This window comes from Lepidochelys kempii, chromosome 2, assembly GCF_965140265.1.
Source record: "Lepidochelys kempii isolate rLepKem1 chromosome 2, rLepKem1.hap2, whole genome shotgun sequence".
Taxonomy (NCBI): domain Eukaryota; kingdom Metazoa; phylum Chordata; order Testudines; family Cheloniidae; genus Lepidochelys; species Lepidochelys kempii.
The window spans coordinates 219975284-220110718 of record NC_133257.1 but is presented as its reverse complement, the minus strand read 5'-3'; the positions used below and the strand labels follow the sequence as shown (position 1 = coordinate 220110718).

Sequence of the window (135435 nt, the reverse complement as noted above, 5' to 3'; positions counted from 1 at the left end):
TGATTGGGAAAGGAGATTGGGACTGAAAACCAGTGGGGCAGGGGTAGGAGGTAAGGGAGAGGCATGGGTGGGGATGGAGAATTGGGACTGACTGGGCAAAAAAATTGGAACAAGGAGCCCAGGAAGGGATATTGGGACAGGGAGCCAGTGGAATGTGGAAATGTAGAGATCAATTGGAAGTCAAGGCAGGGAGGAGAGAAATCAAATAAGAAGTCTGGAGAGGGGGGACCTAGGCCTGGCTGGCAAGGAGCTGGGGAGTGTGGGGAGGAGAGATATGGGAATGGTTGGGCAGTGGGATTGAGAATGTAGACAGGTGACACTGGGAGTGGGATGAGAAGCCCGAGGAGTGGAGTCTGGGACTGGCTAGGTGAGGAGAATGAGGCTGGAAAGAGGAGACTGACATGGGGGAAAGATGAATCTGGGACAACTACAGGTTGGAGGGGGGCAGGGAAGAAGGGTCACAGCTGTGGGAATGGACAGAAGAATCTGTGTCTACTAGGGAACGTTCCCCTCCATAGCCTGTTGTTAGTAAGTATTTGTGAAACACACTAGCAAAGTGTCCCATCCCCCTCTAGTGCTGCTCCACATAGAGGATGACAACCTGCTACTGCTGTCAGTCACTCAAGTCTGTACAACTGCTCTTAATGGTTCCAACCCTGTCTATGATTTATGTGGGTGTCAATATGATGCCGCATGATGGAATATCTTTTTTTGTTGTTTTTTTATAAAAACTGGAAAAATTACATACAAATAAATTACATTAAAAAGATTATTAAGGTTGCAAAGTCAAGTAGTCAAAAGTTAGGAAATGTCAGAATTATGGTTGCCTGTGCAACCATAATTTGCCCCCATTGTGCAAATGAATTATGATGCAGTCTTTAATCATATGATTCACATACTGTTTTTTCAGGACCCCTGCCTCATTCATTGCACAGAATGGACGGTGTTCACTTAATGAACACTTTTTTTCTCCTAATTGTTCAGTGTGTAGCTCCCATGCCTTGTTTACTGCACATTAGTCCAACTATTCAATGTGGGAATCTCTCCAATGACTTTAGTGGTCTTTGCATTAGGCCCATTTAAGAAATCACTGAGCAATCCCACAAGAACAATAATAATTATAGGGGTCATGAGAAGGTGTGTGGGGTGGTAGACAACAATAAAATACTTTTAAAAAATCATCCTCTCAAATAAAACAAATGGAAGGGTGTAAGAGAAGGTAAGGATAAAAAGAGAAATTCTGCAAAAGAAGTCTGCATAAATTGTAAGCTCCTTGGGGCAAGGACTGTCTTTTTGTTCTGTTCGTACAGTGCCTAGCACAATGGGGTCCTGGCCCATGATGGGGGCTCCTGGGTGCTATGGAAATACAAATAATTGTAGTCAAAAATATCTTCGGAAAACAAAAGTTTCCTAGCGTTGCTTAAAAATGAAGAATGGACGGAGGCTGTTGCTATGGTCAGGCAAGTTCTGCATGCTAGGGGTCACCATGGTAACAGTGCAATGGCCTTAATATTTCTGGCAAACAGTGGAAACTCTGAATAGTGTAAGAAATACCCCTCAGCAGGAGGCTCAAGAAGGAGACTTTGCATCTAGCCAGGGCCAACCCCATGAAGCACTTTAAAAGTCAGGAAGACCAATTTAAAAATCGATCTGCCACTTAAAAGGCCAACAAGTAAGAGAGGGCAGGATAGGTGTAATATAACCACAGTCGCTTAACCCACTGACCAAATGTGCAACAGCATTCTGTACAAGTGGCAAATGATGGAGAAGCACTATTCAAAAACCTGTGGGGAAGGCATTAAAATAATCAAGGCACATGGTCCCACAGACACATGTTGCTGTTACGAGACTGTCAAAAGATAATAAGGGCATTGCCTGGGAAAGTGAAAAACTCAGACCTCATCCAGCATGTCTTTCTATGGAAAGGGTGTGACTGAAGTTGATGCCACGATTCTTTCCCTGGTTCACTACTTTAGAACATTTCCCGTAATGTATTGATGCTTCTCAGCCTGAGGGTTCTTGGAAGATAGGATCAGACTTCGAGAGATGCTGAATGCTAATTTTATGTCATCACCAGTTAACACTTGTCCCCCAGGTAAGGAAGAACAGATATGACAGGGCAATAACCCCATTAAAGCTATTCCAGAACACTGTCTAGGTCTTCCAAGGTATTCCAGACCCCATCTCATTCCTTGTATTATTCCATACTATTTACAGATCTACAAAATAACTCCAATAACTTGCCTTGAAATAACTCCTAATCTCTAAATAGTTCACCTTTATACTCGCAACTAGAGCTGAATGGGAACCAGATTTTCTGTTTCACAGGAAATCCTATAAATTTAAAGAAGGTTTCCATTCTGGAACAAAACAAAAAGTTCAAAATTTCCCACAAAACAAAATTAATTAGGATGGATAGAAATGTTTTGTTTCAGTCAAATCAAAACACTTTGTTCCACCTTTGACATCTTAATTTTTTTTAAATGTTTATAAAAGAAATTTCTGTACAAAAAGTCATTTTGAAACAAACGTTGAAATATTCCCTTCCATTAATCTGAAAATGCCATTGAACTGACATAATTGAAATCCTTCATATCTTTTTTTTTTACAATGGAAATTTGTCTAAATCAACACACTTTCAATTTATTGGCATTTTCATATGGAAAAATGTTGTTGGAAAATTCCTGACTGGCTCTACTCACACCATGTTTACGCCTTCATTTGAAAGAACCCACTGAACATGTTCAAAGAGAAAAGCACCTATATAACTTAAAACTTTCTTCAGGCTTTTCATAAATCTCAACTCAGGTACCGTCAAATTCAGGGTAGCTGCTACATCTACAGATACTCAGAAGGACTTTTTCACTCAGATGGCAAAAGGGATGCTCTTGACTAGGTATGGCAGCACCTGCTTTCTTTTTTCCAGGCCACTTGGGACACAGGTAACACATTGCATAGCAGAACCTATTAAGAGTTTCAGTTCACTGTATTTCAGTTAGTTGTAACCTTACCCTTTCATTCTCCTTCTATTGCCCTTTAAAACAGATTCATACTCTACATATTGTAACTTTCCATGTTGTACCGAACAAACAATGCTATTAATGGCTGTGCAGCCACCAGTAGGAAAGTACTGTAAAGTACATTTTAACTTCAGGAAATAGGACTAATTTCACAGTAGATGCTAAGTGTTGCCTGTGTCACTCTCACCTGTGTTTCTCTAGCTCTTCACCAGGAAACTTTTGGAAAACAACATACAGGCTATGGAAATTTTTTTTTAAATAGTGTTCTCTTTTGGAACATTAATCTCCATGCTTACTAGGCCTCTCAAGTTTTGGCTTAGTTCCTGTATAATTAAACCTTTCAGCTCAGTTAATTCTGTGACGGACAAGTTGAATAAGCTTGTGAGCATAAACAGATTGGTGGAAGGAATTTTTCTACAGCATACAACATTGAACGATTGCTAATGGTGTATTCTGTGTGTGTAATGGGTGAGGAGAATGTGTGCATTTCTCTCAAATATCACTGACCCTTGCCAGAGGCAAGATACTGACTTGATGGATCAAGTCCATGTTCCTAAGCCCATGGTTTTTTATATTCGCTGTCTTCCAATCATAGATCTTTTCAGAGCTGGCTTCCTGTGTTGTGGTGCTTGGGACTTCTAAGGGCACCATCAACTGGAAATTCATGGTGGGTACTACATCTACAGGGCCTCACTAGAATGATTTTTTCACAGGGAAGGTGAAAGAGAGATGAATTATGCTCTTGATTAGATAAGAGAGCAGCTGCTTTTTCTTTTCTAGGCCAGTCAGTTTCTAAAAATGAACTAAGGCCCAGAGCCATAACATGGCTGATACTCTGAAAGGTACTTCGGAAGCTAAATCCCACTTTTAGGCACCACTGTGATCCACAAAACCCCACTCAGCTGCCACCTAAACCTGTAGTCACCTAAACTTACTTGACATCTAAATTTCCATTGTTAAAGTTCCTTAAGTGCCCTTGTTTCTGCTTCTGGGCATGCACGATGCTGCCTAATGCTGGATATTTGGACACATATCTCCCACCCAAAGCCCAGAATGATCCACATACCAGGGGAAGATAAGCAAAGGAGTGCCAATCTCACCTATCGGGCCCTATCGGGTGGGTGTGCTTAGCACCGCTTATGAATTGGGTCTGATTCAAAATCTGGCAGCAGGAGGAGGGGTGGAGGTGCCCACTTATAAATTTTAGTCCAGTGGTTAGAGCTATCACTTGGGATGTAGGAGGTTCAATAACCCTCTCTGCCTGAGGAGGAGAAGGGAGACCCCCTGTTCAAATCCTACCTTTCAAGGGAGTGCTCTAATTATTGAGCTGTGGGCTATTCTGATGTGGGCCTTCCGCGACCTCTTCTGTTGAAGCAGTTCCACTATGTATAAGTACTTAGAGCCAAAGAGAGTGTGAGAATGATGCTGTAGCCTGGTGGGTAGGAGACCCAGTATCCAGTTCCCCTGCTTCAGACACTATTTATTTATTCACAGTGCAATAGCTTCAACAGAAGAGACTGAGGGAGACCCATATTTAGACTACCTTGTAGGGCACTCTGGTGGAGATTGGGAGACCCGTGTACAAGTTCTTTCTCCCCAGGGAGGGGGAACTGAACCTGTGTATTTTCACATCCCAGGTGATTGCTCTAACCACTGGGCTAAAAGTTATAAGGTAGACACCACCTCCTCTGACTACTGTATGTGGAGTTAGACAGGCACCTAACCTGTTCTCACAAGAAATTACTTAGATGATTAAGTCACGTGACTCCAGGAGAAGGGATCTGGTTGTGGATTGATAGCAAAGATAGATGCCTCCTTGCAACCCAGACTTAAACATCTAACTTCATGAGAGGGGCAGGGCTTAGGACATGCCCTCTTATCAGCATCTCCCATTGGCCAGCTTAGGCAGCTCCCTACCAACCTTGCTGACTTCTGTGGATAGCGTTCTTAGGTGCCTGTCTCTCTTCATTCATTGTATAGGGAGCCTAAGTGCCTAACAGATTTTGTGGATCACGTTGTTCCAGTGATTTTCTAGGTGCCTAAAAGTTAGTCGTGTCAATGCTCAGTTTCATCATCCAAATCCCTTTGTGGATCTGGGACTAATTCTGCCTCTGAAATACTCTGCCAATTTTTGTGGTTGTACAATCGCATTTTCCTATGATTGTTTTTTATTTCTTCTTTATTGCTGTGTGAAAGACCCACAAAGATAACAGAGGAAACTGAGTGATTATAAAGAAGAAACAATGAAACTATCTTAGATAGTTAAATGCTCAAAGTAAAGAGACTGAAAAAATAGAGAAATATTTTGGATCTGATATTTTAGTTACAGTAATCCCAAGTGTTACTTGGATCAGCTACATAAAGTTTTCAGACAGAAGTGTAATTAAGTTGATGTTATGTCGAATCATTCTTTAGAACTAATCTGAAGTTGTGTTTCCTTTTGCCAGTTACTTCCTAGGGCCAAATTTTTAAAGGTATTTAAGTGCCTAGCAATGCAGATAGGTGCCTGTCTGCATCTTTATAGAACTGACAAAGTTTTCCAATATTTTGTCCCTATCAGCCTGTTTCTGAGAGAGTAATAGAAATACAGAGGCTTCTGTACATAAAAAAGCCAAAATTATTAAATGGAGAAGCCAAGTGCTACTCTAGCCAAGTAAGGACCCTAATTAGCAAATTAAAGGGGTCCAGTGTCAAAGGCACAGAAATGCACACAAGGCTGCAGAAACCGTGGTTTATAAGTATGGAAGGTGGATTTGTGTGTGTATGTATTTTATTAAATCCTAAGGCTGGTGAAAATAAAGGGAGAATTAAACGAGTTACAGGGCTTTGTTTGAAAGGTATTTTTATAAAACAAAATAACAGTAATATTCAGGCACATAAACATGAGAGCTTTAAATATTGCTACTGTCAATAACTACCTCCTCTTCTTCCTGCCCCCAAAAAGAAAAAAAGCAGCAACGAAGTAAATGTGTCAGTGAGGAATAAAAGTGATAAATAGTTTGTAAAGTGAAGTCAAGTGGAAAATTACCCTGAGAAATATATCAAAAATGTGTTCAATAATCTGGTTTAAGAAATCAAAAAGTCTATTTTGACCTTCAAATGATTCTTTCCTAACTAAGAATAATAGGTTGTAAAATGTGCAAGGCTGGATAAGATTAAAGAAATCTAAATTGTTACATGTTACACATTTAGACATTAAACTGTTTTCAAGATAGGGCTTTAGAATGTAGGTTTCAATTCCCACTTTTATAAAGATTTTTCAGCATAGCTTCCTCTAGCCAAATGACTTATTCTTTCAAAGCTGATATTTTTTCCGAAAAATATTTAATTGTTTTAACACTGCTAGTAAATTTATATGCTGACATTTTGTTGAGGTTGTTGAAATGCACTGTTAAAGATCATTCCAGTTTTCCCTCGATTTCATGTTTGTGTTTCCATAGTGTATTGATTGTTTTACACTCTTAATTTTTTCCCATTACAGGCTTAGTCACATGGGCCTTTATACAAATTACCATAAATTAATATAAGTCTTCATCAGAAAGAATGACCTATGGAGATGAGTAAAGGTAGTAAGAATTATTACATTGTTTACAGAGATCACATCTAAAAGCAAGATTGAACCAACAGGAGTGTGCCTAGAGAAAACAACTATAATACTATGTAGATCGAGAAACTAAATCCTTCCTCTTACCAGCAACTAGTCTTAATACATAACCATTATAATACACCTTTCTCAGAATTCATGAAGCTGCTAAACTAGAGGAAGATTATTGTTCTTGGTAACACAATGCAACAGCATCAGACTGAGGAGGCAGTCTCCAGGGAAAGGAAAGAATAGGAACCTCTGAGGGAAGTCTAAGACAGTGATAGGTCATGTTGAATTTAACTGCTACCTCCACAACTGGTAGGGTCCAGATGCCTGAGAACAGTATTCTTTTTTTACTCTGTCCTCAGATGAGGGGTTTGGAAGCATGGGTGCCATTGCTTCATGTTCTGATTCTCTAAACCAATTCACCTGTCATTTCTAGTGTTCCTTTTTGCTCATCAACAACAAAACTTTAATGAACTACCAAAGCTAAATGCTATTTTCATTTGCAACCTGTGCACCCCCACTGAAAACAAAGGAGTGGCACAGGTGTAACTGAGTTGGAATTTAAGACTGTACATTGCACAGGTGTAATTGATGACCTAATTTGCTATGTTAAATATAAGAAATTCTATTCTATAATCTCTACCTGCCTTTTAGGGTATGTCTGCAATTGAACTGGGATGTGCACTTCCCAGCTCGCATAGATATACGCATGCTATCTCTGCTCAAGCTAGCACCTAAAAATAGTAGTGTGTTGATGGCAGCATGGGTGGTAGCTCAAGTACATACCCAGGGGGTTGGACGGTATTGTACTCGGGGCAGCTGCCTATGCCACCACGGACACACTGCTATTTTTAGGTGCTATCTTGAGCAGAGCTAGCACAGGTATGTACATGAGCTGGGAATCACAACTCCCAGTTCAAATGTAAAAAGAACAGGAGTACTTGTGGCACCTTAGAGACTAACAAATATATTAGAGCATAAGCTTTCATGGGCTACAGCCTACTTCATCGGATGCATAGAATGGAACATATAGTAAGATATATAAGTTGGAAGTTACCATACAAACTGTGAGAGGCTAATTAGTTGAGATGAGCTTTTATCATCAGAAGAAAAAAACTTTTGTAGTGATAATCAAGATGGCCCATTTAGACAGTTGACAAGAAGGTGTGAGGATACTTAAGGAAATAGATTCAATATGTGTAATGACCCAGCCACTCCCAGTCTCTATTCAAGCCCAAGTTAATGGTATCTAGTTTGCATATTAATTCAAGCTCAGCAGTTTCTCCTTGGAGTCTGTTTTTGAAGCTTTTCTGTTGCAAAATTGCCACCCTTAAATCTTTTACTGAGTGGCCAGAGAGGTTGAAGTGTTCTCCTACCGGTTTTTGAATGTTATGATTTCTGATGTCTGATTTGTGTCCATTTATTCTTTTGCGTAGAGACTGTCCAGTTTGGCCAATGTACATGGCAGAGGGGCATTGCTGGCACGTGATGGCATATATCACATTGGTAGATGTGCTGGTGAACGAGCCGCTGATGGTGTGACTGATGTGGTTAGGTCCTATAATGGTGTCCCCTGAATAGATATGTGGACAGAGTTGGCAGCGGGGTTTGTTGCGGGGTTTGGTTCTTGGGTTGGTGTTTTTGTTGTGTGGTGGGTAGTTGCTGGTATTTGCTTCAGGTTGGGGGGCTGTCTGTAAGCGAGGACTGGCCTGTCCCCCAGGGTCTTTGCGAGTGAGGGATCGACGAGGACAGGCCAGTCCTCACTTACAGACAGCCCCCCAACCTGAAGCAAATACCAGCAACTACCCACCACACAACAAAAACACCAACCCAGGAACCAAACCCTGCAACAAACCTCGGTGCCAACTTTGTCCACATATCTATTCAAGGGATATTCAAAGTGCTGGTCATGGAACTGAGATTAGGAGGATGAACCTCCAGTTGTTCACAGTATGATGGTTTTTTTCATAGCCTACTTAAAGAGATGGAATTTGAGATAACTAATTCTAACATGCCAGATGAGACTGGAGAAGGGCAGATGCTGCACTGATCAGGGATATGACCTTCTCCAAGGCATAATAGATACCTTATGTGTCCATCCATAATGAATGTAAATCTCCTGCATGTGGGGTAGCGTTTGCCTCAGCCATGAGGTGAAAGGAGGTCTTGACATTGACCAATAAGCTGGGAGAACTAAGGCTAAAAAAACGCCAACAGGACACTAAAGATTACAGGATGCCAGGAGTTGGGAAGTACACAAACATTCCACAGGACCACTGTAGATGCTTACTGTAGGTAAGTAACTGTTCTTTACCCTTCCAAAATAGACAGTATGAGTTACCAGTGCCAAAGACACTCATGATGTCAGCTGTAGATGTACATAATGGAGAAAATGGGTAGTCACATGTCCATATATGGCTGATTTGGTAATGTTTCTTCAAATCAGAAAGCTTCTTAAATGAGATCCACTGCTGTGCATTTTACCTATGCGAATAACATAATATTAGTCAGTACATATGGTGCACATCCAAACTCAAGAGTTGAACTGTGCTATATGAGTTTAAAAAAATTTCTCAAATAAGCCATAGATTATAACAAATCTTGACTATTATATTATGGTTCTATCCAAATACTATGTTATCCCTGTGATACAGGATACAGTTGTGACAGATGTGAGACCTTGGAAGTATGGAAACTTCAAAAGTCTATTTTGCTGAGATGTGCCAGATGCTGTGGGACCAAGGATTATTCTTAAATGTGTGTACCTATAAATGTTATATGTATCTTTGTGAGCAAGGGATTGTATGCTAACTCCATGGTGAGGGTTACTGAGCTTCATCCAGGAACTAAAAACGGAATAATTACTGCAATTCCTGGGAGAGGCAAACCATTCCAAAGAAGTACCACCTTGAAGGGGGATGAGGGAGGGGAAATGGAAGAGATCCAAGAGACAAAGAGCTTTTGGTATAAAGGGTCAGCGTGAACTGACTCAAAGATCCTCATTTTGATTCAAAAAGTGACATGAGATTGTAACCTAAAAGGCTAAACCCTGCTGGAAGGGTTTGAAAGACTGTGACCTGACAGATTCTCCATGTGGAAGATGGGTGACACCTGGTAAGCTTAGCGTGCATGTAGACTATCGTTTTATTATATGTTTTCTCTGTAATGCTTTTGTCCTAAATAAATGTACTGTACTTTGTGAACATTGGCTGCTCACTGGGAAACACTGTCATAGTCCCTGAGAGAGAGCAGAGCCATGGGGTGCTGGACTAAGGTCAGACCTGCTGGGATAGTCACAGTGAACTACAAGTACTATACTGTATATACTAACTAAAGTATAAATGGGTTAATAAAAAGATACGTTTGTGGAGGATAGGTTCATCAGTGGCTATTAGCCAAAATGGCCAGAGATGCAACCCTATGCTATGGGTGTCCTAAACTTCTGACTGCCAGAAACTGGGACTAGATGACAGGGACTGGATCATTTGATAATTGCCCTGTTCTGTTCATTCCTTCTGAAGCATCTGGCTCTGGCCACTATCAGGAGAAAGGATACTGGGCTAGATGAACCATTGGTCTGACCCAGTATGGATGTTCTTATGCTCTTAATTGCAGGGGGACTGCAAGTCTAAATCCCTTGTCTGGAGGGAAAGAGACACAAGTCCCCACCAACAAAAAGGTGATAGCTAGAGGCCTAAAATCTAAAAGGTGTGCCCTTGACCAGACGAGGGAGGGTGCAGAGATGGAGTTAACCCCAGAACTGTGGCAACAGCTTATGCACTGCCCTAAATACAGAGGATATTTCTTTTCAAATTTGCTAGGTAGTGGTGTATTGTCTTTAATAAATCAACTGACTTTCTTACCTTTCTCAAAAACCCACCCCATGTGACTGCTGTAAACATTCCCCTTCTTGCCTGTGAATATTTATGAATTCTTAACACATACAATGCTCTTTTATTAAAAATGTTTTTCTGCTAAAAACTCAAGTTCACTTACCGCAGAATCCTTTAAAACAAAACAAAAACGTCTACAAAAGCATTTTGGAATATTTTGGGTTTTGGGGAGATGGGGGAGGGAAGATGGCACTTTTCACGGTTACATCTGTGTGCACAGGTGTAGACTGCGGTTATGTAAAGGAAGTGGGTGGCTTAAGGGCAAACTTAAATGTATTATAACAACTTGATCTGTACTTCTGATTTCCTTATGTTTCTTTTTTGAACAGTGTTCAAAGACTGCTAAACTAAAATTTGGTTCTGCATTATGGTATTTGGCAGGTAAAGTTGCTGGGGACACTGAGACATTACATGCTACAATTTGATGCAGGTGGGAACTGAATTTGTGTGGTTACAACATACATCTCTTGATGAGTTGTGCTCTGAAATAAAGAGAACTGACACTTCATATTTTGTAACTTCCTCTGGCTTATTTGTATGGTACCAAGAGTTTTTCTGGGCCATCCCTCCTCACTCCCTCTCTTCTCTTCAAAGCAAGACAAGTCCACAACTAGTAAAAGTTAAGGTCAATTAAAGGTTAGATTAATTGGTTCATTTCTTAACATAAGGGTGTTTGCTTACTCTGAATAGCTGACACACAATTGGTCTTTAGGAGTTATGCACACGGAACCCAGAAGAACCAACAAAGAACATGAAGATTTAGAAATCCCTAGTTTTCTATTTCCCTGAAAAAAAGCTCTGAGGCAGCCACTAGTCAGTTTTACACATCCCAGTACTTTTTACCAAGACAATAGGGTTTAGCCAGGATTAGAAAGAAGGGCACGACCAGATGCACACAGGCCTAAATTCTCTTGATTGGACAAACTGCACTCAGCACCAGGATTAGAAGCAAGGGGTACAAAATTGATTTTAAACTGCTTTTACATTCTCTTGGTCTGGAGCAGTTCTAACATAAGCCCAATTGTGAGTGACCATAAGGGGCCATTTTGATAGGCTGGGATGTGGGGATGCCCCACCAAATCCACTTTCCTCTGGAAATACTCCCAGTGTCAGGGGCCCCAATCCACTTTTAGCCCAGTGGGTAGAGGAGTCACCTGGAACATGGGAGATCCAGGTTCAATTCACGCCTCTGCCTGAGAGGGGACAAGAGAGTGAGAATGGCCCTAATGCCTGATTGTTAGGGAAACCCAAGGTTCAGCCCTGGCTCCAGTGACTCTACTCTTTAATTATTTACACACAGCAGAAGACCTACATCAGAATATCCCATAGTCTAGTAGTTAGAGCACTCTCCTGGGAGGCAGGAGACCCCCCTATACAAATCCTTTCTCCCGCTCTGGCAGAGAGGGGGTAAGTTAACTTGGTCTCCCACATCCCAGGCAAGTGCTCTAACCACTGGCCTAAAGGTTATATGGTAGGTAACACCACTACCACGTCCTCTTCAAGCCAGATTTTGAATGGGGCCCAATCCAGTAGGTAGCATCTAGCACACATATAGGATCGGGCCCTGCATGCAACTTAGGCAGCTTGAATTCATATCTTTCGCGAATCTGTATGGGGCTTGGGTTGGAGATATGTATCCAGATCCGTAGAGGGAAGCAACAGTGCATATGCCCAGGGGCAGAAACTTAGATACCTAGGAACTTTTCCTTTGAAAACATAGGCACTGAGTGAGTTTATTCCCTTACAACGTTCAGTGGGAGTTTTGTGGATCACAATGGAGCCAAAACTGGGACTTAAGCACTTAAATCTGAGACTTAGGTGCCTAAGTACCTTTGTGGGTCTGGCCCCAAGTTAGTTTAGGTGCCTACAAGGTTAGGTAGTAGTTGAGGGGGGATTTTGTGACTCACAGGGGAGCCTAAAACTGGGACTTGGGTATCTAAATCTGGGGTTTAGGTGCCTAAGTACATTTGTGAATCTGGGCCTGAGAGTCTCTGTGCCAAGCAGGGATTCCCTTAGCACAAGGGAAATCTTCAAAGGGCAGGATCTATGGTCTTTACATCTTTTTTGCACTGCCAGAGCAGTCCAAAGTGACCTTAATGCAGCCAAGACTTTGGTGCACACAGTCCATACAGTGTGCATCCCATCATAGAGTTCTAAAACTGAGAGACACAAATTGCTCTTAGTCTATGCATGGACCTCCCACTGATGTTGATTAAAAGCATTCCAATGTCTGGATCAAAGTGATCATGTCCTGAAGACTAAATCATAGCCTACTGTGACCTTTGTCCTCATAAAGGCCATATTTACTTATTTCTTGCAGTGTGTTAATGTAGGATATTTGCACAGCTGAAAACATACACACCTTGAACAATTCCACAGAAGCTAATACCAAGCTAGTTGATTAAAAATTTTAATTTATATACAGTAAAGTAGGATACTTCCTCTTTGACGCTGCACTTAATTTGTACATATGGAAAACAGCTAGTCTCTCTCTCTCTCTCTATGTATATCAGTTAGATCTATTAATTTGTGGAGTACTCTCTATGGGAATTAATTTCTCCATCACTAGAGAAATTTAATACTCTATAGGATACTGAAAGGAACAATCTAAGTTTGGGACAGTAGGGTAGACAAGACATACTGCATCTTTTCCAGCTATAATGTCATTGGTGCCAATGCAGGCATTTGTAAGAAACTCATTTTATAGGTTTGTAAAAATAAAACTGATAATACCTGAATGACTTTTCACCCCTTGACTTGAATCTCTAGTGTTAGAACTTTGTCACCAGTGTGGTGGTGTTTATCACACTTTTGCTGAAGAAGTGGGAAATGGCTGGAAGATGGCAGAGTAATAATAGGAAAAATGAACCTTGATTTGTATAAACACAAGTATAAAACTTGCATAGTCAAAGTAAAAAACATTGATCTTTGTGATACCTCTGCTGATTCATTCTATAATGTTTATATATTCATATTTATACTAGAAAATTACACTTTTGAAGCTGTCATCTCATCTTCATCTACACACACAAATAAAGTGCAAAGATATTAGAGATATTTGGGGGAATTAATATTTATATATTATTTCATATTTCACTACATGAAAAATAAAGAATGTAAAAATACAATGGGATAACCAAACTTATACTTATCATCTAGTCCAGTCACAATAAAACCTTTTAATAATTAGGATTTCCCCCTGATTTATAGGATAACTACCACTTATGCTGGAATACAGTTCAATGCACAGAGTGAACTTTCACTGATGTCAGTGGAAGCCACGTATATCAGGGGACAGTCATCAGACAAGGGGAGGGAAAAGTACATTTCAATTAAAGAAGGTAAAGGAATATTTTGAATTCAGTTTCTTAAAAGTATGAGAATCCCAAGTCATCTCAGTTTCAGTGCATTCCACACTGGTATGGAACCAGGAACCCAAGCTTATTGAATTATATAGTTGATAAAGCACTTCAGAAGCATTCAGTATGAAAGGTGGTATGAAAATGTAAATTGTTACAACCATTGTTGGTGTTGACTGCAAATGTTGTGTATTCCCCACCCAGATTCTAATTAAAGGATTCTGTATCACCACTAATTAACAATAATGCTTTATAATTGTATAAACAGAATATATAATGGATCGGTGTGATATATAATTAATCCTTCCCTTAAGGAAAGCTTTTATAAGTCTAATCATGTGTTCTTTGAGAATAACCTGTTCATGTACTCACTTCTGAGATATACACCCCTAGCTGCTGAACCTTGGGAACCTTCTAGAAAGAAATGGTCATTGGACTGTCCCAAGTATTCTCTCACAGCCCTGAATGTTCAAAGCCCAGGCTATAAAAGGGTCATGTGGTTGCCAGCCACTGTGGCTCCACCCTTTCCACAGCTAGCTGTGAGGCTAAGTGACCTTCTCTATATGTCCAGAGATTTGTCTGTTTTTAAAACGCAACTCCTTTTTTTATTTTAGTAGTTTAGAAGATTTTAATAAGCTTCAGGTAATTTTAGACCTTTTACTTGGTATTCTATGTCATTAGGAATTTTAAAGTCCTGACACAACTCCTGCATTGGCAGGGGACCACAGTTTGGACCTCAAAAGATCCAGAAGTAAAACAAATACTCTGGTTAAAGCAGGGAACGTTGTGCCCCTCCATGTTCCTAGAGTTGGCTGCAAATGATACAACCACGGTGCAGGACGCCTTAGGAACAAGACTCCCTTCACCTTTATATCAGGGCCCTGTTCTCTTGAAGTGACAGAACTGGCTGCCATGATCTTTGAGAATGTCTTAATTAGGAAAGTGGAAGCCACAGTGACGCGGCTGCCCCTACTAGAGGTCTTTGGAGGAGAGTGCAGATCTCTTTTAATCAAGATAGCTCCCATCTGCTGAGGGTTTCTACTTCAGATATTTCCTCAATCAGAAAAAAGAAAGACTGCCTTTGTTGCATCATGGACTTTAGGAAATTGAACAATTACATCAAGAAGTTCAAATTCTGCATGCTGACACAGATTTCTGTTATTCTTATCCTTTTCCCCCCAAGACCATTTCAAGGCTTCTACAATGCATGATTTAAAATCTCAGTCAGACCAGCTCAGTAAAAATATTTTCATTTCATATCTCAGACCTCAAGGAAACCACATGTGCACATATCTGGCTGACTGGCTGGTTCAAGCCATGAAGGAATTTCTGATAGTAACATGTACTCCTTCTGACCCTAATACTATGGGTAATCTGGGGAAAATATCCAGAAAATATATTTAATTGGAAGAATCCTGGACCCTAAAAGCTAAGTCTTTCTTTTAAAAGAAATTACTTGTGGATATTTCCTAAACAATACTCCTGCCTGAGGGAGAGCCCAAAACCTGCATCATCAGGTTTACTCTTAAGATTAATAGATCTCATGGTCTCCTCCATGTGACACCTTAAGCTTGACTACAGATGAGACCATTACTACACTGATTGGCAATGAATAACACTCCACCTGTGGATGATGTGGCAGTACTTGATCACAGATGTTCCTATTACACTGATATAAAGGATATATTTATGCTTTAATATCAATCTAATTGATTCCACTGCTGGTCAGAAAATTAGTTCTTCAAGTGTACGACCCCTGCACTAGGATTCACACTATGGATCTGCCTTCCCTATTTCTAGTAACCTAAGGTTTAATAGAAGGAACTGAGGTGGTTGGATCTGTATGGCTCTTTTATAGCCTTGGCTCAGAGTGCTTGGAGGGCTCTTGTGCAGCCCCAATGGACACAATTTTCTAGAAAGATCCTGAAGCTCAGCAATGCTAGAGGTACCTATCTCATATGTGTATATATGCAATGGCAATACAATCAAACAACTTAATTGCTAGTAACTAACCTTTGTTTATCAGGTCTTTCCTTTGTTTGCTGATAAATATTGTCTCCCGGTACTTGAAGGTTTACCTTACAATACAAAGGCTACCTTTGCTATCACTTCTTTACTATATTACATGCTAATTAAAAAATAATCTATAACATAGTCCATAGTGCCATCCACATTCTACATGATCACAGAAGTTAGAAATGGAAAAGACCTATTCATCCAGTTAGTCTTCCCTCAGTCAATGAAAAATTGTGCCCTACAGTTTATTCTCCAGTTATTTGTTCAGTTGGTATTAAATTACTCAAGGAACAAGGTTCCCAGCTCTTCCCTTGGGAGATACTAAAACTTACTTACAGTTCCCCGCCCTTGTCTCTTTTAAGGATGCCTAACATTTTCATTCCATTTAGTTTTGAAATTTAAGAGACTGCAAAGGAAATTCACATAATAAAATTTAGTTTTAAATGCAATTAAGCATTTGTGATGCAATTGTGATGTGAACGCACAAAAGCAAGGAAACACACAGTTAAAGCAGAACAATAGCATATGTGTTAGTCACAAAGTGGTGCCATCTCAGTATTACATTTTTGAGTTAACTACACATTCCTTTGTTTTTCCTAGTTTGTACCTTAATATTATGTCAGTGCACTTTTATTGTATAAAAATTAGTATTAAGGCTGGTTATTAAAGTAAGTTTTATTGCTATCAGACCAACAACCACATTTACAAATAAATATTTGTTCCACAAACTAATGTATTACCTGACTGGAAATAATCATTGTCTTCCATCATTTTTTTTCTCAGTATTAGGGCTTTGTCTTCTAGTCCTTAACCTGTTATATGTATTGAATTTCTCAAAATGGAATATGCCTGTTAAAAATACATAACTTCTAGATCGGTGAGAGGTAAAATACTCTTTAAAACAGTAATATATGAAAAGTCTTTTTTCATACCACAATGCCTCTTTGACAACAGAGCATTCTCAGGCTTAAAGCACAATTAGTCCAGCCACATATGAAGTGAAGACAGCATGTTCATTGACTAAGGTTTGCTCTACACTACAGACTTATTTGGTATAACTGTGTTGCTCAGGGTATGGACTATCCACACCCAAGTGATGCACTATTACCAACCTAACCCCTGGTGTAAACAGTGCTATGTTGAGAAGCATTCCTGTTGACATAGCTATCTCCCCTTGGGAACCTACACCAATAGAAGCATCTTCACTAATGCTACAGTGATGCAGCTGAATTGGTGCAGCTGTGCTGTTGAAGCACTGTATGTACAGATAAGCACTAAGCCTATGTCTACCCTACAAGCGAAGGTTGTGATTCCCCTGCTCATGTACACATACTCCTGCTAGCTCTCATCTAGCCAGTGCGAGTATACACAGCGGTGTAGCTGTGTAGCACTGATAGCAACAGTAGAGGCACAGCTGAGCTGGGCTGAGGATAAGCTACCTCAAACTGGTGCTACTGCAGCTATGGATACTTCTGCTGGATGGATGAGAGCAAGCGTGACTAACTGTATAGGAGCAGGGCAGCTACACCCCTAGATTACAGTGGAGGCACTCTATGACCACTACTTGGCTAAGTCTAATGTGACTCAGTAGCATCCCTTTTAGGTAGCTAAGGAGTGGTATGGACACACTTTAGGATCATAGATTCCTATATTATAAAGCCAGAAGGGAGCACAGCTCTGGCCTCTTGCAAAATACAGGCCAGAGAACTTCCCTGAATTAATTCCTGTTTTCACTGCAGCATACGTTTTAGTAAAACATCCAGTCTGCATTTAAAAATTGCCAGTGCTGGAGAATCCACCACAGCCTCTCAATGGAGTTCTGTGCCAGAGGGTGGCTGTAACACAGGGCTGTAGTTGGGGGGGAGGGGGATGTAAACTAGGATAAAGGGGGAGTCAGAAGTAGCCCCAGGCAAAAAGAGAAGAAAAAAAAATCCAGACTGGCCTTTCAAATAAGTTTCTGTTCAAGTGCAAATGTAAAAGGAGAAAACGGGGGGCAGCTAGTTTAGAGGCCTGAGCGGGTACAAAAAAGGAGGGCCTATAAAACCAATCTTAGTGGAAAGGAAGGAGCCACACATTTCTCACTAGAGTGGAGCATAAAGGCTTCACGTGTACTGCTGAGGGGAGCCCGCTCATTTGACAAAATACTACGCCATGTACATCGAGTACTATACAGCACCACAGGCGGCCCCGGCTACTCTCCCTGAGTAGCGGCGGCCCCGGCCCCCACGCAGCCCTGCGCTCGCGCGTGCCCCTTCCGCGCCCTCGCCAGCTCTCCCTGCGCGCTGGGGCCGCAGCGGTAACAAAGACACCGAGCCATCGGACGGGCCTGCCCGGAGGCGCGATGGGGGGTGGCCTAGTCACACAGAACGGGTAACAGCCAACCCCCAGCTCTGCACGCGCCCCGGGCCTGAGGCAGCCGGCTCCCCTCGTAACACGGCCGCCACCTCCCACTTCCTCGCTCGCCCACGCCGCCACCGGGCAACTTAAGCCGCCCGGACCACGGCTGCCACCTCCCCACAGCGCAGAGCGGCTCTCCCTACCCCCACCATAAAAAGCAGACCGCTGATTGGCGGACAGTGCTGCCCTTCATGTGCCGTAGCCAATCAGCCAGGGCTAACGGAGGCAGAGTACCCAATGGGGGCGCTGCTTGCCGCCCCTTGCCCGTCGCTGCCGGGCGGCTGAGGCTACGAGTTGCCATTCGGGGGCAGGCAGGGCGGCGAACAGAGCGGGTGGCGGTTGTTGCGGCTCGCGCGGGCAGGCGCACGGGGCTTGCGGCGGACCCCTCCCCCCCCCATCGCCGCGAGGGGCAGCGCTATACGATGTGAACGGCTGCGGGACTCCGCAGCGCGCCCGACGGGCGGCGATGGCCAGAGCCTGGCGCGGGAGCAGCCGCCGTCGCCGATAGGAAGCGCTGGGGTAGCCGGGCGGCGCGGAGAGTCGGTCGGGCCGTGAAGCGCTTGTCCCGTCCTGCCTGTGAGGAGCCAGCCGGGGCCAGCGCACGGAGCCTCTGCCGGGACTTGCGACCCCCGCCTGCCCGCCATGTCCTCCTCGTCCAGCTCCTCTCAGACCCCGCCCGGGCACCACCCGCCGCAGAGGATGAGGCGCGGCGCCGCTGGGTCACCCACCGCGGCGAGCGGCGCCGCCGGCAACGGTGCGGCGGGAGGTGCCGCCAGCAGCGCAGGGACCAGCCGGCTGCTCCAGCCCATCCGAGCGACTGTGCCCTACCAGCTCCTGCGCGGCAGCCAGCACAGCCCGACCCGCTCCCCTTCCGCCTCGGTGGGGAGCAACACCGGGCCGGCGGGCGGCGGAGGGGGCCGCGGCAGCAGCCCGCCCAGCACGACGCCGCCGCTGGCAGCGGCTCCCCCCCCGGGAGGCGGCGTGGCGGACCCAGGGAGGGTGAAGGGCAGGCAGCGGCGCTCGCCAGAGAGCGGTGGCAGCAGGAGGAGCAGCTCACCTGAGAGACGGAGCCCCAGTTCCCCGGTGTACAGAGGTAAAGCGCCCGGGGCGGAGAGAGACCGGGGGGCCGAGGCCGAAACACCACCACCTCCTGCGCCTTCCCCTCCAAAGGGGGGCGTTTGAGACCCGAAATACTCCCCGCCCGAGAGAGGGACAGGGTGGGTGAATCTGATGCACCGCAAAGAGACGAGCCATGAAATAACGCCCAGGAAACTCGTCTCGAACCTGAAAATACCCCCTTGATGAGTTTCCCATGGAGATGGGGAGTGAGCCCCGAAATACCCCTTCTCCCCACTTCCTAAAGAAAGAGAGGGTCTGAGATCTGACCTCAAAAGAAATTCTATTTTGTCTCCCTTAAAAGGGAGTGATTGGTGGGGGATCAGCGCTGAATGTCATCTCCCTTTCAAGGGAGAGTGAGAAACCAAGCCTTAAAGTATTCTTTGCAGAGAGAGATTGGGGTTTAGGGCTGAAATACCACCCTGTGTTCCCAAATAGAGTGTTGAGGACAGGCCTATAAGATACACCCGCATACATGCGTACAAAAGGAGGTGCAAACAAGGCCTGAAAGGATCACTCTCACATACAAGAGGAGGTACAAATGCAACACCTAAAGTATGACCCCCTGCGCTGCCCTCCATGCAAAGAGATTTGAGCACAAGCTTTGATAACGCAAACTTGATGAGATACAGGTAGGTGCTCTAAAATATCCTATCTCAGTGCACATGGGTATAAAACACACCCTATAAATGCATCTCGCCAAATATGCCTGGAGATAAAGAAAAGCCCTAGAATACCCCACTACTACCTCTGTATATGTACGCCCACGTGAATTGAGATGGCACAGATGTAAGCTCTAAAGTAACCCCTTCCATCTCCCTGGTATTTAAAACAAACCCAACCCCTTAAACCCTTCTTTCCCCCAAATACATTTTTAACTTTAAGGTTAAAATATGAATTTTAAAATACTCCCATACACATCAAAACAAAACACAAAATTCTGATTATATAGTCTCAATAAATGCTAAAAACAAACGGCCAGACCTAAAAGATCATAAAATGCCTCAAAGAAAGAAATTAGAAAATGATAGAAACCTTAAAAATTGCAATCTAAAATACAGCCTAAAAAGCTTTAAAATAAGTACAGACTCATTATCAACAGCTCTGACATAACCTGCTTCATGTTGTCTGTTGAATTATTAAAGGTGTTAAAGTGACTGTGGCCATCTTAGTCTGTCCCTCCGTCCTTCCCTCCCCCCCCCCCCCCCACACATCACTTCAGCAGTTGAATGAATCAGACTGAATGCACTTTGTATGTTACCCTGCTGCAGTTATCAGGTATCACATGTCATCTCTTCATGGGAACATTTTATGTGGCTCAACACCCCCTGCACCTCTCCCTAAGTCTCTCAATGTTTATAATTTGCCACAGAAATGAAAATAAATGTGTTTTGGTTGTCAACATGTTTTGCAGCAGTGGAATCAGTTCCCTTATTATTTTTTTTCCCCCACATATCTTTATTGGGTATGTGGTAAATTCTTGAAGTCTATTGTAGTGTTTGTGACTTGAGCCGATCTGGCTATTCAAATAGTCCTAGAATAAAGGCAACTCACTATGTAAGTATATAAACATATGACTCATAGTATTAATGTATGGAGTTGGTATACAGTATTTACCGTGAAAGCGAATACTAAATGCTTTCCATCACATCTTAGTATTTATGCCAACATTATGCAATAGATCTATGATCCTTATTTGGAAAGAGATTTGTAGGGTTACAGGGTTTTGCATGCTTTAAAATGGAAACAGTTCTTAGCAATTTTGCTTTAGTCAGGTTGTGTTTAAAAGACTGAGGTTCATTTGTTCCATTAACTCTAGGAATTTGTATATTTTTTTTTCTTGAGCTTCCTTTTTTTCCCCTTTAGAGACATACAAGTGTACAGTGTTACTCTGAATTCTGGGAAATCAAATGGGAGGTCAGCCAAAACAAAACACACTTAATTATATGCATCAAGTCTGAACATTAAAGCTGATGACAAATATTATTATAAATCAGTTCCCAGGTCTAACTTCATGATAAACATTGTAATGTTGCAGTGCATGAGGGTCTGCACTTCAAATGGAGAGTGGGATGTGGGTAATTACCTGTAGTTGGAGAGAAATACTGCAGAGCTGTTAAGTATTTCATTAGTGTATTCATGTGGGATTTTTAATAAATTTTTGGTTGAGTAAAATTTTAATTTTACAAAGTGACGTGTTTGGAACTGTAAATTGTTGTCTTTGTCTTAATAGTTCAGACCTATAAATTAGTACTGAATGACTTCTCCATCATTAAACTTGCTTGAGCCTGCCTTATGGTAAACCGTTAGCAGCAGATAAAATTTGATACTGTTTTGTGTGTGTGTACTATATAAAATTATAAGTGGTCCATCAATATATCTGTCCATAATCTGTATGCACCCCAAGGAATTTGTCCCCCCTCCTCCAGGTTGAGCCAGCTGCTGCTGCAGAAACTGACATCCTACAGCAAATCCTGAATGAATGAATGAAAACAACGTGATCGCCCTAATAATGACCACTATTGCACACATCAACAGCTTTATTTTACAGAAATACAGGCACTATTTTCTAGAAGACTAGGGTGATAAGACTGTTTTTATAGTTTTGTGAATTAAAAGGTAAAAACAAAACAAAAAAACATTTTTACAAAATCTGGAGTGTGGCTGAGGTACCACACGGCATGAGTTTGCCTCCTCATTTCTTCAGTGGACTCTGTTATGGATCTTTAGTACATAATGTACATGAAGTAAAACTCAGTTGTAGCTTGTGTGGTGGTATCTCTACAGAGACTATAGAATGGTGTTGGAATACTACTGCAGTCATAGCAGAGGGCTTGAAACACTTCTTGCCATCAAACATGGACCATCTTACTACAGATGGTTGCACAGTTTACTCCTTTGGCTATTGTTAGCCTCTTAATCATGCCTGAGTATGACATAAGTCTTAATGAAACTATTACATTTTGTGTCATACTCTTAAAGCATTTCCCCTTTTGATGTAAACTGAAAAGTTCCCACTCTCGATGTAATCCTATTTTTTGCAGTGCAGAGATCATTTTGATTTTGGCTGTGCAGACTGACTTGCATTGTTTCAGGAGCGTGCTGGTGTGGGAGACTGGCTATGCTTTTGACAGAAAAGATGGTTTTTCTCTACCTCAAACACCTGGTGTTTTTCTCAGTTTCTTTCAGTATAGATGCTTTGAATTTGATCCCCCTCTAAACGATCTTGTGTGAAATACTCCACTATTATGAGTGGGTTTCTTGAGATTTACTTCTTTTTTTAAACCATATTCTGTAAAATTGCTTTGGGTTTGAGCCTTTTAGGGGTCAAGGCAACTGCTGCTGCTGCAGGCACTGACATCACTACTGCATGAATGAAAATGGCATGCTCCATTTCTTCCTCCCATCATCCTCTTCTCCACGCACCCTCCTTTCTAGGATGTTCACAATGCTATTTATATTTCTAAAACAAGATAGCTTTTTTATGTTTAGATTTAAGATTTAACATGCCATAAAAACAACTTTATTAGGAAAACTGTGTTTTTAAAAAATGCTACCAGCATTTCTACATGATTAGTATTGAAATTGCATGGCTGAGAACTTTTGAGTTTTGTATATCTCCGTCAGATTAGCGCCCTGCCCAACCCTCCCCCCAAAAGTCCCTAATAAATGTACTTTTTTTTAATGGTACACTAGAATAATCTTGGAAATGTGCTAGTTAAACTTAAGATGAGAAAAGGAAAATACTATGTCATTAAGATGTATGTTTTTTATAACTCAAACCAGTGTTTTAGAAAATAGGTATAAAGCCCTATGGCTTGTTGAATGTAAGAATAACCCAGTTTTGTGAGGTGAGGAATGCATGCCTCAGCCTATTTAATGCAGAAATTGATATATAAGGCAACATGACTAACAACAAAAGACAGTTCAGTAGAAATTATGGCTTGAATACTATTGCGGTAAGATGTCAGTTGAGCGAACAAAATAAATGTTGCATTCTGTGTGTTCTGGAGGGTGCGTGTGTGCTTGGGGGATGGGGGGAAGCTACCAGAATTCCCCCTGGTTGGATAAGATTAGATCCTTTTTGTAGGGAAGCAAAGACCATAGCTTCTTTAAATAGTTTTTTTTCATATGGCGTAAAATAGATAGATTCTATAAATTCAGTAAGTTTTTACATTTAATATGAACTGACTTCCCCTGAGGTCATAATGTTATAGCTGCAGTTCAGATATAAACTAGTTTTGTAGAATTTTTGTCTGTTTGCATATTGAACATTTTGCATTCAGAAGAAATGCCCTGATTTGAGTTATGTTAATTATAGCGGTACCTTCTAGTGTTATAATTATCAGAAACAGAAATACCTTTCACTTATGTGGTTTGTAATGTAAATCTGGTTGGGTTTTTTGGTTTGTTTTTGTGTTTTGTTTGGTTAGGTTTTTGTTTTGTTTTTCCCCCTGAAATTTCCAAAGTCAGCGTTAGCTGTAGGGACAACTTTCAAAAAATATTTTAATTGATTTAGCTGTTTAGGGAATTAAGCACTTCAAATATTTTTATAAACAACTCCTGGAGGTTTGCCAACTCTAATAAGAGAAAGTAATAGCCAGGTGCTCCAGAGGAATAAATGTGTTTATCAGTTACTATACCAGAAGAGTACTGTTCATCTCTATGCACATATGAAGCTTCGGTATTTAAAAAAAAAAAAACCTTCAAAAGATTAAACTATTTGTATATCTCCTTGATTAAAGGCATCCAACAGTTTGACACAATGGAAGTTTATACCAAGGGTCCTGTTGTACCAAAAATCAAGACCTCTCCTTTATCTCTAACAAATTTAATATAGGGAAATATTTTTGTAATGAAACTTCCTACTCTGTGTTGCCCAATGTGCATGAACAATTGCAGCTTTCTCTATTATCTGTGGCCTTCTCTTTTACCCTATGCTTGCCCCTAAAAATTGCTTTTGTTGGAGTATAATCCATAACATGGGTAACTAAGTCACTTTGGACTAAATTTGAAACCAATCCCATGAGGTGACAGGCTGTTTAGGCAGATCAAGGATCTGGTAATAGTCTCCTTTGATAAGGATGTTTATTAGGTGTACTGTGTTAATCAGCTTGTTTGTGCTATTATAAATGTTCCTAAAAGGCTTTCTTCAGATACTACATCATAGAAAAATTGAAAGATTTAGGTTTTTCTTCTATCTGAAGTTGCAGGGTATTGCAGCAGGTCACATAGATGTAAAGGAAATAGTATTTTTGTTCAGTGAGGATACCTCTATCAAAGAACACCACTTTGATAGTACTTACACAGTGATTTATATTTTCAAGTCACTATATTAACTTTAATCTTCACCCCCATGAAGTAACCAAGTAGTATTATACATGTGGGGAAACTGAAATATAAGTTGACTTGTCAACATCCACAGAGCAAGTCAGTAGCAAAACTGGAATTAGGATTCTGAAGTTTCTGGTTTCCATTCTTGCCCTTTGCTGTATTCTACACAGACACATTAAACTACAAAAGAAAAGATGGAAAGAATGTATAAAGTAGAATTATATGAAGAAGTCAACATGTTCAAAATGTGGGTTGGTACATTAACAGTATAGCAAAGTTTAGTGGGTTACTGAACTTAGTAATGCAGTAGGAATCTAGGAAATAAAAATTATACTGCCTTCTGCTACTGAAGTTTGATAGGGGTTGTTGCCATCAGTAGTTGATGGCTATCAGTTTTCTAAGCAACAGTTTCATTTTACTCAGAGTTGGAAAAGCTGACCTTAACTGCATCTGTCATGTTGCAAAGTATATGCATTTTAATGTTTGCTTAATGTCTCAAATATTAAAGTGCAAGCAAACAGTCAAGGGTATACCTCAGATTGGATTGTATTTTTTTTTCTAAAATATGTGCTGTAGGAATTATTTTTGGGAAATTCTATAACCTGTGTTATACTGGAGGTCAGATTAAGATGATCACAATGGTTCCTTCTGGCCTTAGAATCTCCGAATATGTCAGACCTATTTCATTATTACCCGCAGCTCAGTACTTGTAGTCTCTTCATAGTGGAGGTTGCACTTAAGCTTCAGTGTGAAGTGATTGGTCATGTCTATAGTCAGAAAAAGGTATGTTAGCTCGGACTTTCTGTTTCTGCCCCCTTCCCCCCAAGTGTTTATCTTGACCACCTAACACATGGTAAAACAGCAACTAGCCTTGACTATACTATGATTTTTAACATAGTAGCTAATGTCTTTAAAATACATCTTCCTACTGAATACAAGGTCATTATGGTAAAGGCATACTAGCTAGATGTTTCTGCTAAAATAATGATTGATTTAAATTAAAATGTTGACATTTAAATAGCTATTAGGTTTTAGTGTTAGCACATTATTGAAATGAATTGGGGTAGTTCTCATTTCTCAGAGTTACTGTACTGTTTTATGTACTCCCTCCCACCTATCCCCCAAACCAATTATTGAGTAGAGTCAATGAGAATGAAGAATAAGGGAGGGTTATCACTACATCCTTAGATCTCTGCCAGAAATTCTCCTAGTTCTACTGCTGATAGTGTTGTCCTTCCCTATCCCTCTTCCAGGGTTGGCAGTTTCCCAGGAAAAACTAGTTTAGAACAGGGTGCTGGTAAATACCGGTTTAAACTGGGAAACATAATTGCATCAGTGTCCAGCAAGTTCAGCAAGCATAGAACAAAGCTTTTCAAACTTTGGATACATCTGTTCAAAACTGAGAAATATATTTGGTCTAGCCACTACATCACAGTTAGTCTTCTGTTACAGAATGCTGCATGGCCAAATGGGTCTGGACTGGTAGTCTGCATGCTTCTGATTGCTTAATGCTTCAAGTCTAAAATTCTGTATTATTGTTTTCATATAACTGAATGTTTTTGACTTTTGTTCTTCCAGTATTGAAAACTGGAATATGACATGACGTATATTTTCCTTGAGAAAATACCAAACCGAAATGTATACAGACATTCTGATCTTCAGGATTTCAATTACATACGTTAATATTACACCCACTGCAGGTTTGCTTTTTATTTGTATGTCCCTAAATTAATCTACGAATGTACTGCCTTATGTAACCACAATTTGAATATTTAACAAAAACAAAGTGTGTAATTTGGAGTGCATTAACTAAACAATTTTAAAAATAGAAAAGCCTTGAACAGGGACTAACTAGTCTTTTGCGGCAAGGTAGAAACTGATTTAGCATGGTAAATACCATGCTATCCCCTGCCCTCTTTCCCGCACTTGCCTTTCTCTGGCTGTCAGTCTTTTGCCTCTCCTGTTACCTTGCCTCCATGTACCTTTCTCATTCCCCTGTATATACACTTTTTCCTCTGCCCTTTCCCCATGTTCCTCTGCTTCTCACAGTTCCACTCTCCGTATAGCTTATGGGGTCACCATCTTCCCAAGGACAGTGTGATTTCTCTCCTATTGGAACAATGGGAGGTGCTGGCGAGCATTGTTAAGGACAAACTAAACTTCCTTCTGAAATAATGGCCATCTTCACCAAGTGGCCTCAGTCTCATTGAGAACATCAGGAGATGGTGGCCATTTTGAAAGAGGTAATTTCTTCATGCATTTCTCTGAAGATTATTCTCAGGTCTGACAGATAAACTTTCTGCAATGAAGAATAACAAAAATTGACTAATAATTGCTTTTTAAAAACTGTCCATTCTAAGTTACTCAAGATTCAACACTTAGGTAATTTTAAAATTTAAATTAAATATTTTTAAATTTTGCCCTTTGAATTTTATATGTTAAATGCCACACTGAAAAGCCTCCTCCATGTAGAGAAAAACAGGGATTTATGCCCCATTTTAAGATTTATTTTTTCAGTGCATCTTAAACTAGAGTCATGACCAGCTGTTCCATAATAAATATTGATGTTTGGGAGAGCACATACTTCAAGTATCCATGTATGCTCTTCCTAAAATATAGTGTTTGGCTATCTAAGCCATAAAGTCATATGAAGTTTAAAAAAAAAAACCTTGAAAATCACAAATTACATGAGAACATAATTTTAAAGCTTTCAGTAATATTGGATCTATACATTACATTAGCCATACTAAATGATATGCTAAATATTCTAATACCTTATTTGTTTCCAAGTGAATTGTTGCATGTGACCATATGATGAACTGTAACATGGTTACTGCTTAGAGGGAATGGAATTTTCTCCAAATATTACAGTTTTGGTCATAGGTTAAGACCCACTTTCAGTTAGAGTAATTATACTTTTTTGGTTTGTTACATTCTCCATTTGATGCTAGTCTTTGCAATGCAGTCACTGTAGTCTTATCCATACTACTCAAGTGACAATATAGCCAGTGAGAAGATGAACATTGTATTGTGTTGGTATTAATATGAATGTTAAATGACCAAGTGAACTGCGTGGTGTCAGTTCCACCATGGGGTTCTAATATCATGAAATGATAAAAACCTTGGCTAATGTAGAGTGAAAGAGGCCCAGTGATAGCATGTGTCCTGCTAGAACATTGAGTTCTGCAAAACTCAAACTTCTGGAAACCAGGAAATACAAATTTAAGGTAAACACCCACTCACCCTTAATTCTGGTCCCCACCTAAAGCTGGTAGTAGCCACTGGCAGTTATCTCAGTTCACTACAGCTGCATTCACTGTATTAGGTGTAGCTGAATTTAATGGAAGAATAAGGTGCAACAGGTGAGAAGAGCTGTGACTATGATATGAGGTGATCTGAGTCTGTCTTCCCATGTGTGCTGTCAAAGGAAAGAGGTACATGATATAGTGCACCTTGACATTCCAGTCTGGATCATTTCAATACAGAATTGTGTAGATTCTGTTAGTAGCAGGGCATTGGGGTTGTCTTGCCAAAGGTATTGTCAGTAGCGAGGTGGGATATGAGAGCAGTATGAGGATTTAATGATGGGTAAGAGGAAGTATAGTTTTGGATGGTATTCTTTGAATCCGTATGAAGGGGTTGTAAAAGGAATGAGGTGGTGGTTAAATTTTACAAGTACAGTATTCTGTCGGCAAGTAGGCTCAGTGTTTGAGGATAGGCCAAGTGCAGGTAGTACCTGTCCATTACAATGAAAAGGCAGAGTGGGAATGTGTGTGTTATGGGAATATTGGGGCATCATTCAAAGAGAGCAGAGTTAGGTTTCATGGGTGTTCCCCTTAAATATGTATTTCCTGCTTTTCAGAAGTTTGAGTTTTGCTGTACTCAGCATTCTAAAAGGGCATGAGCTATCACTGAGCAACCTTAACACTGCATTAATGAATTTTTTTGCCATTTAATTTCCTAGGCTTTTGTAAACAGAAAGCTATGTTTGCTGATAGGCATTAATGTTCATTTAGACAGCTGCAGACCTCACCTTGGTTTGCAGTTGATATGCTATCATGGCTAGGTAATAAACAAAAGACCTAGCTTTTGTATAGTGCTTTTCATCTGTAGATCTCAAAGAATTTTGCATTGTTATCCCCATTTTACAGATAGGAAACTGAGGTATAGAGGCAATATGGCTTGTCCAAGGTCACCCAGCAGGCCAGTGGCAGAGCTACAAATAGTCTGAGTCTAGTGGTTTTTCTATTTGGCCACACAGTTGTTATGTGATGTCTCAGTGCTTCTCCCCCCTTCCTGTACATTTTATTATAGTAGAATTGGGGTAATAGTCATACTTTGAAATGTTTTCAGTGTGTAGTTGCTAACAGACCTCAGATGAGATTTCTCTATCTGGCCCTGTGTCCCAAAAATTTGACTGTTTTGTTAGATAGATGTTACAGTAACTTCAAGAATGTGAGAAAAGACTGGTGTGTGCTTCTCTTTTTCTCCATAGTCTGCACCACCATTCCTTGCAATATGTAGTGGGCATGGCCTTCCCCTGTTTGGAGCTCCCCCTCCCCTTCCCATCCCATTAAGCCATTAGTTAGCACTATAGGAACCGTTAACATGTGATAAGTTGTCCCTTCCTGTCTCCTGGCCTATGTTGCTGCTTATGCCTATCACAGGAAGTAGCTTACTAGAAGGCCATATGCTACCTTGATTATGTAGCTAGAGCTGCAACTGAGCTGGACCTCTCACTACCTACTACCCATCTCAAGTTGGAATGCCTGTGTTTGAGACTTCCCCAGCCATATCCTAGGTCCACCCAGTCTGCCCTCCCTCCACTGCCCCAGAGTGGTTTGTATCTTAACTATCCATTTTCTGGGTTTCTGATGTTTAAACTAGTGTTGCCGTGATTCTCCTCAACCAGATACCAGCTAATATGGAGGGGCAGGGAGACTCTCATACACCCAAGGAGAGCAGGATACCCCTGATGCCAGAGCAGGCAGGGAAGGAGGCGGCTCAGACCAGTGCTGAGGATAGGCCTTCCTGAGATCCCAGCACACACAGTGAAAGGGGAAACTCAGGGCTGATTAGGAGTGGAGGGGGCAATATCTTCTGCTACCCCTCACATCCTCCAAACCCTCCTACTCCCCCAATCTCTCATCTGTCCCCTACCTCTTATTCCAATTTACCTCCCTCCCCTTAACACCCTTATGCCTAGTGAAAGATCCCAGATGCTCTCCTCTGTTCCTACCTACTCTTGCACTCCAGACACCTCTCCCAATTAGCATTCACATTTATACCTTTTCTTTTCACAAATAGTGTTTCTGCTATGCTCAGATTACCTTTCTCCAAAATAAATAGAAACCCAGCACCTTGACAAAAGCAGATTTTTTTTCCCAAATGTTAACAGTTCATTCTCAGATTTCTGCCCATGCTGGGTTTCAGACTTCGAAGTTGCAGGCTCAGGAAGTTGTTAAATGATCCATTTGTTTCATAAGAACAAGATATGATCATATGAATGATCATATGGAGTGAGACCAGTGGTCCATCTAGTCCAGTATCCTGTCTTCCAACAGCATCCAGTGCCAGGTACTTTAGAGGGAATGAACAGAACAGGGCAAATATTGAGTGATCCATCCCGTTCCAGCATCTGGCAGTCAGAGGCTTAGGGACACCCAGAGCATGGGGTTGTGTCCGTGACCGTCTTGGCTAATAGCCATTGATAGACCTTTTCTCCATGGACTTACATAATTCTTTTTTGAACCCAGTTATGCTTTTGGCCTTCACAACATCCCTGGCAACAAGTTCTACAGGTTGACAGTGCATTGTGTGAAGAAGTACTTCCTTATGTTTGGTTTAAACCTCCTGCCTATTCATTTCAGCAGGTGACCCTTGGCTTTTGTGTTATGTGAAAGGATAAATAACATTTCCATATTCACTTTCTCCACATCATTCATGATTTTATAGATGTCTATCATATCCCCCTTAGTTGTCTCTCTTCCAAGATGAACAGTACCAGTCTTTAATCTCTCCTCATGTGGAAGCTGTTCCATACCCCTAATAATTTTTGTTGCCCTTCTTCTGTACCTTTTCCAGTTCTAATATATTTTTGAGATGGGTGACCAGAGCTGTACACAGTATTCAAGGTATGAGTGTACAATGGATATATATAGTGGCATTATGATATTTGCTGTCTTATTATCTATCCCTTTCATAATGGTTCCTAACATTTTGTTAGCTTTTGTGATTGCCACTGTACTTTGAGCAGTTGTTTTCAGGGAACTATCCACCATGACCCCAGGATCTTTCTTGAGTGGTAACAACTAATTTAGAGCCAGTCATTTTGTATGTACAGTTGGGATTGTTTTCCAACATCCAGTTCAATTCATAGATTGTATTTACGTTGATCAGGTAATCTCTTTGAAAGATCATTCTGAAACAATAGTGGTGAACTGCACCATTCATGTCAGTTGCTGTTTCCTTCCTCTCCCCCCTCCCAAATTCTGGAGTGTTTGAGGGTATGGGTTGCTATACACTAGAACGGGGTGGGGAACCTAGGACCTGTAGGCTGGATCCAGCCCGCTGCTTCATTTCATCTGGCCCGTGGCAAGTCTCCGCACTGCAGGCTGGAAGCCCCAAGCCTCAGCGCCCCCCCATGGGGCTGGAGCCGCCAGCGCTGGGTCACCCTGCTGAGAGGAGAAGCTGGGGTTGCCAGGCCGTTAAAAGTCCTGTTGAGTCCGTGCTGCTCTTGTAAGTGACCAGCATGACCAAGTCACTGCCCCTGCCCCCAGCACTGGCTCTGGAGCTCCCATTGGCCAGGAACTGCGGCCAGTGGGAGCTGCAGATGGCACACACAGCGCAGAGCCCCCTGGTCCCTCTGCCTAGGGACCAGACGTGTTGGCCGCTTCTGGAAGCAGCACAGAGCCAGGTCGGGCAGGGAGCCTGCCTTAGTCCCACTGCGCCACCGACTGGGAGCCACCTGAGGTAAGCACCGCCTGGCCAGAGCCCACACTGCGAACCCCCGCCCCAGGTCGGAACTCCCTCCCGGACCCTGCACCCCAAGCCCCTCATCCCCAGCCCCACCCCAGAGCCCACACCCTTAGCTGGAGCCCTCATCCCATCCTGCACCCTGAACTCCTCATTTTTGGAGCCGCAAGTACTGGCTTGCCCTGCTACGGGGGAAGCCCCAAGCCTCTTTCTTTCTCCCCCCCCCCCCCCCCCCCCCCGGTGCTGTGTGTGGTCTGTGACTGTGTATGTATGTCTGTCTGTTTTGTTTTTTGAGAGTCAGTGGCCCCTGATAGAAAAAAGTTTCCCCACCCTTGTACTAGAAAATTAGATCAACCCAGCTACATCACTCAGGAGTGAAAAAGCCACACGCACTGAGTGCCATAGGTAAGACGACCTAAATCCCTGTGTAGACAGCGCTAGGTCAACAGAAAAATTCTTTCCTGTACCTAGCTCCCACCTCTCAAGGAGGTAGATTAACTGCAGTAATGGGAGAACCTACCTCTGCTAATGGGAGAAAGTCTCCCGTTACTGTAGTTAATCCAGCTCCCCGAGAACTAGGCAGAGGAAAGAATTCTTTTGTCGACCTAGTGCTGTCTACTCAGGGACTTAGGTCGGCTTAACTATGGCGCTCGGTGCCTGTGGCTGTTTCACCCTCCTGAGTAATGTAGCTGCGTCAGCCTAACTCTTCACTGTGGACCTCACATCTGTCTAAACTCATGCGTAGGCCAGGAAGGCAGAAGGCCTGTAGGACACTAGGAAAGACGACTACTTTGGAGGAATATCCTATGTTGTCCAGTTCATGTAAGATGGTTTGACATGCAAGAGCAGGTCCTGTGGCAGGAGATCCTGAGAATTGTCCCCAGAGACTTCTGGGACAGCCTTACTATGTCATTCTTGACCAATTTGCAGAGAACATTCCTCCCCACAAACTCTGCCCTTCTGAATCACTCTTCTAGTATTGAAGAAAATAGAGATGGTGGCGAGGCACGGCATCCCACAGCAAAAACTGGGAACAATAAACTAGTTATTAGGGCATGGTGACCCACGGCAGCACTTGAGAATGACAACCCAATACTTACGGCATGATGACCCACAGTGGCAGCTATTGATAACAGCTGATAATATTTTTAGATGAAACAGGAAATCCTCATTCCTCAGTTCATCTTCCCTGAGAGCATGAGTAGGGATATACAGCTATAATTCATCTAGGGCAGCTGGAGACCAACTATTTAAAGTCAGCCTCCCATCTGTGACTGTATACGCTGTATACTGTACCGTACTCCATAAAATGACTTGACTTCATTATGTACAATATACAATTCAGAAGTTACATTCTTAATTCAGTTCTATTGTTTAAATTGAGAGCTCTGATAAGGATCAACAATTCAGAATAAATCAATATAACCCACCTCCCAACTTTGACATTTGGTACTTTGAACTGACCAAGCCTTTAACTGATCTCAGTGCACTCACATGCCTGCAATATCCAATGTGGCAAGTAAGAAGTGAAATGTGCAAAGAGTTTGAAATGATTTGCTTCTGGGGATGCAATGTGATATTAACAATACTTTATCCTTGACCTATAATATTAGGTCAGGTTTCTTTTACAGTTTTTCTCACCATAACATAGTTTGTACTGCCAGCAGTTCAGCAGCTAAGAAGCAGACCAATTGTCTTAATAGAATTAATTTTCTTCTTTAAGGAAACAGAGTTTTTCAGTTTATCAATGCATTTAAAGTCCTAAAGTAATTTTTTTTAAAAGTAAATGTTTTAAATAATGTATTGCCTTGCACACTGACCTACAACTTGAGTTTACAATGTTAGTCCTACAGCATATGGGGATAACACCCAAGATTGGCAACCATGAACATTCACATACCCTCTTGAGTTGGCTAGATATATGCCACCATTAACAATTCATGTATGCAGACTACTGACCCTACTTTCTACAGATGTTTCAAAAATATACATTACTTTTGAGGCTGGTTGATTATATTCTTGCCCATGAGAAATTTCTGCTTTCTACATCAGCAGCTTAAATTTTTTTCTGGGCAGAAAACCAAGTGTTTGAAATGTGTTTGTACTTTTTCTCTTGGGCAAAGAGGATGGCAACACAAAGAAGATGATTTCTCAAGGAAGACTATCGGATGCACAGAGGAAGTGCTGAATGAACATAAGCCAGAATGGACCAATGAGAGTAAGGTTTTATAAGAAAGAATGAGCAGGAGTATGTATTATCAACGGTCTCAATTAAGCAGGGGCCAGCTATAAGCAGAGCAAGGTTATAAGCCCCAGAACTGAAATTTAGTTCTATGAAGATAGATTTTTACCTTAAAATGGCAACTCTCTAATTATAAACCTAAATTCTATTCTACTTTCATCAGCATAGTTAGCTGACAGTTTCTTAACAGGAAAAAAATGTCCTTAGTTGTTACACCATCCAACAACTAATACTGGATAAGCAGCACCCAACTATAATCTAGACAAGGGAGATTTTAAGCCATATTCAAAAACCTATACCTAAAATAAGAACTTTCATATTAGACCCACTCATCACCTGGAAAGACACCAAGTTCTGCAACCACATCAAACCATGTGGTTTTCTGTCCAACCAGAACAAAACTGGATGACCTAATACTACTTGATGAAAGGACATCAGGTCACATTTTATCACTTTAATCTCTTGGTAGCTTTTTATGTGCCATTTTCAGGCTGTTCACAGTCTAAGGCAGAAATAATTGCATCAATTTATAATTTCCACTTTTGGAAGATTTCTTCACAACCACAAAAACTAGAACATTTTTCCTAATAAAATCTTAATATTTAAATTGGAACACTATTCTGAGGCTAAGTCTGCAGTCACATAACGGTAGTATAAATGGACCTTGCCTTCAGTCAGCCAGCCAAGTACAGAATAATTTGGACTCGTAACTCTCTCAGGTTGCTATAACTACTTAGGCAAATACTTGGGTGGGAGGCAGAAGTGGGGCAGTAGCCATATATCAACTTGGCTATTTTTCTACTAGCTAATAATCTACTCCATGATTCAAACAGATATGAATGTTCATTCAAGGAAAAGGGTTATTTTTTGCAACACAAATTTTATTTTTATTCCCATTGTAAACAGATTTTTAAAAAATAACATCTTGAAATTGCATGTGAATTACATTGGAAGGGAATAAAATTTTCCAGATAGCCCGATGACAAACCATGGATAGATTTTAAGTGCTTTATTCACCCTGCTAATAGTTAAGGTTAAGACCAGCTTTCTGTTTCAAGCTCAATTCTTCTTAGTACTCTAAAACCTACATTGTTACTTGGATTGCCTTGAAATTTGGTATGCCTCATAGAGGGCGGGGTTCTCTTGGCTAGCCTATTTTGGGTTCATTTGACCAAGGGATTTCTAGGCTATAAATGGCTTTTCTTGAGGTTGACATTTTCGAAATGGATTTTTTGCTCACAGATAGAGATCAAACAACGACTCGTTGCACCAGGGTGCATGCCAACAGAGTGCATGGCACCCAACTCACCTACTCTTGGGTGAAAATCAAATTAAAGCAGTATTGGGGGAAAAAACTGCTTCTTTAGCTCATCACTTAATGTAAAAAGCTTCTGACTCTGTAAACTAAAGGAATTACACTGTGCATGGGCAGTGAGAGTATAACAATCTGGGAAAACACTTGTTTATCACAGAAGCTGGGCAGCTCTGATGAAATATCAGAGTCAATGAACCCAAGCACCGTGAGTTCAAATCTAAACCAGGGCAGAAATTTGAAGGGAAAAAAGTAGGTATACTGCTTCATATCAAAGGGGATTTTTATTTGAGGCAAATGTAATCACAAGGCAGCATTATATTCAAAAGGTGTTGATTTTTTAAATTTTTTTTAACTACACAGCCCAGTTCTTGTTAAGATGGGAGTATGGTTAGAAGTGAAAGATTAAAGAATAGGGGGAAGGGTTGAGGGATCAAGTGATGGGGATTAAGGGTGGTGAGATGGGATGGGTTGAGCACTGGGAAGGGAGACATGGGGGTAAGTGACAGCAGGACTAGGAGAGACTACAGGTAGGGGCACCTATCAGCCCTACATTCCCCTCTCCCATGTATATCATAATCTGGGGGCCCCAGCCCACCTACCGAGATGTGGCACTCCCTTCATGTAGTCAGGTTCTGGAGGGAGCTTCCTTTTCAGGGTAAGGTGTCTGAGCCCCATTCCCTACCTCCCATTTGAACTGGGATCTGGGGGTTCCCCTCCCCCACTGGTGTCAGCTCTGCTCTACCCTCCACCCCCACCCTGTTTGTTTGTGCACACCAGGATCTGAGTGAATTTTGAGCAGGGGTTTGACTGCCATCCCTACTCCCCCTTCTCGTGTGAAGCAGGTTCTGGAGGGGGCTTGCCTTTCTGGGATTGTCTGAGCCCCATTCCCTCACCTCTTCATGTGATCTGGGAGTCATTGACCCGATTTCCCCCCTCCACCCCTCTCCGGGGTATCTGAGTCCCACACCCTGCCCCCCCTTGTGTGCACACCGGGATCTTGTGGGGGGAAGCTGCCATACTTCACGTGCACCGGGTTCAGGCCAGGGGCGGGGGTTGCCTTTCTGCGAGTGTCCACACCCCACTCCCTAACTTCTTAATGTGAGCTGAGGATCATTGCCCTCTTGCGGATGTCTGATCCCTGCTCCCCATGATCTGGGGTGGTCCTTTGCGTACATTACAATCTGGGGAGGCCCTGCTCCTCTATGGGGGTCTGACCACCCCCCCTTCTACAAGACACATTCTAGAGGGACTTGCCCCTCTGGGTGGGGAGTTTAGACGGTGCACACTCCAAGCATATACCAAGAACACATTGCTGAGACTACGCTGAGAACAGATATGTTTGACATCTCAGATTCTGATGTCAAATTTGACTTCTTTATGAGAGTCTGAAATTTCTTATAGGATGATCTAGACCTGAGCAAAAGGCTTGGTCTGCACTCAAAAGTTAAGTTGACATAGCTACATTGGTTAGAGGTGTGAAAAATCCACACCTCCGACCGGCATAGCTATGTTGACCTAACTGTTAGTGTTGACACAGCTATGTCAATGGAAGAATGCTTCTGTCAGCGTAACTACCTTTGTTTGTGGAGGTGCTGTTCCTGCACTGATGGAATATCCCTTCTGCTGGTGCAGACTGTCTCTACACTATGGGGTTATGGTGACACAAGTAATGTAGCTACTGATATAGCTGATATAGTTTCCATAGTGCAGACATACCCTAAGACCATTGTATTGAATCTCAACAGTAAGTCATAAATGCATTCTTTATGCAAGGCTCTGATGGACAAAGCAGTAGTACTGAGCTTCCTTAAGGAAGCAAATCTATCAAAACCAGCAGTTATGCCTACTTTCCCAATCTGGGGTGTTCTCCCATTACTACAGACTCTTGTGACCTGTCAATTCAGACCAATGTCATCTAATTATCTGATAATCTGTTTCCTTTCCACAAAGATCTGCTGCTTGGTTTCAGTCACACATTAACAATACGTCTTCAGAATCTTTGTATTTAGAAGACTTGAGCCATCACTGTGTCTTCCACCAGGAAAAGGTGTTCTCTTCATGCTGTAGAATCATTTAAAACCAACGCTAACTCTTCCTTCTACATCTCACAGAAAATTGTTCTTTCTTCGTTTTGCTCTAAACTTAAGCCCCAAAACACAGTGTGGCACAGTCTAGATTTGAGAAACATGGAAAAATATATCTTAATAGAACTGATCAATTCAGGAAAACATCATCCTTATTCATTTACATCTCAGATGCCTGTGTCTGAAAGTATTCAGATTCTCCATAGTCTAGTGGATTGAGTGCTGTATCATTGAAACATAGTCAGCTGCAGATAAACTGTTTCCATGGCCTATTCAATGTGTTTTGTGATAGCCTCCTGGACCTAATGCCCATCAGCTACCATATAGGGAGTCTGCAAAACTACTCCCAGTCATCCATCAACATTTAGTTGAAAGTTTCTGCAAAACTTTTTGGCAGGAAAGTGCTGTATATGGTGGTCCCAAAATAGACTAATACTACTAATTTTAGCAATGGCGGAATTTATATCTTTCTGGTTTTGGCTCACCTTACTGGTCTTTACATCTCATTTGTCTCAAACTATGGAGAGGTCTGCTTCATTTGAGAAGTTCTTCAGGCTCAGTATGATGGCCTCTTCAGAGAGTTAACATAATTCAATAAACCATTATTAAGTTCTACTTAATCTATGTATGAGTTTCAGGGTGGATTTGATTTAAATCAAATTGATTTTAAATCATGATTTAAATCACTAGTCAGGAAGACTCCATTTAATAATGGATTTCTATATAAAAGTGCATTCTTGTTGGTTTTTATAACCTTAATACATATTCTTCACAACTCAGAGATAAATGTAGGTTTCATTTTTAGAAGGTATATGCTATATATTTTTAAGTGATTTATTTTGAAAACTTTTCAGATTAGTTTTACAGCTATATCAGAAAATGAATGACTGGTTATTTCATTTACCAAAGGTAATTGAAGCAGTTCACCTCCCAATGACTTCATAAATATCTCTATCCAATTCAACAGGTTAATCATTAATATTTGGAGGATTTCTTTGCCATGCTATATTAGGAGGAGAACATCACCAGACAGACATTTAAATTGTCTTTTTTTACTAAAACAACATTATGTAGTCTGGATTTTTTTCTTCAACAGCAAACAAATATTTTAACAAAATAAGCATATGAATTTTTGAATTTAGTTAAACATACAAGTTTTTTAAAACCAGGTTTATTTTTGTTAAAATTGTTTAACTAAAATAGTTAAATGAAATATTTGAAAAAAACAAAACAAAAATTAAATCAACTATGTCAGCCAGGTCAATATGAGAAACTTAAAATATTGGCTTCTGCAGCTACTTCAGTCATCTTCACCTTCATTTTCCTGTTTGTTTGTAATCTGGAAAAGAAAAACAAGCTTTCCTACTTTTTCAGGTCCCAGACGATTTCTCAATTTGGAATGAATTAGTCCAAAGGAAGAAAATATTCTTTCTACACTGGCAGAAGAAGCTACTGCTGTTAAAAGTGAGATTATCACTTCAACAGTCTCTGAATCCAAGTGCTTTAGTGACTTCCACCAGTTCACTTTAAAACATTCTTGAATGGTTCACCCTTAGCTCTGAAGTTTTAATATAGTTGGCATTATGGAGGGATGATTGCTGGATGTGCATGTCATAGCCAACTCCTCCTCTTCAGCAGTTAAGGTTTGACCCTGCTACTGAGTATTGAGAATATTTTCAAGAAAATGAGCTGCAGATAGTGCTTGTCCCATTCCTTTTTTAATGCTTGTAATTTAACTCTGTCGTTGCATATTTCTCTATTTAAGATCTCACTCAGTTCTTTCTAAATTTCAACAGCATCAGCAATAAAACAGCTATTTCCCTGCATTTTGTTCAAGGCTACAGAAATAGGCTTCAGGGTACTCAGCATGTGTTCAACATTTTTCTTAAGCCCAATGTTGAGAACTTTGGCTGTGACAGTGCCATCTACTTTTTCATGATTTTTTCACAGACTGTCCTCAGATTAGTCACAGAATCCATTCTTGATATAGTGCTCAAAACAGTTCACTACTAAGTTCCATTACACGTCTTGTGGGATAGTTAGCTTGGTTCCTCCCACTTTTTTCAGAGCTGCAAAGTGGTTGTTACGGAAGTATTTTGCAATTTCAACAACATTAGGCTTTATTTCTGGAATACTGAAGTCTTTGGCAAGGAGGTGCATCAAATGAGCACTGCAACCCTATGTTGTTAGCTTTGGACTCTTCTAAATTTCTTCTCATCTTGGATACATTTGCAGCATTGTCTGTGACCAAGCTGCGTACTATGCATTTGAATTTTTTTCCACAGTTAGTTGTAGCTTTTACTGCTCCTTCTTGTAAGTATTCTGCTGTGTGTTCATTTCCTGATGTATTAATTGTTTCCGTTAGGAAGACATTCCCCTCTTCTGTTGTCACACAAGTCCACAATGATCCTGTTGTACGTGCATTGCTCCACCCATCAAGACTCAAGTTAACAATTTCACCCTCTAGACCTTTTGCACACTACTCAATATCTCTTTTTCATACACTTTATCTAGCAATTTGCATCATGCTCTGTTGGGTGGACTGTGTCCTGGTCTTAATGACTGAACCTTGTTAATGAAGTGAGGGTTCTCAGTCATACGGAAAGGAGAGTTTGTTGCATGAACAAACCGGGCAATTTTTTTTATCAATTACCTCTTTTTTGTAATCCGCTGGTTCTTATCACAAACTTATCTATGGTTGTTTCTGGATGATTAAGATTTTTTTTCTTTTTGCTACAGGTGCTATACTGTGGCTATGTGACATACATGATGTGACTGAAACACTATCATTGGCAGATAACTCTGAAACTATAGAAAATGATGGTGATCTTGAAGGTGGATAGTCTTCAGAATCCTGTTTGTTGAGGATGGATTCTCCTAAACAAAATAAGTCAGTGCAGTTATTTAATTATTATTACCATACTGCTCATTGTGTTTAGTGTTTACTCATTGCATTCACTGACACTCAGTACTACTTTAAAGGTGAAATTGTAAAAGGAAGATCTGCCTATTTCAGCTATTTATTTTTTATCACAACTGCATCTAAAATGATAGTACCATAGAGTAACAACTATATTTTTTGCTCAAACATGAGAGTTCAAGAATAGTCCAGAAGGAAGACAGGCAGTCCTTAAGAAAGAAGTATGAAATAAAGAAGTTTACCACCCTGAAGATCCTGTATGTTCAGACATTGTTTCTTTCTTCGTCTTCAATGCAGCTTCTTCCTGAGAAGGAACACTTCTCATGATGTTGTTTCATTAGGGAAACCAGGTCTTGCATTTCTTTGTTGCACTGTTTGCATTTTGCACGCATGCCTGTCTTACCCACAGGTAGAGGAACTTCATTAAAATATTCCCAAACTGGGTCTCTTTTATGGCCTTCTGGCATTCTAGTTTTTTCCCTTCTAGTGAGAGAATGGTATAGTAGATCTCAAATCAATGAAGGCTACGCTCAGAAAGACCTCAAGACTTCTGGAATATGCTGCTCGAACAGTTTCACTTTTGTTTCTACTGCCTGTCCCTCCCTTCTCACATTTATCTCCAGACTTCTCCTTGTCCCTATTTAGTCTGCCCCCAACAATCTTTTATTCATTGAACTTTTTTTGAAACTTTGCACTTTTAGAGAGAGGTAAGGGATTCACTCTGTGTACACAAATTTGCAGAGGGACGATATGATTGAGGTCTGTTATTTCTCACCTCTCTCTATATTTGTTTTAAAACATTTTGCTATTAACAAGTATGTTATCTCTGGAGACACAAATCCACAGTTTGAGAACTGCAAAACTTAGCATCTCTGATGGTATCTTCTAGACTGAGCATAAAGTCCCATTTGGTAAATAGAAAGATTAACCTAAATAATCTATACAGAAGCCCCTGGGACCCCATAAGATTGGGTCCCTAATCCATGAACTATTGGAACTCATTTACAAAACTTTTCTTAAACATTACATGAATATATTGTCTCATACTATAGAATTAGAATTTATAATCCCTATTCCATGATGAGATATCTTTGAGCTATAATGTGTCTTAATTAAAACTATCTTTAGATAGGTTTTTTCTCTCAAAAAGCATTTTATCAAAAAAATCCAATTTTTAAATAAAAAAAATCTGATTTTTATGCACCCCGATGAGTTTAGACTTTTTGTACAGCTTTAGAAATACTCATCTGTTTTGAGAGTAGAAGGGATGTGACCAAGTGTGAACTTCCTCCAGTATCTGTAGTGAGACAGACATAGCTCAACTGCCTTGGACTGGAGTAGAAGCCTGTATCAGAAGGGGAATAACCATATAACAGATTTTTTTTTAAGTTACATAAAGTACAAATACATTGTTTTGAAGGAAGAATTGAAACCTTGGCTCAGTCAGCCAAAGCACTATTTATTTGAGCATTTTAATATGGACAGAGTGGAGAGATAACTGGGCCATAGTTCATTCAGGTCTTTGAAGATGGCTAGGACCTTGATATTAAACCAGAATTCTGTTGGTAGCCAGTGCAATGTTCAGTGATCTGTGGTGGTACTGATAATTTTCTCTCTCAGGTGCTTGGCTGGCTGGTTCTTGCTCAGGGTCTAACTGATTACCATATGTGGGATCAGGAAGGAGTATTCCCCTAAGCCAGGTTGGCAGTGACTGGGTTTTTGTTTTTTTTACCTTCTTCTGCAACATGGGGGTGGATCATTTTGATATTATATCTATCTTAATTCCCTGCCATTCAATAAGCTTAGACAGTGATCCATCTGGATCTATCTTACTCCCTGCCTGAGGCATGCAAGTTTAGCCTCCTGAGGACTATAATACCTTGGTCTAATTTTATATGTTGGGTTTAGCATGTGGGTGCTAGGTGGTGTTGGTGGCCTATGATATACAGAAGGTCAGACTAGAGGAACTGGTGATCCCTTTTGGCCTTAAATTCTAAGACTATATGAAAATGTTTTGCCCTTCCTACCAGAATCACATCAGTCTTGCCTGGAGTGAGCTATAGCTAGCTGCTCCTCATCTAGACCTATAATTGCACTAGGGAACACAGTCCTTGAGGGAATTGGTATATTTTAGCTAAAAGAATTGCGTCTGAGCCTGTGGCATCTTGTTCTCTCCCTACTTACTCTTCTAATTGAATTAGATGTGATCTAATGATTCCCTTTGGTGCTCTGCCTGTCAGGGCCTTGTTTAAAGGTCCTCATTGATAATCTCTGGGGTCTCTTTGAATGGAATGAGTGGTATTAACTTAAAGTAACTTCTTCTGCCAGACCCCAAAAATAGGGTGTGAGGGCAGGTCTAATACTACAGTGGGGATCGACGCTCTGAGATCGATCCACCAGTGGTCAATTTAGCAGGTCTAGTAAAGACCCACCAAATCAACTGCAGATCAGTCTCCAGTCAACCCCTGTACTCTTCCTCCTCCTCCCCCCCATAAGAAGAATAAGGTAAGTCGACAGGAGACTTTCTCCCGTTGACCCACCACTGTAACTCGACCTAAGGTACGTTGACTCCAGCTATGTCATTCACATAGCTGGAGTTTCGTAGCGAAGGTCGACTTACTGCGGTAGTGTAGATATGGCCTGAGTGGCACCTTGTGATCCACTGTGTCCAAAGGCAGAGCTACTACAGATCTCAGACCTCTTTCCACTGATGAGAGATCACCTCAGCAGTGTGAGGTGTGAGTGCTGTCAGACAGGGCATTGTCTGAAACCTAATAAAAAAAGATCTATAATTTTGGAGTGTCAAAGTTGCTGAAGTTGTTGTGAAGTCAGAACTTGATCAGTGACCTTTTTGTTTAAAAAACAAAATGTACTGCTCAGATTTCAGAGAGGATTAGTCACAGCTTACTTTCAGTTAGAGACCTGGAGGAGGAGCATTATTCCAGGAAAGGGTGGATGGAGCCACAGAAGAATATTAATAGTCTCAAAACACCCAAGGTAGTGGAAGGCTGGAAATAGTGAAAGTTCTGCAGTGAAATAAAAATGGGATCAAACTGAAATTAAGAAATAAAACTTGTCACTGCCATCTTATGTTTATAAAGAAGATAAGTTTATATTTTGTATATTACTCATTTAAGGTTTCCATAAGATTCTTATGGAAATCTTGAGTACCTATAGTGCAAGAAAATATCTGAGTATTGGGGGATGGTGGAAAAAATTCCTTGATATTTTTCCAAAAATTTCTTCTTAGTTAGGGTTTGACAGGCTGTCTTCTATAGTAATCTTTTAAAAGTGGGCTACAAAAATTTGAATTTGGCCATTTTAAACAGTACTTTAACTTAAAGGGGAAAACGTGATGTGAGGACAGTCTTCAATTTAAACAAAAACACTTTTGCTTAAACACCTTTTCCCATGCTTAATGCTAAGGGTAAAGTACTTAACAAGCCAGGTAAGACAAAAAGTTATAATTTATGTTTCATATTAAATCTTAAATAACCTTTTTCTTTTTTGCAGTGGACAGGCCAAAATCCCAGCAAGTTAGAACCTCCGGTACTATAAGACGAACCTCTTCTTTGGACACAATAACAGGACCTTATCTCACAGGACAATGGCCTCGTGATCCCCATGTACACTACCCTTCATGCATGAAAGATAAAGCTACTCAGGTAAAATATACAAAATCACAGGACAAAAATTGCCTGATAGATTGGTCTGTCCCTGTTTGCATTTTATTATCTTGTCCAAAATGTCAACTAAACTCTGCAGTAGAACAGCAGTTTTTTCTTTCAAAATCTCAGCACAAATACATAATTCTGAAAAAATTAGGTATGATGTTTTTGTAATTTGGTGGTCTGAGCCTACTAATATATTGCATAATTCCGAATGTTTCTGTGCTTTTAGAAAGTACGTTTTCAATAATCCATCATTTTTAATTAATAAGCGCAAGTATATACATTTTAAAAATATAATTGAGGTGAATTTCAGTCAGTGGCAAACTAGTAAATTATGAATAGGTGCTGTATTCTTTTCTACAACCTTACTAAAGCACTCCTCTTGCTGTTGTAATTTTTGTTACTCCTGAAAGCAGTGAATGAAAGGTGAACTTCTAATATCTATTAATTACTTACAATATTGGTGGTAAAATTAGCGGGGGAATGACAGTATGAAGACAGACCATTTCAGTGATGAGTGCAAAAGCTAATATTTTTAACTCTTGGACAACACCACTCTTGAAACAGATTGAAAAGAGTTCTGTTAAGTATTATAAATTATTAAATTCTAGCAGAAATGTAGTTTTTTCTCTAATCTCGATTTAAGATTTAAGATTAATCAGTCACTTCATCTTTTTTGTGCTTTGGTTCTTTTGTTTTTCTTAATGTCCAAATTTTCTTGCCCATTTTATCATTTTATCTTGGACCATGTGGCTTTTCTTGTATTTTTTAGAAATTAGAGAGACACATTTCATTCTGTTAGCTAGAGAGCAAGGTAAGAGAAAGGGAACTGAGGAGTACAAGCTTATCCTTAAACTTGTGGAGTTGCACACAATTTTAGTTAAGCAGTTTCCATTAATAGCAATGAGAATGGCACTGCTTAAGCCCAGTGTAGGAAACGGTATTTTAGCGGTGTGTATTATGAACATTTCAAAGCAAGCCATAGCTCCTTGATTTCTGGTTCAAGTTAATCAGGCATTTTGGATCAAGCGGATTAGTGAATACTATTGGTGCAAACGTTTTTCTAACATTCAGAGGTGCACTAGCATAGTAGATTATCCAGCCTATTTTTTTTCTGTCCTCCACCTGGAAATACCCTTGACTATTCAGACTAGCAAGTGGCAAGTTGTGTTCAACATAGTTAAATTTAGACTTGGAGGAAAGAGCCTAAAGGAAGAACATCTGTTAAATATGCAGATGTTACAACATGCTAACCAGGAAGGAGAAATTTACTCAGGTTAACCCAACTTCTAAATGCAAGCCTTCAAAGTCAACTTTATAGGTCCCCAGGTTTTTACCTTTAGGACAGTGGTTCTCAAACTGTGGGTCGGGACCCCAGAGTGGGTCAGGACCCCATTTTAATGGGGTCACCAGGGCTGGCGTTAGACTTGCTGAGGCCTGGGGCTGAAGATGAAGCCTGAGCCCCACCACGCAGGGCCAAAACCTGAGGGGTTTAGCTCTGGTTGATGGGGCTCAAATTACAGGCCCCCCATCTGGCGCTGAAGCTTTGGCTTTGCCCCCCGCCCAGGGTGGCAGGGCTTGGGCAGACTCAGGCTTGTTCCCCCCTTCCTGGAGTCATGTAATAATTTTTGTTGTCAGAAGGAGGTCGTGGTGCAATGCAGTTTGAGAAGCCCTGCTTTAAGAGAGAAGTCTTGTTCAGCATCTGTGGAGTGTTAATGTTTAGTGTTAAATAACTTATATTGTGTTTGGGCTGCAAAAGGACTCAGTGTCCATGATAGTGCTAGCCTAACTTCACGCCTTATGTACCAGCTTACTATCCAGGCCACTGGCTGTATGTCTGAATCCCATTACAGAATCAAGTGGGGGTTTAAGCTTTTTTGTGTGAGAAGGACTGATGTTGCTGATATCAGTGATGAATAGGCAGTTTAAAACATCATCTTGATATTTGGTTGAATTTAAAGTTGGCCAAAATAGTCTGCGGTACATTAATATGTTAGCTTTTATAACATCCAACATACAATGAGCCATCATTCCATGAGAAGAGAGGCAAGAGTTAAACAAGCCTTACAAACTTTCGTGAATTTACCAGACTGAACAAAATGTACTCACCCACCCTCACTGTCAGGACTTAAAAAATTACCTAACATCTGATTGCAAAAGGAGTCATCCCACTAGCCTGGATGAAAGATTTGTTGTTATGGCTGCCCTTGTAATTTAATGGAACAAACGGTTGTGTATTGTATTGAATTGTAATAGTCAGTTTATTTTAATTTAATATTTTGTAACTTTGAGTGCTTGTCTCTGTGTGTAGTGCATTTCAGGTTGCTCGTGTGCCCAGGACAAGAGAATTTTTCCCTTGGAGTGTCTGTTTGGTACACACATGCGCCCTCACTCTCCTCATGCACCTCACTGAGGTCATAAAAGGTGCTGCCAGACCTCTACCATTTTAGTTAATTCTTGCAGCTTGCGGTCTAGGATGGAGTTTCAGTGCTCTGCTGACTTCTTCAGCTTTTCCTTGTAAATAGTTCAAAAAGGTAGTCTCAGTTGTTTTAGTCCAATTAGTGAGCTAAATTGTTGGGTTTGGTTTCCTAACTTTGGGACTCTTCCCCCCTCTCCTCAGGGTGGAGATTGATTCAGTCCCCTCTTGGAAGCTGTGGGGATTTCAGTCCTGGCCTCTGTGGCCTGTAGGCTCTTCCTCAGGTTCAGGTGTCTTCCCTTCCCTCCTCTTTGGGGCTAAGGAGATTTCCTGTCAGGCTTTTCTATCCTTGGCACAGGAGGCCCACACTCTTCCTTTTTGGGCTGTGCTTGTTAATTCAGGCCAGCTGTGGTATCCAACTGGCTCCTCCCCCGCTGGCACCACTTTTTACCATGGTCCTTTTCTCCCCTGGGTTGGGAGAGCTCTGCAGGCATCAGTGTTTCTTGGTGTCTCTGGGAGCTCTCTCACTAGGACCTCTGACTTCTTAGAGTGGCCTAACTTATTTTGCCTTTTGGTACCTGGTGACGTTACACTGAGCTTACCAGTGAGGAAGAAAGGTCTAGCAGCTTGTATCACCAAGCTTGGACAAGGGTATCATTGTAATTTGGCTGGTTTCACATTTAGGAGTCTGCCTTTCCTCTGACAGCAAAATTGGCCATTAAAATCATCAAAAAATAGACTTCAGTGATACAGACTACTCTGTACTGAACATGGGTATGCAATTGTCCTTTGTCAAGCCGCCAATGTTGCTCTTCTAAATTAAGAGCTTGATAGCTTGTACAATCCATCAACAGAAGTTTATTCAATAAAAGATACTATCTTACCTACCTTGTCTTTCTCATTGAACCTAATAATGAAAATTCCTTGTTTCTACCTGATTTCCTGTTTCCTTTAGACAACTTCAGGTTTCCAATGTTTAAGTTATATTTTCTAGAATAAATATGAATTCAACAACTTTCAGATTTTCTGTGACATCATAGAATGTATATATTTCTACACCTACTTACATCAAATGTCAAAATGGCTGGTTAGTGTTTGCTAATATATTGGATACATTAAGGCTTACTCTTTGTTACACAGATGCAGTGACTAATCACAAAAACACAATTTTTTCTGTATTTTTTTATTTTGTTTTTAAATAGAAATTGTGGTCCTACTGTTACTGAAATGTTTCATGGGCAACTGGTGCTTCACTTCTGAAAAATAAGGCTACTAAGATGAAGTTGATCGTTGAACTTGACTGAATGGTTATTGAATCTGAGGGTTTGAAATATCAGATCAGTGCTGAGTGAATTTACTTCATTGTCTTTCATTTTTAAAATACTCTTTTATTGGTATCTTTTCTAAGGAAACAGGAATATCAAACAGTATTTTTCCCTTCTCATTCCTGGACTTCCTCCCACTCCCTAAAACGGAAAAGGATAGACAAGTTCTATCCTTTTTACTGTAAACTAAACTTAACTTCTAACTGGAAGTGTCAGCCGAGAAAGGGAGGTAAACAGACCGAAGGACAAAAGTATTTTCTTCCAGGAAAAAAAAATTGGGGGGAGATTGAATGTATGAACACATAACTACAAAAGCAAGATGTCCACCAGGCAGACCAAAAGTAAAGTTAGATTTAAAAAAAAAAAAGACTAGGAAGTCCTGTATTTTGCTTTTTCAGTAGACATTATTTGTGGAGCTGAAGTAACTAATTTGATATGATTCTATAAACCAATCCATAATTGACAAAAATAAAATATATTTTTATTTATATAAATGGTGACAGTGCAGGGAGACGCTACATTTTTTTCCTATACAGGAAGGCTCACCCAGGAATGGTGCTGGAATGAACAATGACACACATGCATCCCAAAAACGGAACGAAGACTATGCTGAGACCCCCACATGATGGAAGTGACAAAGGGATAAACTTGGATGTGTAGGGCAGTTTGATAGGGAGAGGATTGATTTCTGGGAGAATAAAAGACACTGCCCTTTTCTGGGCAGCCTACTAAAACATGGCCTCTGTAAGCTTATTGTCAGGCACCGTAGCCTTTGTAATGTATGCTTCATCACTACTTGTAGTGTAGATTTCAGCAGCAATGTCTATGCAGCAGCATTTACACAGAATACCAAAGAAAAGAATTTGCTTTCTTTCCTCTTAAGTAAACAGTGCGTTAATAACAGTAACTATAATTCAGTTGTTTCTCTCACTGTTGAGGAAGCAAAGTGATTATTTTTTTAGATGAGTTTCTCTGAGAAGGAAGAGAAAAATAAGCAGAATCCTATAGTTCGAAAGTAAAATAGGCAGGGATCACAGCCCTTTCCATGTCCCTAATGTACTACATATGGTGGTCCATGCTGGCAAAGAGAGGTGTCTTTGTCCTTGAGGCCATTTGGGTATCTACTATTATAACTGGTCTGCTTGTTTTGTTTTTGTAAAAGAATAATGAACACATTTCAAGTTTATTTATTTCCTTAATAGATGAATAATGTTAATGTGTAACAAATATAGCATCATTCCTAATCATACGTCATTAAAGTGCACTAAACTTTACAAGCTTAGGGTACAAGATAAAGCTTAGCACTAAGGTGCACCTTAGTGTGTGGTAAAAATGTTTGTGTACTCTACACTAGTATTCCCACTGTTGCAGCAACAGTAGGAGATTTTTTTTAAAATGGTAGCGTAGAAATTGTGTGGTTGTAGTGTAGAAAAGCCCACGCTACTTCTGTCAATATTTTTTTCCCTTCTTGTAATTCTGGAAGTCCAAATAGATTCACACTTCTTTTCAAATGACCCATCTTTAAAAATGAAATCCACTTTGCTCAGTATCTGAGAGCCACTGTCTCAGTGATCCGTTAAATTTTCCATAAATCTTTGAAAAGCTCTCCAGAGGGCTGACGCCTGTGGTGCATTATAGTCAACATTATACATGAATGTGTATGTAGTGGAGTTGTAGCCATGTTGGTTCCAGTATATTGGTGAGTGAGGTAATATCTTTTATTGGACCAACTTCTGTTGGTGAGAAAGAGAGACACTCTATGCTCTCGAATGAAATCACACAGAAAAATGATAAAAGACAAAAACATAGAACACTTCACAAAGCAATCACTTTATAGATAGATATTAAGGTCAGAAGGGGCCATTATGATCATCTAGTCCCACCTCCTGCACAACTTAGGGCACAGAATCTCACCCACCCACTCCTGCGAAAAACCTCTCACCTATGTCTGAGCTATTGAAGTCCTCAAATTGTGGTTTAAAGACTTCAAGGAGCAGAGAATCCTCCAGCAAGTGACCCGTGCCCCATGCTACAGAGGAAGGCGAGAAACCTCCAGGGCTTCTTCCAATGTGCCCTGGAGGAAAATCCCTTCCCAACCCCAAATATGGCCATCAGGTAAACCCTGAGCATATGGGCAAGATTCACCAGCCAGATACCCAGGAAAGAATTTTCTGTAGTAACTCAGATCCCACCCCATCTAACATCCCATCACAGGCCATTGATCTCTCAGTGCTTCTCCTCAAAGGAATCCTGCACAACACATTCAAAAGATGAGCCTGGGAGCTTAAATTCATAATTTTGCTAGATGCTAAACTCATGCATTGCATAGAGACACTGTGTTTATGGCTTATTACAAATCTATAACATGCTAAGCCCATCTCCCCCTTCTCATGCCTGGAGGGGAGTTTACAGGCTACTTCACCTTGAATGGTCCCTTGCAATATGTGTTAAGTAGTTATGCTAAACAATCTGTTCCACCTTTTATTCAGCTGTGACTTTCTGAGTACATTTCCCAGACCTGAGGAGGAGCTCTGTGAAGCTGAAAAGCATGTCTTTCTCAACAACAGAAGGTGGTCCAATAAAAGACATTACTTCATCCACCTTGTCTCTTTAATTATACATGAATGTCTGATTAGGTGTATGTTTATGTGTGGTTTATTCTTCTGTTCTTTGTTCTGTTGGAGAATTTAAAAAATGGGTTAGTCTCTTCCCACCCACTCCCCACAAAACCCCCCCACAACTTTTAGTATGAATGTAGAGGACACAGATAAAGAAAGAAGGCTTCTCTGCTATGCAGCAGTGTGTCTATTTTGTACATTCAGTTGCTCAAGATTTCAGAGAATTTAGGATCAGCATTATAGCTGCGTCAGCATTAAACTCAACACTTAATCTTTTTCCTGCTTGGTTGAGGAGCCTTTCCATAAAAGGGAATTGTCCATTTTTGGAACAACTTCATAAAAGAGTGTATTTTTAGAGTTTTAAAGTTAATGACATCCCTTTCTGAAATGCAGAATTAATTGACCAATCACTGAGCAAATACATCTTCCTACTTTTCAAAATTGAATATTCTAACTAAATATCTTTATGTAAATATAATGCTCAAAAGATGCCTGACTGACACTTCACTGGTCTTTTCCTGATTGAATTTAAGGTCCTGATCTACAGGGCACTTTCTTGCCTGTGATGCAGCATGATCAGAGTTTTTTGCAAAGGTAGTTTTTTACTGAGTAATTAGTTTCTGTGATTCCTGTGCTAGCCAGTGTCTTCCAGCCCCTACCTTTCAACTCTCCAAAACAGCTATGCTTCATAGAAATGCTTTTAGTAGAGTTGGCTGATGCTTACATCTCTAGGTTGTAGGAGACCTGTCATTTTCAGTGGCAGAATCCAAGTGAGAAGTACTTCATAGGAGATCTAATGAAGCCTGATAATTTTCAAGCCTAAATGCAAGACTTTGTTCTTTCATAAGATGTCTTCATTCATGGAGGGGTCAGAGATTAGAAGGGGGAGTGACCCCAACTGTTCCTCATTTCCTTCTTAACTACCGAAGCTGCAGTGAACTCTGATTGCATGACGTGTTCTAGATACTTTATCAATTTTACCTTTTTTTCTGCCTTTTCAAAGCTATTTTGTTTAATTATGACAGGTTTCTTTATTTGAAAGAACAAAGAAGAAATGGTATTTCTCTGGTATGGATATTTTCTGGATTGCAAAAGTGGGAAAGCTGCCTTATGCACTCCTTCTGGCAGGGGAGGCTCCTCAAATCCAGTCAGCTAAGTCTGGCAATATGTAAATCCAGCATCAACTTTGTAGATCTGCTAGCCTAAGTGGCTTTTGCCTGGCTTAAGAGTTGCCCGCATCTCTCATCTTAACTAGCTGACTGAGCCCACTGTCAAAGTTGTCGCAGAGTTGTCTATGGCACAGAGGCCCTTGGATCAGCTTGGGTCAACCTAATCCAGTTCAGAGTTCTGGCCACATTGGGCACCAGAGGTCCCTGGGTCTTCTGTGCTCACTTAACATGGTATTGAGATCCTGGTGCCATCAACATTTCACAGAGGTCCTTCGCTCTCTAGGTTGACCTAATTTGGAGTCAAGATTGTGGCACTGAGATCCCCAGAACCCCGTAGTTCAATCTAACCTGATGCCAAGGTTCTACTACATCTAGGTTGACAGAGTCTAGTGCCTAGGAACTGGCTCTGTGGTCTCTTTATAAACAACTTGATGAAGCAATAGGGTATCCATTCTATATGTCAGTAATCTTTCCATAGCAGTCTATATTGTCTGAGTCTGGTGCAAATGTTTTGGCCCCATTGACTGGTTTAGCACTTGCTTAAAGTAATCAAGTGCTATTTTAAGTGGTGCTGAGGATCCAGCACAATTGACTGGTGAGCCACTTACATTGTGTACCAAACTACTTCAAGTATGTGTTTCTAATATTTACTGAAAACCTGTTTAGAAATCCAGTATTTTGGTAGATGCGTCCATCAAAAAATGATAAATCTTTAGTCTTATCTTAGGCTTTTATGTTAGCACCCGTCACTACAGTGCACAAACATCTCACGTTAAATTGGCATAGCAAGGTCTCTAATGGAATTCATGGAGTCTGTTCTTCGCAGTTGATTGGGAGGTTCTGCTTTGTGTCTTATGAAAGCTTAATCTTCACCATGTGTTTAGCACCTTTAAAAAAAAAAAAGTGCCAAGGCTTTTAGTTGGCTGTTCGTCTTTAATAATTTGGAAAGCAGATAAATTCAAATATAGGTGGCCATGCCCCCTCTCCGAACTTTCCAGTCTCAAAACTGTGCCCAGGCACTGGATTTCACCAGACTTTCACGTAATTTAAAGTTTCCAGGATAAGCTGCTTGAGATAAAGGATGGTGGCAAAAGTAGGAATTCATCATTTGACATTTTTTCTGAGTCAGAAAGAATTGTATCCAAATTGCTTTAAAATACTGGGTACCTACACAGTTGCAAAATTGAAAGTGAAAATTATTTTTTGAGGAAGGGCCAAAAATCTGACTTTTTAGTAGTAAGAATTCTCAACCTTAGCTGCTTCCTTTCCATAACATAGGGGTATATCAATGTTTTCCACTTTTAAATTCCATGACCCAGAAGCCTCTCTTTAAGACTTGATGAATTTAGGAATTAGATACTTAAAATGAGACACGAGAAAAAAAATTTTCCAGGAATTTTTTTTGCCACTATGTTGATGTTTTACCCAGCCACACTGGGACACAACAATCCATCTTAGCACAAAAGAAGAGAAAGCTACTAGCTTTTGTGCTCTCGTGAAACGTCCAAGCACAAAATTTTTGATCCTGGATTTATTTTCTAAATTCTAGTCAATTGGATGAATGATTTGTTTTGAATTAGGAAGGAAGTAAGTCACCTAGCTAAAGCCATATTTTCCATTTAGGGGAATTTCAATACCACAGGTTATGGTCAGCATTTCTTTTATCCCATCTGGAATACAATATATGCATATATTGCCCTTCACAAATAGTCCCAATAGTTCCATACAATTCAGAATAAAAACATCATCAAACAAACCTTTTAAATTGTGATTGAAACAGAGCAGACTTGTTCTGTAAATATTTATGAATTCCAGTCATTTGGCAATAGCTACTTTCTTACTGAGCTCAAATTAGTGTTTAGGCTATTGAGTTGTCTTCCACATCTTTTTCCCCCTTCAAAAACAGGACTTTAAAAAACTGCTAGTGAAATTCAACTTTTAGGCATGATCAAATAAGGAACCTCTGCAGAATGGGAAAGCATCACTAGAATCATGATAGAAGGATGAAGTCAGCTTCGTGCAGGGGGAGGGAGGGGGAAGCTTGTGAAGTACATCAAAACTCATCTTCACCACATGCACATCTCCTGACAAAGACCTAGTTATACTGCCAGTCTCTTTTTTTGGTTATTTTCTTGATTCTCTGAAATACTGGCACCTTTTGTTAATTGGAGTTGAGAGATGACAGTGTATTTTACTCTAACTACTATATAGCGTATTAATCTATTTATAGAACATGGGAGCCCAGAATTGTAACCAAAGTAGTGGACATGATTGAACTGATGGCAATCAGTTTATTTAAATAAATTGTTCAGTGTTGGCTATTAGCTTTGGATGCCACATGGGATTTTGTTAAGGTTTAAACAAAAAATATATGGATTTACTTACATTTTGATCTTCAAATATGTCTCCGTAAATGCTAAATATACAAAAATGTCAATTACATCAGAACAGTTGAGTGTTTTTTTTTTTGTATGTTTGTGCACCCAAGCTGTGTCCTGTGTGGTGAAGTATTCTTAGAGCTCCCTGCACAAAGACTTTTTTAAATTTGGGGGCTTCAGATGTCACTGACTCCTACCAACAAGTGAGAAACTGCTATATTTGTCTCATGACCAGTTCAGATCTCTCCATCGTAGTCACCTCCATATTCATGAATTTCTTTATGCTTCTTGGCTGAGCAAGGTAACATTTGGTGCACAGAAGTATTTTCCAGAAGTTTTCAGTAGTTACAAGGAACACATGAAAAGTACAGCAGTTTAACAGAGAACCCAAGCCACCAATAAGAAAATATCACTTTTTTTTTTTTGAAGTTGGCTTGAACAGTGTGTGACTGGTGGGAGAGGGGGGAAGAAGAGGAAGAGAGAAATATGCTACTCCTTTACCCCTCCTCGCCTTCCAAGAGCTGATGTTTTACCACACACTTAGCATAGTATTTGCTTTTAATATTTGATTCTTTAACCAGTTTTTAGACGTAAATTTAAAAATGGCTTCTCTGCCAATGGTAATTTCAAACATAGTATCAGTCATATCACAAAATATTTATTTTAAACTATTTCCATGTAGAAGGAGAATTATGGACACCCACTGTACCTCCTTGGACTTCAGATCTGACTTGGTCTGAAACAGTGATCACGTAATGATCCTGCAGTGTGCTCAGATAAAACTCTTGGGTTCAGGAATGTTGTTTGAAGTCCGTGAGACTACTCAGACATAGGATTCCATGCTGCTGGATCATACTACAGGATCAGGACACTCGTGAGTTATGTACTGTCAGTTTCTAAATATCATTGGAAGGGAAAAAATTAAAATAAACCTTTTTGGAAAAAAAATTTTACAAGTGGCACCTGGATTTAACTTGGAAATTGTTTAAATTTAGTGTAGCTTTATGTGTTTTCTTTGTGCATTACAACATAAAAAATAGTACAGTTAATTACACTTTACTTTAGTCAGCTTCTGTTCACTTTCGGTTTCTCATACTCAGCTTTAATGTTTTTGTTAAAAATGCCAAACAGAAGTAAGGTGATTGTGTGCTCTTTTCAGGAAACTTATTCTGCTAAACTATGCATTGTACAATTTATGTAATTCCAAGTCATGCAGAATTCTTTTTATGCACAAATAGGTAACTGATTAATTTAGATTATTCTTTTGAGAAGCACAAATAACACCTTCTGGAGAAATGTATTTAGAATTCTTGTAACTCTTCCCTAACAAATGATGTTCATCACATAGACTAACATAATTTGTTGGGGAAGAATCAGCATGGCTTTTGTAAAGGGAAATCATGCCTCCCCAATCTACTAGAATTTTTTGAGGGGGTCAACAAGCATGTGAACAAGGGGGATCCAGTGGTTATAGTGTACTTAGATTTTCAGAAAGCCTTTGACAAGGTCCCTCACCAAAGTAAGCTGTCATGGGATAAGAGGGAAGGTCCTATTATGGATTGGTAACTGGTTAAAAGGTAGGAAACAAAGGGTAGGAATAAATTATTAGTTTTCCAAATTGAGGGAGGTAAACGGTGATGTCCCCCAGAAGTCTATACTGGGCCCAGACCTATTCAACATATTCATAAATGATCTGGAAAAAGGGGTAAACAGTGAAGTGGCAAAATTTGCAGATGATACAAAACTACTCAAGATAGTTAAGTCCAAGCAGACTGTGAAGAGCTACAAAAGGCTCTCTCAGAACTGTTTTACTGGGCAACAAAATGGCAGATGAAATTCAATGTTCATAAATACAAAGTAATGCATGTTGAAAAACTTAATCCCAACTATACGTATAAAATTATGTGGTCTAAATTAGCTGTTACCACCCAAGAAAGAGATCTTGGAGTCATTGTGGATAGTTCTCTGAAAAGGTCCACTCAGTGTGTAGCAGCAATCAAAAAAAGTGAACAGAATGTTGGGAATCATTACGAAAGAGCTAGATAATATCATATTGCCGCTATATAAATCCATGGTATGCCTACATCTTGAGTACTGCATGCCGATGTGGTCGCCCCATCTCAAAAAAGATATATTGGAATTGGAAAAGGGCAAAAAAAAAAATGATTGGGGTATGGAACAGCTTCCATATGAGGAGAGATTAAAAAGACTGGGACTTTTCAGCTTGGAAAAGATGTTATACCAATAAATTAAAAACCAGCAGGATCTTATTAAAGGGGAAAAGGCAAAATACTACATTTATTTTGAATACAGAAAATCATAGTAAGCAATTAGTTATAATTATAACATTCCAGTCAATGTCATATTTATTCACACACACACTGCAAAGTTGTTATCATAGTTACCAGCCTTAGAATTGCTCATGCCAAGCCACTGGCCAGGTGGCCTGGACATGAGGAGGGAGCAGGGCCTTGTCAGATACTCATCTGATGCTCCTGGAAGTTGGTTTGCAGAGTCAGACCCCAAAGTTCTCACTTTCTAGAGTCTGTTTTTATAGGAATTTCTTCCTATGCCGGTCTATGGGAATTGCTTCATCATGCTGTTGCTGAATCAGTCAGCAGATAGCACATTCCTGCCGGCTCCATGCTGCTAGATGTTATCTTGTTCTTTGGTTCTCCCATTCTTGAGGCTGTTGGGTGGATTCCAGTCTGCCCTCCGGGGGTCCTCTGGTTGTTTCCACTTGACGCCTTCTTCAGCCGATGGACACTGGATTCTTAGGCTGGCACCTCCCTGATCATTCCGTTATTATCCACACCAAGCATCCATCCACATACATCCTCTATCTCTATTTTAATCACAATTGTTAATACAACAAAAGGGCGGGGAGTCTCTGGGTGCTGTTTCTGTTGTTACAGAGTATTGCTTTGAGTCTCTCTCTCTGTGAATTGCTTTGAGAACAGATTCTGTCTTCGAATGTACTAACGCAATTAGCAGCGTGCAAGTTTCACACATAGAGGGAGAGAAACAGTACCAAAAACCAAGAGACCTCTTAATTAGTAATACCCTGGAATTTAAACTATGGGGAATCAAACTCATTTGTGATTTTAATACAGAACTTCTTTAATATGATCCAACAAAGAGACAACTAAGGGGTGATATGATAGAGGTCTATAAAATCGTGACTGGCGTGGAGCAAGTAAATAAAAAGTGTTATTTACTCTTCAACATAACAAAAGAACTTGGGGTCACCCAATGAAATTAATAAGCAGCAGATTTAAAACAAATAAAAGGAAGTATTTTTTCACACAATGCACAGTCAACCTGTGGAACTCCTTGCCAGAGGATGTTGTGAAGGCCAAGACTCTAACCGAGTTCAAAAAATAAGTAGATCAGCCATTGATGGACCTATCCTCAATGAACTATCAGCCAGGCTGGACAGGAATGGTGTCCTTGTCAGAAGCTGGGAATGGATGACAGGGGATCGATCACTCGATGATTACTTGTTCTGTTCATTCCCTCTAGGGCACCTGGCATTGGCCACTGTCAGAAGACTGGGCTAGATGGACCTTTGGTCTGACCCAATATGGCCGTTCTTATGTTCTTAACATTCAAAAATCCAATATCAGTTTTAACAGCCAACATCCGCTAAAGTAATCTCACCTCTTCGTGTCTCTTTGTTGTCACCCCTTTGAATTCCTCCACTGATTTCCCCCTTTTCCCTATCCTATAAAGTTTAAACTTCCTATCAGGGCCTTTCATTTCTGTTCAACCCAATCTCTTACTACATAATTTCTGCCGTCTGTGCACCACCAGTGCTGCTAGCCCATTTGTCCACTTCTTCCCACAAGTTTCTCCGTGCTTTTCACCATGTCATGACGTATATGGAATGCCCTCTTTTTCTGGTGTGCCAAGCTTTTCTTTATTAAAATCCCTCCCTATTACTCTTTGCTATAAGTAACCTAATCATAATTTTAAAAAAATTCCAAATCTGGAAGCCTTTGCAGCATGATGATGGACATTTCCACAATATATCAACAAACAACATTTAAAGTTCTTTTTTAATTCATGGTCGTTATAGATCTCCATTAAGAGACATATCGGATGTTGGAAATACACAGAAAATATTGCTACTTAATACTGTTTTTAAACTACAAAAATACTAAGGAAAATATACAGCAAATAATTATCTGTAGGAACAGGATTCAGAGATTGTGTATCCCCTTTGAAAATGATGCTGTTTTCTTTTCAGATTTCTGCATGTTTGTGCGATTTTTGCAGTTTTCTGATTTCCATTGCTAATACCACATTGATGGATTTCAAATTTCAGTGCATCATCAATTAACTGATTTATTACAGTCTGAGAAATATAAAACTTTGAAACTGGAATCCTTGGCTACATGCAGTTGTATGTACTTTTCATCATGCTCCCAGTAAGCTGGGGGCTGCATATATTTACCAATTTGAATAGTAATATTTCACACAAGTATTCCCAGTGCCTTCAGGGGACTATTGACATGATTAAAATTATTTACATGCTTAAAGATTTTTAAAGTCAAACATTGGGCCAGTACAAGTCCTGCTTTGTTCCTTTATACTCAGTTCAATAAGGCATTTTAAAAGCACATGCACACTGCATAGCAGATGATCTCATTGTCACCTCATCCACCATCCTGATGTTTGTTGTCCACACTCATTGCATCAGATCCATTACTAGCTTTTGTGGCAAGAACCATGTCTTTGAGTTGTAAAGCATATAGTGTGCATTTAGATGCTTTAAAAAACAAAACATAAAACAATAAAGTGCTGCAAGATTCAAAAGGTTATATGCTCTGGACTATGTACTGTGGTAAAAATAGCAAAAGTAGTAAGAACATTTAAGTGATTGGAACTGGGCAATTTCGAACAGAACCGTCATTTTTGTTTAGTCTAGTATGTATGTGTAATGGAGCTTCACTCATCCCTAGAGCACCCTGTTGCATCGCCAGTATCCTTGGCTCTTCCAACAGGTTGTCTGTCTCTGGCTGGGTCTTCTGTGGCTCAGTCTTCTGGCCAAGTCATAAAGTCCAAATCCCTTTTTGGGGTAACGGAATGGTCCAAATGAAAGTCCAAAAATAAATCTTAAAACTAACTACTTCTGCTTTATGTCTTGAACTGTTCAAGTCTTCTGCTTTTGGGCTCCTTTTCCTGGCCCTTGCAGAGCTTCTTTTCCACAGCAGGATATTCTCACTTACAAGCCCTACCCTCAAGACTTCTTCCAGAGGAACCTAACCTGCTCCCAATGGGTTTCTTCCATCTATTGGACCCTAAATTAGGGTTCCCCCAACAAAGTAACTTACTCTGCTCCCTGGTGATCTTCCTGCTCCCTGGTGATCTTCCTACTCCCTTCCCAGGAGCCAGACTCAAACTGTACGCCTCTCTGGTCGAGAGGGAGACACCGGCTCCCTTTCTAGAGCTTATTGACAAGAGCTCCTTGCTGTTTCCCTTCCCCAGGGACCACAGTATTTCTGTTGTGACTCTTACTGTCACCTGTAAATCTTCATTCAGAGCCGTATTCTATCCCCACCTCTTGTGGGTTCAGCCTGCAACAGTCATGGGGCTTCTCTAGACAAAACTCTTTCTCCCACCTTTCCTTCTAAGTAACTTTTTCTTGATGCTGTTCTAGCAGTCTCTTTCTAGCTCAGCTGTTCCATTATTAATTAACTAAACAGTGCCACCTGGAGTACCTGATTGCTCCCAGGTGTGGCCCACATGGTCCAGTTATACCCCAACTCTCCTGAAGGGCCATTGCCCTTTTAAGATTAATGAATAAAGAAAAACAGACCTAATTATCAGCGACTGATGAAGAGCTCCTCCTAAGTGTCAGGTAAGTTCCTTTAGTATTGTACTTTTTAAGTGACTGTTCCTTTAGTATTGTACTTCTAAAGTCACTGCTTTAAAATTTCTACTCTGCTTGTAAAGATGAACTTACTATTGTTTCCTGGCCACAATTCTTCTTAGCTGAAAACTTTCAAAAAATTATTACTACCTTTTATAAAAGCTAGATTGGCTTCCCCTTTATGATGATTTGTATCTGGTTCTGAAACACAAGCTAGATATAGTAGCTAGTGCAGAGGACTGGTAGAAAAGTGTAGTATATTTAGAATTTGAGTAAATTGCAGAGGTGACAGTGCAGATTGCACCATCACCATTTCTGATCTAAATACAGTGGGAAGAATGTTTGGAGGTACGTATATCTGGCAGGCATGAAAAAAAGCACAGCAGAATTACCATACACGTTTTGGAGGAAACACCAATATTCACAAAATTGGGTAAATTAGAACAATGGGATGGTATAATGCAAATTGGGAATGAGGAAAGCAACCACATGGGTTATCGTCATAGCTTTTCCCCCTCTATTTTGGTCTCCTGTGAGCAATTTCTCTCAACGAGACTTGAACACTCGACCTTTATATTCCAAAATAGCAGTTCACTCCATCTTTTTAATTTGAGAAGGATGTTGCAGAATTGTGTTATCCTGTCCTTTTCACCCTCATTTAGTTTAACTCAGCTGTCATATCTTGTTTTAAACTAAGATTGTAAACTCTTTGGAGCAAGGACCATCTCTTATCTGTGTAGAGAACACAAGAGGGCTCTGATCTTGTTTGGACATGTAGATGCTACTGTAATATTGCTGCTGATCCCTTAGCTGTTACCACATTCTCTTTAAGCAGAAGACATCTGTAAAAACATAGATAGTTAGCTCCCGCTTCTGGTCTGAACTGCAACATCCTTGCTGTTGTGACTCATTGTGGTCTGATGTTGTTACTTTATCTTGCTATTTAATATGCTTGACAATTCTATAAATGAGGAAATTAAGTGTAGTTGTAGGACAAGGATGTTAATGTTAAGCTTCCATGAATAAACGCTTTTTGTAGAGGTGAAAACAAAATGAAACTTGAAAAGGCTACTATAACAAGTAATACAAATAGAAAAAATACTTTTTGAAACAGGATGTTTTTAAGGTCCTCCTTCCCACACAGTTTTCATGAGATGGGTTTAACCATTCTTTTTTTGGGCAGTAATAAATATGTTACCACTTTAGTTTACATATATTTGCAAAAACAGAAGTCCTGTTTGATTGTAGTAAAAGTTTTTGTTTGTTGTAAAGGTTAGTCTTTATTTGAACAGGATATACATACGAGTCTATGCCCATAGTATTTTGGGATGACGGAGTGCACACATTTTTTTACAAAAATGTTAATGTTTGACATGAGGTTAAGACAGAGTTGAAAGAAGCAGCTTTACAGTTCTGAGGGAGAGATGCTGGCTGGCTGAAAGATATTCAAAGAACTGCTTGTTACTTTAAGCCTTCAGACCCTGAGTTTTCTTTTTACCTCTGTGAATATGGATTCTCTTGGAGTCAGATATGGTGTTGCCTGACTTAAATGCTGTATTTGAGGAATCGCTATAGTGTAGTGTTGCAAGCAAAGGCTCCTGTTCTGCAGTCTTCTGCATAAGTTGATGCAATAGTCCTGTTAAGCTTACTGAGACTACTTTTGTACAGATACTCACATTAATAACCATTTGAAAGACTGTGATCTGATTCAGCGGTATATCCACAGAAGAACTTTGAGGCAGCTTAGGGGCATAGAGGGCTAGGATTTTAGTAGAAAATAAGCTCGAGGAGACTGAAGAAAATGCTAGACCTATGATTCTGAAGTCAGTGGGTGGTTTGTTGTTTTCTTTGTGTGTGTGTCTTTCTCTCTCTCTCGTTATTAAACCAGTTGTAGTGCAAGTAAAGTGTTCCAGCCTTTCGGTATCCACATTTCACATTGCTGCTGCTGCTGGAGGTCTTTAAAAGTAAATGTAAATTTTAAACTCTGCAGCTGTTGTTTTTGCTGTCAATTAATCTTTGTTCAACAGACTGTATGCATATAGTAAATGAAAATAGACTGGGGTAGACTATTGACTCTTTTTTCTACTCACTCCTCACAAGTAAAAAATTAACTAACTCCAGAGCTTTGTCTACCTTAGTTGTCAGTTCTCCTTTCCTCACCAATTAAATCAGGAGTGCAGAGTGGGGAGGACTTGATCCTGTTCCCCAGTTTCTCTGTTTAGACCCCTGTTGCTGCTGCCTCTGACCCACATAAAAACATTTAAGCAGGAGGGCTTCCTGTTTCTGCCGCCTCATGGGGCAGTCTCATATTCTTTTAAATAATTCATTTTGTACTGTTTGACTTTCATCTTTTTATAATGTGAGGATTAGATTTACAATATTTTTACACAGTTAAGAGTTTACATTTTTCTTTTTCTAATATAATGTCTAAAGTGTTGTGAAAGCCATATATTCCAGGTTGTTTTGGTTTTTTTTTAAATTGGAGCAACTTGTGATGGTGGATTGTCTTTTTTTTTTATTTCTTGTAATCCTGTAGAAATTCTGCTAGCTCTTTGAACAATGATGAAAAATAGAAAATACACCAGATTCCTTTCAGTCTTTTTGCTTTAAAATTGCTGGGGTGTGATGATGGGGGGAGATAAGGTCCCAATCCTGCAAACATAATGAGTAATTTTATGTACATAAGTAGTTCCTTAAACTCAGTGGACCCACTTATGTGCAAAGATATGTGCATGAGTGTTTCTCTGTAGAATCAGAGCCTTATTTTATAGTGAGAGAGAGGTTGTGAATACGGTCTGAGGGTATGTCTACGCTACGAAATCAGGCTGAATTTATAGAAGTCGGTTTTGTAGAAAGCGTTTTTATACAGTCGATTGTGTGCGTCCCCACACAAATGCTCTAAGTGCATGTAGTCGGCGGAGTGTGTCCACAGTACCAAGGCAACTGTCGACTTCCGGAGCATTGCACTGTGGGTAGCTATCCCACAATTCCTGCAGTCTCCGCCGCCCATTTGAATTCTGGGTAGAAATCCCAGTGACTGATGGGGCTAAAACATTGTCACGGATGGTTCTAGGTACATATAGTCAGGCCCCCCTTCCCTCCCTCCTTCCGTGAAAGCAAGGGCAGACAATCGTTTTGTGCCTTTTTTTCTCGAGTTACCTGCGCAGACGCCATACCACGGCAAGCATGGAGCCCGCTCAGCTAACCGTTACCGTATGTCTCCTAGGTGCTGGCAGACGCGGTACTGCATTGCTACACAGCAGCAGTTTATTGCCTTTTGGCAGCAGACAGTGCAGTATGACTGGTAGCCGTTGTCGACGTAGTCCTGGGTGCTCTTTTAACCGACCTCAATGAGGTCGGGGGCGCCTGGGAAAACATGGGAGTGACTCAGCCAGGTCATTTCCCTTTTAAGTTTTGTCTCATGGCAATTGAGTCCTACCGGCAGTGCACTGTCTTTTAATCAGCAGCCAGCAGAAGACGATGGCCAGTAGTCATACTGCACCGTCTTCTGCCGAGCACCGAGGAGATGACGATGGCTAGCAGTCGTACTGCACAGTCTGCTGCCAGCAAGATGTGTAAAGACAGACGAAATGGCTCAAAACAAGAAATAGACCAGATTTGTTTTCTATTCATTTTCTCCTCCCTCCCTCCTTCCATGAAATCAATGGCCTGCTAAACCCAGTTTTGAATTCTATCTTTGAGGGGCCCATTCAGTTTCTCGCAAAGCCATCCCCTTTGTTGATTCTAATTCCCTGTAAGCCAACCCTGTACGCCATGTCGTCAGTCGCCCCTCCCTCCATCAGGGCAACGGCAGACAATCGTTCCGCGCCTTTTTTCTGTGCAGACGCCATACCACGGCAAGCATGGAGCCTGCTCAGATCACTTTGGCAATTAGGAGCACATTGAACACCACACGCATTATCCAGCAGTATATGCAGCACCAGAACCTGGCAAAGTGAAACAGGGCGAGTAGGCGACGTCAGCGCTGTGACGAGAGTGATGGGGACATGGACACAGACTTCTCTCAAAGCACAGGCCCTGGCAATGTAGGCATCATGGTGCTAATGGGGCAGGTTCATGCAGTGGAACGCTGATTCTGGGCTCGGGAAACAAGCACAGACTGGTGGGACCGCACAGTGTTGCAGGTCTGGGACAATTCCCAGTGGCTGCGAAACTTTTGTATGCATAAGGGCACTTTCATGGAACTTTGTGACTTGCTTTTCCCTGCCCTGAGGCGCAATAATACCAAGATGAGAGCAGCCCTCGCAGTTGAGAAGCAAGTAGCAATAGCCCTGTGGAAGCTTGCAACGCCAGACAGCTACCTGTCAGTCGGGAATCAATTTGGAGTGGGCAAATCTACTGTGGGGGCTGCTGTGATGCAAGTAGCCAACGCAATCAAAGATCTGCTGATATCAAGGGTAGTGACCCTGGGAAATGTGCAGGTCATAGTGGATGGCTTTGCTGCAATGGGATTCCCTAACTGTGGTGGGGCCATAGACGGAACCCATATCCCTTATCTTGGCACCGGAGCACCAAGCCGGCGAGTACATATGCTGCAAGGGGTACTTTTTCAGTAGTGCCAGAACCACTGGTGGATCACAAGGGACGTTTCACCAATATCAACGTGGGATGGCCGTGAAAGGTGCATGATGCTCACATCTTCAGGAACTCTGGTCTGTTTCAAAAGCTGCAGGAAGGGACTTTATTCCCAGACCAGAAAATAACCATGGGGGATGTTGAAATGCCTATAGTTATCCTTGGGGACCCAGCCTACCCCTTAATGCCATGGCTCATAAAGCTATACACAGGCAGCCTGGACAATAGTCAGGAGCTGTTCAACTACAGGCTGAGCAAGTGCAGAATGGTGGTAGAATGTGCATGTGGACGCTTAAAAGCGTGCTGGTGCAGTTTACTGACTTGGTTAGACCTCAGCGAAACCAATATTCCCACTGTTATTACTGCTTGCTGTGCGCTCCGCAATATCTGTGAGAGTAAGGGGGAGACGTTTATGGTGGGGTGGGAGGTTGAGGCAAATCGCCTGGTTGCTGGCTACGCACAGCCAGACACCAGGGCGGTTAGAAGAGCACAGGAGGGTGCGATGCGCATCAAAGAAGCTTTGAAAACCAGTTTCATGACTGGCCAGGCTATGGTATGAAAATTCTGTTTGTTTCTCCTTGATGAAACCACCCGCCCCTTGGTTCACTCTACTTCCCTGTAAGCTAACCATCATCCCCTCCTCCCTTTGCTCACCGCTTGCAGAGGCAATAAAGTCACTGCTGCTTCACATTCATGCATTCTTTATTAATTCATCATACGAATAGCGGGATAACTACCAAGGTAGCCCCGGAGGGGTGGTGGAGGAGGGAAGGACAAGGCCACACAGCACTCTAAAAGTTTAAAACTTATTGAATGTCAGCCTTCTGTTGCTTGGGCAATCCTCTCGGGTGGAGTGGCTGGAGGCCCACCCCACTGTGTTCTTGGGCGTCTGGGTGAGGAGGCTATGAAACTTGGGGAGGAGGGCGGTTGGTTACACAGGGACTGTAGCAGCGGTCTGTGCTCCTGCTGCCTTTCCTGCAGCTCAGCCATACGCTGGAGCGTATTAGTTTGATCCTCCAGCAGCCTCAGCATTGAGTCCTGCCTCCTCTCCTCATGCTGCTGCCACCTTTCAGTTTCAGCCCTGTCTTCAGCCCGCCACCTCTCCTCCCGGTCATTTTGTGCTTTCCTGCACTCTGACATTGTCTGCCTCCACGCATTCATCTGTGCTCTGTCAGTGTGGGAGGACAGCATGAGCTCAGAACATTTCATCGCAAGTGTGTTTTTTTCACCTTCGATCTTCACTAGCCTCTGGGAAGGAGAAGATCCTGTGATCCTTGAAACACGTGCAGCTGGTGGAGGAAAAAAAAAGGGACAGTGGTATTTAAAAAGACATATTTTATAGAACTATGGGTACACTCTTTCACGGTAAACCTTGCTGTTAACATTACATACATAGCACATGTGCTTTCGTTCCAAGGTCTCATTTTGCCTCCCCCCAGTGCATGGCTAGCTCCTCCACCCTCCCCGTGGCTAACAGCAGGGAACATTTCTGTTCAGCCACAGGCAAACAGCCCAGCAGGAACCGGCACCTCTGAATGTCCCCTTAAGAAAAGCACCCTGTTTCAAGCAGGTGACCATGAATGATATCACTCTCCTGAGGATAACACAGAGAGATAAAGAACGGATGTTGTTTGAACCCCAGCAAACATACACTGCAATGCTTTGTTCTACAATGATTCCTGAGTACGTGCTACTGGTATGGTGTGGTAAAGTGTCCTACCATGGTGGATGGAATAAGGCTGCCCTCCCCAGAAACCTTTTGCAAAGGCTTTGGGAGTACATCCAGGAGAGCTGCGAATGCCAGGGCAAATTAATCCTTTCACATGCTTGCTTTTAAACCATGTATAGTATTTTAAAAGGTACACTCACCAGAGGTCCCTTCTCCACCTGGTGGGTCCGGGAGACAGCTTGGGGTGGGTTCGGGGGGTACTGGCTCCAGGTCCAGGGTGAGAAACAGTTCCTGGCTGTCGGGGAAAACTGGTTTCTCCTCTTGCTTGCTGTGAGCTATCTAGAACATCATCTTCCTCATCCCCAAAACCTGCTTCCGTGTTGCCTCCATCTCCATTGAAGGAGTCAAACAACATGGCTGGGGTAGTGGTGGATGAACCCCCTAAAATTGCATGCAGCTTATCATAGAAGCAGCATGTTTTGGGCTCTGACCTGGAGCAGCCATTCGCCTCTCTGGTTTTCTGGTAGGCTTGTCTCAGCTCCTTCAGTTTCACGCGGCACTGCTTCAGGTCTCTGTTATGGCCTCTGTCCTTCATGCCCTGGGAGATTTTGACAAATGTTTTGGGATTTCGAAAACTGGAACGTAGTTCTGATAGCACGGATTCCTCTCCCCGTACGGTGATCAGATCCCGTACCTCCCGTTCGGTCCATGGTGGAGCTCTTTTACGATTCTGGGACTCCATCATGGTCACCTCTGCTGATGAGCTCTGCATGGTCACCTGCAGCTTGACACACTGGTCAAACAGGAAATTGAAACTCAAAAGTTTGAGGGCCTTTTCCTGTCTACCTGACCAGTGCATCTGAGTTGAGAGTGCTGTCCAGAGCGGTCACAATGGAGCACTCTGGGATAGCTCACAGGTTACCAATACCGTCTAATTGTGTCCACAGTACCCCAAATTTGACCCAGCAAGGCCGATTTCAGCACTAATCCCCTTGTCAAGGGTGGAATAAGGAAATCGATTTTAAGAGCCCTTTAAGTCGGAAAAAAGGGCTTTGTCGTGTGGACAGGTGCAGGGTTAAATCGATTTAACGCTGCTAAATTTGACCTCAACTCCTAGTGTAGACCCTGAGAGAATACTTCCCCAGCATTGCTTTGTAAGAATCAGCTCTTCTGTGTGCATCTGGACTCTCCTCCCTGCTTCTGGAGATCTTGGCAAGTAGACAAGCCAGCTTTCTGTGACATGTGTAGGTGAGCTGAGCACACACTGCATTTCCTGTCCTTGTTTCTCCCCCTTGTCTCCTTCATAGACATATTTGGCCCAGGAGCAAGATTGGAAACGGGAAAATGCCTTAGTAAAACATCTTTTCCAAAGCTCCAAGGAATAAGTTTGCTGATTCTCTTTAACGGAACTGAAGTCCCAACTGAAATAAGGTAGTTAAAGTTAAAATAAGAGCAAGGTAGACTGAAAAAGCTTCATGATGGAAGTCTGTAGTCTGCTGTTCACACTCCTTAGGCAGAGTAATCTGGAAAAGGCTTAGAAGGCAAAATCTTATGCACTAGCCAAGGCAGCAGGTATGAGGAGAGAGCCTCATCTGGTGTAACTTGTCAGTTATTTCAGTGGAGTCATGACAGTTTTTACCATCTGAGGATCTGCCATGTGGTCTGCCACCAACATAGAGGAGAAAACCTGTGGCTAAAATTGTTGCCCATGAAGATGATAGAGAAGAACACTGAATTAGGGGGCACAGTTAATTTCACAGAAGCACAAAAGGTAGAAATGCAAAAGTACTATTTAGATTCCCCAGTGCCTTTCCCTTACAATGCAGGATTGCACTTTGCAGTAGTTACTCTTCTTATGCTGGTTACCCTGTTGAAGATGCAAAGAATGGATAGGCTGAATGTTGCATATAAGAAATAATTTAAAAAAAAAACTGTACAAGAACTACTGATTGCTTCATAAGTGTGAATGGAAATAATTTAGAGCAAAAAGACAATTTTGGGTGAGCAAAGGTTTTATTCCTAGAGTTGTTTTTAGGTATGTACAAATTAACAGCTAGGGAAATTTCTAGTCAGATTAAGTTATTGTGGTGGTAAATTCAACGAGGGTAGAGATAGTTTCACTAGGTATTCTTTTAATTAAAAAAAGCTCATTGACCACCTTTGCTTATCTAACATAATATTTTAATCATGTGTATATAAAAGTAGTAAAGATTTAAAACTTTCTTTTTAAATTTTGGAGAGTATTTTTGTTGAAATTCTTATGTCTAATGACAGCTTTTATTACTTTTTAGTGGTATAAAGCATTTAATGTCTATACTCAAAATGGCAATTTTACTAACCAACAGTAACATCTATTATTCTCACATTGGGGGAAAAAAGGTGATCGCAACTTTTAAAAATCACTTTTAGTGTCCATAAATCTGTTACTTTGTTTACTTTATCTGTGGGGAAAAAATGGATGCATCTATTGCACTGTACATGCAACATAAAATAAAATACAGAAATGCCTATAGTGTGAGGGAGGATTTTTCTGCCAGTTATTCTAATTCCAGAAACACAAAATCTAGGAAGGTATTTTAAATTCCTTACTTTAAATGTCACATCTGTTGCCACTATTTCCCCCCCTCCCAGAACATTAAAATTAAACAATACAGATACAGGGTTAATACCGTGGGCCAGATTCTAGTCTAAATTACACGAGTAACATCAGCATCTGACATCTATAAATTATTCTGTAAAATTACATAAGAGTGAAATGCCATAGTGTTTTAAAAATCCGGCTTTCCTTTTTATTGTATTTAAATCTACTCCATACTACCATTTAAAAAGGAGGCTATATGTAGTTTAACGTTAAGCAGCATTAATTTAACGGAAGGTAAGATCTAACAAGGGTGAACTATATTTTGACATTATGGAAGAGAGAAAAAGCAAAACAAGTAACAATAGAAAGATCCACAGTCTGGCTACCACTTAGCCAGCAAGTTAAATATTAAACCTTTGGGAAAAAAGTCTATCTAAAAAGTTAGTGGGGCAACCAAAACTGTCTCAAATCTTTGGGCGAGAACAACAATTTATGCTGATACAATAGTAGCTCATAATGTCAGCTGAAAGGAGGGAAAGTATGGCACAAACCAAAAGCATCACATATTGTGCAACTTACTTGAGGGAAAGGACCAGTGGGATTATTCTTGCTAAAATGATCATGCAATAGCTAGTCCAGCAGAAATAATAACTGAGTGGGTAATAGTCTCTTACGAGGACCCTAGTACATTACCTTATGCCTACTTTATACACCTTTTACAATTGTTTAGTTCTAATAAGACACCTGTCTCTTTAAATAAAATATTTTCCATACCACTTCTGGAGACCTTTTTGCTTGGTCTGTCTAGTCTAAGATTCTTTGAATGCTGTACTTCATCTTTTTTGGAATTCTTTTCCAGTGGATTTAGATGAATGCCCAGAACTGACCTTTACAAACTGCTATATAAACATTTGACTTTGAATGGATGCACTGAATGTGTAATGATGCTTTCTACAAATAGTTGCATGAGATGTTAATTACTGAGGTTCCCATATATTTGTTGCTTACTTATAAGCAGTTTCTTTTATGTCTTAATACTGATGTGTAAGTGTCAACTGACTTAACAGGACATCCTTGCAAGTAAGATCTTAGATCTCAAGAGTTTATTTTATCTTTTCAACAAAGATAAAACTGAATTGAACTGGCTGGCTGAACTAAGCCCTCTCTTTTCTCTGTGCTACGTGTATGTCGGTTTTTGAAGTATGCATTTATATGCATGTGCAGATAGTATACTGAATGTTTCAATACATTGCTGGAAGATGAGACCAGTAAATTGTGCAGAAAGTTTGTCGCTTACATGGTGAATTCAGTCTATTAATGTAAAATAGCAGCTAGCAGTTGAACCAAAAACCTCACATTTGCTGTTTGTTTTCTTTAGACACCTAGCTGTTGGGCAGAAGAGGGATCAGAAAAGAGATCACATCAGCGTTCAGCATCATGGGGGAGTGCTGATCAACTAAAAGAGGTAAATAGTTTTACATGAAGATGGTCCTTGTCAGGCCAAAATCTTAATGTATTTTTTAAAAAAGTAACACGCTACTATTTTGGAGCCTGAAAAGTCTCTAAAAGAAAAGGAGTACTTGTGGGAATATATTCTCTGTGTATATATAAAGTCTGCTGCAGTTTCCACGGTATGCATCCGATGAAGTGAGCTGTAGCTCACGAAAGCTCATGCTCAAATAAATTGGTTAGTCTCTAAGGTGCCACAAGTACTCCTTTTCTTTTTGCGAATACAGACTAACACAGCTGTTACTCTGAAACCTGAAAAGTCTCTGTGAGCACTAGGTTCGGCCCCTAGTTCAAGACAGAATTGTTATAGGGCTGCTTTATTTTGTGCCAGCTGAACCATCTCTCTCCAGCTCAACCTTTTGGCTCTGGAGGAGGAGCAGGAGTGGATGGTGTAGAGACAGATTTGCCACTTGGGAATTTTTCCTATTCAGTGAAAGTCGCAAGAGCGTAGTCTCCCAGAGAGTAGTTATCAATGGTTCACAGTCATGCTGGAAGGACATAATGAGTGGGGTCCTGCAGGGATCAGTTCTGGGTCTGGTTCTGTTCAATATCTTCATCAATGATTTAGATAATGGCATAGAGAGTACACTTATGAAGTTTGCGGACAATAGCAAGCTGGAAGAGGCTGCAAATGCTTTGGAGGATAGTATTAAAATTAAAAATGATGTGGACAAACTGCAGAAATGGTCTGAAATAAATAGGATGAAATTCAGTAAGGACAAATGCAAAGTACTCCAATTTGGAAGAAACAATCAGTTGCACCCATACGAAATGGAAAACGACTGCCTAAGAAGGGATCTGGGGGTCATAGTGAGCCACAAGCTAAATATGAGTCAACAGTGTAACATTGTTGCAAAAAAACCGAACATCATTCTGGGATATATTAGCAGGAGTGTTGTAAGCAAGACATGAGAAGTAATTCTTCGGCTCTACTCTGTGCTGATTAGGCTTCAGCTGCAGTATTATGTGCAGTTCTGGACGCCACATTTCAGTAAAGATGTGGACAAATTGGAGAAAGTCTAGAGAAGAGCAACAAAAATAATTAAAGATCTAGAAAACATCACCTATGAAGGAAGACTGAAAAAACTGGGTTTGTTTAGTCTGGAAAAGAGAAGACTGAGAGGGGACATAACAGTTTTTTAAAGTATATAAAAGGTTGTTACAAGGAGAAGGGAGAAATATTGTTTTCTCCTCTGAGGACAGGAGAAGAAGCAATGGGCTTAAATTGCAGCAAGGGAGGTCTCATACTGGGCCTCTGATACTAAGAGTTTGTTTCAGGGCCTCATCTTACTACAGCATCCATTGGTCCACACATGGATAATGGCACTCCTCATGCTTAGTATCGAGGGAATAAGGAGAGGTGTAGACTGACAGCCTCTCCAGTTCCTTCTTACTGCTGGAGTGAGAATCCTCTATGTCCAAAGCTTTCTTGTCTTCCTGTCTATAAGTACTTGTATACATAGTATTAGAGTTTACTGTTTTTATTACTTTAGGAGTTTTATAGTTAATGTACAGTAGTTTTCCTCACCTCATGGACCCTTCCCATTTTCTCTACCTTGGGAGAAGAACTATGTGCAGAATTCAGAGTTTAAGAACTGTGTCTCCTGCCTTTGCTCTTTCTCAGTCAGCAGTGACCGTCAGCAATGCCTTAACTGCCATGGGGAGGTTCACATCTCTTCCAAGTATAGCATTTGCTGCCCCTTTCCTCTCTCAACCTGAGAGAAACAATAGCTTCAATTGAGGGAGTACCTCTTGCAGAAGGCCATGAGACCCCAGTCAGATCCAGGCCAGGGGACCCCCCAATACAGCAGCTGCAGTCTGCAAGCAGCGCTCTTCTGACCACAAACTCTGGAGCAGAGGTCAAAGCTGTTAAGTCCAAGGAATGGTTGCCTTCATGAGAGTAAGAGGCAATCTCATAGGAACCAGAGCAAATTCCCTTTGAGGTTTGCTCCTAAAAGAAAGGATCCCTGCCTGACTCTGTCCCGGTTGTGTGAGTCCTTGTGTACAAGTCCTAAAGACTTGGGTCTGCCTAAACCTCCCACCCACAAGGGTAAGGAGTGAAATAGAGAGGATCTGTCAATACTGGCTCCAGCTCATGAGCCGGAGGATCAGCACCCACTGGCATCAACAGAGAGCTCCAAGTTGGACTCCTCTTCAACAGTACTTGACTCACTTTTGTAAGGATCTGTTGACCACCATGTCCATGGACGCACCAGATCAGTTCTGACTACTTGGGCACCCTGCACTCTGGGACCCACTGAAACTTATAACTTTCTGGAGGGTTTTTGCACCTTACCTTCAATCCCCTCTCTTTTTTCCGGATCTCATCCTCCTAAGGGACACCTTGATAGCAGGACAGAACCCCAGAGAAGGAGCTACTCCCCTACTCTGTCCATAAGTTGACACCTTCATCTGCTGGTACTGATGACACCCCTGATGGAGCCATAATCTCCCTCCTCTTTGGCTGAATCCAGCATCTCAGACAAGCCATCACCTCCACATACAGAGGCTAGCGGTTGGCCAGAACAGAGTCTCTAGGATGTCTCGGACCCATCCTCCAACAAGACACAATTATATGGGAAACCGATGGTACCCAATTCCTTGGGGTCCCCCCTTATATAGCTGGTCCAGCATACTGCCCCTGTTGCAGTCCATGGGATCCTTACTTCCCTAGGGACAGATCCCAGGCCACGAACAGCCTGATAAGATAAGTCACCCGCAGGTCTCTGGCTATATCGTCCTTTGCTGTCGGTTAGCTCATCTGCATCCCCTGCACAGGATATGGACCCATGCCATGAGAGCACAGGGAATCTCAGTAGTTTCCTTTTCAAGAAGTGCCTATACTGGACATTTGTAGGGCAGCAACCTCCATGTCTTCTGTGAGTGCTGATCCCTATGTGTATTCCATGCGTAGGTGACTGGTAAGCAGCATTCACAGGTGCAGGAGGGTGTTTAAGATGCAGGTGCTGTAGATGTCTGTAATTCTGCATCTGCAGAAGAGGCTTGGACTAAAGCATAATGCTTTGTGAAGGTATAGATGGAACTCTAGGTTACTTACCTGTAACTGGAGCTTCTTTGAGATATGTGGTCCCTATCTGAATTCCACTACCTGTCCTCCTTCTCCTCTGCTTCGGATCATTTCTGGATTCACAGTAGAGAAGGAACTGGAGATGTGGTCGGTCTGCACTACCCCTTACAACCTTGGTACTAAGCATGAGGAGCAACATGGTACAGGCGTGGACCAATGGATGTTACTTGCCAATTCTCTGATCTCAGGTGCATGGAGCAAATGCGTACCCACATGTAGAATACAGAAAGGGACCATGCATCTTGTAGAACCTCCAGTTACAGGTAACTAACCTCTATCAATAGCAGGTTATATTCCTCTTATGTGGACAAATCACTCGGGGGGAGGTGAGACATACCTGTTGACAATGGGTTTCACAGATATTTGCTGACAAAAGAGGAATGGTGAGATTGATTAATCTTGGGTTCCATTCCAGTTTCTGAAAGGGAGTGTGTTCTCCTGGTTACAGATGCTTCTGACCTTGTTTCCCTCCAAGCTTGCTCCCTTCTTCCCCTGTACCCAACACCCTGTGTCTGTCCTCTTTTTTCTTTTTGCCCCAGCTCCCTATCCAGTCTCCTTGCTCAGCTAGTCCTAGTTTCCTTGTCTGGGCTCCCTAAGCTCCTCAGACCGGTTCTGCTACTTTCCCCCCATCCCTAGTTTCTCCGGGCATAGTCAGTCTGTCAGTTTCCAGTTCCTCATCCAGTCTGTCTGACTCCTAGTTTGCTTCCCCCATTTTTTCCTCTCCTTGGCTTGAAGTTTCAGGGCCTTTGCCCAGCCAGTCCCATTCTCTGTCAAGATTTGGCTCTTGTCCCCCTCTGAATATGAGCCATGCACCTCCTTCTTCCATCCTTCTTGGGGGCCAGCAGCGGGGGCACAGAGCACAGAAGAGAGTCTCCTTTCTCTAAGTTCCTGTGCTCAGTGTTGCAGGAAATGTCTACTCCGCAATTAGACACCTGTGGCTGGCCCAGGCCAGCTGACGGGGGCTCACAGTGCTTGGGCTGCAGGGCTGTTTAACTGCTATGTAGATTTCCGGGCTTAGGCTGCAGCCTGAGTTCTGGGACACTCCTACCTTGCAGGGTCCTCGAGCCTGTGTTCCAGGCCGAGCCTGTGTTCCAGGCCAAGCCCAGAAATACACACTGCAATGAAACAGCCTGAGCCCCAGTCAGTTAGCATGGGCCAACCACGGGTTTTTAATTGCAGTAGATATACCCTCTGTGGCTTTTAGCTGCTGGGAGCAGCAGTTACAGGGAAAATCCTTCTCAGCGCCTACAGCACTAGGCTGGAGCACGCCCAGTACAGACAAAATCTTCAGAGAACTTGACTGTCAAATTCTGACAAGTCTCTACTGAGCATGAATAAACTGAGTTGTTTTTTTCCTAAAGTTCATAACTTGACTGAATTTGGGTAGTTGGACAAAAGGCATGTTTGGTTGGGCAAGAAACACATCTCTGACAGAGTTTCCTGCACCCCTTACTAAATTTCAAGTTCTTACTCCAAAGCACAGAGGTGTGTAAGAGCTTCTCAGTGAAACAGTTATAAGAATTTTTTTTAACATGGGCAAAATGAATTTTTCCCTAATTTCATTCTTTGAGACAGCTGTATCATTTTTGCTGCAACTTCGGTTAAAATAAAATAAGCCATTCGGGGGGAAGGGGGAGGGGAGAATATCAACTGAAATGGTTAGTTTGACAAAGTTATAAGTTCCTGAAAACAAGGATTGCAGCAATGGAGATAAGTGTGAACCCTGCTAGGCAACTGTATTTCTATTATGAGTAACATATGTAAAACTACCTTGTCTTTGGGTTTTTGAACTGTGTTCCCAACATGCTTGACCTCTTTGGCAGTCAACAAACAGTTGTCCATTCAAAGCATAGAAAATGTCAGGGTTTTCTTTTTTCCATTGCTTTTCATTCCAACAATGATTCCGCTAATGCATAGCACTTTTAGTTGGCAGGCATTGTGAACTAAGCAAATATTTGTAAGCATATTTTATAATTAGTTTTGTAGCGTATACAGTATATGCTGTCCTATTTTTAAATTTCATTAGTATAGTTAAAATAAAATACAGTTGCTGAAAAGAACTAACCAGGAAAAAATAATCATGATTGAATACTTGAAAGGTACACTGAAAGCTTTTAAAATAATACAATATGTACGCTCAAGGTTCCAAATAAATTGTCTCCTAAAAATGACAACTGATAACTAAATCAGATGGTTGAAAATCACTCTGCTCTTGAGTCGCCTGTTGTGGTCATCTGCCTGGGTTCCCAGAACTGTGAACCACTGTTACCGCCTCAGCAACTGAGAAATTTGCAGCTGCAAAGCTATGTGTTAGCTCCCTGAGACACTAGCTTGTCTGTCATGCTGGCAAAATCTTCAGCATTCTGCCAGTCCAAATCTTGCCCATCAGGTAACGATCAGTAAACTCCAGTTCCTGAGTTCCCCGGAGATACCTTTCTGCAGTGCTCAGTCCCTCTTTTGTAGCACCCATGAAACCTTATTGATTTTGATGCTCCTTCTAAGGGATAGTACACAGCAGTTTATTAATTTAACAGCGGTTGACAAACCCTCTACTTCAATCAAAGTACTGAGGTGATGTATGGTAAAAGTAAAACAAGCTTATTAACAAAAGGATATAAGTTTAAGTGATACCAAGTATAAGGAATAAGGATAGAAATGATTGCAAACAAGCAAAAGTAAAAATATGCTTCTAAAACTCAACAAACTGGATCTTTTATTCAGAGATGTTTGTCTGACCTCCACCATTCTTCCAGCATGGCTGGCCCGTTCTTTAGCCAGGACCCAACACATGGTTTCTTTGACTCTTCAGGTGAAGGATGGTTTAGGGGTTCATTCTCCTTTGTATAGTCCAATAAACCTTTCAAATGTGTTCTTCTGATAAAGTTTCGTTCTCTTGCTTGGTGTAGACAGCATGCTGGCTTCTCTCCTGTTTGTGGGTTTTGTTTTGTTTTTTTAAGAATGCAAATGGTCTTCCTCCAGACTCTGATATCCATTGTCTTTTGGACACACCTGGCTTTATTTACATTGGAGACGCACTCAAGCAGGCAGAACCACATTCTTCTGTCAACAAAAAAAAAAAAGCTGGTTTTCCTCCTTGGTCTGTTGATAGACCCCAAAACACAGTATCACCAAATAGCTCATAATTTTACATATAGCATTAATACATACACTTCACAATGACTTTAATCACCAGTGTGTCACCAGTTCGCATATACCTTACATGATACCTTTTTAGACACTGATTATGACAAGAGTGAGTTGGGATACATTGTGCTGGTCAGGGCAGCTGAAACTCACTACTAGATACCAGGGAGCCCCTTGCCTTCTGACATTGGGGTGCTCTAGGATCACACTTATCATGACACCTGAGCTAAATTTCTGGGTTTTTTCCCCTGTATTCCCACTTGAAGAGTATCACCATCCACTCAGTGCAGTGCCGTAGGTGAAGTTTTCTGTTCCGTTTTGGGTATAGTGAGGCAGTCATTTATTGCAAGACATCCCCAACCCTAAACTTGCATTTTGAATGCTTGAGGGCACTTTTTCTTTTCTCCTCCTGAAAGATTGATCTTTTGGATTCAAAAAGGATCCTTTTCTTTTCAGCCAATTCTCTATACCTTGTGATTATAATAATGAATACTGTTTAATCAGGAGTTAGTGATTGTTTTCAGTGTGGGGTTTTTGTTTTTGTTTTTTACTTGGGGATGTTTGGTTAAAAAAAAAATTGTGACTAGACCATGGGGGTTTCTGGTATGTTTGTTGAACATAATTTTTCTTCATTTTGTTTTAACACTGTACCGAATTGAGGAATCTTTGCCTAATTTAATTTCCTTAATTTATCTCAAGACCCTAACAAAAATGTTGTGACATTGGGGTGAGGTCCTTGGTAGGGTATACTTGGTTTTAATTCATTTTCTGTGAAAATGAGCAAATACACACTTCCTTTGACGAGGGCAAAATTTCTAAAGTGGCCAAATAATATTGGAATTATGAAAAATATCCCATATGTTAATAGTGATAGTACTTTCGGCTTATATCAAAGCAATCAGTGAAATCTGATGATATTTAAACTCTCCAAATAGTGGTGGGCCCAAGATTTTTGTACTGGAACAATTATGAAAAAATAATGCAATCTGTAAGCTTCTCTGTAGCAAAAAATGACCTCTTCCCTTTATTCAGTTTTTCTCCCCCCTCAGTTATCTTCTCTCCCTGTTATCTCTCATTGGAAACTTCCCCTGCAAGCCATGTACATACTAACTTGAACCACTAGCAGTCATGGTAATCATCACTATCTAATGTATCCTGTTGCTATGGAAATGCAAGATATGAGGTTTTTACATACGACTTTCCCTCCATTTTTTCTTTAATTTTAATTTTTATCTGTGAGAGTGAAACAAACTGAAACTCATTCAAGTCTCTGACATTGAATTTTTTAACTGCAGCTATTATCATCTCTGAAAATTATTCATTAGCAGCTTCTGTTGAAGTAATGCAAAAGATCCATCAAGAAATAGCTGCCTAAATAAAAAAATCTGCGCCCATAGTTTCCAGCACCTTATTTTATTTTCAATTTATGGAGGGTTATGCCATGTAGAAAATGTAGGATTTAACAAGACTTAATTCAGGGGCCTAATTCTTATTTATTTGAAAGCTCATCCACACTGCTCAGTTAGGCACTGCTTTGAGTGCTGGTCCCTGTATATATTCCACTGTGGGTATGCATATGCCCGAGATTGGAGAATTGTAGCTGGTAGTGTCTGTTGGTCCATGCCTGCACCCTTGCTGTGGCCCAGGGTATGGGGGCTGGTACAGACTGATGCCTTTCCAGTTCCTTCTTACTACTGCATGACCTGAGTTGGAATCTCTGTCTGGAACTCTGAGCCTCTTCAACCTGTACCTTGGGGACCACCACAACCTATTTTCAACCCCTCACATTGGCCTTACTGACTGCCCTGAGACCTGTATGCGGGGCATCCAGATTCCATGTGATCCAACGCAGAGTGTTACAACTCTTCTATTCCATGAGCCAACTGGAGCCTCCAGAGCCTATGAAGGAGGAGAAAGATGAACCTGTTCTTCCGGTACCGAGTATTTCATCTTCTTGCCCATCGTGTTGGTTGCTACAGCCTCAGTCAGGTCCAGCAGCTGTTTTGAAGAGTAGCAGAAGGGCTCGAAATCCTCTTAAAGAAGGTACAGGATTCACAACACAAGCTCCTAGACACATCCTGTAGCCTATCAGTATCTGACTGAATAGCACACCCAGACAATAAGCCCATGCTGGAACTGGCAAGAACTGCACATGCCAGCTACCTGTATCCCTACCCCCAAGAGGGCAGAAAAGTAGTACTTTTTCCTGACTACGGGAACAGAATTCTTGTTCTCCCACCCCGCCCTGTACTGCCGAGTAGTTTAAGCAGCAGTAGAAAGGTCCAGACAATACCATCCAAGGGTCGCCCTGTGGATAAGGAGGCTAAGCATTTAGATTTGATGGGAAGAAACATGTTTACTTCCAGCAGCCTCCAAGTTAAAATTTCCAACTATCAGGTCCTCCTGGAAAAATTATGATATTTGGAATTATTCTAAGATTTTGGACTTTAAAGACAAATTACCCTGAGACGATAGGGCTCAATTTCAAGCCCTTATTGATGAGGGCAGATAAGTGGCAGGAATCTCATCTCAAGCTGCAGTTGATGCTGCCAATACTGCTTCAAGATCCATGGCAATTGGTATAGCAATCGTGGCCAAACTGGCTCATGAGCTGCATGTTGCTCCTTTACAGTCAAAGTGCAGCTTATGGAACCCCCATTCTCCACCTACCAGACTGGGAGCTCGGGGCTTCTGCCCTGTAGGGAGCGGGGCTTCTGCCCTGTAGGGGGGTATCCGGGCAGAAGCCCCATGCCCTGGCAGGCACCACCCTACGGAACAGGTTGTGCATGTCTTACGGCTCTTGAACTTCTGAAGATAATAGTATTCAGCTTGGAAGGTCAGTAAGTTTGGCCACTCCTGTGCTATAGTGATGCACTAGGAATCTTGGCTACACTCTTTCAGGTCCAGGTTCAGGTCCAGAACACCATGCAAGACTAGCCCTTTGAGGTCAGACTCGTCAACCAGAAGACGTGTCCTTGCATTCACTAAAATATTCCAGGGCCACCCTCCACTCCCTGGGTATGTATACACCAGTCCTGAAGAGGAAGAACCATAAACAATCTTACAAGCTAAGGACTTCACTACAGCCCTTTCGCTACCAGCACTTTTACAAGCCACCTCACAAACAGCAGAAGGTACAAAAATCAAGGTACGCTGACCCATCCATCTCTGCTGCAGCTACCCAGCCTCACCCCCAAACCAAAAGATACTTTTGATGGGACATTCAAGGCGCAAACCAATGTTGAAGTCATTTCTGCCTGGCTCAGAGAAGTGGGAGCCCTAATGGTAGATTCTTCTTAAATAATATTTCATAAAGACAAGGGTCACTATGACTGGGTCCGAAGTTCACACCTAAAGTAGTTTTGAAATGTCATGTAAACTAGACTATCCACTTAGCTGTCTTCTTCTCAAAGCTGCATGCCTCAGAGAGAGGAGACTTAATTCCTTTGGCATGAGATGAGCTTTGCCTCTTCTGCTGTTTGTTGGTAAACAGATCAGAAAGTCACCTAGGCTGTTTGTTGCCATAGCAAAATGAGCCTGAGTGCGAAGTATTTCCTCCTAGAGGATTTCCAAGTGGATCTGTGGCTGTATTCTACTTTATCAACTGGCACGCCTTTCTTTCCCACAGGGGATACGGGCTCACTGTAAAAACAAAAAGCACGGGCAACTTCAAGCATCACTTCAAGGAGTACCTCTGCTTAATATTTGCAAGGTGCAGTAATGTGGAGTTTCATCCACACGTTCATGAAACACTATGCTTTGGTCCAAGCCTCATCTGCCTCTGCTTCCTTTGGAACAGCATTTCTGCAAGAGCCATACCACTTGCCATCCTCACACTCTCCTCCTCTGGGTACCGCTTGCCAGACATCCACAGTGGAATATGCAAAGGAATCAGCACTCAAAGGAAAAATAAGGGGGAAGATACTTATCCTTTATAACTGGATTTTCTTTGAGATGTGTGGTCTCTCTCTGTATTCTGCTGCTCTCCCTTCTTCCCATTTGCTTTAGAGCCTCTCTGATTTTCAGTAAGCAGGGGAATTGGAGAAGCATCAGTCCGCACTTCCCATTATACCCTCAGCACAGAGCACAAGGAGAGCAAGGCTGCAAATGCAGGCCAACAGACATTACTTGCTAGCATTCTCCCATCTCACGCGCATGAAATGCATATATACCCCACTGTGGAATACAGATAAGAACCACACATCGAAGAACTATTGTTATGAAGGGTATGTGGCTTCCCTTTACTCCCACTTTAAGACCCCTTTTACACTGACAGAACAGTAAGAGCCCCATGTACTTTTTGTATACTATCTTGTACCAAAGTAGAAGTGGTGAGTAGTGATCAAAGCCAATTTAAAGAATTGGCTTCAGAAATTCTTCTTTTATTATAATCCAGTTTAGGGTCTCCTGATGCTTATCCCTCTACCATAGCATAATTTGTTTCATAATGCCTAATGATATATCTTAACGAGAGAGAGAGAGCTCTCCTTTTATTAGTACACCTCTACCCTGATATAATGCTGTCCTCGGGAACCAAAAAATTTAGTGTTATAGATGAAACCGTATTATATCGAACTTGCTTTGATCCACGGGAGTGCGCAGCCCGGCCCCCCCAGAGCACTGCTTTACTGCGTTATATCCGAATTTGTGTTATATCGGGGTAGAGGTGTATAAATCAACGGAATAGTAGTATGTTACTATGCTGTGGTGTCCAGCTTGATTTCAGAGGTGAGATTCAATAAGCAAAAAAATGACATTGGTGAACATTCGAACAAGGATCATCATGACAAATATTGCAGTTATTTGTGAGGTAGCAGATAGCGTGATTCTAACTATTTTGTAAATGTAACAATATTAAAATATTGTGAGATAGGATCAACTTCTTAATAATTGAAGTCTGATGATCCCATAATATTTATATTTGGCAGTGTGGATGGAAGGTATAATACTAGCCACTTCTAATTGTAAAGATATTGATTGTGCAAAAAAGGAAACCCACAGCTTCTGTGGTAGCAACAAATTGATTTTGTAATTTCAGGAAATTAGGGAATCTAGGAAGAATAGATTGTCAATGTAGTAACATATTTGGTCTGTTTCAAGACATTTGGCCATCATAATTTGAATGCTTAACAGAAAAATTCAGCTGAGTTTGTCATAATATTATTTTCTGTGTCCTGAAAGAGCTGATACCTGTCTGTCTGGTACTGTTCATTTAATTGTTCATGTGGCTTTTTTCCTTTGATTTGAATTTTCTCTGACATGTTTGAAAAACGTTGGACAGAAAACAAGTAATAAAGTAAAACAGTGTCAGTGGAAAGGTGGAATGACTATTAGCTTGAAAAGAAAAGTTTGAAAATTTCCTTAATGATTGGACACTTTCTGGGATTTGAAAGAGGCCCAGTATTTAGAGATCTTGACACCACAGTAGATACAGCCTTGGGATACACAATTCAGATCATAAATAAAAATAACTTACTGCTCTTCTAAGAGTGTCCCTGTAGGTGCTCCACTTTAGGTGTCTTGGCGCCTTGCACTTGTAATCGGAGACTTGTAGTAGCAGTGCCTGGTTGGGCTGCCCATGTGCTGTAGCCATCTTGCGCCGCTCTGAGTGGTTACATTGTGGCGCGCAGCCAACCATCCCCCAGTTCCTTCTCTACTGCCTTTGGCTTGAGTAAGAGCGACAGCAGCACTCTCTCTTATCTCAGATAAGCTTGATAGTTCATAGGTGTTCCTGATAGTGTTAGCTTAGTTATAGTTAGCTACCCTATTCCCTTGTCCTTCACATTTTATATCTTACTTTTATTTTTTCTTCTTTAAAAAAAATTATATATCTTTCTCTTTCCCCACACACTGATTCCAGAACCACTCGGAGACCATCTGTCACTATACTACCCAGTCTGGAACACCATCACAACAGACAAATGGGTTCTAGAGATTATCCAGAAGGGCTATTACATCCTCTTTATTTCCTGTTGTAACAGGTGCTCATTGGAGTAGTCCCTAAAGAGGGGGAGTGAGTAGGTGGGAAAGAAATAAACCACCTTGTGCAATTAAGTGCCGTGGAACCCATCCCATCTCAACACAGGGGGAGAGGTTTTTATTTCCATTACTTCCTTATTCAGAAAAAGAACTGCAGATGGAGACCCATCCTGGATTTACAAAAACTCAACAAATTAGTGACAACACAACATTTCAGAATGGTGACTCTATCCACAATAATTCCAGCATTAGAGAAGGGGGATTGGCTCTCGGCCCGCGGACTTCCAGGAAGCTTATTTTCATATTACTATTCACCCGTCACACAGAAGATTCCTGAGATTCACCCTAAGGCATCAGCATATCCAATACAGAGTACTACCCTTCGGCCTGTGCATTGCCCCAAGAGTTTTTTTTCCAAGGTTCTCACTGTGGTTGCAGCTCACCTCTGCAGACAAGGAGTGATGATATTTCCATACATAGACGACTGCCTGATAAGGGCATCAATGCAGCAAGGAGCAATAAATGCCATGCAGTCCACAATAACCCTGTTCACGGACCTTGGGTTGCAAATAAATGCACCGAAGTGCCCACTGGTTCCTGTTCAACTGCTGGAATTCATAGGACTGTCTCACAGCAACAGCAATGTTACCCCAACAATGCTTCCTCACTCTAGTCAACCTAATTTTAGTGGTGATGTACAGCCCACAAGCATCTGCCAGAACATGTTTACAACTCTTGGGACACATGTTGGAGACAACGTTTGTTATAAAAGATGAGACTCCACATGAGATTCTTACAGGCCTGGCTTCGAACAGTTTATCTCTCTCTCTCTCTCTCAACAGACGCCTCACAATGCCTTGCAGGGTAAAACTCACTAACCTAGTGCACACAACCACAGAACGTCTGCTCAGGCATCCCTTTCCAACAAAAAGTTCCAGTCATGATGGATGCCTCCCTTGTTGGTTGGGCACATCTATGCAACAATATGATCCAAGGCCACTAGTCCCCAGCAGAGTCCGACCTACAGATAAACTTATTGGAACTAAGGGCAGTCCGAAATGCACGTGAGCACTTTAATCAAGAACAATGCCATCGACATCCTTACAGACAATATAGCTTGCATGTTCCATATAAATCGCCAAGGGGGAGCACGATCATACTCCCTATGTACAGAGTCAATACTCCTCTGGAATTGGTGCATCACCAACCACATAGAGAAATCGGCTTTCTATCTGCTGGGATGTCAGAATACAAGAGCAGATCAGCTAAGCGTGGGTTTGTGGAAAAATCCCTGAGTGGGAGATGGATCCCAGAATTCTCAAAGCCGTATTCAAACTATGGGGGTTCCCCACCATAGATCTCTTTTGCAACAGGTCAGAACTCCCAGGTGTCCACAATATTGCTCCCAGGCCAGATTGGGAAATCACTCCCTAGGCGACGCTCTCCTCATAAAATGGGAGGCGCCACTGATGTATGCATTTCCTCTGATGCCATTCCTGAGCCGAGACATTCACAAGATCAGGCAGGACAAATCCAGGGTCATTCTCATTGCACCCACATGGCCCAGACAAAATGTTGTTCCCATACCTGTGACAGATGGCAGTGAAACCACCTCAAACCCTTTCCTTAGTGCCTCACCTTCTGTCACAGAATGCGAGTCCATCACCCCAACCTCACAGAACTCCACCTCAAGGCCTGGTTACCCCATGACTGATGGGGATCAAGAAGGACTGTTCTGAGGAAGTGAAAGACATATGGATAAGGATCTGGTTAAAGGGAGACTACAGTGGGTCATACTGAAAGGTGAACTGTCAGGCTGGAGGGAGATTACTAGAGGAGTTTCTCAGGGATTGATCTTGGGACCAATCTTATTTATTTAACATTTTTATTACTAACCGTGGCACAAAGCATGTGTTAATAAAGTCACGGATGACACAAAGTTGGAAGGTATTGACAGTACAGAGGAGGACTGGAATATTCTACAAGATCTGGATGATCTTGTAAACTGGAGTCATAGAAATGGGACAAAATTTAGCAGTGCGAAGTTCAAGGTCATGCATTTTGGGGACTAACAACAATAATTTTTGCTATAAGATGGGGATTTAACAGTTGGAAGTAACAGAGGAGGAGAAAGACCTGGGTGTAATAGTGTATTACAGGATGACTCTGAGCGATCAATGTGATGTGGCTGTGAAAAAGACTAATGTAGTCCTAGGCTGCATCATGTGAGGTATTTCCAGTAGAGACAGGGAAGTGTTAGAACCATTATACAAGGCACTGATGAGACCTCATCTGAAATGCTGTGTGAAGTTCTGGTGTCTTGTTTAAGAAAGATGAATTCAAACTGGAACAGGTGCAGAGAAGGGCTATTAGGGTGATCTGAGGAATGGAAAACCTACCTTATGAGAGGAGACTCAAAGAGCTTGGCTTGTTTAGCCTAACCAAAAGTAGGCTGAGGAGAGATACAGTTGCTCTCTATAAATATATCAGAGGGATAAATACCAGGGAGGGAGAGGAGTTATTTAAATTAAGCGCCAGTGTGTACATAAGAACAAATGGCTATAAACTGGCCATCAACAAGCTTAGGTTTAAAAATAGGCAAAGGTTTCTAACCATCAGAGGAGTGAAGTTCTGGAACAGCCTTTCTAAGGGAGCAGTGGGGGCAAAAAACCTAACTGGCTTTAAGACTGAGCTTGATAAGTTTATGGAAGAGATGGTATGATGGGGCTGCCTACAATGCATGTGGCCCATTGGCAACTACCAGTAGCAAAAATCCCCAACGACTGGAGAAGGCACACTGGATGGGGAGGGCTCTGAGTTACTACAAAGAATTCTTTCCCAGGTATCTGCCTGTTGGGTCATGCTCATGGCCTAACTGATCAGCATGTTTGGGGATGGGAAGGAATTTTCCCCAGAGTCAGATTGACAGAGACCCCAGGAGGTATTTTTTCTTCCTCTGCAGCATGGGTCACTTACAAGTTTAAACTAGTGTAAATGGTGAATCCTCTAACTTAAATTCTTTAAACCATGATTTGAAGACTTCAGTAATTCAGCCAGAGGTTAGGGTTCTATTACACAAGTGGGTAGGTATCAGAGGGGTAGCCATGTTAGTCTGTATCCACAAAAACAATGAGGTGTCCGGTGGCATCTTGAAGACTAACAGATTTATTGGGCTAAGTGTTTGTTTGTGGGTAAAAAACCCACTTCTTCAGATGCATGGAGTGAAAATTACAAATGCAGGCATAAATATACTGACACTTGAAAAGAAGAGAATTACCTTACAAGTGGAGAACCGGTGTTGTCAGGGCCAATTCAATCAGGGTAGATGTGGTCCACCCCCAATAACTGAGGAGGAGGTGTCAATACCAAGAGAGGGAAACTTGCTTTTGTGTGAGCCAGCCACTCCCAGCCCCTATTCAAGCCCAAATTAACGGAGTTAAATTTGCAAATGAATTGTAGCTCTGCAGTTTCTCTTTGAAGTCTGTTTTTGAAGATTTTCTTGTTGAAGTGTGGCTACTTTTAAATCTGTTATAGAATGTCCAGGGCAATTGAAGTGTTCTCCTACTGGCTTTTGTATGTTACCATTCCTGTTGTCTGATTTGTGTCATTTATTCTTTTATGTAGAGACTGTCCGGTTTGGCCAATGTACATGGTAGAGGGGCATTGCTGGCACATGATGGCATGTATCACTTTAGTAGATGTGCAAGTGAATGAGCCACTGATGGTGTGGCTGATGTGGTTGGGTGTTCTGATGGTGTCGCTAGAGTAGATATGGGGACAGAGTAGGCAACGGGGTTTGTTACAGGGATTGGTTCCTGGGTTAGTGTTTCTGCGGTGTGGTGTGTAGTTGCTGGTGAGTATTTGCTTCAGGTTGGGGGACTGTCTGTAAGCGAAGACTGGCCTGTCTCCCAGTGAGGGTGAGGGATCGTTTTCCAGGATAGGTTATAGATTGTTGATGATGTGCTGGAGAGGTTTTAGCTGGGGGCTGTATATGATGGCCAGTGTGTTCCGTTGTTTTCCTTGTTGGGCCAGTCCTATAGTAGGAGACTTCTGGGTACCCATCTTGCTCTGTCAGTCTGTTTCCTCACTTTCCCAGGTGGGTATTGTAGTTTTAAGTGGGTAAGTGAGGTTCTGTGGCCTACAATGTGCAGGAGGTCAGACTAGATGATCATGATGGTCCTTTCTGACCTTAAAGTCTTAATGTAGTCTCTGTATGCTCCCTTTTTCCTGTGATTTGTGCAGTAATCTCTCCGTTTTGTATAGCGTTAGTAAATGCTATAAATAGAATTTTCTTCAAAAAGTCATATTTAAGGGAATATCCCCCAAAACACCACCTTGTGGGATGTTACCCAAGAAGGAATCTGTATAGCGCAATAGGAACTGCTCTGCCTTACTTCAGCTATGCAGACAAGAGAGTGTGTGAATTTAGCATATTGAAACCATTTTCTCATCTCATGGACCCAGGGAGATTGAAAACCAAGAATGCAAAATGATATTTCCCTTACAATGGAAAATAAGTCTTACCACACAAACATGAAGTCTTTAAAGATTAGATGTATTTGAAAGATCTGCTGTATTCAGTCAGAAGTTATTGGGCTGGATGTAGGGATCCTTGGGTAAAATTCTGTAACGTGTGTTAGGCACCAGGTCAGAGTAAATGACCAATAATGGTCATGGTCCCTTTTCACCTTAAAATGTGTGAATCTTTGAATAGGCATCACTGTGTAGGTTTTTTTGTTTGGCAAAGTGCTGATGACTTAAAAAAAACAAAGAGAATTAGTCTCCCTGGGGCAGTCTTAAAACAACAGTTATATCTGTAGGCTAAAGGTGTGTTAGATAGCTTTTCTGAAGTGAAGCTATGCATGTTAGTTGTCAGATTTTGAAGACTTTTTGTCAGTAATGATGGGAAATATCAATGATAAATATGGTTCTGTTTAGGACTAAGGAAATATATAAAGTCTGTAAATTATTTTCTCTGATGCCAAACCAGTTGAGAAGCAACAAAATCTGACAAGAGGCTAGAGTCCGGAGGAATGATTGTTGTTTGCATCTATTATTAGAGAGGGCTTATTTTGCACCTGAGAAAATTCAGCATTTAAATTGAGTTTGCCTTCATATTCAGATTGTTGGTTAGGCGAGTATTTTTGGAAAAGAATGTAATGAATAGGCCAGATTAACGCCTGTGCTGCAAGAAGCCACAGACATGTTCCTTTATAAAATGCTCTAGAAAATATTTGATTCTTTCTTTTGTCCACGATACTGCTTGATACAAGTAAAGGTATAAACAGTTACCTGGGTCACATCTCCTCATCTTACCTTGATTTTATGTCTTTCCAGCAGATTGCCAAATTGAGGCAGCAACTCCAACGCAGCAAACAGAGTAGTCGTCACAGTAAAGAAAAAGAACGTCAGTCACCGCTCCATGGCAACCACATAGCAATCAGTCAGACTCAGGTAAGCAGTTCACTGCTAGTATCAGCAACCTTTTTGTTTTTTTAATTAACAGAATTAAGTGAATAGCCTTCTGTTTCTTTCCACTTCTCCTTTGATTCCCTTCCTGTGTTTAAAGTCATGTTGAAATGCTTAACACAAATTGATGTCATGGGCGCTACTTGGGATTTTATCCTAAAGTCACAATCAGATAATACAAAAGAGAACTGTGCCAAGAAAGCAACTTATGCCTCCTGTAAATGTTGAAGGATACCCTTTAAAAACTCTTCTCAAAAATACCCGTGCAGTCAGACATAGCATCAGCAAAAGGCTTCAGTGGTTGAGCTGGGACTACTTGTTATCTCCTTATGTCTATGTCTACCACTGCCAGTTGACATCCTGGGAACACTGGCTGTCTCTCACCTTCAAGGAATGCCACTGCCACCAGTGCAGCAGGTGGATTCTGGGAGGGCAAGCTGGTCTTACCTACCTTTGTCTTTCGCTTCATTGGATCATTGTCACAGAGATGTTCGGGATCTCTGGGTCCAGTGGCAGGCTACTTCCACATACCTCCATAATTTGAGGATATTAAAAGATCCCCAGAAACTTACTCATCACCATGGCCAGCTGCAACATTAGCAAGGACATATCTTCACAGAAACAGAGAAGGTTAAAGGGTGACTTGATCACAGTTTGTAAATAGCTTTATGTGGAACAAAATTTTGATAATAGAGTTTTCATTCTAGCAGATGAAGGTGTAACAAGATTCAGAGACTGGAAGGTGAAGCTACACAAATTCAGACTAGGAAATAAGGCAGAGGGTTTTTTTAACAGTATGGATAGTTAACCATTGGAACAGCTTACCAAGGGTTGTGGTGGATTCTCCATCACTGGCAATTTTTAAATTTAGATTGGATGTTTTTCTACAAGTTGCACTCTAGTGAAAACAAGAATTAATTCAGGGACATTCTATAGCCTGTGTTATGCAGGTGGTCAGATTAGATGATCACAGTAGTTCTTCTGGCTTTATAGTTAGAGCCCTGTGCAAATCACAATTTTTATTTTTAGAAAATTCACTACAGTGTAAATGATAAAGTATTTGATTTCACGGAGATTGTAGGAAATGAATTTTACAACTAAATTTAGTCAATTTGAAGGATGGAATGACCTTTAGAAGTAATATTAGTGAGTTTAAAAGATGGAATGAAACTGACTAACATTACTTATAAAGTAACACTACTATCTGCATTTGTTCTCACCACTACTAAGTGCCCCTTTCCAATCCTCCTATCCTCTTGACCATTGCTCCATCTCTTCCTCCCTTTGCACTTCTATATTCCTTAGACAAGCATCTAAATTCCGCTCACCCCATAAAAAATAAGCACAGGCAGCTTCAGTTTTTCAGTGTAAAAATTCTTTTTTCTTTGTGTTAATCCCATCAAATGGGGTCTGCTATACAAGTTGTCTCCCTCCCAAGTGCTGTGCTCAGTGCCATATTCTCTATCACACCACATACTAACATGTCTTCCTTTCTAACATCTCACCACTTCTTGGGCAACCTCTCTTTTTCCTTCTGTCTTGATCTTACCACATAGTAGTTAGGACAGCGCTTTACATAACCAAATCATCTGAGCCTGTACTCCCTCATTTTATTTTCATTCATAAATGTTACATTGAGCATGTACCAGTTGGTTATATTATTTGTTGAATAGTATGAATGTCACATTGCTCTAAAGTATCGGGGTAGTCGTGTGAGTCTGTATCCACAAAAACAACAAGACATGCATCTGAAGAAGTGGGTTTTTTACCCACTAAAGCTTATGCCCAAATAAATCTGTTAGTCTTTAAGGTGCCACATTGCTCTAATGTACTCATTCTTTACATGGTCTTTCTTGCTTACAGCAGTCATCCATCTCAACATTTGCATTTTTGGGTAACAAATCATTTGTTCATGTTTCTTCTTTGTTGTCCAATACTCATCATTATACATTATAAAACAGCAGTTTGTCCAGTTTTAGACTTTCCCTTTTAATCTTATTGGTATCTTCCTATCACATACTAAACCACTTCTCTCTCTCTCCATTTGAGGTAGGTATTTATTAATCCAGCTCTAATTTTGTCCTTCATTTCCCCAGATTCTGGAACCCACATACTTGAAACTGTGTTATGCTCAAATAAATTTGTTAGTCTCTAAAGTGCCACAAGTCCTCCTTTTCTTTTTGCGAATACAGACTGACACGGCTGCTACTCTGAAAACTATATACTCTGTTTTTCCTCTCCTTATTTTGAGCACGTCTCTCCAACCCATCTCTCTATTTATCAGGTTTTATCAGTGTACAAAATAACAATTTAAAAAAGTCAATTGATAGTCAAGTTCTTGCTTGGACTAGAAATATATGTATTTTTTGTCGTCCCCTTCCTCCTTCCCACTGTTTGTGTTCTCACTTGTTATGGTATGTCCAGATTTCAATTGACAAGGTGGATGAGCTAACATCTTTTATTGGACCAACTGCTGTTGATGAATGAGACAAGCTTTTGAGCTTACACAACTTTTCTTCAGGTCTGGGTTCGGTGTAAACTCGAAAACGTGTCTCTTTCACAACAGAAATTGGTCCAATAAAAGATATTACTTCACCCTCCTTGTCTCGAATATCCTTGAACCAACATGGCTTCAATGTCGCTGCAAACAAATTTAGGCTGGAAGCTTTTTGGGAATAGGGACTATTTCTTTCTTGTCTGTAAAATGCCGTACACAATTATGGCGTTGTATAAATAAAAGTTTCTCTTTCCTTGTTCCTTAATACTTGTGAAATGTACATGGAAACAAGAACTTGGTTCTTTAGTATATCTGTTCTTTAGGGTGTCTCAAGAAATCATAAGTGTAATTTTAATATGTCATTTTCAAAGCAATCAATAGTGATGGCACAAACAGTCATTAATGTGAAGAACATAAAGCAAAAACAAATGAACTTCTAAACAGCATTTTCAATGCTCACGTTCTTAGTGTTGCCAAAATAAACTGGAGATTGGTGGGAAAACAAACTAAAGAAATACAGAAATACAAGCGTAATTCTGAATTATTTAAAAAAAGAACCCCAAACAAAATCTCAAATGCAACTTTAATCTTACAATTATAAATTAATGTTTCCATAGCCAAACTAAGTCTGCTGTCTTGTCTGCCCGAATTGCAAGTCGTCTTTGAGATATGTAGTAATAAAGAGCTACATGCTGAGAGCATAGAAAAGGATGCAGTAAAAGCATAAAACAGTACATGGTGCAATTTAGTCTTACTGTAGAAGACTAAGTTTGTTCCTGTTTATTATATTATTTGCTGGATACTGTGAATGTCACGTTGCTCAGTATTCACTGATCATGTAATGAAAGACCCTAATGTTATGGTAACATTAATTTCCAGCCTTTAAATCAAGAAGTTAGTATGCCTTTCCTCAAAACCATACCTGTGTTTATTTGAATGCCTGATCTTGAAATGACTACGCAGATTCTCTTCTGATTTTGAGGCAAAAGCAATATCTGGAACAAACATGGAAAAGGATGTAGTTCTGAAAATAAAAGTTTAGAATGAAAGTTTCATTTTACCTTTGCTATAAACCAGTCAAAAAAGAAAAAAAAACTGCATAAAGAGAATGGTAACGTTGCACGGCTAGACACTCAAATGTCAGGAAATGCCAGAGTTAAACATGAACATGCATTTGTGCCAGTATGCAAAATATACCAGCAGTGTCTATAGAGTAAGCATGTACAAAATATGGGGAAATTACAAAGAAGTGGTCTGACTGGATTTGTTGTTTTTCTTTACATTTTTCTTTTTACTTTTATCTATCTGAAGGCTTTGTTTGTGAGAGGTTTTTCTCCCTTTGCATTCTGCATGCCACACCTTTGCATTCCCTAGAAATTACACAGGCCAAATATTGAAAAGCACTGCAGTAAAATATTTCATATAAAATTCTGTTGTTCACTTTACAAGAAAAAGTAGTGTGAGTAGCATTACATTTATGTAATCTTTTTAATTTCTGTCTTCCTAGTTTCTTAGTGGTAAGTATGTTTTTTAATATTAAATTCACAAACTAAAGATGAAAATGAGCTCCTCTAGATTTTAAAATTAGTATATGATTTTTTAATTCGCTGTTTATAGATTTTTAAAATATAATGGCCTCACTAATACTGAGCTAATGTTTCATCTTATGAAACTCTCCAATTTTAAAGCCTACATAATATTTTATCTGATTGACCTTGTAGGCGTCTATCTCAAGATCAGTCCCTATGCCACTGTCAAATATTTCAGTGCCAAAATCAACTGTTTCACGTGTGCCGTGCAATGTAGAAGGAATAAGCCCTGAATTAGAAAAAGTATTCATTAAAGAAACCAGTGGAAAAGAAGAAGTATCCAAGGTAAGGTTTAAGTTTTGGGGGTAATTTTACATTTTTAATGGTCAGAATTTAGTAACATGTTGTGAGAACCTCCTAAATGACTAATAAAGGGAATAAGGGAAGAAAGAGGGAATAATAAAGGGAAGGAGGAGGATCCTGGGAACTACAGGCCAGTCAGCCTCACCTCAGTCCCCGGAAAAATCATGGAGCAGGTCCTCAAAGAATCAATCCTGAAGCACTTACATGAGAGGAAAGTGATCAGGAACAGTCAGCATGGATTCACCAAGGGAAGGTCATGCCTGACTAATCTAATCGCCTTCTATGATGAGATTACTGGTTCTGTGGATGAAGGGAAAGCAGTGGATGTATTGTTTCTTGACTTTAGCAAAGCTTTTGACACTGTCTCCCACAGTATTCTTGTCAGCAAGGTAAAGACACTGTCCCCCCTCCCCGGTCTATGGAAATGGGGTAAGCGAGGGGCAGGAGCAGGGGGGGAATGGGACACCCTGACATTAGCCCTCCTCTCTCCTCCCCCTCCCCCACACACCAAGCAGGAGGCTCCCGGGAGCAGCTCCAAGGCAGAGGGCAGGAGCAGCACATGGCAGTGAGGGGAAGGACAGCTGAACTGCCAGTTGATAACCTGCTGGGCAGCTGCCGCACAAGGAACTTAGGATCCATCCTGATTCCAAGCCCTCACTAGCTAGCTCCAATGGGCTGCTCTTTTTGCAAACAGTGGACAAAGCAGGAGGCTGCCAAACAACATTATAAGGGAGCATTGCGCAACTTTAAACAAGCATGTTCCCTAATTGATCAGCAGCGTAACAACGTTAACCGGGATGACTTTAAGTGAGGAGTTACTGTCAAGCAATCCTGCCTTCTCCAGAGGGTTATTCAAGGCTGTGCATATATTTTGCATTAAATCTGGTCTTCCAAGGCTCACGTTTTCTATTTAGAAGTGGTCAATATTTTGACAGCGTTAAAAAAATAGCAAAAATAATACACATATTGTCTTAGTGTTATCTCCTAGAGTGTATATTACTGTGCCACTGCTGATGTAACTCTGGTTAGAGTTATGATCTGTTAAAGTTAGAGGTCATTAATGTATTTACCAGACAAATTGATTTTCTTGGACTCTAACATCTTATTACTGTACATGTTGGGCTCTACACTGTAAGTTGCTTGAATATTCTGCCTCTGATCCAGCAAAGCAGTTAAGCAGATAAATGTTTGCTCAGTTGGGGACAGAGAACTCAGCAGTGACCCTCTCTTCCAAAGGCCTTGCCAGATCTAGGGTTTCTTTTTGTGTCCCAAGAATCATAAGTTAGAAATATGACCTATTAGGTCTAGTACAGCCTTTTGCCAGTGGAGATTTGATTAGTATTGCACAAGACACTTTCTTCTGTTTTGTAAAGTCTAATTTAAAATGTCCCACGAGACAGAACCTCCATCACTTTCATGCAGATATTACTCCACAGCTTAATAGGTCTCTCTGTTGGGAAGTTTTTACTAATATAAATACGTAGTGTATATTTTCCTCTTCATTTTATCCCATTTCTTCTAGTTTTACCCTTTTATATAATCTTAACTCTTCTTCCTCTTCATTTATGGACTTCAAAGTAATCATTTAAAATAATAGCCTTGACTGCCTTTGGGAGAAGTTGGTCTACTGGCTGCTTATGCTATTTTAAGAACGTAGGTGGATAAATACTTCTACAATATTATCTTCACTCCACTGTCCAGTATAGTTATCTAGTCAAGTAATGCATATTTAACTCTTAATATTTGCTTGTATGTCAATCCCTCCAGCTCCTAATACATTTTGTTGCTGTACTGTGAACCTCTTCCAATTTGTCAATATCTTTCTTGTAATGAAGGTACTAAAACCAAACAAAATATTGTAAGTGCAGTTGCACCAGAGCCATATTTAGGGTGATTATTATTTTCTTGCTCCACAGCATCTGTATTTGCTGCTCAGAATTGCATTGTTCCTTTTGTCTGCAATAATGCATTGCAAATTCATGTCCACGTGGTTGTCCGTTATCATTCCTAAGTTTATATGAGCATTACTGCCTTCAAGAATTCTCTCTTCTGTTGAATAACTGTATTTTGGATTCTTTTCCCTTAAATGTTATAAAATGCATTTTATTTTTGGCAGTTGCAGATTTTTTGAGTCCCCTTGTATTATTTTTATCATTTTTCCCCATCTGCTCCCAATTTATCTGTGAATTTTGTCAACAAGCTCTTTATTCTGTTTTTTTAGATCATTAATGAACTTTAAATAAGACTGGGTACAGTGTAGGACCAAATTAAGCCCTGGGGTACATGAATGCAGCTGCATTGACTTCAGCTGAATTACCCTTACATCAGAGCTGAAATTTAATCCACAGATTCAGCTGGTAATCTATTAAACTTCTTCCCAAATTTTATACTTTAACATTTATCATAATATTCTATTTACAGTCTTGCAGAAAGCTTTTTCAATCCACATAAATCTTCACATGAATCAGTCTGAATTAATTAAAACTTGTGTTTGCAGGACATGCTTTACTATTTACTTTGCTTTACTATATTTAACAAATATAGTGTTTCCTGCTTTCCTTTTGCTAACTTAATTTTGTAAGCATATTTTTTAAAAATCAACAGTTATGTTAGTTTGCAAGATATATTCTGCTTCACCACATGCTGCTTATTGCTCTTGAGTCTCTAAAAGCTAGAAATATTTTTCTCTTATTTATTCCACTTTTTTTTGCTAGGCATAGAAGTTAGACGTAAAGGATAGTAATTGCTAGAATATTCTCACTATGTATTTATACTTCTCAAAAATAATTGTTAAAGGCACAGTAACTTTATTAGCTAATTCCCTTACTGTTCTAGTTGAATATAGTTTGGATGGCTAACTTGTATATTTTCAGATATTCTCTTTCCTTCTATTTAGTAATGTGTATATTTTAAAAATCTTCCTCTTTGCTTAAATATCCTTACTCTTCCTTTTTTCTTGTTAAAAACAGTTAAATATTAGCCATTTCTGAGTCCTTGTTAATATTATCCCATCCTTATTTATTAATGGACTTAATTTCTTTCTACCACTGCTTCCTTTCTGAATGCACATATGTAAGCCCTCTATATTCCTCTTAGCTGCTGTTGGTTCTCTTCCCCCGCCCCCTTTTGGCTAACACTAACCCATTCTCCTTTTTGCTGTCTATTTTGCCAGCAAGCTTTAGTTGTTTTCTTCTTTGGTTGCTCTCCCTTTCCATTTATAGTATGAACTATGATCAATTTCCTCCTGCAGCCATGTGTATGGATTTGGAGTCTGGATTTTGTCCTCTTAGTCTGCAGTAGATCTACAATACAGTGTGTTTGTGGTGGCCGGAGTGGAGTACTGAATTTTATTTAGATGGAAAGCATGATCAACCTCTCATGTTTCATGTATGGAAAATCAGAGGTGTCCAGTTACAGGGCATTTTTCTACTTGTTCAACCAATAGACAAATGCCAGTAGCTGGACATTGTTTTTCTGTACATTAAGTATAAATGAACATACCTGATCCAAAACCTTTATATAAAGTTTTTTAAATTAGAACATTTTAGCTGTGTAAAGATGTGACACTATATTTAAAAAAAAAAAAAAAAAAAGCCATCCTAGAAAAGATTAGCCTTTTTAAATGTTCACTTTAACCATGTATTTTGTTTAATTTCTAATACTTGTGGAACAAGAGAGTAAACTAGTTTATGTGTGTCCCTCTGTCCAAAGATTCAATCCTGTATCAAGATATGACTGTTTTCTAATCTCCATAAGTGTGAAAGATCCTTGCAGTATCCCTTCAGCTCCTGTTTGAATATCCACTGGTTTCATTTATTCTTATTCCAAGGCATTCTTGGAATGCACTGTAGAGTTTTGCTTTCACTGGTCTTGACTATGTCTGCTTCTACTACAATGTTGGTCCGCTTCACTGCTATTATAAAGGGCAAAGACAATTTGTATCTTATCTCTGTCTTTATGATGTTCCAGCTTGGATGGTGGTTTTAAATAGAAAAAGTTCTAACTTTGAGACTGAAATATTTATTTCCTAAACAGCTGTAAGTTATGTGGAAACTAGATCTCTTGTGCCTATTATAGGTACACTGTATCTCAGTAACATTACTAATGCTCAGAATGTAGGTGGTTTCCGTCTACCATTGAGGCCTGGTATGCACTGCGCCTCTTGTTCCGGTGGAGTACAGGAGTTGACGGGAGAGCGCTCGGCGGTCAATTTATCACATCTAGACTAGATGCGATAAATCGACCCCCGCTGGATCCATCGCTACCCGTCAATCCTGCGGGTAATGTAGACAAGCCCTGAGTGTAGTTTATTGGTGAATTTTAATGGAGTACCTTGAGAAGGATATGCTGCTGTCAGATTGGCCATGTCTTTATCTCTGCTTAAGGGACTTTTTGCAAGAGAGAGAGGGAGACAAATAGCTGTCAATGTCATGCCATTTTCTGGGCTCAGTTAGCATTCTGTCAATATACAAAAGACTAACACACGTGACTTGATTCTCTTACCAAAAGCACTCACAATACAGAAAAATTCATTTAATTTTCCATGAACTTATCATTATGAGAAGTTAAAGCAGCTGTTGTGAATTAATTACTTCATTTCTTCAGTTTAAAATTGTGAAGACCTCAATTTTTAACATACTCCATAAACTGTAGATATGGCTCATGGAAAGTAATTTTGAAATATTGATTTAAGTTGTTAAAAGCCATTCAGGGTCTTTAAAATATTTTGATTTTTACTTGCTGGAATTTAAAAACTGCACAAGAAACAACATTAAAGTGAAAGTTCACAGTTAGTATTTTTACAGGTTTTTTTAAATTGCATTCCTCAGTACAGTAAAGAGGCTTGAATTTTATATGAAGGGGAAGTAGAATTCTGCAGAAGAAAAGTAGTCTCTGAAATATCTATGGGAATTTTCTAAGTAGTGAACACCATTACATAAAACTTACATAGAATAGTGTCTGTCTGTCTAGAGAATGAAAACTTCTGTTTTCCATAATCTTAGCTTCATGGCAAGGTGAAATATTTTGTATGTGATACACTTCTTGACTGTACAGTGGCATTTTTGCCCCTCAAAATTTAAATATTTAAAACTACTGACTTGTTAAAGGTTTCAGAGTAGCAGCCATGTTAGTCTGTATTAGCAAAAAGAAAAGGAGTACTTGTGGCACCAAAGAGACTAACAAATTTATTTGATCATAAGCTTTCGTGAGCTACAGCTCACTGAATGCATCCGATGAAGTGAGCTGTAGCTCACGAAAGCTTATGCTCAAATAAATTTGTTAGTCTCTAAGGTACCACAAGTACTCCTTTTCTTTTTGGCTTATTAAAACTGTTCCTGTTTGAGGTCTGATTTTTTTTTCCCTTTTATGTACTTAATCTTCTTTATAGTGAAATCTAATTCCTGATTAGTGATAAATGTTCATCTTTAGAGGAGTAAAATGAAATTATATTTTCTCTATAATTCACAGAACAATTGATTATTGTTGCTAAATGAGCATCTACATTTGGTCTGATAACAATCATTACAAGGAAAATGTGTTCTGATTGGGCCCTGAAGGTGTTCGTTTCTTGTGTTCAGACATCATGCCATGGCATGCTGTGTTGGACGTTTACCAAGCACTTACTGTTGGTGAAAGTTTGACCATTTATGTTTAGAGTTTTCTTTTCTGAGAAGTAGTGTACCATATATATATAACACAGTTTCAGTTAACAGTCTAAATTTCATATGATTTGATGACAGCTTTCTTTTTTCCATTCAAGATGGCATATGAAAAGAAAAGTGAAATTAAAGCTATGTAGTCATAATTTTTACCCATGTTATCAGTAGCTTTAGTAAGTTTTTACTGTGAAATATTTAGTCTATATAGTATTGCATACAAAAAATATGTTGAAAGAACATTATTAAGGTTATGAAGTGAAAGCATTCAGATGTTAGGACATGCTAGAATTAATGCTGTCAGAGCCACAGAGCTCCTATGCGGTGCTAAGCAAGTCACTTGTTCAAAGTAAAAGTCCGCCGAATTTTTTAACAAGGGCAAAACAATGTATTTCCCCTAGCCTCATTCTCAGAAATGGCTGAACCGTTTTGTCTAAAATAAAATTTTAAAAAAATCTTTCCTATTCCTTGCCTAAATGAGACTAAAATTGGTATGTTCATTTATTGCTTTTATTTGTTCTCCCGCTCCTGTTTTTAAGTGCAATGTAATTCAGATTTGTAGAGCCCTGCGCTGATACACAAATGTGTATCTGCATCCAATCCATGGTCCGCAAAAATTATCTGTGGATTTGAAGGGCTCTAAACTGAGGGCCTGCCCGAGGCTCCAAGGCATTTCCCCCCCCTCCCCCCCCAGCCAGAGCCTGGTCAGAGAGAGATACATAAGCAGCTGTGGGGAGCCCGTGCGGAGTTGTGGACCCTCCCTGCCCTCGGCTGGGCGGGGAGCGGTGACACGGCCAGGGGCTGCTCTCAGTCCCTCTCCCCACACCGCAGGCAGGTGGAGGGTCCACCACGGCTCCTCGGCTGGGCGCCACACCGCTCTGGGAGCGGGGAGACCTTTGGAGCTGCCTGTGGGCTGCTCAGGTCTGCCTACCCTGGGCAGGGGGCCTGAGCATCCCCCTATCAAATGTCACAGCTTTCCAGCCCCCCCCACCCAGTATCCCTTTCCACCCAGGGCAGGTGGAGAGACCCAGCGTCCCCACAGCTGCCAGCACAGCTCTCCTGGACCCGGCTCTGGCAGAGGGGCGGCTCTGAGCTGCAACCTGGCCATGGTAAGAGCTAGGCAGGCAGCTGTGCGGTGGCAGACCCTCCAACTGCCCTGGGCAGGGAGCCCGAGCAGCCCCCGGCCCATGTCCTGCCCTCCAACCCCTCCACCCACCTAGTATCCCTGCTCCCCAGCCCCTCTGCCCAGGGAAGGTGGAGAGACCCAGACTCTTCACAGCTGCCTCCGCAGCTCTCCCTGACCCAGCTCTGGCTGGGGGCGTGGAGTGTGTGGATCCTCTACCTGCCCTGGGTGTGGGGCCCAAGCAGCCCCCTCCCCCCCCACACAGTGTCCCTGTCCCCTCCAACCCCACCCCCCGCAGATATAAAGTGGATACCCTAGCTTTGCAGGGCTCTACAGATTTGACAGGGGATGTTGCGAGAACACTGTTCTCAAAGACAAAACTATATGCCCAGGCAGGAAAAGAATAGCAAATAGGTGGAGTACACCAACCTGGTTTGTCACTATCACCAAAAGGGGAGTGGGCAGGAGAGGCTTAAACAGTGGACCAGAGAATGGTACGCCATAGTTGAAAAAATCATATATTTTTTTTAAACTAGGCATGTAACATACTATTATATTTTCATCTTTCATTGTACTCTCACCAAAACTAGCTACACCAAAGCATAAAATCCTATCAACTGGAGATCTTTGTTAAGGCGATTTTTTTTTCTTTTTGTAACAATAGAAACTTATTGGAAATTATACTAGTGTAGTTATCTCTGTTAAACAAAACTGAGAAGTTAAGCTAGGGGTGGCCAACCTGTGGCTCCAGAGCCACATGCGGCTCCTTGCATAGGCACCAACTCCGGGACTGGAGCTACAGGCGCCAACTTTCCAAAGTGCTGGGGAAGGGGGTGGGGGGGAAATGTGTGCTCACGGCCCTGCCCCTGCTTCACCCCTTCTCCCAAGGCCCCTACTCCTTCCTGCCCCCTTCTCTGAGCCTGCCACGCCCTCGCTCCTCCCCCTCCCCCAAGAGCCTCCTGCATGCCACAGGAGGCATGGGGAATGAGGGGGGGGCGCTGATCAGCAGGGCTGCTGGCAGGCCCGGGGGGTCGGCGGGGGGGAGCTGATGGGGGGCTGCTGATGTATTACTGTGGCTCTTTGGCAATGTACATGGGTAAATTCTGGCTCCTTCTCAGGCACAGGTTGGCCACCCCTAAGTTAAGCAGTTATTTAACATTTTGTATTGTTACTTTTAAAAATACCTTTGTATTTATTTAAGCAGAATAAATCTTAGCACTCTAGAATAAACTGAAATGCATCCAGTCCTGAAACTTGTATGAGAAATACAGTTGCAGCAGCAGTTGCCCTGCAGCAAAAGGGTTAATGTGTATTTTATGATTCTTTCCTTTTTAAATAACATGCTTGGTTTAGAACAGATCTTTGTAGTCAAGACCTGAGTCTTCAGTGGGAGCTTTGCAGGCTGAAGACTTTTAGAATCAGCCCTTCCTATATAATCTAAGCGTTGTTTCTGTTGCAGCCTTTGGATATTCCTGATGGTCGAAGAGCACCCTTGCCTGCTCATTATCGTAGCAGTAGCACGCGTAGCATTGATACACAGACTCCCTCTGTCCAAGAGCGCAGCAGCAGCTGCAGCAGCCACTCACCATGTGTCTCTCCCTTTTGCCCTCCGGAATCTCAGGATGGGAGTCCTTGCTCAACAGAAGATTTGCTATATGACCGTGATAAAGGTGAGAGTTGAACCATCCATTTGAGCATACTGAGATAGCCTGTGGTGTCCTGCATTTACTACTACCTTCATTTTACTCATTACATCAATTTTTTTTTTTTTTTTTGTTCAGTTGTTGTAGTGGGATTGCGGACGAGGATTCATCTTAAAATTGGTTTTGTTTGTGAACATATGTTTTCCCCTCTTGTTTGTGAAATTTCACAAACATCTTCCATAAATATGTCAGAGGAGCACAGCAGAGTAAGAAGTACGTATGAAGGGTATAGCATGAAGAATGCAGAAAGCAACAAATATATGTTCCAAAAAAGTGTTTTATAAAGGAGTATGTAGAATCTATTCATCATGTGAGTGGGTTACTTGCTGATCAAAATGGTGAATCTGAATGTTTATGAACCTTGTTCAAAATATGATTTTGCATTTTTCTAACTTTATATTTGTAACTATCCAGTGGGATGCAACAGTTAATAGTGGGAACTTGCTGATGAATTTGTATTTGGCTGCATTGCATAACTGAACAGGATTTCTGAATGACTTCTTAGTTAAATTTTACATTCAAACCACTGTCAATATCTTTCACTTTTCTCTGTCAAGGTTTTAAATGGCAATGGAACTTGGTAGGGTTCCAGTATTTGAAAGAGTTAACAGATAAATGATGTAATACACAAAGATGTAAGTAGCAATACTGTACGCTGCAGTATCATTAGCCTTTGTACTAGTAGCAGTACACATGTTGGAGAGAAAATGTCTTGTGTGAATGGGGAATCCCAGCATTCATAAACTTCATTTCCAGTACCTACAGAATGACAGAATAGTTTTTTAGTTTCAGTTAAAAATCTAATTTGTTTTGTGACTGGCCAGATTAATTTTCCTTTTATTATTCTTTTTGGTTTTTTTTGTTTCCAGGGTTATGCTTTTAGTAGTTTGTCTTTTGTTTCCTGATCACCTACTACTTCTAAAGATTGGAATTTTTTCTCAGAGTAGGAGTTGGCTCACTAAACAGGAGATCTGTTGCATATATGGTACCATTGTTTTGTCAATTTTAAAATATTGCTGTAAACCTGAGTAAAAATTGTAAAATGCCCCTATTTTACTGACCAAAGACAGATCATTTGATCGGGAATTTTAATTTTCTTTTTCTTTTTAGAGGTAGCCTGTTCTTGATGCATTATTTCAATAGCTATGAATTGTTTAGGAAAGTTGTCCAAAGTAATGTAATGTTACTCCTTTTCAGTCTGTTCTTGCTATAGGTTTAAAATAAAAAAACCAAAACTTATTTCAGTTAGCTGTAAGTAAGAATTGTTCTTCGAGTGCTTGTTCACGTCCATTCCACATTAGGCGTGCACGTGTCACGTGCATGAGCGTCGGAAATTTTTTCCCTTAGAGGCTCCCAGCGGGGCCCCTGAGTATATATATGCCACTGCACCATGCGTATATACCCCTGCCGCCTGACCCCCTCCAGTTCCTTCTTACCATCCGTGGCAGCGTTGGAACAACCTCTCTCTCTTGGATGAGAGCAGTCCCTTAGCCTTTCTCATAGATAGCTGTTATCAGTTAGTTAGCATAACTTGGTTATGGACACTTAAGTGATTAGGTGCCTGGAGGCTTCCAGCACCCGCTGTGGGGCATGCCGCAGGCCCACGGGTTTAAGACTTGTGCCACGTGCCGCAAGCCTATGCCAATTAGTGACCCCCACGGCTCGTGTCCCCATTGCCTGGGGGAAGAACATCAAACTGAGCGGTGTAGGATTTGCAAGGCGTTCAAGCCAAGAACAAAGAAAGAAAGAGACTTTCGTTTAAAGCAGTTGTTGATGGAAGCCGCATTGCAACCACTGGGCCTGGAGCGCCTGACGCCTACTCCGGCTTCCTCGGTGCATAGTGCCTCAGAGCCGTCGGGAGACCCAGCACTGGCTAAACACCGAAAGCCATTGGCCCCAGAGCACCAGACTAGGCCCGGGCACCGCTCGTCCTCCCTGGTGCAGCCCACAGCGCAGCCAAAAGGAAGGCACAGATGTTCCCCGCGTCGGAGGCCGGCACCTTCCAAGGCCCCGAGCACTGATAAGAGTGGGAAGGTCGCTCTACCGGCGCTGGCACCAGTGGCTTCAGCACCGCAAGTCCCACCGAGCCCAGGCCGAAGTGAGCTCAGTGCGGACAATGGGCTTGAGGACTTAATGGATCAGCCCTCCACGCCTGGCACCTTTGAAGCGGCAAAGGACCTCATTGAACTGTCGGTGACAAGCTGCCTCCCATACAGGGAGAATCCTCTGGCACCCATGTCATGGGTGCCGTCAAGGGGTAAGCCGGCAGTGCTGTGCCATTCGAGGACACCGTCCCGGCATCGCTCCCGGAGTTGGTCCAGATAGAGCTCCGTGTCTGCAGACTCCCAGTTACCCGTGGCTCAGAAGGAAGTCGTGGTACAGGGAGTGGGTCGGCACGAGGAAGTAACAGAAGAGGCACGACGCTCTCTGGCACCAATTAGAGGCCAGCACCAGGAGGAGTCAAGACAGCCCTCTCCAGAGGACTCCCGCAGATGCCAATCCCAGTCCCGAGGGCGCCAGTCCTGGTCCTGGGGATATCAGTACCGGTCTTGCTCCCATTCCATTAGGAGCCGCTTGTTGACCTCCCGCCAGCACAGATCATTGGCACTGCCGTGGCCTTCGCAGTCAGCATCACTGCAGTCCAGCACCGACTCCAGTCATAACAGTTACTCACACTGTGCTCCGGACAGCAAGGACCCTCAAACAGGGTGGAACCCCCAGTGGGGGCTGCCAGGTCATTGGCCTTTCTAGACTCATTGGGCCTATCAACGGCGCCAAGGGGCCCCATCCAGGGCGAGCTGCTTGGTGCAGCAGTCCCCTTCCCCGCACCGATGGCACTGGAAGCTACCGTATCCAGGCCTCCAGCATCTCCCCAGGATAAACCGGAGAGACCAGCATCGAGGTCTCCTGCCTCAGCCCGAGCCGGAGGCCCTTCCCATGGAAGAAGGGGAGTGGGAGGACCAGCCAGAGTGGGGTGAGCAGCTGCTAACCTCCTCATCGTCCCCAGATGAGGCAGTGGCAGGAACAGCGGTGTCCAGCCCTCCACCCATTAGACCACAGAGCCCACCAGGAGCTACTACATGGGGTTGCCCAGTACTTGGGGTTGCAGGCCGAGGAGACAGTTGAGCAGGAGGACCCCATCTTGGACATTTTGAGCCCCGAAGGTCCATCTAGACTAGTGCTCCCGCTCATTAAGACCATCCAATCGAATTATAAGACTATATGGCAGACCCCTGCCTCCAGCGCTCCAAAGGTCAAAGGTGTGGAGTGCAAGTACTTTGCCCCGTCAAAGGGCTACGAATTCTTGTTCTGCCACCCAAGTCCGTGCTCCCTGGTGGTCTCTGTGGTGAACGAAAGGGAGCGCCATGGACAACAGGCCCCGGCACCTATGGCCAAGGAGGCAAAATGTCTGGACCTTTTTGTCAGAAAAGTGTACTTGTCAGGGGGCCTTCAGTTGAGGATCACTAACCAGCAGGCCATCCTCAACAGGCATAATTTTAACTCCTGGGCAGCGGTGGGGAAGCTTAAGGACAGCCTGCTGCAAGGTTCCCAACAGGAGTTTATGGCCCTGGTGGACGAGGGCAAGGCAGTCACTAAGACCTCTCTCCAGGCCTCCCTGGATTCAGCAGTTGCGGTGGCCAGAACAATTGTGTCAGGGGTGGTCATGAGGCTCGATGTGGCTGCAGGAGTCAGGCCTGCCGTCTGAGGTCTAGAGTATGCTTCAGGACCTCCCCTTTGAAGGGTCCAGGCTCTTTTCGAACCAGACAGATGCGAGGCTGCATAGCCTCAAGGACTTGAGGGCTACACGTAAGTCACTGGATATGCACGCCCCGGTGACGCAGAGGAAGCCTTTTAAGCCTCAGCCTCCCCCTCAGCGCCAGTACCAGCCTCGTCCATAGGTATGAACCTTACCGTAGGCGAGGCAGGGATAACGGGCGATGGCGCAATAACAACAACAATAATGCGCCGGGTCAGAACCACGGTCAGCACAAATCCCAGCCAGGCACTAAGCCAGGCTTTTGAAGGTGCGCTTCAGGACTGCATACCAGACCAGTCACCGGATCTGTCCCCTTGTTTCCTGAACCGCCTGGCCCGTTTCTCCCATGCATGGTCCAGCATTACATTGGGACCTTACGTTGGGTCTTACACACAGTACGGAATGGGTACTCGCTGCAATTCTCTTCCTTCCTTCCCTCCCTCCCACCCCCCTTCCCCATCCCTCTTCAGGGACCCCTCTCATGAGCATCTCCTAGAGAACAAGGTTCGCTCGTTGCTGGGGGCAGTAGAGGCGGTGCCGCACGGCCTAAGGGGGAAAGGTTTCTTCTCCTGGTACTTCCTCATCCCCAAGGCCAAAGAGGACCTTCATCCCATTTTAGACCTGCGTGGGGTCAACAAGTTCCTGGTCAAGGCCCAGTTCCGCATGATCTCTCTGGGCACCATCATCCCTTCCCTGGATCTGGGAGGCTGGTACGCTCCCCTCGACATGAAGGACATGTACTTTCATATCGCCATCCACCCAACACATTGGCGGTTCCTGCACTTCACCGTGGGCCAAGGACATTACCAGTTTGTGGTTCTCCCGTTCAGTCTATCTGCAGCCCCACGAGTGTTCACGAAATGCATGGCAGTGGTGGCGACCTTCTTACAGAGGCAGAGAGTCCGGGTTTACCCGTATCTCGACGACTGGTTCCTGACGGGTCGATCCAAAGCAGAAGTGTGGGGCCATGTGGAGGTGACCCTGAGAGTGTTCCGCGAGCTGGGACTCCTGATCAACGTCCCCAAGTCCACTCTCAAGCCCATGCAGAATGTGGAATTCATAGGGGCAGTCCTGGACGCAGATCAGGCCAGGGCAAGCCTTCCAGTATCTCAATTCTGGGCTATCCAGCAAGCGGTGGCCTCCCTGCGGCTGCTGGGCCACATAGCAGCATGCACGCGTGTGGTCAGGCATGCCAGACTGAGACTCAGGGCTCTGCAGGCGTGGTTCGCTCAGGTGTATCGCCCAGGCAGGGACCCCCCTGGACTTGGTAGTGACAGCCCCAAGGAGCATGCTGGACTCCCTGCTGTGGACGCTCAGAGTGGACATCGTGCTTTCGCTCTTCTGCAGGTGGGGGTTTCCCCGGGTAGACCTGTTTGCCACCAGGGCCAACACCTAGTGCCTGCGGTTCTGCTCGTTACAGGGCCACAGTCCAGGCTCAGTCGCAGACGTGTTTGCGATCCCATGGGAAGGGGGCTTGATGTATGCTTTTCCCCCGCTCCCCATGGTACACAAGGTCCTGCTCAAGGTACGCAGAGACAGGGTGGCAGTGGTCCTCATCGCCCTGGCATGGCCCTGCCATCACTGGTACACAACGCTCCTAGAGCTGTTGGTGGAGGCCCTGGTAGTCCTGCCCCTACATCAGGACCTCATCATGCAGGACGGCGGGCAGCTTCTCCACCCCGACCTGCAATCACTACACTTGATGGTGTGGAAGTTCTGTGGCTAAACGCCTTGGAGAGCCAGTGCTCCCTTCCTGTGCAGCAGATTCTGCTTGGCAGTAGGAAGCCCTCTACCAGGGCTACTTATATGGCCAAGTGGAAAAGGTTCTCGTGTTGGTGTGAGCTCCAATGGGTGCGGCCGTGCCAGGCCCCGGTGCAAGCCATACTCGAGTACCCCCTGCACCTCAAGCAGCAGGGGCTGGCCCTGTCCTCACTCAAAGTGCACCTGGCAGCCATCTCTGCCTTCCATCCGGGGTTTTTGGGGGGCTCATTGTTTTGCCACCCAGTGGTGGGACGGTTCCTTAAAGGATTGGAGAGGATGTTTCTGTACTCACGCCCCGCAGTCCCTCCTTGGAACCTTAACTTTGTCCTCTCTAAGCTCATGGGGTCCCCGTTCGAGTCCCTCACTACCTTCTGCCGCCTCCACCTTTCCTGGAAGGTGGCATTTCTGGTGGCCATTACCTCGGCCAGAAGGGTGTCTGAGCTGAGGGCTCTCATCTCTGAGCCACTGTACACAGTGTTTCACAAGGATAAGGTGCAGCTCTGACCACACCCCAGGTTCCTCCCTAAGGTGGTCTCGCAATTCCATTTGGGCCAGGACATTTGTCTGCTGGTGTTTTTTCCAAACATGTCCCCATATGAACCCAAGTCACCGCAGCCTACACACCCTGGATGTCTGTCGAGCGCTGGCGTTCTATTTGGAGCGCACCAAGCCCTTTTGTAAATCCGCGCAGCTGTTCGTGGCCATAGCCGAGAGGATGAAAGGCCTCCCGGTGTCGGCGCAGCGGATCTCATCTTGGATAACAAGCTGCATCCGAGCATGCTATGAGCTCGCAGGTGTTCCGGCCCCAGCAGTCACAGCCCACTCGACCAGGGCACAAGCAACTTCCACGGCACAGGTCCCTGGCACAGGTCCCAATCCAGGAGATCTGCAGAGCAGCCACCTGGTCCTAGGTGCACACCTTCATGACCCACTATGCGGTCAACCAGCAAGCCAGAGGGGACGCAGCGGTTGGCAGAGCGGTCCTCCAATCAGTTGTTCCAGGACTCCTAACCCTCCTCCAGAGGTAAGCTTGTGATTCACCTAATGTGGAATGGACGTGAACAAGCCCTCGAAGAAAAAACGGTTACTTACCTTCTCGTAACTGTTGTTCTTCGAGATGTGTTGTTCACGTCCATTCCACCACCCACCCTCCTACCCGTCTGTCGGAGTCACCGGCAAGAAGGAACCGGAGGGGGTTGGGCGGCAGGGGTATATCTGCACGGCGCAGTGGCGCCACTCAGGGGCCCCGCCAGCCCAGCGGGAGCCACTAAGGGAAAAAGTTTCCGACGCTCGTGCACGCAACGTGTGCACACCTAATGTGGAATGGACGTGAACAACACATCTCGAAGAACAACAGTTATGAGAAAGTAAGTAACCGTTTTTTAACTCAAGAAAATGTCAGTTTGAGAACAGTTTCCCTTACAGCATTAACAAATTTAGGCTTCTGTCTAAACATTGATTTTTAGTGAGATAACTAACATGTTTACAGTTGGCACCTTAGAGACTAACCAATTTATTTGAGCATAAGCTTTCGTGAGCTACAGCTCACTTCATCGGATGCATACTGTGGAAAGTATAGAAGATCTTTTTTATACACACAAAGCATGAAAAAATAGGTGTTTACCACTACAAAAGGTTTTCTCTCCCCCAACCTCACTCTCCTGCTGGTAATAGCTTATCTAAAGTGATCACTCTCCTTACAATGTGTATGATGATCAAGTTGGGCCATTTCCAGCACAAATCCAGGGATTAACGAGAACGTCTGAGGAGGGGAGAGGGGGTAGGAAAAAACAAGGGGAAATAGGTTACCTTGCATAATGACGTAGCCACTCCCAGTCTCTATTCAAGCCTAAGTTAATTGTATCCAATTTGCAAATGAATTCCAGTTCAACTGGAAGGTGCTGAAGGGGCTGAAGGTGACGGCTAGTGGCGTTCTGTTATTTTCTTTGTTAGGCCTGTCCTGTAGTAGGTGACCTCTGGGAACTTTGTGACTTTGTCCTTACCCATAACTATTTTACATTTGGGGACAATGTATACCTTCAAATCAGCGGCACTGCTATGGGTACCCGCATGGCCCCACAGTATGCCAACATTTTTATGGCTGACTTAGAACAACGCTTCCTCAGCTCTCGTCCCCTAACGCCCATACTCTACTTGCGCTATATTGGTGACATCTTCATCATCTGGACCCATGGAAAAGAAGCCCTTGAGGAATTCCACCATGATTTCAACAGTTTCCATCCCACCATCAATCTCAGCCTGGTCCAGTCCACACAAGAGATCCACTTCCTGGACACTACAGTGCTAATAAACGATGGTCACATAAACACCATCCTATACCGGAAACCTACTGACCGCTGTTCCTACCTACATGCCTCCAGCTTTCACCCTGACCACACCATACGATCCATTGTCTACAGCCAAACTCTGCGATACAACCGCATTTGCTCCAACCCCTCAGACAGAGACAAACACCTACAAGATCTCTATCAAGCATTCTTACAACTACAATACCCACCTGCGGAAGTGAAGAAACAGATTGATAGAGCCAGAAGAGTTCCCAGAAGTCACCTACTGCAGGACAGGCCTAACAAAAAAAAATAACAGAACGCCACTAGCCGTCACCTTCAGCCCCCAACTAAAACCCCTCCAACGCATTATTAAGGATCTACAACCTATCCTGAAGGATGACCCAACACTCTCACAAATCTTGGGAGACAGGCCAGTCCTTGCCTACAGACAGCCCCCCAACCTGAAGCAAATACTCACCAACAACCACATACCACACAACAGAACCACTAACCCAGGAACCTATCCTTGCAACAAAGCCCGTTGCCAACTGTGCCCACATATCTATTCAGGGGACACCATCACAGGGCCTAATAACATCAGTCACACTATCAGAGGCTCGTTCACCTGCACATCCACCAAAGTGATATACGCCATCATGTGCCAGCAATGCCCCCCTGCCATGTACGTTGGTCAAACTGGACAGTCTCTACGTAAAAGAATAAATGGACACAAATCAGATGTCAAGAATTATAACATTCATAAACCAGTCGGAGAACACTTCAATCTCTCTGGTCACGCGATTACAGACATGAAAGTTGCGATATTACCACAAAAAAACTTCAAAACCAGACTCCAGCAAGAGACTGTTGAATTGGAATTCATTTGCAAATTGGATACAATTAACTTAGGCTTGAATAGAGACTGGGAGTGGCTAAGTCATTATGCAAGGTAACCTATTTCCCCTTGTTTTTTCCTACCCCCCCTCACCTCCTCAGACGTTCTTGTTAAACCCTGGATTTGTGCTAGAAATGGCCCAATTTGATTATCATACACATTGTAAGGAGAGTGATCACTTTAGATAAGCTATTACCAGCAGGAGAGTGGGGTGGAGGGAGAGAAAACCTTTTGTAGTGGTAAAAACCTATTTTTTCATGCTTTGTGTGTATAAAAAGATCTTCTGTACTGTCCACAGTATGCATCCGATGAAGTGAGCTGTAGCTCACGAAAGCTTATGCTCAAATAAATTGGTTAGTCTCTAAGGTCACAAGTACCCCTTTTCTTTTTGCGAATACAGACTAACACGGCTGTTACTCTGAAACATGTTTACAGTTAAGCACGTGCATAAAAGTTTGTAGAATTACTAAAAATGTCTAAATTGCTCTGATGTGTATGTGTTTGGAAGAATCATCAACTAGCCTAAGAGCTTTAGCACGAGGTCTGTGTCACAAGAGACCTGTTTAAGAGCAACTTTGGGTGTCACTCCTGGGATGAAGTTTTAGCATTTTCACAAATCTAATATGTGGATTTTGGGCAATACTGTTTGCCAATTGAATGGCTCAATGGCTTCTGGGTTACTAATTGAAGTCTAAGTGGGCTAAAGAGACAGACTACATTGTTGGTGGGAGGACAGCATGTGTCTGTGAAAGGGTCAAGCAATGGATTCTACTGAGATAATTTGTATTCAAATTTCTGAATTTCTGAATGTCTTAGTTACAAAAAGAAAATGAGTTTTTACTTAAGATTTTGGAATTGATTCACTAGTGTGCTAAATACAGCACGATGCTGAGTGGTGCAGTTAAGGTTTTACACTCTTTCCTATGTATATTCTCTGCTGATTTTTTTAATACACCTTTTAGTATTGTATAATCTGGATAGAATAAAATTCTTTTTATGGGGAATACGGACTGTTCTTGGTCCTGAAGAATGTTACCTGTCTGTCTTTAATTCAGGAAGAAGGGGAATTAATTGTAGAATTCTAGATGTTTATCATCTAGAAAAGATCAGACTCACATAAGTCTTGATACAGTGTGGGAGTTGGCCTGACTCCAAAATCAGCAGAGACCAGGAGGGCAAAAATAGATAACCCTTTTCAGTTTATCTGCAAGTTCTGTGTTGCTTTGTCCAGGTCAAATCACTAAATAGACTGCCACCATCAAAAACATTCACAGTTTAAGAAAATTAGTCAACTCAAAACACATACACTAAAAAGCAAAGAAATTTATTCCGTTTTTAGTTAGGAATGCACAAATCTAAACTTGACAACAAGTGAAATGAATATAAACATTCTAAAGGAAAATCTTTTATTTGTGTGGAAGTATAATACAATGGGTGGGATTTTTTAAAAATATTTTTAAGAATGTGGACTTTTAAGCTTTTTGTTTTAAAGTTATATTTCTTGGATATCTTCTGGTTAGAAAATGAAGACTAGAACTGAAGTATTTTGTTTCAAATTTGAATTGCTTTTCACATGGCAGGTCTTCTATTCTTTGAGGAAGTTGACAGTTACTTAGTTTTGCTACTGAGTTTCAAAAGTAGCAGTGGCATTTGCTCTGTACGTGGATCTTAGGCCTGGCTGTAATACTAGGTTTTTATTGTCAGCCTTATTGTATGTGAACGTAGCATCAGTGACAAACATGCTAGTTTGTAAAGTTATAAAGTCAGTAATATTTGTATTATACCGGGCATGCGGATATGACAAAATAGCTTAATTATCATTCTGAAAATAATAAGACAAAGGTTTTATATTTAATCAATATGAAAATTAAGCTTCCTCTCTTTGCCACACTCTACTTTTGACATTCTTACATGAGGACATGTAAACAAGAAAAACAACTGTAGCATGTGTTGGGAAACCTAAGCAGTTAGCGCTGATTTAGAAGTGATACTGTAGCCAGAAATAGGCCTTTGACCCTCAGTTCAGAATAGTAGTGTGGGAATAGGACTGCTTCAGGAAGAAAGGGATATCTGTTCTGGATAGAAGCATCAGACTAAATTGATTAAAATTAGCTGCTTCTTTCCCTTCCCCACCACCAAAAAAAGTTAAATCACAGCACAACCAAGGCTATGGGGGTTTTTTTAAGTAAATTTATAGCCAGTTTCTGTAGACATCATTTAGTAACTGTGGCATTGCTAATTAACAGCATTAATTGTTGACTCTAGAAAAAATGGATGCAGTGACTTTCACCATTTCAGATTCAAGGGTTCTTACGTGATATTAAAATTCAACTGTCTGATGAACAACGTATGTCCTTCTTTGCAGTCAGACATTTTAAGATTTGAAAAGCTTGCTACTACATGCAAACAAAATGTAGGTATTTTAAATCCCAGATGATGTATTCTGTTTCTTCCCTGATTTGGGCCTCATTTTCCCTTCCAGTTAAAAAACTTAATTATATTTTTCAATAATAAATCAAAACAGCATTAAACTGCTCATGAATGTTTTTCTGAGTCGAAAATGAAAGTTAATAGTTAATTGAGCCACATGAGCAGTAAGGGGAGCCAACCCGCTGTCCAGACACAGCACGGATTTACATTTCTAAAGCATCTTTTCTTTCTTGTGTAAAGCTGTGCTTTGGCCACAGGCCCTCATTTGCTGCTCTTTGAACCAGATCAGCTGTTTAGATTACATTTCTATAAGTATCTACTTAATCTAATGAATTTTTCAACAGAAAATGAAAGTTAACTCTGGTGAGGGGAACCATAACAGTTTCTGCAATGGGAAGGTGATTCTGAACAACATTGATGAGAGCATGTGAGGAGAAAATTTCATTACATTAAGGCTACCAACTCTACAACGTTTGCATTATTGGGATGCAGATCTGTGACACTGATGTGACTCTAGTGCACCTAGAATTAACTTTTGAGACCCTGTCTTCTGGAGGAATACTTGAGCTCTCTAAACCTATCCTGTTAAAATTGTAATGTAGAATGTGGTTTCTCATTGGGGAGTCAACCAGTCGAAGAGTTGGTTAAAGTTTTTTTTTGTATGTAGATTACCTCCATAATGGTCCCTTGCCTAGCAATCTAGCATAGTAACTCTTAAATTGCTAAATACTTGATATGCTGCAGTTCCTCTAGGATTTATTTTAGCAACATTTGTGTTAGAATCATAGAATATCAAGGTTGGAAGGGAAGGGACCTCAAGAGGTCATCTAGTCCAACCCCCTGCTCAAAGCAGGACCAATCCCCAATTTTTGCCCCAGATCCCTAAATGGCCCCCTCAAGGATTGAACTCACAACCCTGGGTTTAGCAAGCCAATGCTCAACCACTGAGCTATTCCCCACCCCCCTTGAGAAGAGTTTCGGAGAAGAGTAATACTGAGGTAATTCTAGTCTCATGGAGAGAGGAGAAGAAAAGGTAATGATGAGTACGCAGAAAGTAGGACAGGATAATTTTATACCTGGGGCAGGAGAGGTAAATTAGACAAAAACAATCCTAATGTATAAACAGCCTGCTTTAAAATATATTTTATATCGGGGAAAATACCTTTACAATGTATTACCTTTTCTTGAATGATTTAGTGATAAGTATTCACTTTTAAGTACTACTTGTAGGCCGCAGAATGGTGCTGTAAACTGGGTGCCCCAAGCAACATGCTGATAGAGGTGCCATCTTTTCAGTGAAACATAAAAATGAACTCCTGTGCGTTTACTAAAAGTCCCATTGCATTTTCACAAAGACAATGTCCTGGCTAAATTCCAGTTTGAGTAACTATATTCTGTCCACCTGGATTCTATATTCTGCACCCAAGGTTTCCATTTTCTGTAGTATTCTGATAAACCACCTGGGCTAAATCTTTTTAGTGTTCTGTACATTATTACTTAGTTTGTATATTCCATCCCAATATTAGCTGCACTTCAGTGATGGCTGTTCAAAGGACTCCTTTATATATGGAGCTGTATCCTTCAATCCTGTCTTGGCCAAAACTCCCATTTAGTTTTGGCTAAATAAGGACTGCAGGATCTGGCTCATGGTTTGTAAAGTTTTTATAAAGTGCATGGAGAGACTAGAAGCAGAAAGGCACTTTTCTGTATAAATAGAGAATGCCATTTGTTTTTTAATTGGAAAGGCTTTTTTAATCTATCAAAACAAAGAGTAATCCTGAGGGTCATTTGCAGAGTTTCTCTTTTCCTTTTTTTTTTTTTTTTTTTTGTTTTTCATTTGTCCATCTGCCACTCAAAATTTGCAGGTTATCTCTTACATCTGTCCCTTTTGTGTAAGTACTGTCACAGGACAGTATTGTAGTTGCTGAAACATATCTAGAGATTAAAAAACATTTCGTTACATATGTGATCTGTGTGTGGTTATTAGTGAAAATAATCATATTGTTTAATAGTATACGATTTAACTAAATTTGGCAAACATTTTCTAAAGCATAAAACAGCATTCAAAATATCCAAATTTTAAGTTTACAGTTGTATAACTTGGAACTCCTGCCAGACAAAATTGTTTGCCAAGGCAATCTTCATTGTAGTAATACTGAAAAAACTGGACTTAAATGTTACATCTTACTGTTTCCTATTAATCTTCTATCACTGCCACCTTAATGAAATGTGATTCATTCATTTACTAAAATTGTAAGCTTTTAACTGCCAACACTGCAGGTTCAGCCCAATACATCAAAAAATTAAGCAGTGTTCACCATTCTTCATGTAACTTCATCAGCAGTAAGTCTTCTAGTTTTGGAATTGTAACTGACAGTGTTGTTGATACTGTTCCAAGGAGAGCAGAATGGAGCTTGCTCTTTTGTGACATAGTTGGCTTTGCAGCACTGACAATATTAAAAACTAGTGTCAATAAACTAAGCGTATGTGACTCAAAACATGGGAAAGAAACAAAAATACATCTAAACCATATTTTGCAGCAGCAAAATCAGTGTTGACAACTAACAGTCGTGTGAAAAATGGAGGGGAAATATGATTGAAACTTTATCAACCACCATGCAAGCTTTTTAGTGGTGGTTAAACATTTTAGAAATTTCAAAAAGTTATCAGTGTTACACATGCTTGATGATACAAAGGCAGAGCAGCCATTCAGAGTAGCTAAGAAGTGACATTAGGAATCTGGAACCTTGAGCTGGTTAAGATCCGATACAGAGGTACAGTATGCTTGTTTTGTTGATGTAGGCTTGTAGAGTACACCCCATTAGCTGGTGAATGGAGATAAAATAATGACTTCTTTGAAGGAAAGCATGCATCCCTGCCTCCCAAAGGGGTGGAGTTTGGGAAGAAATATTTGCAGGATTATTAAAATACACATTACTTATTTTTTTTAATATTAGAATTACAGTTGATGTTTCTGAACTTACTACTACTTCAGTAAAAACTTTACCATACGAGATTCTGGAACTACTGAAGACCAGTTTAAGAAACTGTAAAGACTGTCCTTCCTGCTTTAAATAATGGTATAATTACAGGCTTGTGATTTTTGTTTCCACAGCCCTGAAAAGAAACCTTTTAAGGTTTTATGAAATGAAGCACAAAGCATATACTGTGTGATTCACTTCATAAGCAAATGTATTCTTCAGACGTCAAAATCACATATTCTGTCCAAAATGAAAGGCTTGCTATTCTGTAAGTAACACACATACACCGCCCCATTCCCCCCCACACACACCCATTAGCTTGTGAATCATCCCTCTACTTTGTATCTGCCCTTAAATTGGTAAAAGTATATTAATATCTACTTACTTACTTACTTACTTACTTACTTTGTCCTATAACAGTTTCAAGCAAACAAATCCAAACATGCTAAAAACTTGATCAGTGGATGAGCTGGCTAAACAGGATTGTAGATCTTCTTAAAATTGACAAAATTCTGAATTCAGCTGTTATCTCTGTTAGGGTTATGTCTACAGTTTTCCATTGATTGGTGCAGTGAACAGTAATAGTCTCATTTCCAAACAGATTTTAGGTGGAAACCTGGATCTTCAATTTTAAATGCTAGAGAAATGAACACGGGATTATATTCGATCACCCACATTTCAGTCTGAGTTCAACATATGACCTTTATATATGGGGTCAGCCATGTTAGCAAAGTAGTGGATAGATTCTAAAAGGATCTTGACGCTGTCAACTTGACAAATCATACTGCTGTTTGGAAGCTTGTTACTTGTCTTGTTACAGGTAACACCTAATATCCTGTAACTAAGAGGTCCATTCTGACTGTTGAGGGAGAAACAGTGAAACAGGCTGTGCAGAAGTACTGTTAAGAAAGTAAACAAACTGGAGGGGAAAAAAAGTCCTCAAATCAGTTGCAGTACTGTTCAAAGGAAGTGTGGCTAAGTTGGTAGTGTCCCTTAAAAATGAAATAGTGATTTATCAAAACACCTAACATTTAAATTCAGTATCTTATATTTATGAGCAATGATTATATCGGAACTTTTGCAGACTCTTTTGTGGGTTCTCAAAGTGGACTTAAAATGGATTCACTGAGTCTCTGCATGGGATATGGGGAGTCTGTGCTAGTGGATCACAGTGCAAGATTGTGGCCTCAGTTAGTAGATTTTTCCTTGGTGTTTCTGCTGGCCTTTCATACAATAGGGGAAAATAAAACATTCAAAAATAGGAAAATGTGTATGTGAACCCACAGAAATTGTCTGGGGAGCTCAGGTACAGAAATGGAAATTACTCTTAGGATGGGATTCGCAAGGAGGATTTCGGTGCCCTTCAGCCTATCGAAATTCAAAACCTTGAGGTAGGTGCCCAGGCTGTCTGTACAATGTGTGAGGAGAACAAGATGCCATAAAAGGGGAATTACAAAGGCCAGTGTGCTGAGTGGGGAGCTGCCTAAACAAGCCAGTGGGAACTGCTGAAGAGAAGGGTCTGGCGTACGCTCTTCCCCTCCCAGGAGGTTAGGTGCCTATCTCTGGGCCAGAGGAAAGCATCTTTTTCCACTTGGGATTCACAGCCATGAACCCTCTCCTGGAGTTCAGTGCCAAAGCCAGGTTAATGTTTTGTCTTCAAAATTGGTTGTGGTGGGGCCCGGGCCCCCTTATAGCCTTTAGTCCAGTGGTTAGGCCACTCAGCCAAGACATCAGAGACTTACATTCTTCCTTATCTGTAGCAGGGACTTGATCTTGAATCTCTCACCTCCCAGGTGAGTCTCCTAATCACTTTTGAATCCCATCCTTAACTGAATCCCAACCTTCTTTGAAACTGATTAAATTTCAAGTTGACATTGTCTCTTTAACCACAAGGTTCCATTTTCATGATGAACCGGGATAGGGAATGTTAGCTCTGCCTCCCACTCTACCAGTATCACAAAGACTACTTAACAGCAGGGTGGATGTCACCCCAAGAAATTCCTCAAATTCCAGTGGGAAATATATTCACATATTCATATTTAAAACATTTTAATTTCTCAGTGAAATAAAAGCTTCTTATGCTAAATCAGTGGTTCTCAAACTTTTGTACTGGTGACCCCTTTCACATAGCAAGCCTCTGAGTGCGACCCCCCCCTTATGAATTAAAAACACTTTTTAATATATTTAACACCATTCTAAATGCTCGAGGCAAAGCAGGGTTTGGGGTGGAGGCTAACAGCTCGTGACTTCACACACACCCCCCGAGGGGTCCCGACCCCCAGTTTGAGAACCCCTGCACTAAATGTTGTTAAACAGCCAAGATGAGAAAAATAGGTAATTTTCTTTTTAATCGGACAACATGAACTTGAGTTCCCTCCAAATATTAAACATCATCCTGTTGCACCTATCAGACTATTTCAATATGAGTCTTTACTTTCTGACAGATCAGAGAGACAGAAAAACCTGCTCAGTATCTCAGGTATATCAGCTCTATATGGTTCTACTGTTCACTTTTATAACAGGAACAGTAAAACTGTGAAGAAAATAAGAGGTTCAAAAAACACCCATATCAGACAGTTGGTGCTTAGAAGGAAGAATACAAAGAATGTTAAAAGTTTTACTTCATTATAGGTCCTTAATCTGGCTGCATAATTTAGCTTTTATGCAGGCGAGGTTGGAGGGAGGAATCAGTATTACAAACCTGTTTCATTTTCTTTAACTCCTGTGCTACTCAGGAGGCTATTGAGGGCAACGTTTCTGCTAAGGACTATAGGTTTTTAATAACGTATATGCTTTATATATTCATTTTCAATTACCATGTTTATGCAATGAGAAGGCATACAGAACTCCACATTATCATAACCACTGTAATTCTTCGGCATGTGCTATACATATTATCCTGTTCATTTACATTTTTCGAAATACATAATAAAGAACTTATTTGTTTCCAGGATTACAGGTCTGCTTTATTCAATCTGCAGTGTTCTGGATAAAAATATCCTCCTATTATGTGCTGTTGTATGGTAGATTACTGCTGCACTGAATCTTTTATTCAGAAGAAATATGCGATACAAAGGTGTTAGAAATAGTCTGCAATAAAGGAAACATTGTGGTAGAGGCGAACTGGCATTAGAGGCTAAATTGTGAAAAAGACAGCTTGTTTGGAAATCAAATTTAATGAAAGCACTCTCAATCACTAGTAATATAACTGCTTTAAATTTTCAGACAGTGGGAGTAGCTCACCGTTGCCCAAGTATGCCTCATCTCCCAAACCAAACAACAGCTACATGTTCAAACGAGAGCCCCCAGAGGGATGTGAGCGAGTGAAGGTCTTTGAGGAAATGTCGTAAGTAATGCCTTTTATATCAGCTGGTATCTGCAAAGCAGTAAACCTTTTTACTGAACCTATTCAATTGCAGATGAATAAACTACTCCAGCTGATGAGTTTTGCAGGAGCAAACTGTTCTTAGAGGGTTTGAACAGGCAAAAAGTTCAAGTGTTCATGTTGGCTTGAAGGTGAATGGAGTATTTTATGCTTGAACTTTTTAATGTGTTTATAAAATGCAAACAAGAAAAGCGAAGCAAAGAAAACATGAAATACTTAATTTTAAAACAATATGTCCAGCATTTATAAATCCCTTTTCTTTATAACGCTGTCAGTTTGGGTTCATTTTATAAAATGTTCATGGCTTAAAAGAAAACGCTGGGAGCAGGCAGTTTTTGTCAGTCCATATTGAGCTATATTTTGACATATGTAAAACATACACATATATACACACAATGAAAGGGAATGTGTATAAAGTAAATACAGACGTAGCAAAGTTACGATAGAGGGTTTGCCTAGTAATTTTGAGGTACCTCTGTGTGCTATTGTGCAAGAGACCAGAATTTAAACTCTTGGCCTTCATCTTTTTTTCCGTAGACCAGCACTACTGTGGCTATGCTGTTGGTTGCATACATAGCTCCTGTGGATGGAAGGAGCCAGGAGGGCATGTTCTGCTCTAGTAGCATTCCCTGCTGGCTAAGGAGCTGTGGTGTTGGATTCTGGAGGAAGGCTCCAAACCAATATATGAAGATGAGGAAAGGAGAATTTTAACTTACTGAGTTTCTCCAAAAAGGGATTTAATACTCCTAAATATATGCTGCTGTTTCAATAGTTTTGTCAAACTAAAATGTCTAAGTTCATCATTATAAACTATCATAGTTTTCCATGTGCATACATACTGTAGATTTTATTGCTGAAAACTGCATGTTGTCCAATGGTATCTAGTCACTTTTGTTATAAATACTATTTTAATGCTGTGGATCAAACAGTCAACTGACTATCAATATGGAAGATGTTTGCCCCTTTATGTCCAATTAACTCCATTCCTTGTCATTCACATATTAGCAATTTGTAGAACTACAAAATCTATTCACATAGTAAACTTTTTCAGTTTGTCAGGTGTATAATAGTTTGTCTCGTTGTAGGTCTCGTCAGCCTGTCTCAGCCCCGCTCTTTTCATGCCCTGACAAAAACAAAGTTAATTTCATCCCAACCGGATCAGCTTTCTGTCCTGTAAAACTTCTGGGTCCCCTACTACCTGCTTCTGACCTGACTCTCAAGAACTCTCCAAACTCTGGTCAAAGCACAGCTTTGAGCACTCTGACTGTTGAGCAACTTTCATCTCGGGTCTCCTTCTCATCTCTGTCAGATGACACCAGCACAATGGACTCTACAGAGGTCTCAGAACAACAGCCATCCCAACAGCAACAGCCGCTTTTGCAGGAACTTCAGATTGAAGAACTCTCCTCTCCTCAGAGCTATGTGATAATCTAGACCAAGGTGGAGCAGGCCTCTGACCTGAAACAAGGACTGGGGAGTCTATACTAATACATCTGCATGGAGTGGCAACCTTTTCAGAACAAAACAAAATACTTATCAGCATCTTAAAAATATCTCAACACTGTTCTTGGCAGGGACAGAACTCATATTCAGCATTTTTTTGTGAAAAAGCAGTAATGCTTGCAAAAAACGTGTATCATTAAGCATTTAAGTGGAGACTATGCATTTCATAGTATGACCAGATTAGTACTGTGTCCTGTGTTCTGTTTCAAATTCTACAGTATAAATAAGCTCTGTATCAAAAAAGTTGCCTGTCTGAATAGAAAATGTCTTGCTGTGTTGTGTCCTATGGAAAATACTGTACTTCAGGATTATGTTTACAATTGATCCAGGTGTTTATGTTTCTAACTTCTGTAATACATACAATGCAAAAAAAAAAAAATGGCCACAACAGTTGCACAGTGCCCGCCCTATGGCCTAGCTTCAGGTACTTCTCTCGAAGTCTAAACTCAGGTAACTTGGAATGTATATCATATTGGGATATAAATATTTTACAGCTAAAAAGCTAAAGAGGGAACATCACTCTTTTGCCTTTCCTTATTTTATGCATTAATATTTCCTCATTACATTCCACTTTCTTGGAATAAGTGCATTCAAATCCAGGAGAATGATGACCCTGGACATGGGTGAACATGAGGAGAACCAGCAAACCGGTGATGTACAACATCACTTTGTCATGTGGTTACAAGTAAAACAACTGTTGCATTTACTGTCATTTCAGTATATGTAAAATGTGGCATTTAAAGGTTTCAGGTGTTGCTCAGTTAATGACTGTTATGCTGTTGCAAATAAAGTGTTCAGTACTAGGCTGTACATAAGAAACATTCCACGTTTTGTGTGAAACAATTTTAAAAGACAAGAATGTTTTTGTTTAATTTCAGAAAATTCATTCAGGTTTCACAAGGGTTGGTGGGGATTTCCTCTCATGTTTATGTTGGCAGTTAAGGATGTTAAGGCAGTTAAGCTACTGTTACCATCTAAGAGTCGAATTAATGTTTAGTTTCTCTTTTGGAAATGTTCATTCATTTGCTGGTTGGAAATTAGGTTTCTCAGATTTTATCAAGCAACACGAGCAGCATTCTGTTTGCATAGTGAATAATTCTGCTTTTGGTCTAAAATCCAAAAAGAGCAAGTGGATGTTTTAAAGGAGAGAAGCAATAGTTTGCCTAATCAGAGCTTCTCATAGTACCCTAATTTACTTAAATTACTACTGTATAAAGTTTTTGCAGTTAAAATGTGGGTAAGAAACCCTAGTAAAATAGTTTTGGGCTTGCAGGCGGGTCATCTTCTCAAAAACAGTACATAGCAAGAACTGTTTCCTAATATTCTTACTGTGCTGGAACTGCAAAAGCATTGCTTTCAAAGATAATTTCCTGTGATACAAAGAGGAGCCCAGAGGCAGAATAAACTTGATGTTCTTGCTCCATTGGTTTTAGCTCAGTGGAATTAGGTTTATGTTGTCTGCTCCGAAGAGAATGTGGTTTACCTTTTCCCAGGAATTGGAGAGTAGCCACCTGCAGCTACTGCAGCATTTAAATTCATGCCATTGCTTTTTTTTTTTTTTCTTTTGATGAGGAATTGTGGGAAAAGACTAAGATAGCACCACCAATAACTACTGACAAAATTGGAAAAAAATATCCTGCACTTGTGTATTCTTTTGAGAGAAAGAAGCCCAGTTCCCTTCTGAACGTTTTTTTTTTAGTGTTGTGTTACGAGGTGTAAACCTGCAGCCTGTAAAACAGTCAGTGTTCTGACTGTAGGATGGAGCTGCAAAGAGAGTGTAAGGGGGGAGGTCTGTTTATTTTTACCATTTTTGCATGAAGAACCTTTTTGAAGCCCTCACACAGCAACAGCCATCTTGAACCTTACTAATCTCAGGCCTTGGTGAAAACACTATATATTTTGTAGATTGAAGTTAAAGGGAAAAAAATAACCTGTTCTGTGATGTAAGTGCAAATTTGTTCTAATGTTTTACATCTTAGATTAACATTGCAATATGGTGACCTTTCTATGCGCTGGTTGTGTTCAAATATGAATCTGTAGTTTCAGTTGTTGGTGTTAGGATTCCAGAAAGATTTTTTTAAAAAGTGATTTTTAGATCCATGATGAACTCTGATGTACTATATTTACAGTGACATTACATGCTCATTTAATTTTCCATGAGAAACTAAATATTAATTGTGTTGCACATTTGTTCTTAGCGTATTTGAAGGTTTTGAGCCAAATGTGTTAAAGTTAATGCTTTGCCATGTAAATTTCCCAGCAGTTGTTGATCTCAAATGTATTCTACATCCAGCTGTAGAAATTTGTCAAATATTGTTTAAAGTTTTGTACATAGCTGTACTGTTATTTCTAGCCACTGTGCTGAACAGTATTCGAGTTATCACACAATATTGCTTTGCACAAGGAAATGTGTGGCTTTTGTTTTGTATTTTTTTTCAGTATAGAAGTTCCTGTGTCTTATTTAAATAAAGTTATTAGTAAAAAAATTTAAGGACACAATAGTAGTGGTTCATGTATTTGGCTTGGAAACGATATGTGAAACACTATAAAATTAAGTTATTTAGTATTATTCCAAGTATTTCTATAATAAAAATCATCCACACTGAGGGAGTAGCCTATCTCTACCACTGGTGTTTCAACCTGTTATGGTTCTAATTGACACGGAAGTAATCTCATACATATTGGTTTTGCTCCACATTTACAAAGCAACTAAAAATACTAGTTAATTTCTGCAAATTGTAGTGAAATATTTTTTTAAAAATCAGTTAAATAGTATTAGAAACACCCTGCTTATCCACTGCCAAGTTTACAATATGCACAATGTTCAGACTTATCTATTCATATTTATGAAAGCTATTTAGATGTTTCATAGGACAAGAAGAGCCTTTAAAAAGGGATGTGCTATAAACTTACTGATATAAAGCCACCAGCAACTGGATAATCTTGGTTTCATGCCATTTTGTTGGCATCATTTTTTTATTTGAAAAAGAACTCTTTCCATATACAACTTGAGTATATAAGCACAAATCCTCAAAAGTTCACTGTTTACTAAACTGCCATAGGAATAAGAAAATAGCAAATCATTTTGAGAAATTATTAACTGGAGAACTAAATGAATATTTAATTAAAAATACTTTCTCATTAAGTGGTAAATTAGATTTTTCAACTTGAAAAGTTTTAAAATCCTCAACCATGTGCTAAGTATGTTAATTGAAATTCATAATGGCTGAAGGTGTAGAAATCCCATGCTACTATGGAACATCTATATCTGCAAGAGCTTCAATACTGCATTTGGATCAGACACATCTGTTTCTACAGCAGCTGCTTAAGAGCAGATCTGTACAGCCAAAAAGCTTCTGATGCAGAACTCTGGAACCCCCAAACGAGACTTTCCCTAAGTAATGTAGCTTCCTAACTCCTTTCTGTTTGCTGATAGTCCCTGTTGCAAATCAAGAAGAGTGCAGATTCAAACCTAGTTGTGCCCAGCAACCAGGCTCTTGGATATTGTAACCCAGTGGAGTCCCCAGCCCCCAGCTGGCTGCTTAGGCTGCTTACACAAAGTAGAGGGAGATTTAGCTACCTAAAAATGGCATCCATACAAGCGACCATACTGAGTGAGTTGCCACCTAAGATAGCCATGAGGAAATGCTGGGGAGAGGAGCCTAAGCCATTTTTTGCACAAAAAAACCCGTGTGTAGGTGGATAGGGAATGGGCCTTGCGAGGAGGAAGAGGATGACTTTGAGTAGTTCCAGTTGTGTATTCCACTCGGCTGTGTGTGCGCCCAATGACCGAAACAGGAGAACTTTGTTTTAGCAGTACCTGTGGGAGCAGGTGGTAAAAATGTTTTGTGTGGTAAAATAGCACAAGGTAAAGCATCACAGTCTGACTCGGCTTTTGTTGTATATAGTTTAGATAGGTATCCTGGGTGATGACATCACCAGGGTTTAAACATTTTCCATCATATGGGGGGGTAGGGGGGGCTGTTCCCCATAATGATCCCACATGTGCATGGGAGAAGGGCACATAAACAAATAGCCTCCATCTGCAAATTGTTCAGCTTACATTTGAAACAGTACCTCTTTGAGCAGTCCTTGAGGCCTACTTTGGCAGTGGGGACCTCCAGACATCATTAGGCCTCCCAGAGGGCATCTCAATAGCACAGACTGTTGTTCGGCCAGATTCAGATTCTTTCCCAAGGAAGAAAAGACTTTTCTCCTTCCTTTAGTCCTCCTGGAAAGAGATCTCATAAAACGGACTGACCCATTCCAGTGCTAGGAGAGATTCCACTTCACCTTCTAAGAGGAGTGCAGACCAGCACCATGATTCATCCAGTACACGAGAAAGAGCAGGGCAATCTACCTGCTGTCTGATACCACGAGGCAAGAGCAGGTGGACTCTATCATTGACTCCAATACTGCCTGTGGAGCATCTGTTGAGTCCACTATTGGCACCATCAGTATTGTCACAGACTGTTTCTAAGCTTGTGGTGTATCGGGCAGCTTTGGACTTGTCAGTTATGACTCTCCTTTGATTCAAAAGCATTCAGCTGTGGTGGCTTCATCGGTGCCCTGGGTACCATCTGGAATGGATACGGACCTGTTAGTGTCAGCACCTCTTCTAGTCTGGGGTACAGAATTGAGGTTGTCCGCCTTTTCAGTGCAAAGCAGGTTATCAGTTCAGGAAAGGACTTTGGTGCTGATGATGATGACTGATGCATATTGTTTCTATGGGAATGGTGCTGGCTTCTACTTCAGTGACCATGTCTGCTCCCGTACCAAGTGCAATTGCAAGCGTCCTATCAATGCTTAAAGCACCAAATGCTTTAAGTTTGTCAGTTCTGATGTATCCACCGTGCTGGACTTTAGATGAGGCTGGATGTTGGTTGGCCTGCCACAGTGGCTCCTCTGTTGCCTGAGCACTACTTGGAAGGTTCTTCAGGATTGGGCTTGGAGATGTCTTCCTCCTCTCTTAGGCCTTCCTGATATCCTGTAGTAGCGATAGGGGTCCTTGGCCCAGTGCCTGCTGGCCACCAGTGCTGTACCCCTACCAGAGCAGCCTCATGGAATCCCTGGGTTGTTCCAGAGTCTGCAAGGTCTTGCTCCGCAACACAGTCCTAGAGCAAGGTCACCTATTCCACACGCAGCCTCCATCACTGCAGCCACAGATGGTTCAGCTTGAGCCGTTGCTACAAGTGCCATTGGCTTGGCTCGCTTCCTCTTATTCATCAACAGATGACTCTGTAGTGCCATGTTCTTTCTCCCCGTAGCAGAGGATTTTAAATCGTATTAGTGCTTCCTGACATGCCTGGCTTCAGCCTTGGGTATTCAGGCTGAGTTTGTTCAGGAGAACAGCCACAAGTTGCTGGATATTCCCAAGTCCAAAGCTCTGGATAAAGTGGCTCCTCCACATAAATGAAGCAATCTTGGAACCAGCAAAGACTTTATGGAACACCCTTGCATCCTTACCACTCACAGCAAAACACCCAGATAAGAGAGACTATATGCCTATGCTTGCTTCTACTTGCCTCCAACACCTCCTGTCATAAGGACAGCTAATGAGAGGTAAAGAAGGGGGTGATATAAATTGACACCAAAGGACAAATACTCTGAAAGATTGGACTTGTTTGGCAGGAAAATGTATTCTACCTCATCCTTACAACTGTGTTGCCAGTTAGCAGATAGTTCGATAAAAGTATCACTTTCTAAAGTGGGAAGCAAAGGCAAAATTTACAGATAAAGTGCCAGGCTCCTCCAGGGAGGAGTTTCTTTCATTGTGAAGGGCCACCTGAAACATCTCTAGAGTCAGCATTTAACATGGCTGATGCTTCCTCTAGAGCAGAGGGTCCCCAAACTATGGGGCATGCCCCTAGGAACAGTTGGGGGTGTGTGGTGGAGTCCAGACCAGCCCCCACAGGAGGAGGAAGCACCGCCCTGCCCTGCTCCGCTCCAAGCTCTGCTCTGCCATGGCTCCTGGCCCTACACCTAGCCTCGGGGCTCTGCTCCTAGCTGCAGCCCCCAGACCTCTGTCCATGCCCCTGCAGCCCAGCTCCTGGGGTGGGGGTGGGGGCACAAATAGGGGTAAGAAGGGGCACGACCCTGAAAAGTTTGGGGACCACTTCTCTAGAGTTATGGCCTCAGCTGTATCTCTGTGAAGGGCTTCCTAGTTGCAGAACTCTGCTATAACCCCTGAGGCACAGCAGACAGTTGGGTGGCCAATTCTTGTTCTCAGAGAAAACTGATGAGATGCTGCATTTGTTTTAAGACTCTTGAGCTATGATGTTACATTCATTGGGAGTTTTTACCCTGGTAGTAAAAAGGCATCACTTGGTGGGGCAGCAGCAGTAGGATTGCCCTCAGAGGTTTTTTAGGTCAAATTATCCTACTAGCCAGCAGGACTCCTTCAGAAAGGGTCACAAATCAAATAGGTGGTTTTCTGGTTTCAATCTCAACCAATCAGCCCCTCCTCTATCAGTTTTGGGCAAGCAGCCAATTTGCCTCTCTCCCCAAGGTCAGCAATCTAGTCACTGAGCTTCAAGCCATCTTCTCTCTGTACACTGTGAAACAGTTTCAATGGGAGAAACTCAGCCCAGACTATGCTGTATCCCAGGGGTCAGGATACTCACCTCAAGGTGACCCTAAGTTCAAATTCCTGCTCTACATCATGCAGATGGAGGAACTGAACTGGAGTCAACCACATGCGGTAAGAGTTCCAATTACTCTGCCTGTTTGCTGTGGGTTTAGGTGTGTGTAGTGTGAGGTCTATGACCTCAGACCTCAAAGAAATGAGTGGCAGGATAACACCTAGTTTGAAGAGCCTGCTGGGGCTTAGATGTGAAAGAGCTGCCAGGATACCTAGACTGAGACAGCGGGGCCCATACCACTGACAGGTATTTAGATGCCTTGGGGACTGGAGCAGTGGAAACTTAGGCATCAAGCAACTTTAGGTGCCTATGGGGTTAGGGAGCAGCTGAGCAAATGTTAAGGAGCTCAGTGGCACATAAATGTTGAACTTAAGTGCCTAAGTCCTGTTGTAGGGCTAGTCCAGAATTCCTATGGGATATGAGGCTTTAAACCAAAATTTTCACAGATTGTCACTAATTGTTCCTCAGTTTCTAGGTGCCCAATGTGAGAGGCTGGGGACAGATTTGCAAGTGCTGTGTTCACAACTGCTACTGGTTAAGTGCTTTGCTGATAACATGTTATAAAAATGCAAAGTACTCTGTAAATCTTGCCCTTTAGGTCTGATTTTTCAAAGGGAGTGAGACACCAAACTGCCTCCTTAGGTGCAACTGACATTTACAAAAACCACTGCTCAGTTCTGTAGACGCTGTTGCCCTACGTCTTGCTGCTGCCCAAGCTGTGGCAGGATTCGCAAAAGAGGCATACCTTCGCCTATCTCCCTAGCCCTATCTGAGCTATTAGGCCTGCTTGGAACATGCATAAGGGTCAGGAGCAAGCAGTCTGGCCCCTGGAGGTCCAGTCCCTGCTCCAAATCAGGCAAAGCAGCCATTTGAACCGGGTCTCCCACCTGCCAGTTGAGTACGCTAACCGTAGGGCTATTGTCTACAATGGGCGGGGGGGGGTAGTCCTTCTGTAGGCCATCACAATCAAGGATGGACGGGATTACCTAACTGCAGGAGAGGTTTCACAGCTGAGTGGCCTAAACAGATGGGAGAGCTGGGTTCAAGTTCCTATTTCAAATCAGTAGGGATGCAAACCTGAAATTCATGTAGCCTACTTTACTGACCCAACCATTACCCATATGTGTGCTCAGAATTCATCTCGAGGCTTGGGCCCCAGTGGAGAGGGGCTGGGGAAACACCAATTTGAGGGTTGGGGAGGTGTCTCTGGCTTGTACTTGGGCACTTAGGAGCTTATTAACTGAAGGGTGGCATCAGGACTTACTTAAACTGGCTCTGGGTATTTCTACAGGCAGACAGACATCGAGGCATCTACAGGGTTAGATAGCAGCTGAGCAGTGGGTTGGAGAAGGTCAGTGGTCCCAAAATGTTTGACTGACTTAGGCATTCATGTACCTGTGTGGCTGTAGCCTTAAGAGTATAGCTGGGGGGGCGGGGGAGGAATAAACGCCTCAAAAACTTGGCATGACGGTACTGTGAGCAGCATCCTCTCCTTGAGGCTGCAGTGAGCATGAACTAGTACTGCAGAGCTGTGACATGCCCCAGTCATGTTAAAGTAGTGGGTGGCCAACCTAGGGCTCTTCAGAGGTTAATATACGGCTCCTTGTATAGGCACCGACTCTGGGGCTGGAGCTACAGACCCCCAACTTTCCAGTGTGCTAGGGGTTGCTCACTGCTCAATCCCCAGCTCTGCACCCACTTCCTCCCCCAAGCCTGCTGCACCCTAGCTTCCCCATCCCCCCCCCCCCCGAGCCACCTGCTCCTCCATTGGACGGTTTGGAGTGGTCACCCCAGGTCCTATGCTTTGGGGGAGCCTGAGCTTCAGGGGGATGTGGGGTCTGGGCAGTGCGGGGGCCGGCGGCAACGCCACCAGCCCGGCTCTGCTCCACCATGACTCACGGCATCGCTCGGGAGAGGCGAGGGCAGGGGCGGAATGATGGCAGGGCAGGGACGGAGCAGGGGCAGGGTGGGGGTTGGAGGAGGGGCAGAAAGAGGTGGGGGTAGGGGTGGCGCAGGGGCTTTGGGGAAGAGGTGGAGTGGGGGCAGGGCAGCGGTAGGAAGGGGTGGAGATGAAACAGCTGATCACAGTGGGTGGGAGAGAGGGGGAGGTGCTGCTTGGCGGGGCTGCCTGCAAGTGGGAGGCGCTGGGGGCGAGGGCGGTGATGGGAGGCTGCTGATGTATCCCTATGTCTCTTTGGCAATGTAAATTTTGGCTCCTTCTCAGACTCAGGTTGGCCACCCCTGTGTTAAAGGGTAGTAACTTAGCTACTAATAATAATCCTTTAAGAGGAAACAATAAGCAATTTCATTGCCTTACATGGATTGATGAGCAAGCAGAGGACCATATTATGATGATCTGCACAATTGAGTCCAAGTGACAGCGCATTGTGAGGCCATAACTAAGAGCGAAGCACGACATTTTCTTCTTCTACTGAGGAAAGCTCCAGATTCATGGGCCCATTTGTATATTTGAACCCGGGGGGAGCCAAACCCAAGGAGTCCAACAGTATGTATGGTTCACTGAGCGTAGTTTGACTTCTGTTGACTGGTGCTTGCAATAGAAACACGACCCTTTTGTTTCCTAATTTAGTCCCGCTCCCTCACAGGGATACTTGGATGGTGGGAGAGGGCGGGGGCAAGGCTCAGATTTTTAACGGGAGTTAGGTGTTGTCAAAATAAATCCGGGCCCAAGTATTTTAACCAGGAGATAGTTAATATATGCTAAAAGAAAAGGAGTACTTGTGGCACCTTAGAGACTGACCAATTTATTTGAGCATGAGCTTTCGTGAGCTACAGCTCACTTCATCGGATGCATACCGTGGAAACTGCAGCAGACTTTATATACACACAGAGAATATGAAACAATACCTCCTCCCACCCCACTGTCCTGCTGGTAATAGCTTATCTAAAGTGATCATCAAGTTGGGCCATTTCCAGCACAAATCCAGATTTTCTCACCCTCCACACACCCCCCTCCCACACACACATAAATTCACTCTCCTGCTGGTGATAGCCCATCCAAAGTGACAACTCTCTACACAATGTGCATGATAATCAAGTTGGGCCATTTTCTGCACAAATCCAGGTTCTCTGACCCCCCTCCAAAAAACACACACACAAACTCACTATCCTGCTGGTAATAGCTCATCCAAAGTGACCACTCTCCCTACAATGTGCATGTAATCAAGGTGGGCCATGTCCAGCACAAATCCAGGCTTTCTCACCCCCCCCCCCCTTTTTCCAGGGACACACACACACACAAACTCACTCTCCTGCTGGCAATAGCTCATCCAAACTGACCACTCTCCCTCCCTCTGCCATTTACATTGGTCAAACTGGACAGTCTCTACGTAAAAGAATAAATGGACACAAATCAGATGTCAAGAATTATAACATTCATAAACCAGTCGGAGAACACTTCAATCTCTCTGGTCACGCAATCACAGACATGAAGGTCGCTATCTTAAAACAAAAAAACTTCAAATCCAGACTCCAGCGAGAAACTGCTGAATTGGAATTCATTTGCAAATTGGATACTATTAATTTAGGCTTAAATAGAGACTGGGAGTGGCTAAATCATTATGCAAGGTAGCCTATTTCCCCTTGTTTTTTCATTCCCCCCTCCGCAGACGGTTTAACTTGGATTTAAACTTGGAGAGTGGTCAGTTTGGATGAGCTATTGCCAGCAGGAGAGTGAGTTTGTGTGTGTCCCTGGAAAAAAGGGGGTGTGTGTGAGAAAGCCTGGATTTGTGCTGGACATGGCCCACCTTGATTACCATGCACATTGTAGGGAGAGTGGTCACTTTGGATGAGCTATTACCAGCAGGATAGTGAGTTTGTGTGTGTGTTTTTTGGAGGGGGGTGAGGGGATGAGAGAACCTGGATTTGTGCAGGAAATGGCCCAACTTGATTATCATGCACATTGTGTAGAGAGTTGTCACTTTGGATGGGCTATTACCAGCAGGAGAGTGAATTTGTGTGTGGGGGGTGGGGGCGTGGAGGGTGAGAAAAACCTGGATTTGTGCTGGAAATGGCCCAACTTGATGATCACTTTAGATAAGCTATTACCAGCAGGACAGTGGGGTGGGAGGAGGTATTGTTTCATATTCTCTGTGTGTATATAAAGTCTGCTGCAGTTTCCACGGTATGCATCCGATGAAGTGAGCTGTAGCTCACGAAAGCTCATGCTCAAATAAATTGGTTAGTCTCTAAGGTGCCACAAGTACTCCTTTTCTTTTTGCGAATACAGACTAACATGGCAGTTACTCTGAAACCTGTTAATATATGCTGTATTCCCAAATAAATATCAGTGACACATGTAGAATGCCCCAGATTATCAGCAGTGTTCATGATAGAAAAGTTTGCTCAAGCTTTGTAGTCCAGGCTGCCCTATCTGATAGCTAGTTCTAATTTTCATATATTTTGCTGGTGTATTGTCAAGCCACATCAGCATCATAGCAGTTCAGCAAAAGCAAATTGTCTTGGAAGTTGGTTGCTCAGATTCTGCCTCCACACATGGTCATTTATTAAAAAGCCATTTGCCAATCAATCAACTTCCCAAACATTGGGAAGTCAGCGTGGCCCATAGTCTACCTCTAGCAAGGCTGGTTTTCAGTGGAGGCTGAACCTCGCCTTCACTTGTACACACACAATTTGGGCCACGCACAGTAGGAGCTCTGCAAGCCGTTGAAAAAGTCTAATACCTGCATACCCAGACCATCGGATGTTTGGCCTGGAGGTGTAAATGCTGTTGGGCACCTAGGAAATCAATCTCCTAAGCCTGAGTTCAGCACCTAGGCTCCTATACACATGGGGAGAGCCAGGAGCCAGAGCAGCCACAAAAGCTGGCGTCGTAGGCACTGCCCTGCCCAAACCAGCCAACTGGAGATGCCAATGAGAGGGGTGTATCCCAAGCCCATCCCTCCCCTCAAGATAGGCATCTAAAGCTGGGCTGCAGGGAGATGCCTCTCTCTGCTAGCCATCCATGCATGGGAACCCCCTCTCCCAGAATCAGCCTGCTTACGGCAGGTCTTGTGCAAATGAGTGAGGCAGGGACCTAACATCATATAAAACTGGAGGCCATGGTGGCAGCTTTATAACATTTAGCCTAATGCTTAGAAGACGATCCTGAGTGTGTGCTACCCAGCTTCAATTCCCCCCACTGCCTGGGGGCAGGATTTAAACAGGGGCACCCAGCGCTCAGGCCTGTCTGCTGATCACTGAGTTGCTAAATTGGAGCAGAGGTCAGAGAATGGTTGAAAATACCCCTGCCTTACACTGATCAACTCAAGCAGCTCAATTGGTTTTGCTTAACACAGTGAAGGTTAAGGGGGTAACTTGATCATAGTCTGTAAGTTCCTACATGAGGAAGTAATATTTAACAACAGCTCTTCAAGCTGGCAGAGAACGGCTGGGAACTGAAACTAGACAAATGCTGTGTAGAAATAAGGCGTAAGAATAAGCATAATTAACCATTAGAACCACAAACCAGTGATCCTGAATGATGCTCAATCAAGAATGGATATTTTTCTGACAGCTATGTGCTGGGAATTGTTTTGGGAAATTCAATGGCTTGTGTCACACAGGAGGTAAGTGTGATACAGACGCCCATTGGTGCCAACCAACAGAGGGTTCACTGTTCTTTACAAGTAACTACTGTCTCAGCCCTGACAAGCTCACTTCACCTACTACAAAACTTTCAAGGTATTTATCTATAAACGGTAGCATGGGAGGTCGCTGCTGAAAGCTGCTAATTTATCAATCCTCATCATTGTGAGAGGTGAGTATGAGGGCTAGGTAATGTAATTATACCAAAAATTATGCCCTTTGGGGATCGTGTCTCAGAGACGGCCCATTGAAGCAGGAACGAGTTGTCACCCCTGCCTAGCCTTTCATGTAATGTATTGCTCGACTGTTCACCTTTGCACCAAGCCAGAACACTCCATGGAAAATCATCAAAAACAAACTCTTAAATATTGAACCTGCTTGGAAGTGAAAAGGAACGATAGGCCAGCGAGGGGTGTGCCCTGTCTGTGACTAAAGACAGAAAAACCTGATTCAGTATGTTACAGGGTGGAGCAAGACACTCTGCATCCATTCACAGAGGCAGTACATTGAGGAGAGAGGGCTTCATGAAATATTGGGTCCCAACTCCTGGCTAGAAAACACCGCAAAAAGATTTTTACCCCCAAATCCACTCTTACTAACAAGCATTTTATAATTTTTTTTTTGTATGCAGCCCCTTTGTTTCCATCACACACACTTGTTTTTATTTTAATCTCTGATCTTTCTTAAACACATTTCCTTTTGTTTCATTATAATTGAACTCACGGGCTGTGTGGGATATTGGAGTGGTGAGCTCAGGTAAAACTGGTAAGTGGGGATTTTGGGAATGGAAGAGATGAGATTTCTGTGGGTATCCAGTGATGAGGGCTGGATATCACAGGGGAACACTTTGAAGGGATTTGGGGGCTGGGTGCATCTATTGTCAATCTGCAGGACAAAGGCAGGGCTGGTGTAGCCCAGAGGCTGACAGGTTTGTGGTGTTAGGGAGCTAACACAAGCAAGACTCCCTCGTGCTGGAAGCAGGTGGCAATAAAGTGACTCTTAGTGTTGGGTGCCCCAAGAAGCACCATTGTCAACCTAGATAATCACAGTGGTCCCTTCTGGCCTTTGAATCATGGACAGTCAAATCCTCAGTCTGTCCGAACCTGTTACATTTTAGATAAGAGTCACTGAAGCATGAGGACTGCACCTTAGGCCCTCCACTTCCTAGCTCTTTGCTGTGACCACAAGGCTATGGAGTCACTCTCATTCTGTCTCTGCCCCAATGCCTCCATTTATCCAGGGTGCAACAGCTTCAACAAGAGAGATTGAAGAAGTCCCCCCATCAGACTATCCCCTAGCCCAGGGATCATAGCACTCACCTGCAAGGTGTGGGAAGCCCCTGTTCAAATCTCCTCAGGCAGAGGAAGGAACTGAACCTGGGTCTTGCACATCTGAGTGCACAGGGCTAAGGTTCAAAGGTGGGCAGCACCTCTTCCTCCTGCCAGGTTTTGAATGGAAACCACTCTGGAAGGTGGTCTCTGAGTACATCTACCGGGTTGGGCCCCACACATGACTTTGGCAGACAAATGGCTGTTGTTCCCCACTTCATGGATTGCTATGGGGCCTAGGTAGGTGATAGGTGGCCGGATGCTTAGAGTGAGGCTGTAGTGCGCATGCTCAGAAGCAGAAACTAAGTGCCTAGGGAATTTTTATTGCAAAATGGAGATGCTGAGAGAGTTTAGGTGCCCACAGGGTTAGCTGGCAGCGGAGTGGGAGTTTGGTGGATGGCAGTAGAGCCTGAAAACAGGACTGGTCTGGAGGTCAGGTGCCCAAGCACCGTTATGGGTCTGGGCTCTCATGTAAAATCTATTTAGACAATGGATTTTTGTGTGTGAAGGTTCTGGCACCTGAACCCAGTCTTACTGCACCACTTTGGGCATGCTCACATTCGCTTACTCACAAAAGGGTAGCCTGGCCTCTGAGAAGCCCCATGGTGCCATCGATACGTACACCTCTCTGTATATACAATGCTCCGTACAGCAGAAAACGGAATCATATGAGCAGCATTACGCTAGTTCAGACCTAGGGTTTGATCATTTAAATTAATAAAAAATTACATGCCAATTTTCCTTCATGAGCTGTTCAGTTCCCAAGATGCACAGTTCAAATCCCCTGAAGCAGCTGTTCTTAGACTTGTAGAAACCCAGGCTCACTGAAATCAATTACGTCAACTTTCAACAAACTTTCTGATAAAGACAGTTAATCTATTACCATTGTTTTCATTTTGCCACAGGGTCTGTGCAGCATTTTTTATTTTAAAAAGATGCACTAAAGTCAGAATATGCAACCAGAGCTGAACCACAGTGAATCATGATGAAGGCTGCCTAAGACAATCAATCTGTAATTTTCACAGAATGATTAACTAGCCTATTGTCCCACTTTCAGCTCAGCCTGTACATGCAGGGCACAGTAAAATCCTGTGACAATGGCACTCTGGCTTTGAAGGACACTGAAACCTGACAAATGCTGTCGCCCTCACAATTATTACAGAAGTTCTCTTTGTAACACAATGTGAGGTTTTATCTACAGACTCCTGTTTTCAGGGTGATATTACTCCAGCTCAAGTAGCAGACTTGAATAAATGTTCACGATCAAGTCCCAGTGTAGAACTGATTATTAATTGCTTTTCTTCTTAAAAATAAGTTTTAAGTATCTCTAGCTCTTTTTTAACTTAAAAGTACAAAAAAATTGTATAGGGTATAGCCTGAGAATTCAAAGCTAACTTTACTTTTCAAAATGACATTTTACGATGGATTAATCCATACTGTGAATGAATGAGTTCCACCATTTTAGAAAAACCTGGGAAAAGCTACAGTTCCAGTTTGTCTAGTTAAAAATGGGTGGATCACGCCGCTATTTTTGTATCTAAAATATGAGGAGGATTCAGAGCAATGCAGATACTTTGCTGCACTTGTGCAGGACCCAAAAATGACCTGAGAATCATTTACTGTTCAGAGGTCTATGATCCGTGACCTAACAACTGCTTTAAAGCCATTACGGTCTCAGCAGCCTTGTTCACACTGGGTATTTTTCAGTAAAATTTTCCACCTTTGTGTTCATTGGAGCAGCTCCTGGGAACTTTAATGGAGATTTGCTGCCACCATTTTAATAGCCACAGAGACAAACTCTGCTCAGAGCAGGTCAACATGATATTTTGGGCTAGTGGCCCACCTGAGATGGTGCGAATCTTTATGGATTTCAGTGAGCACTGGGACTGGGATCTGAAATGCCAGCAGACCCTCTCCATTAGTGCTTCCAACATTGCTGCCCCCAGTGGAGTTATGTGGGTGAGCACAAATGTAGGATGAAAAAGTTTAGTGCAGCCAAAGCCCAGGTTATACATCCAGATGAGCCATAATTCATAGAATATCAGGGTTGAAAGGGACCTCAGGAGGTCATCTAGTCCAACCCCTTGCTCAAAGCAGGACCAATTCCCAATTAAATCATCCCAGCCAGGGCTTTGTCAAGCCTGACCTTAAAATCTTCCACCACCTCCCTAGGTAACGCATTCCAGTGTTTCCCCACCCTCCTAGTGAAAAAGTTTTTCCTAATATCCAACCTA

At 41.9% G+C, this 135435-nt stretch overlaps 1 protein-coding gene across 5 annotated transcripts; it reads left to right on the top strand.

The window, feature by feature from the left end:
• The first annotated feature begins 18544 nt into the window (after positions 1-18544).
• Positions 18545-121542, top strand: GLCCI1 (glucocorticoid induced 1). Of its 5 annotated transcripts, none has more exons than XM_073333856.1 (8): positions 18547-19370; positions 43777-43928; positions 69940-70026; positions 87622-87735; positions 91969-92121; positions 100379-100589; positions 117963-118083; positions 119208-121542. In XM_073333856.1, the coding sequence occupies exons 1-8, from the start codon at positions 18920-18922 to the stop codon at positions 119554-119556; spliced, it is 1638 nt and encodes a 545-aa protein (XP_073189957.1). In that variant the 5' UTR covers positions 18547-18919; the 3' UTR covers positions 119557-121542. The 5 variants fall into 5 exon arrangements, with proteins under 5 accessions (XP_073189958.1, XP_073189957.1, XP_073189960.1 ...); XM_073333855.1 differs by having other exon boundaries at positions 18549-19370; positions 87619-87735; XM_073333857.1 differs by lacking the exon at positions 91969-92121 and having other exon boundaries at positions 18545-19370; positions 87619-87735.
• The last annotated feature ends 13893 nt before the right edge of the window (positions 121543-135435 follow it).

Excerpts from the sequence above, each read along its gene's own strand:
- GLCCI1 (XM_073333855.1), top strand. The coding sequence starts at position 18,920 with ATGTCCTCCTCGTCCAGCTCCTCTCAGACCCCGCCCGGGCACCACCCG. Across the intron at positions 19,371-43,776 it reads CAGTTCCCCGGTGTACAGAG|TGGACAGGCCAAAATCCCAG; the intron begins GTAAAGCGCCCG and ends TCTTTTTTGCAG. Across the intron at positions 87,736-91,968 it reads TAGCAATCAGTCAGACTCAG|GCGTCTATCTCAAGATCAGT; the intron begins GTAAGCAGTTCA and ends TTGACCTTGTAG.